At 41.8% G+C, this 141,687-nt stretch overlaps 8 protein-coding genes across 15 annotated transcripts; 5 read left to right on the top strand and 3 right to left on the bottom strand.

The window, feature by feature from the left end:
* The first annotated feature begins 1,674 nt into the window (after window positions 1-1,674).
* Window positions 1,675-22,546, top strand: arfgap2 (ADP-ribosylation factor GTPase activating protein 2). The gene is made up of 16 exons (XM_078255463.1): window positions 1,675-1,783; window positions 3,316-3,434; window positions 4,346-4,418; window positions 4,528-4,659; window positions 6,587-6,667; window positions 7,583-7,688; window positions 8,744-8,800; window positions 11,102-11,154; window positions 14,197-14,333; window positions 14,562-14,693; window positions 15,881-16,009; window positions 18,346-18,498; window positions 18,611-18,737; window positions 20,368-20,455; window positions 21,300-21,424; window positions 22,082-22,546. The coding sequence occupies exons 1-16, from the start codon at window positions 1,712-1,714 to the stop codon at window positions 22,100-22,102; spliced, it is 1,605 nt and encodes a 534-aa protein (XP_078111589.1). The 5' UTR covers window positions 1,675-1,711; the 3' UTR covers window positions 22,103-22,546.
* Window positions 22,547-24,646: 2,100 nt separating this feature from the next.
* pex16 (peroxisomal biogenesis factor 16) lies at window positions 24,647-38,032 on the bottom strand. 2 transcript variants are annotated; one of them, XM_078255488.1, is made up of 11 exons: window positions 37,764-38,032; window positions 36,902-36,937; window positions 36,549-36,625; window positions 36,145-36,278; window positions 35,893-35,993; window positions 34,180-34,257; window positions 31,490-31,645; window positions 30,839-30,911; window positions 29,924-30,043; window positions 27,307-27,371; window positions 24,647-25,512 (listed from the first exon to the last, which is right to left on the bottom strand). In XM_078255488.1, exons 1-11 carry the CDS (start codon window positions 37,894-37,896, stop codon window positions 25,454-25,456), a joined length of 1,032 nt encoding a protein of 343 aa, XP_078111614.1. In that variant the 5' UTR covers window positions 37,897-38,032; the 3' UTR covers window positions 24,647-25,453. The 2 variants fall into 2 exon arrangements, with proteins under 2 accessions (XP_078111614.1, XP_078111603.1); XM_078255477.1 differs by having other exon boundaries at window positions 34,180-34,260; window positions 37,764-38,030.
* A 64-nt stretch (window positions 38,033-38,096) lies between these two features.
* cars1 (cysteinyl-tRNA synthetase 1) lies at window positions 38,097-63,793 on the top strand. Of its 3 annotated transcripts, XM_078255432.1 has the most exons (23): window positions 38,103-38,205; window positions 40,023-40,253; window positions 43,682-43,773; window positions 47,908-47,996; window positions 48,128-48,224; window positions 48,548-48,646; window positions 49,450-49,599; window positions 50,650-50,790; window positions 52,471-52,559; window positions 53,308-53,429; window positions 54,443-54,555; window positions 54,721-54,849; window positions 55,440-55,569; window positions 56,992-57,095; window positions 57,431-57,528; window positions 57,697-57,886; window positions 58,208-58,276; window positions 59,062-59,143; window positions 59,313-59,393; window positions 60,252-60,319; window positions 61,094-61,153; window positions 61,230-61,313; window positions 62,289-63,793. In XM_078255432.1, the coding sequence occupies exons 1-23, from the start codon at window positions 38,184-38,186 to the stop codon at window positions 62,415-62,417; spliced, it is 2,469 nt and encodes an 822-aa protein (XP_078111558.1). In that variant the 5' UTR covers window positions 38,103-38,183; the 3' UTR covers window positions 62,418-63,793. The 3 variants fall into 3 exon arrangements, with proteins under 3 accessions (XP_078111576.1, XP_078111568.1, XP_078111558.1); XM_078255450.1 differs by lacking the exon at window positions 40,023-40,253 and having other exon boundaries at window positions 38,097-38,205; XM_078255442.1 differs by lacking the exons at window positions 61,094-61,153; window positions 61,230-61,313; window positions 62,289-63,793 and adding an exon at window positions 60,885-61,059 and having other exon boundaries at window positions 38,102-38,205.
* Window positions 63,794-65,519: 1,726 nt separating this feature from the next.
* Window positions 65,520-69,947, top strand: LOC144521095 (G2/mitotic-specific cyclin-B2-like). 2 transcript variants are annotated; one of them, XM_078255396.1, is made up of 8 exons: window positions 65,520-65,691; window positions 65,919-66,032; window positions 66,469-66,747; window positions 66,828-66,986; window positions 67,507-67,743; window positions 68,267-68,407; window positions 68,507-68,617; window positions 69,230-69,947. In XM_078255396.1, exons 1-8 carry the CDS (start codon window positions 65,665-65,667, stop codon window positions 69,338-69,340), a joined length of 1,179 nt encoding a protein of 392 aa, XP_078111522.1. In that variant the 5' UTR covers window positions 65,520-65,664; the 3' UTR covers window positions 69,341-69,947. The 2 variants fall into 2 exon arrangements, with proteins under 2 accessions (XP_078111522.1, XP_078111531.1); XM_078255405.1 differs by having other exon boundaries at window positions 65,521-65,691; window positions 65,922-66,032.
* Window positions 69,944-77,864, bottom strand: crybgx (crystallin beta gamma X). The gene is made up of 6 exons (XM_078255418.1): window positions 77,821-77,864; window positions 77,282-77,334; window positions 75,554-75,671; window positions 73,704-73,839; window positions 70,719-70,858; window positions 69,944-70,200 (listed from the first exon to the last, which is right to left on the bottom strand). Exons 1-6 carry the CDS (start codon window positions 77,862-77,864, stop codon window positions 70,068-70,070), a joined length of 624 nt encoding a protein of 207 aa, XP_078111544.1. The 3' UTR covers window positions 69,944-70,067.
* Window positions 77,865-81,186: 3,322 nt separating this feature from the next.
* lctla (lactase-like a) lies at window positions 81,187-94,169 on the top strand. Of its 2 annotated transcripts, XM_078258345.1 has the most exons (15): window positions 81,187-81,333; window positions 81,523-81,688; window positions 82,351-82,511; window positions 83,656-83,743; window positions 85,329-85,438; window positions 85,514-85,642; window positions 86,791-86,886; window positions 87,534-87,588; window positions 87,756-87,917; window positions 89,363-89,637; window positions 90,971-91,097; window positions 91,238-91,437; window positions 93,027-93,090; window positions 93,221-93,294; window positions 93,691-93,773. In XM_078258345.1, the coding sequence occupies exons 2-14, from the start codon at window positions 81,562-81,564 to the stop codon at window positions 93,292-93,294; spliced, it is 1,668 nt and encodes a 555-aa protein (XP_078114471.1). In that variant the 5' UTR covers window positions 81,187-81,333; window positions 81,523-81,561; the 3' UTR covers window positions 93,691-93,773. The 2 variants fall into 2 exon arrangements, with proteins under 2 accessions (XP_078114471.1, XP_078114462.1); XM_078258336.1 differs by lacking the exon at window positions 93,221-93,294 and having other exon boundaries at window positions 93,691-94,169.
* Window positions 94,170-98,716: 4,547 nt separating this feature from the next.
* Window positions 98,717-106,467, top strand: tipin (timeless interacting protein). The gene is made up of 8 exons (XM_078255382.1): window positions 98,717-98,791; window positions 99,779-99,914; window positions 100,501-100,594; window positions 101,500-101,575; window positions 101,966-102,088; window positions 102,695-102,752; window positions 103,489-103,734; window positions 105,292-106,467. Exons 2-8 carry the CDS (start codon window positions 99,791-99,793, stop codon window positions 105,576-105,578), a joined length of 1,008 nt encoding a protein of 335 aa, XP_078111508.1. The 5' UTR covers window positions 98,717-98,791; window positions 99,779-99,790; the 3' UTR covers window positions 105,579-106,467.
* A 256-nt stretch (window positions 106,468-106,723) lies between these two features.
* Window positions 106,724-135,984, bottom strand: dis3l (DIS3 like exosome 3'-5' exoribonuclease). Of its 3 annotated transcripts, none has more exons than XM_078255350.1 (18): window positions 135,729-135,984; window positions 134,177-134,333; window positions 132,666-132,794; window positions 126,108-126,243; window positions 125,476-125,643; window positions 124,113-124,188; window positions 123,097-123,276; window positions 121,480-121,649; window positions 121,009-121,170; window positions 119,085-119,332; window positions 118,131-118,223; window positions 116,315-116,603; window positions 113,357-113,592; window positions 112,003-112,157; window positions 110,314-110,492; window positions 110,084-110,229; window positions 109,657-109,828; window positions 106,724-108,498 (listed from the first exon to the last, which is right to left on the bottom strand). In XM_078255350.1, exons 1-18 carry the CDS (start codon window positions 135,856-135,858, stop codon window positions 108,175-108,177), a joined length of 3,150 nt encoding a protein of 1,049 aa, XP_078111476.1. In that variant the 5' UTR covers window positions 135,859-135,984; the 3' UTR covers window positions 106,724-108,174. The 3 variants fall into 3 exon arrangements, with proteins under 3 accessions (XP_078111476.1, XP_078111485.1, XP_078111495.1); XM_078255359.1 differs by having other exon boundaries at window positions 134,177-134,330; XM_078255369.1 differs by lacking the exons at window positions 125,476-125,643; window positions 126,108-126,243; window positions 132,666-132,794; window positions 134,177-134,333; window positions 135,729-135,984 and adding an exon at window positions 124,535-124,668.
* Window positions 135,985-141,687: the final 5,703 nt, after the last annotated feature.

Below are 141,687 nucleotides of genomic sequence, written 5' to 3'. Positions count from 1 at the left end.
CAAACATTAACCTGGTGCATTATTAAATATAATAATTGCAGGGTTGCTTCTTGTTCGTACAATTTACAGTAACTTTTACAGTTACTTACATTGCAACTGAAATTTCCCCGACCAATATAAAATTGCAAATGTAATCGATTTGACACCTTGTGAATCGAAATCGAATCGATTTGGGAACTCATGGACGATACCCAGCCCTATGCCTAACATCATGTTTTCTTCTGCACTTTATCTCCCTTTATTGCTTATTTAGAGTATGGGATGTCTGGTACCACTGCACTTCTGAGGGAAATAGTCTGAAGGGTTTGATCTCACAATGAAGTTGTTCTTTATACTACCAAGACCAAAGTTAATATTGGAGTGGCTAGAACAGCTGCGTGTAAACGATGGAGATACTAAGAGATCATTTCGGGTTCGGCCACCGTAGGAGTTAAAACGTGCTCGGAATGGGAGGGGCTAGAAAGTAATATTCAGTTGGTTGTCATATACAATTTCACCACTAGATGGGAGAAATTCTTACACAATGTAGGCCTACCTTTAAGCTTTTTGGCCCCGAGGAGATGCTACTTTCAAGTGTTGCTAGCTTTACAAGCTTACCAACCCTGCCTTTAGGCAAGACTTAACTACTTGCACTTTGATCCTATTAAGGGCTTAATGCTGATTGGTTAAGCGGTAGAGCAGGGTTAGCCAATAAATGCTGGCTATAGAATTTCATTTGATATGATTCTACAAGAGTAAAAAACTGAGAACACTGTAATAGACGTGACACATTATTCGTAGGCAGTGTTGGGAGTAACGGCGTTTAAGTATAACGGCGTTACTAACGGCGTTATTTTTTCGGTAACGGAGTAATCTAATTGATTACTTTTCCCATCGTTGCAACGCCGTTATCGTTACTGAGAATGTAAAGTGGCGCGTTATTACAATTTGGTTGAATGAAGCGCGAGGTGTCAGGCTTTGGCTACACATCAGCTGCCTGGAGAGAGCAGGTGGGGGGGGAATGATGACACCGTTGCAAATGCGATGATGATTGGCTGGGTGGGTCTCACTGCACGCTCTGACTACCACTAAACACAAGACAGCGACAATGGCGACGAGCCAGGGAAATTCAAAGGTAGCGTTCTCGAACTGGAAGTACCGACACTACTTCTCGCTCATTGAAATTAAAGGCAAAAATGTTTATTAACATTGTAACATGCACAATACGCCCAGGAGAAAAGACTTTATCCACGTCTGTCTCAAGCAACTCGAATCTTATGAAGCACCTCACATCAACACATGCTAACCCAAGCCCAAATGCAGCTAGCGTGAGCTCCAGTGAAGGAGATGGAGCCACTCTGTTAAAACAAGCAATGCTCGATTTTTCTCTATATATTGTTTTTATTCTTCAATCAGTTAATATAAACATCTTTGACGTTAAAAATGTTATAGAACGTAATAGCGTTATAGAACATAAAAAATAACGTCAGTTACTTTGCTGACTAACTAATTACTTTTACAATGTGGTAACTGAGTTACTAACTCAATTACTTTTTGGGAGAAGTAATTTGTAACTGTAACTAATTACTTTTTTAAAGTAAGATGACCAACACTGTTCGTAGGCACGTAGAGGTTTCACGTTTTGTTTACGCACAACTTTCGCTTTTGTTAGATTTGGAACCTACGAGAGTCCGTAGTGACGTCACCTTATGGAAATTGTCAGAGGGGCAAGATGGCTACGGAACCGAATAAGACCGAGATCCTTACAATTTTCAAAAGATTAAGATCTATTCCTACAAACAAGGTAACCGAATAAGACGCCACCGTTGTGCGTGTGTGTTCTGTTTGTGTGGCGTGGGTTGGCAGTTTGTTTTCAGAGGCGGGGAGCTGGCTAGCTAACTGTTTGCTAGCTCATAGCTTAGCCAGGCCCAGCTAACATTAGCTAGCTAACGCGTTGTAGCAGTCCAACATAAAGGCCACGTATACGATTTGTGTTTGCTAAGGACGCCAACCAATTTAGCTACGCTATTTTTGTGAAAGTAAAGAAAGATTGAATGAATGAATGAGCTCACTGGTTAGACTAAACTCTAGATATATTCAAAACAAGGCACGATGTTGAGCTAAAGATATTAACGTTAAGTCGTAAAGTATTGAACCATAACGTTATGCTATCCAGTGCTAACAGTGTCTGATGTAACGTTACATTAACTAGCTACATGTTTGGAAGCCTTGCGTGTCAGAGCCATATGTTCACGTTAACGGTAACCGTACCTGGGTTTGATTATATATTTCTAACAGAGCTGGCTTCAACGAAAGCGTATGTTAAATGCAGTGGTGGAATCTAACGAAGTACATTTTAATGAAGTACTTAAAGGTCCCATATTATGCTAATGTGAGGTTCATAACGTTATTTGTTCTTTGGGTTTCTACTAGAACATGTTTAAATGCTTTAACGTTCAAAACAACTCTTTTTTTCATACTCTGTGGTTGAATATACAGATACATAAGGATGCTAGTGCTATATAATTGTACACTTTACTGTAACCACAATGTCAATCATTAACAACATGTAATTGAAACGCACTGCACTGTGAAATCATCAGTAATATATCAAGAGATAGATAAGAAAAGATACATAACAGTGTGGATAGTTGTTTGTAACTCAAATGAAAGACCTCCAGACTGAGACAGAATTTGATTACAAACTCTTATTTTGAAATTCTGTGTGTCTGTTGTCCAAACGGAAAGTTTAGAGTTAGTTAGAGCAGAGGTCTAAAACGTTTTTTAAACCAAGGACCCCTTAACTGAAAAAGAGACGGAGCAGGACCCCCTACTACATATATTGTATAAAATGAAGTTGCATATTAAACTGGGCCTACAATAACATGTATGGCGGCCTAAAGCCTTTATACATACCTTTTTTGCATAGAATACTAAGCTAATAAAATAATAATGGTTTTGTAAATCATGTTTTAATGTTAAACATACATGTGGCACAGTGAATCCTTAGGATGAACTGTATCTGTGGATGGCTACCTCAGTGACTACCTTACCTACAGGCCAGTTAGCCTATCATCAATGGGGATTTATATTTGCTAATAATATGTCACGGAGGGAGGGACTGGCCAAAGGACTACAGTTGAAAATTTGCCAGCTGGCTAACACTGGCACATTTACAGAAATGTTGACTAATGTGTGTTGTCCTTTATAAAATAAACAATAAGAGTGGGAAAACTGCTCACTGCAGTCAGTGTATGTGCCATTTGGATGTTGAGTTGAGATGCTCATTACAGTTGTAACAGTAGATCATGAAATGTACATTCTGTTTCTGTACAGGTATGTTTTGACTGCGCTGCCAAAAACCCAAGCTGGGCAAGTATTTCATACGGTGTGTTCTTATGCATTGACTGCTCTGGCATCCACCGCTCCCTGGGCGTGCATCTCAGCTTCATCAGGTAAGCTTTGGTGGAACTCAACAGTGATCATATAGCTATCAAAAATCATCATCATGGTGTATACTTTTTTTGACAGTTTTAGGGAGAAGTCGAGCTGTCTGGAAGAAGAGCATGAATGACACTTTAATTGCCATGTGTGCTGTGTGTACTCTGTAGCTCAGAGGTTCTCAATGTTTTCTTCACCAAGGATTAAAGATACCAGGATGGCCAGGATAGCTCAGTCAGGTAGAGCGGGCGCACATATTCAGAGTTTTCTAAAATTTCCTTCGGGATGAATAAAGTATCTATCTATATATCTATCTATCTATCTACCTCACAAGATTATTCATGTAGAGAATATACATATGTCCTTTCGAATAATTTTACCTAGCCTATTTTTTAGTCTTAGTTATGTGAAAGAACAACACACGAGAAATGTATTAAAGAATATATGCTATCTCATCACAGAATACCTATAAAACAATGCACTTGATATCAATTAAATTAGCTCCAAGTAACTGTAACTGAGAAGAGGGCTGACGGCTAATATTCTATGTGTTTTATAATTTTGTATTTGTGTTTATAGAACCCCCTTAAAAATGAGATGCTACATCTCAAGGAGCTATCCTTTTTTTTAAGATTATTTTTTTGGGGCATGACATGCAGGAAATTTGTAACAGGTCGGATTCGAACCCTGGACCTCTGCGTCCAGGCATAAACCTCTCAGTATATGGGCGCCTGCTCTACCACTGAGCCACCCCGGCCACAAGGAGCTATCCTTTCAATGAATTCAAATTTGAAATGCATTTCAGAACATACCACAGATTGTGAGTGACTAAGAATTTACAGACACTGAGTGACCTGAAGTGCCATGATCCCGTGTACCTTTCACACTGGAGATTTTGAGTTTTCCAAATTACTTTTTCCCTCAGGTCCACTGAGTTAGACTCCAACTGGAACTGGTTTCAGCTTAGATGTATGCAGGTTGGAGGCAATGCCAATGCGGTAAGTAATAACAAGATCTTTCATGTCCACGACCCATGTTCTAGGTGGAGTCATTAGCTACTATTGTTTGCTACTACTATTGATGCAATAACTCCCTTTCTGCCTGTAGACGGTGTTCTTCCGCCAGCATGGCTGCTCCACAAATGACACCAACGCCAAGTATAATAGTCGTGCAGCCCAGTTGTACAGGGAGAAGATTCGGCAGCAAGCAAATGCTGCGTTGTCGAAATATGGTTCAGATGTGAGTATCAATCCAGTGGAAACAGTTTGGGGAATTACTCTTATGTTGTAAATCCCCAAACGTCGGCACCACAGCTCTGTGTTTGTGTGTGTGTCGGCAGTCGGAGCTCCGCTCTCTGTCAAGACGTTAGATATGCTCGCGCTTATGCGCTCTCGGGTACCGAAATTTGGCACCGTTTGATTTAAAGTGAATCCGTCCTCGGTAGTACCGACATTATTTGTTCAGTACCCAACCCTAGTAATGAGTGGCACATAACGTGAAGTAACGTGGCATTTTATTCTGTTTGAGTTTTAAGTTGTCCAGTGGGGCAAGTAAATTTCTCTTCTACTTGCCCTACAACAAAAATCCACTTGTCGTGGACAAGCCTTAATGTCGAGCCCTGTCACATATTTCATAGCACGTTTATAAAAAGATGCGTTCTGCAGAGAAGGGAGACTGGCATTAGTCACGGTTTGGAATGAGAGGGAGAAAACAGGACAGAGTAACACGGCGGATATCGATTTATTTTTATTTATTTTTTCCCCGATGATAAGTCGGCAGGCGTGTCTTGCTTAGTTGGCCGCCTAAGCTGCGAAGTGCTGCGGAGAACCCTGCTTTTTGTGTTAATTATAGGGCTGCAAATAACGATTATTCCCTAAAATATGAGATAGAGATAGGTCTCTAAAATGTGAGAAAATGGTGAAGAATGTGGATCAGTGTTTTCCCAAAGCCTAAGATGACGTCCTCAAATGTCTCGTTTTGTCGACAACTCAAAGATATTCAGTTTCCTGTCACAGAGGAGAGAAGAGACTAGAACAATATTCACATTTAACAACGCTGACATCAGAGAATTTGGACTCAAACTGAATTAATTGATTATCAAAATAGTTGGCAATTAATTTAATAGTTGACAACTAATCGATTCATCTTTGCTGCACCTGTTAATTATATGCATCAAAACATCATAAATCTCCATTTTAATTCAGCCTGTTTTTAACTCGCAGGAGTGCACATGTCATCTGACAGAACATGCTGGATTTTTATTAATCCTAACTGACAAGTTAATTCAGTGAAAACTATCTCAGCCAGAGAAGAAACTCGCACTTAATAAACCATCGCTACTTACTGGAACATTCAGTACAATCACACACATTTCTCCTCCCCTCTCATCCTCTCTGTGCCTGTCAAATAAAGCACAATAACCTGGAATAATCTGAAAAAAATATATTGGGAGCACATACAGTGAGCATTGGAAGATTATGATAAACGAGCAGCATCTTTTTCTGTTCTAGGATGTTTCAAATCAAGCTAAAATATTTACCGCTTTTATGTGATGTTTCTTAATTTACCAATACTGGTCTGACCTCAGGGCCAGCTCCTGTAGTCTGTTAGCTTTTAGCTACACACAACCTGATTAGGGTTAAATAATGAGTTCTTGTACCTCACAGGTACAACACTCACTCAGTCGAAATAACAGAAATGAACCTGTGTCCTGTGGATGATTGACATGTTGCATAAGAGTGATTATCACTGTCTGAGCCGTGTTGTCAGGTTTAGTTCACAGTCCACAAGGTGTTTAGTAATCAGTGTATGATGATCACATTTCAGGGAATATGCCAAAAAGGTAGAAGTCACAATTGTAAACCTCCTGTGTGAACATAGTTGATGGAATTGTACGATACGATGCAACTTTTTTGTCAGCCAGGGCTGAAATTCTTTTGGCATTCCTGTGTAGCTCGTAAAAAAAAAAAAAAAGAGAGGACAGACATACATAAAATGATTAGCACCAAAAGACATAAACGAAACATTACCACAAATTACATAAACACCCAAGTAAGGAAACAAAGCATACATGTATATCAACAGAAAATGACATGAACATACACACAGACAAGGTCTTTGTGTGTCTCAGTATAACTCAGTATAACTCTTCCTCTTCTTGTTGCAGCTATGGATCGAGTCTTCTGCAGGAAGCACTCCTGCAGCTCCTGAGAAGGAAGAGACAGACTTTTTTGCAGAACATACACAGGTTTGTTTCTAGTCTATATCGACAACGTTTCATTTACGGGATTGTTGCGGTGCCGCTGGAGGTTCCCCCGAATGTCCCGTCCGGCCTTGGCGCCGCCCAAGACGATTGTGATTGGTTTAAAGAAATGCCCATCCTCCCATCCCAGAATGCTCTGTGGACTAGGCTGACCCTCCTCCGCAGCGCTGTGGAGGAAGGTCTGGCACTGCGAGACTAGTTTGTTGCAAAATCATGGCATGCTACCGTCTTTAATAAATAAGTTTGTGATAAAAATTGTTAGCCATATATCAGGGAACATTTTTCACTACGTGGAACAGGAATATATTCGTGCCATTATAGATATTTGCCATATTTTTGGCCAATATTTGTTTTGTAATATAAATACATAATACAAATTTTTTTTTTTTGGAAATGTACTTTAAATTAACCTTAACTAAAACAGTTTAGTTAAATATAACAGTAAATGTGACACTGTAAACGACACTAGGAATTGAAGAAGTATCGATAATGTAACTAACTAACTAACTGGGCGATATGGAGAAAATCAAATATCACGATATTTTTGACCAAATACCTCTATCGATACCGCATTGATAAATAATCATCAGTAATGTGGATATAATGACTAAGTGGGGAAAGGTAAATAATAGAACAGTTACAACAGTCTGGTAAGTTCAGAAAATGACATCACTTTACTGTAATGCAGCCTTTAAAACCAGGAAAAGACAACACGTATTGGTTATTATTGTTGTTATTAGGATATTACAATATCCAAATCTAAGACGATATCTAGTCTCGTATCATGATATCGATATAATATCGATATATTACCCAGCTCTAAAAAGAACCTGGCTTTATGAATTCTTGTGTGCTTAATTGAAAATATAAATAGCTTGGATTGTTTTCCTTTGTTTTCAGCCTGCTATGGACTGGAGCATGGCACCAGCCTCTGAGCCACAGCAGAATGGAGCCACTCTGACCCCCCAGCTATCAGACACAACGGCCAAAGGCCAGGATGACAACCGTTAGTACAACACATCTCTGTTTTACACATTTTACCTACACGTTGTTGGTTCAGTTAATTTTTTTTAACATCTTGACACCTTTTTTAAACTGTTTACATTTTGTTTTACCGTCACCAAAACAGAAAACAGAGTTTCTGATTTGTTACCATTACTTGCGATAAATAATATATAGATATTAAAGTGTTCTCAGTAGCGCCGCACAATTAATTGCAATTGTATCGAAATCGCAATATGGACTAGTGCAATATCCAAATCGCAGGGGGGCGCAATATTTCTTCCAATATTTGTCAAAATATGTGTCAAACCATTCTGGATTAAGTATGGTGGTGCTGCAGAGACGTCCCGACCTACACATCGTATCCTACAGACTACAGAAAAAAATCTTTGTTTGGTACAGATCCTCGCAAAAATCACACGATAATCATTTTAATTTCTTTCAATGTTAATCATTTTCAATGAAAATGCGAATAATGATACAAAAACGAACATTCCCTCCAATATCGTGAATCATATCGCAATATCAGTCAAAATAATCGCAATTAGATATTTTCCTAATATCGCGCAGCCCAGTTCTGCTTTTCTCCTGCTTTCAGTATTTGGCTAAAATACAACAAACTGCTTGTTGAATATAAAACAAATGAAGGGAAATCCTTTCCAACTTTCTTTTAATTGATCAAATTGAACATTGAATTGAATATAAAAGGCAGCACTTTAAAAAAGTGACAGTTGCATTTTAAAGTGTAGTTTTTTTATGCTGATATTTTCTTTCAACTTACACCAAAAATATCGGAGTGTCTATTGCGATGTGTTTATTGCGGCAGTCAATATTGCGATGACAATAAAAACAGTGTGCAGCCCTACTAAGTCATGATATCTCGCCTCTGCTGGAAGATTCTGGTGTATCGAATGGGTTGTATCAAATAATATGTATAAATAAATATAACAGAAGTATCAGCTTGAGGTGACTCAACTTATATTACGCAACAAGCGGTGGAATAAAAGGAATATTTTGTCGTGTTGCTTGAAATGTTTTTTCCCGTCTGGTTCTTTGTAGAGCTGGAGGAAGGACCCAGCATCGACGGTCTGAGCACGTCCGACAAAGCCTCCATTGGTGAGTCTATTAGCCCGATTCAGCCTCTGCGAGTGACATCACAAGCACTGGCCTGCTCTTTAGTAACTCCAGTACCGTCATCTGCAATTTCCCGTGTCATGTTTTGACATTTGTGCTTATTCAAGGGGCACATACTTCCTCAGTTTTGTTCTGCAGCTTCTCTGTCTCCCTTGGTTTAAATATATTTATCTGAGTGTGTATACAAACATGAACATGTACTGTAACGCCCTTCTTTATTTTCTGCTGATTGTTTTCCCAATTAACAATAATAATGAAACTTCAGTTATAGCAAATTTCATACAAAAAATGTGCAAAATGTGCTTCACAAAAAGAGGAAAAGAGAAAACTTATAAAAAGACAGGTGCAATAGGAACATTACAAACCGCAGAAAGGGAGAGACTCTATCACCGATTATCAAAATAGTTGCTAATTACTTTTCTGTCGACTGATTCATTAATTCACTAATCACTTACACAATCCTTAACATGTCGTCAACGACACAAATCCAACCAGCAGTGTATTAAACTGTCTATTCAGAGATCTTCAACAGGGGGTCCGGAAGGTCACGGAAAGCTTGTATCATGTGGACGTGCCGACAGTTTTGTTGAATGAATGAATGAATTCCTCATGGGGAGCACCAGAAACTACGCACTATAGCTTTAAGGATTTACTGTGCCACATTTTAACATTAAAACATGATGTATAAATATATGAATATGTCAACAATGATTATTTTTAATAGCTTAGTATTGTATGCAGCATAACAAGGTAGGTGTTAAGGCTTTAGACCACCCTACACGTTATTGTAGGCCCAGTTTATTATGCAACTCAATTTTATAAGTGCAGTATAGATAGTAAGGGGTCCCTGCTCCGTCTCTTTTTCAGCCGACGGGGACTTGGCCTAAAAAAAACATTGAAGACCCCCTGCTCTAATTTGGACTCAAACCTTGTTGATAAAAAGCATTATTCTTATGTTAAATCAGCTTCTTCTGTGTTTTGGGTTCTGGTTTTGTGACTGGTTTGTCCTTTCGTGTAGAGGACTCCATGCGTTTGTCATCACAAGAAGGATGGACACCTAAAGGTGATTAGCTGCTGTTTGCGCCGGCTGGTTAATGCCTCAGACGCATGGTTGTGTTGCCTGATTGACATCTCATCAGCCGCCTCTCATTTTCTCCTCTCTGCCACGCACTGGAAAATAGCCTAATTAGGAGGGACTGTGATAGTTGTGTGTTATTTTACGTGAGCACCTGCTGTTATAGAATTAGCTTTGTCTTACATACCTGCAGGTAATCAGTGTGTGGATGAGTATTTTGCTTCCAGCATTTCAGATGCAACAGTTAGACATTGTTGTCCATAACTCGAAAGGTAATACCTTGTTGACAAATGTGTTCAAAGGACTCTAATAATAGTATTTGTCACAATAGTCTGGTGTCTACTAGTCTCGCATTGCCAGACCTTCCTCCACAGCACTGCGGAGGAAGGTCTGGCTAGTCCACACAGCATTCTGGGATGGGAGAAAAACATGCTCTGGTTTATTGGCATTTCTTTAAACCAATCACAATTGTCTTGGACGGCGCTACGCGCCAGATGGAGCCACGATGCCGCTGCCAAATAGCCTCGGGAAGGAACTTGTTTTGGTGGAACGTGTACGTTGAAAAGTAGTTGTAGTTGTGCAACAGAAAACTCAGATTGGACAGATAGTCTAGCTAGCTGTCTGGATTTACCCTGCAGAGATCTGAGGAGCAGTTAACCATAGTCCTCAGAAATCCACCGGAGTTTAGAACGGCAACACAAAGAAAGAGGAAGGGGACGGACATCCGGCCGAAGTGAAAGACATCCGGTGGAATTTCCGGCTGCACCTGAACAATCCCTGAGATGAAACGTTGTCGACTAGGTGTCTACTGAATTAATAGTTTTCGAAAGCGTCTGTTATTTTTAGTTGCCTATCCATCACTTAGTTTTCTCACAGTGCAAATACTTCTGAAAGCAATCTGCCTGACTAACATCAGTGTTGTGAGAGCTTGAAAGTTTTCGTCTCGCTGTTGATTTAGCGAAACCCAGTTTAAAAAAAAAAAAAAAAAAACAGTTTTGGCTAATGTGCTTTGCTGAGCATCAGCCATGTTTGAACTCAACGAAAGCCAAACCAAAGCCATGTTTCTTCTCCGTGTGCTTTCTCTGCGATATTACCTTGTTTTTCTGAGCTGGTGTGGTTTTACTTGCTTTGATTTCAGGTTGGCAAAGTAAAAAAATCATTTCACAATTTGGTACAATTTTTTTAACAGATTGTCACTTGTGTTACAGATATGAAGCCTTCCATCATTGGAAAAAAGAAGCCCATGACTGCCAAAAAAGGGGTGAGTCATATTTTCAACAAACCTTGACCCCTGTCTCTGCAATGCCGGGTAGGGCTGGTCGTTATGACGGTATATTGACATATGATTAGAGCTGCAAAGTTTAATTGATTCTTTTTCAATTCGTATCGCGATACAAGCTCTACCGATTCAAAATCAATTTATTTTTTTATTTTAAATTGTATGTCTACTGCAATCACATGGGGAAAGTAACTACATTTACATACTGTGAATCGTTTTTTAAATCGAGAATTGTTTTTAAATCGAATCTTAAGCCTAAAAATCGATATCGAATCGTAACTTTCTGAATCGTGCACCCCTAGTTTTCAACTATTAAATTAATCGCCAACTATTCTGATAATCGATTAATCGGTTGAGTCGTTTTTTATGGAAAAATAGTAAAAATTCTCTGATGTCAACTTGTTAAATGTGCATAGTATAACCACCAGAGGGCAATCTACAACGTCCCTGTTGACAACATTCCTTGATTTTTTTTGATCTGTTTATGTTTTGTTACGCGTTTCTGCATTTAAAAAAATATATATATATATATCGGAAGAGTTAACTGCGTTAAAATGAATGTGCTGCCTCGATTTTTATACTTATTTCAAAGTCTTCCAGTTTTCCTTTCAAAGTCTTTCTTCCGAGCAACAGATAAGTTACTTTCAAATTTTTTATGGGGAGGTAAAACTTCAAGGCTACGTAAAAAAAATCCTTGAAAGACCAAGGCAGAGGGGTGGGCTTACCCTCCCAAATTTAATGATTTATTATTGGGCTGCAAATTTCTTAAAAAATCAAATCTTAAAATTGATTCTAGAGCCGACCGATAAAGGATTTTTAAGGCCAATAGCGATACAAATATTTGGTGATTTAAAAATCCGATATTCCGATATATATATATATATATATATATATATATATATATATATATATATATATATATATACATATATATATATACACAGTGGGGAGAACAAGAATTTGATACATTTGAGTGACGGAATCTAAAACAAATCCAGAAAATCACATTGTATGATTTTTAAGTAATTAATTAGCATTTTATTGCATGACATAAGTATTTGATCACCTACCAACCAGTAAGAATTCCGGCTCTCACAGACCTGTTAGTTTTTCTTTAAGAAGCCCTCCTGTTCTCCACTCATTACCTGTATTAACTGCACCTGTTTTAACTCGTTACCTGTATAAAAGACACCTGTCCACACACTCAATCAAACAGACACCAACCTCTCCACAATGGCCAAGACCAGAGAGCTGTGTAAGGACATCAGGGATAAAATTGTAGACCTGCTCAAGGCTGGGATGGGCTACAGGACAATAGGCAAGCAGCTTGGTGAGAAGGCAGCTGTTGGCGCAATTATTAGAAAATGGAAGAAGTTCAAGATGACGGTCAATCTCCCTTGGTCTGGAGCTCCATGAAAAATCTCACCTCGTGGGGCTTCAATGATCATGAGGAAGGTGAGGGATCAGCCCAGAACTACATGGCAGGACCTGGTCAATGACCTGAAGAGAGCTGGGACCACAGTCTCAAAGAAAACCATTAGTAACACACTACGCCGTCATGGATTAAAATCCTGCAGCGCACGCAAGGTCCCCCTGCTCAAGCCAGCGCATGTCCAGGCCTGTCTGAAGTTTGCCAATGACCATCTGGATGATCCAGAGGAGGAATGGGAGAAGGTGATGTGGTCTGATGAGATAAAAATAGAGCTTTTTGGTCTAAACTCCACTTGCTGTGTTTGGAGGAAGAAGAAGGATGAGTACAACCCCAAGAACACCATCCCAACATGCATGAGCATGGAGGTGGAAACATTCTTTGGGGATGCTTTTCTGCAAAGGGGACAGGACGACTGCACCGTATTGAGGGGAGGATGGATGGGGCCATGTATCGCGAGATCTTGGCCAACAACCTCCTTCCCTCAGTAAGAGCATTGAAGATGGGTCGTGGCTGGGTCTTCCAGCATGACGACGACCCGAAACTAAGGAGTGGCTCCGTAAGAAGCATCTCAAGGTCCTGGAGTGGCTTTGGAGGGAGCTGAAAGTCCGTATTGCCCAGTGACAGCCCCGAAACAGAAAAGGAAAAGGATCTGGAGAAGGTCTGTATGGAGGAGTGGGCCAAAATCCCTGCTGCAGTGTGTGCAAACCTGGTCAAGAACTACAGGAAACGTATGATCTCTGTAATTGCAAACAAAGGTTTCTGTACCAAATATTAAGTTCTGCTTTTCTGATGTATCAAATACTTATGTCATGCAATAAAATTCAAATTAATTACTTAAACATCATACAATGTGATTTTCTGGATTTGTTTTAGATTCCGTCACTCACAGTTGAAGAGTACCTATGATACAAAATTACAGACTTCTACATGCTTTGTAAGTGGGAAAACCTGCAAAATCAGCAGTGTATCAAATTCTTGTTCTCCCCACTGTGTATATATATATCGGGAATATCGGATTTTTAAATCACCAAATGTTTGTATCGCTATTGGCCTTAAAAATCCTTTATCGGTCGGCTCTAGAATCAATTTTAATGTTTGTTTTTAAGCCCATTAATGGCCTGGCTCCAGCGTATCTGTCCGACATTTTAACTGTTGGCGAAAACTACAGGTCATTGCGGTCATCCATCACCTGGTTTTAGAAGTCCCAAGGTCGAGGCACAAGCACCGGGGTGATCGCGCTTTTGCAGTTGCGACGCAGAGGCTTTGGAACAAGTTACCTCCTGACATCCGCACTATAAGAGACGTAGCTCGTTTTAAATCTAACCTTAAAACTTATTTATTTAGAATGGCTTTTAAAACATAGTGCTGTGACATTTTCCGTTTTTTTTCTGCTTTAATGTATTCTTTTTCTGATTTATTGTATGTTTTATTCCTTCTGATTTTACTGTATGTTATGTTTTACTGTTACTTCATGTAAAGCACTTTGGATACCTGCTGGTTGCTGTAAAGTGCTATACAAATAAATGTTGTTAATATGTAACGTTGACTCTAACCTGGAACTAATCTGTGTCCCACATTTCCTACTGATGCAGCTCGGCGCAAAGAAAGGTCTGGGTGCCCAGAAGGTGAGCAGTAAGAGTTTCTCGGAGGTGGAGAAGCAGGCGCAAGTGGCCGAGAAGATGAGAGAGGAGCAGGCGGCTGAGGCAAAGAAACATGCCGAGGAGTCCATGTAAGGGATATTATTTTATCTCCCTTTACCCTATACACTTTTGCATGAAAGAAATTGTTTTGGAAATTCCAGTTCAAAGAAGTGTGAATTGAGATTTTCTTGGTTGATTTTGTAATTTCCATTCTACGATCATTTTTATTGTTATTTTTTTTTCAAAATAAGAAAGAAAACTGTTGGTAAACGATTGTCTACCTGTGCTCCGACGTAACCTCGTTCTGGCTCTTGCAGTGTGGCCTCGATGCGTTTGGCCTACAAAGAGCTGGAGATCGACAGGAAGATGGAGGAAAAGAAGATTCAGACCATGGAAGGCAAGAAGAGAGAGCAGGCTGAGAGACTGGGCATGGGCTTCGGCAACAGGAGGTAACATCACAGATCTCCCTGAAGTTTCCTTTAGCAGGATATCTTTGGTTCAATGAAGACAGAATCAGGAGTGGTCTTTATTGTTCATTTACGTTCTTAAAGGAGAATTCCGGTCAATTTCAACACGTAGCTCTGTTGTTTGGAAATTTGGAGTGCTGTAAGTAGCAAAATAAATGAAACCAATCAGTGCTGCCTACACCATGTTATCCTCCTGCTAGCGTTAGCACCCAACAGGCTTAAATAGGGCAAGTTTTAAACGTGTTTTAAGCCTCTAAATATGCTCGAAATGTCATTACAAGTGCCTACCCATGTGCAATGATTCCTTCGCTAGCAGGGGGATAACACGGTGTAGGCAGCACCGATTGTTTTAGTTTTTCTTGCTACTGCCAGCACTCCAAATTTCCAAACAACAGAGCTACGTGTTGAAATTGACCGGAATTCTCCTTTTAAAGCTTTAGTGCATAACTTTTTGATATTAATGAACATTCATTTAATTCAAGCCATTGACAAATGAGTTGCTACAAAGCTAATTAAGACTATCAGCTCCACCCAACTCTCTCTGTATTTCTCAGTATGACTATGTTCAGAAGATTGTGGTGTCCGGTGACTTTCCCGCGCAGAAACTCAAGTGAAGAGTCCATCATGTTTTTTTTAATCCTCCGTGTCCTCCTTGGCTACTAGCAACTGTGGGGGGGCTGTGCGCGATCACGGAAGGCTTGTACCATGTGGACGCGCCGACAGTGTTGTTGTCATTACTTTTTTAGAATTCCGCATTATGACCGCATAAGCAAGCGTTTCATATCAGTTGATTGAGAACGGATGTTATAGTGGCATGATGTCACTGTGGAGGTGCGTTGGTTTCGATTACCTAATAGTTGCAACACACTCTACAGATCAACTTTTATTATTAGATTAGATCAGATTAGACTTTATTGATCCCAAATTGGGAAATTTCAGTGCTACAACAGCAAAATATCAGACACCCAGCACACATACAGAATATACAAGAAATAATAAATAGGATAGAATACAAGAACTATTCAAAAATAAAGATAAAAAAAATTCAAAGGAACGTATATATAAATTGGGAATAAAAGTGTACAAGGAGCAGGACCCCTTGATTGATGGAATATGCGCAGTCATCACAAAGTGTTTGATTCATCTCTAAATGGGTGTGATTGTTTCAGTGCTGTGTCCCACTCGGTGATGTCGGAGATGCAGGTGATCGAGCAGGAGACTCCCGTGGGATCCAAGTCCTCCTCTCGCTCCAAACTGGACATGTTTGATGAGCCGGGTTTCACCTCTGGACCCCCAAAGTACGTGACTCACTCTCAAAGGATACCTACTTATTAATCTACTATAGTTTAAATAAGAGCTGCTAAGATTAAAGGATTAGTTGTCAACTATTAAATGAATCAACTGTTTTGATAATCGGTTTGAGTCAAAATTCAATTAATTTGCTGGTTTATAAATCACTAAACGGTTTAGGGCCAAAATACATTTCTGATCTGCTGCTACACTATGACCCACCCAGACCTCTCAGGTCATCTGGGAAGCAGCGTTCAGTTTCTATGCTCCACATATCTGGAACAAACTCCCAGAAAACTGCAGGTCTGCTGCAACTCTCAGTTCTTTTAAATCAAGGCTGAAGACTTTTCTTTTTGATGCTGCCTTTCTTTAAATAATTGTTAATTTCTTATACTGCACTGAGAACTTTATGAGAACTGCTCTTTAGTGTTTTATATAAAGCACTTTTAATTGCCCCATTGCTGAAATGTGCTGTACAAATAAAGCTGCCTTGCCTCGCTGCTGGACCAACTCCAGCATGTGGGTCTGGGTTAGTCATCATTTCAGTATGTAGAATGTACAGTTTACTGTTTTAGGTCATGCCATGTTCTGAGAAACATTTTCTGTGCCCATCCTTCTTTGCACCTGCAGGTTTACAGGAAAGCCACTCACCTTTGTCTTCAGTGTCAGCAGAAATGTGACTTAAATAAAACAGTACAAGTGCAACGCATTCCCATGAACAGGTTCAGATGACATCGCTCCAAGAAAAACAATTTGTATGATACCTTGCGAAATTATGTTGACTGCCGACCAGTCACAGGAAAGTTAAGTTTAGCCAAGAAAAGATGACTGTGAGCTGGGGACCGGTCACTGTGAGGTGAGGGTCCTGACAGCGGTCGCTACAGTTAGGTTTAGTTTTTTAGGTTTTTAGAAAAAAGGTTAAATCAATGTGTTTCAGCTAAAGCAAAATCAGCAGAGAAGCAACATGTCGGCCGAGGGTCAAAGGTCACAGAGACACACAGAGTTCAGAGGATGACCGCCATGTTTACTGATCTCTCTGAGTCCAGAACAGAAAGATATGTGAAGTCTGCAGATCTGTGAGACGTTCAGACAGTGACTCAGCGTTATCGATCACAGCTGATCATCTGAACACAGTCTTTCAGCAGGTTTCTCACATTGCTGAATATGACAAAAGAATTTAAAAAGGTGCAACCTGTAAAATTTGACTCCTTTGATGACACAACGCCATCACCTTTGTATGATCTTGTATGAATAATGCCGACCAGTTACGTGACAAAGTTTAGCCGACCGGTCCCGTGACAGTTAAATTTGGCTGTTTTTACAGTTAACAGCCAAGAAAACATGACAGTGAGCCAGGTACTGGTCACTGTGTGGATGGTCCTTACAGCTGCGACGACAGTTACATTTAGACATCAAAACAACTAGTCTTAGGAAAGGCAAAGGAGGATTGATATGGTGACAGGGGAGAAAAACATGGGCGGTAACAGCTATAAAACCCAACCAATGTTACTGGCAGTGGTTGCTACGCCAACACAGTCCGATCTTTTGACCTGAGCGAAGTTGAAGGTGAACTAAAGGTGCCCGTGATGCTGCTGAAAGGAACAACAGGGGCACATACCTTCATTGCATAAAATAAATGGACTGTGATAAGAGATGTAGAAAAGCTGGTTGTTCTAGGAGGAGGAAGGCATGTCACTGTTCTGAATACCATCTGATTGATGTTGTTACAATTGCTTGACAGATAAGGTATCAGAATGGTTTCATTTACTTAAGTTTCTCTTTTGAAGGGGAGAAACCTGGTAGTAAACATATATTTTAGCATTTTTATAACAGCACACTATTTTTTAAACATTTGTCCTGCATTCAGTTCTTACTTTTCTTTTAAAATAAATATGGATGTCTGCAACCATGTCAGTTTTAAGCTGTCTTACACTACAATAGAGCTGCAAAGATGTATCGATTAGTTGTCAACTATTAAATCAATCGCCAACTGTTAGGATTTGTGTAATCGGTTTGAGTCCATTTTTATGAAAATAAAAGTAAATATGTTCTAGTTTCCCTTCTCTTCTGTGACAGTAAACTGAATATCTATGAGTTGTGGACAAAACAAGACATTTGAGGACGTCCTCTCGGGATTGGGAAACACTGATCCACATTTTTCACCATTTTCGGACAATTTAGGGACCAAACGACTAATCCATTAATCGAGAAAAGAATGGACAATGAAAATAATCGTTAGTTGCATCCCTAGCTTTAACCTGCTTTGGCCCTCAGAAATAAAGAAGACTGGGTGTCCCAGACTAGCAGGGACTTTGTTGATAATCCATTGTGTTTAATGTTTCAGATATAAGGACAACCCGTTTACAGTGGCAGACAGTTTTGGATCGCGGTGGGACACGGAGGCAGGAACTGCCTCCTTTACCACCTCCTGGGCTCTGGAGAAAGAGGACCCCAAAGAGGAGATCACCATCTCTAGTATTCAGCCAATTGGAGAAAGGTATCTACACACATGCTGCCTCTGTCTTCTGTGTTACGTAGTAAAACATAAAAGGGTTGTGTCCACTGGACTGGGTGCAGCTCTGATGTGTTGTTTTATGTGTTTAATTCAGACTTCCCAGCAGAAGAAAAGCCGACGTATCGGCTCCGGTGTCCGAGTCAAGTGAGGCCCGACAGAAGTTTGCAAATGCCAAGGCGATCTCTTCGGACATGTTCTTTGGTCGGGAGAGCAGCGCAGAGGTGAGAAACCGCCACTGCGTTTCAGTTTTGATTACCTAAACTCGAGTACAGCTTCAAGCACGGCTGCTCTGTGTGGATGGCTCTTGATATCTTAGGTTCCTACATTCGTCCATTTACCAAGAATCTGGGTGTGATTTTTGCCAGTGCTTTTAAATTTGAAAAACAGATTAGTTCTGTTGTTAAAGCCAGTTTCTTCCAGCTGAGACTTTTGGCTAAAGTCGAGCCCTACCTGCTACGCAAAGATTTCAAAAGAGTTATACATGCATTATTACATCTCGCTTAGACTTCTGTAACTCTTTATAGTGTAGCGACCCTGCAGGACTAATATGGGAGAGACTCTTGTGGTGTTCATTGGGGGAAGATGTTGCCCTAGTTCAGCTGATTGGTCAGGTTCAGAAAGGGGGAGGGAAAAGAGAGAGAGAGGAAGGAAAATAAGGGGAGAGGGCAAGGGGAGGTGCTTATGTTAGGAGAGGAAGCTAACTAGCTAGTTACGGCCTCCAGCCTTTTTGTTGTTTTGGGCACTCTTCCAACCCTGTTATTAGCCTGTGTTCTTGGGTAATAAAACCCAGTCTTCCGTCTCCTCGTCATTCAGCTAGCTAGCCAGCCGTGCGGCGGAGCCCCGAGCGCTACAATATGTTGGGTTAGATCAGTCATCTCTTCAGCGGTTAAAGGGGGGAGAGAGGGGGGGATGGCATGCAGCATTGGGGCCGCAGGGCAGAGACGAACCTGCGGCCGCTGCGTCGAGGAATAAACCTCAATATATGGGCGCCTGCTCTACCAGGTGAGCTACCCAGGCGCCCTGCAGCTCGGCTTTTAACCGGGACTAAAAAGCGTGAGTCCATAACCACTGGCTTCCTGTCCCTTTCAGAATCGATTTTTAAAATTGTATTGCTTGTTTTTAAGCTTTTAAATGGGTTGTCGCCTTCTTATTTATCAGAGCTTTTACGTCCACACACCTGTTAAAGCACTGAGGTCTTCTCATCGGATGCTCCTCGATGTACCCAGATCCAGGTTAAAAAATGAATGGAATGGTTTACCTATTCATATAAGAACTGCTCGGACCGCTGAAACCTTCAAGTCCTTGCTTAAGACCCACTACTATTAGTTGGCTTGTGGTATTGTTTGTGAATTTTATCCTTTTTGTTTTTTTCTTAGCTTGTTAAGCACTTTGGTCAACTGTGGTTGTTTTTAAATGTGCTATATAAATAAAATTGAACTGAATTGCTTGATTATGGAAAAAATTATAGTCACAATTATTTTGATCAATATTGACCCAATTATTCACTACGATTACTCGTGACTCATTTTGGAAAGAATATGCACACATAACACCTTGAACTGTGGAGTTTCCCTTCTTTTCCAGTTTTTTTTCTCCATTCAGAACACGAGACAAAATAAGAGTTTACTTGCAAAAAAAACGTAATGTGCAATCGTAATCACGATTTTAAGATTGTGATTATTTGCCCAGCCCTAGCTTCAAGCACACGTCCACATTTCAAATTGCAAATTGCAACTATGTGTTGAAAGCAATAACTCCCCGAGAGAGATTTGTGTGCTTATTGTTTGTTTGTTTTTGTAAAAACAGTATTTTCATTCCACCGGTGTGGACTGTTCTTTCTTCTTCTCTCAGTATGATGCAAAGACCAGACTGGAGACCATGTCTGGAAGCTCCTCCATCAGTTCAGCTGACCTGTTCGGGGAGGGCAGTGACCAAAAAGGTATGACCTGTTTGCTTGTGTGTTTGCTGGCATTTTCCTTTTATTTTTCTTAGTGTCAGAAAACCCCATGATAAGAGAACACCGCAATTATTGTGAAAGTCTCAGTAATTTCCTTAAAGAACTGTTCACTGAGCTTATAGTCAACGTTACTCAAACAGGAGAAATGCATTTGTTGGGGACTATTTTCGCTGCAGATTAATTAAAGGTCCCATATCTGGCTCATTTCCAGGTTCATACCTGTATTTTGTACTTTTACTAGAACATGTTTACATGATTTAATGTAAAAAAAAATATATTCTCATATTGTCTGTCTGAATATAGCTGTATTCACCCTCTGTCTGAAACGCTCCGTTTTAGCCTCTGTCACTTTAAGGCCCCCCTCCCGAAAAAGCCCGGTCTGCTCTGATTGGTCAGCATTTCCGGGTCTTTCGCATCTGTGCTTCCTGAGTCTCTGCACCGTTATTGCAGCCGGGGAATAACTGTAATGTCACTGTAGCGACACTCTTGACCAGAATATCATATACTTGTGACATCACAACTGTACAGGAAGTCCTGACGGCTCGTTTAAAGGCACAGTTTCTGAATAGGAGCTGTGTGCATTTTTCTGTAGATTGAGCATTTTGATACGGTCACAGCATTTATATAGCACCTCGAAAACATAAAAATCTCCCTTTTTACAATATGGGACCTTTAATATAAGACAAAGAGTTGATAAAAGGTTATAGAGGTTTTAAATGTTTCCCTCACAAAACATGCTGAATAGAAAAACAAACCTAATGTATGGATTTTATTTAAATATGTCAGACACTAAATGTACGCTACTTCCTCTCTTCTCATGCTCCAGGGCGGGCGCCAGGCTTTGACATTGTGCTCCCCTCCAGCCCGGACATTGCACAATTCAAACAGGGAGTGAAGACCGTAGCAGGCAAGATGGCAGTGTTGGCCAACGGTGTCATGAATACAATCCAGGTGAGACATCAACAGAGTTAGGCCTGAAACGATTCCTCGGGTAACTCGAGTAATTTGATTTCGAAAAATCCTCGATGCAAAAATGATTTGCCTCGACGCTTCGTTGAATCAATGTGACCAACGCATCGGTCGCGGTTTTTCCGCACTCCGGGCTGACGCTGCTGTGGCGATACATGCCATGAAGACTGACGGCGCAGATTACAAAATGAAGACGGAGAGTGTAAATAGTGAGGGGCTAAGAGAAGAGAGGCAAGAGAAAACGACAAAGTGTCCAAAGTTTGGAATCAGTTCAAACGTAATTAAAACGAAAACTTTGCTATGCTACTTCTGCTACCTGGGCGGAGTGATTTGCTCGCAGCACCTGAGAAGCCCCGTGGTGAGGAGCAGAGAGTAACAACGGGGCTTTTCAGGTGTTGTGCTAATCACTCCGCCCAAGTAGCAGTAGTAGTTGCTTCGCCTTCTGAGAATATAGTTCCCAGTATGTATACGGGTAGAAGACGGCTGTGTCTCATGTGACCTTGTTACTTACGGAGAAGTATCTCATACCACCTTACTTTAAAACATCTGAACTAACCCTTTAAGCTGAGTTGTTTGGCACTGTAGGAACCGGGAAAATGATTCAACATCTGGCTTTATAAAAACCCAATGTTTTCTCAGGATCGCTACGGCGCTTACTGATCAGCCTCGACCTGTGGGAAGACGTACTGACGCCTGTGAAGAGCAACGAGACCTCATGACTGAAACGTGCATTTGGGGCGGAGAAGATGGGACTTTGAGAGACCGAGACGGGAAGCAGAAGGGATTGCATGGGGAAAAAAAATAAATCGTCCTTCTCTCCCATCCTCTTCTTCTACAGACAATTTCACAGGAGTGAGTCATTCTCATTAGCAGACTCTTGAGTTTTTATTTTCATAAAAGGAACCATCGAAGAGCGTTTTAACTAAACCAAGAGTTGTGTTGTAATTTACTGTCGAGAATTCTTTGGTCTTAGTTTTCAAAAGTTAATTCTACTATATTTTATTCCTTAAATACATAAATCCAAGTGTTACTTGATTCATAGTATCAAATACATCATGCTTGTCTTTTTTGTTTGTTTTTATTGTGATTATATATATATATATATATATATATATATATATATATATATATATATATATATAAAAAAAGCAGTTTATATTTTCAACCGTCAGCGTTAATTTGAACAAAAATCCACACTGTTTGCATTCAGTGTTTGATTCACTGCTGTTCACTTACAGTACAGTTTGTCCACAGGTTATTTTTATTTAATTTTTTTTCATTTACGCAAAGCACTGACGGCAATTGTCTGGACAATTTCACACGGTTTGTGAGCTTGGAATTATGCATTTCTGTCTGAGTTAAAGAATCTCTTGTGAAACAGTGGAGCATCACATATTTGATGTCCTAGCTGCTATGGTTATTTATTATCCATCGTTGTAAACCCAGTCGACAGCGCAGTCCAATTAGAGATTCTGAATTAAGGGGGGGGGGGATAAACCCAATCAGTAGTTGTAAAGAAAGACATCACATGAGTCACGTCAGTTTTAATCCGGACGTCAGATAGAACACGTGAAGTCCCAGCTCTTAAAACAAAGATCCTGCTTTGACTGTGGATCTCCAGTTCACATTAAAGGACAAATCCGGCGCAAAATGAACCTAGGGGTTAATAACACATGTGTACCGAGTCGACCGTTCTCTGGGATATGTTTTCCTGCTAATCGAATGTTTCTTTTTTTTTTTTATTAATTTTTATAAAGATAATTTTTTGGGGCATTTTAGGCCTTTATTTAACAGCACAGCTGAAGACATGAAAGGGGAAAAAGAGAGGGGGGAATGACATGCAGCAAAGGGCTGCAGGCCGGAGCCAAGCCCGGGCCCGCTGCGCTGAGGAGTTAACCTCTATATATGGGCGCCCGCTCTACCAACTGAGCTATCCGGGCGCCCTAATCAAATGTTTCTGTAGCTTGAAACAAGCTAGCACGAACCGCTGATTAGCTTAACGCTAGGCTTTCAGGGCACTGGTAGAGTAAAAAGAAATCACTATTTCTACACCACTAACAAGGCACAAAATAACACCACACTTCCACGGTAGCATAATGAGGGTCCCTACATGTTAACCGAAGCATTGAGAACTTGTGTACAGACAGTTTATTAAAAATATAGTTTATAAAGACATTGCCTTCAGGTATACAGGCAGTCGCTATCTTGGGAAAACAGTCACAACAGTTTTCCCAAGATGGCAATTGCCTGTGTACCGCTAGCTTGTTTCAAGCTACAGAAACATCTCCCAGAGAACGGTTGACTTGGTACACGTGTTAACCCCCAGGTTCATTTTGTGCCAGAATTGTCCTTTAATGTCTTGCTGGTTGAATCTGAAGTCTGCCTCGATGTACCTCAACTCTGAAAGGCTTTTCCTTCTCTCTAGGGCTGCGACTAACGATTATTTTCCTTGTCGATTAATCTGTTGATTAGTTTCTGAATGAATGGATTAGCTGTTGGGTCTACAAAATGTCAAATGATGAAAAATGTGGATCAGTGTTTCCAAAAAGCCCGAGATGACGTCCTCAAATGATGTCTTGTTTTGTCCACAACTCAAAGATATTCAGTTTACTGTCACAGAGGAGAGAAGCAACTAGAACATATTCACATTTAACAAGCTGACATCTACTTATTTTCATAAAAAAATGACCCTATTAATTATCAAAATAGTTGGTGAATAGTTGACAGCTAATCGATTGATCGTCGCAGCTGTACCTCTCTCAGCAGTTTAACCTTTTATTTTGGAAGGCTGACGTCTTCCGTTTATCTGTTCAGTTTTTAATTATTGGCCAATGAAATATTCCTTCCTAATATTCCTGACTTGAAAGGTTTTAACCACATCGTAACAGTTGTGCCCATTAAGACAAATGATTTGTTTTTGTGAGGAGCCCTTTCTTCTCTGACGTCATTCAGCTGAAGAAATGTTTTCAGGGCCGACTTATTAAGCACGGCGTGACAGCTTACATGTGTCACACACTACCTTCACCTTTATGTTCCCAGCAGACTTGACATTCAACAAGTTATTGAAAGAACTGTCTCAAGTAGATGAGGTCTGGAAACCTGTTAGTAATTATCTTTAATGGATCCTAGCGTGGCCATGCCTGTGTATGTTCCACCCGTGATAAAACTCTCCAAAAAAGTAACAAACATGAACTGAGAGGATGAAACATTTGACTATTTATTTGTAGGCTACAAAAAAAGAAACCTATTCAGTAAGTTAATAAAGATTCAAAACCTCTGGCTTGTTCTCGTCATTGACTCCAGCTTTCTCTCACACACACACACACACACTTGCACTGCCCTTAATTGGTTTTTGCCATCTCACATTATTCATGATTAATCTGTTTCCCACTGACATTGTACAGCTCATTTCTGCATGAAAACTCCAACAAAAACGGGGGAATTTGAAAGCCTACTCGGGTAAATGAGGTGTTGAGATTGTCGTCACTCTAGTTGTCTGCTTCAGACGTTGTCGTACAGATTCCTGCCCTGCGGCACCAGTTGTCAACAAACAAGGCCGCTCATTTTGACAGAATGGAACACAGAGCCGAGGGCTTCGAGACAATGGAATGAAATACTGTTGCTCCTATTTGGCCTCATAATCCAAGCTGTCAAAGCAAATACCAAACGCTTCATGGTACAGACAATGGTGTGAATCATGAACAACTCAAAGAATGAAGAGCTCTGACATGTGAGGCAAACACTTAGCATCAGTCACACACAAGTGAAAAACAAGGTAATAAAAGCTGTGGGGGGGGGGGGGTGCTTTATTTCTGGAGTAGCCTTCTAAATCAAGACGTTTTGTCACTAAGAAGGTCCTCGCTGTCAGTTCCGAGTGGTCATCATTTCCACATCATTTTATCTGATTCGTGGGGAATTATAGCAAGCGTCTCTGTCCCTGGGTCCGACTGTCCCTTTCTCTTTTTTTTTTTGACTTGCAGACGTCAAAGGTGCGAGCACGTCCAGCAGGCTTTATCCCCAGTTGTAGAAGTAGATCTTCTGCCAGGTGGGGAGGTAATCCATCAGAGGGCCTGAACAGACAAACCAGCGGCAATATGTTATGAAATGAAGGATATTTTTCTCCAAATTTTTACTTTGTTCATTGTTTTGTTTTTATGATTGAATGAATAGTTTGTCAAACTACATACAAAAGAAGAAACCAAAAAAACACAAAATACAATACACAAAAGTCGTTCACTATGAATATGAGAAAAAGCAAGAATAAGCTAAATAAATACTCATATTAAAGTGCTCATATTATGCTTTTTGGCTTTTTCCCTTTATTGTGTTATATCTTTTTTTGTGTTTACAAAGTGAAAAAGCCCAAAGTCCCCCCCAAAGGGACTTACCATCTCCAACAGAAAACACTGTTCACAAACTGCTCCAAACAGCTCTATTGTAGTCCAGCCTTTACTTCAGAGACAAACGTGGTCACTTTGGAACACACGTTATAATGCTCGCCTAGCTGCTAGCATGGCACGCCCTCATACTCTGCTTCTGACTGGCTAGTAGTCCTTACCTAGGTACTGTCAGGGCACGCCCTCATACTCTGCTTCTGACTGGCTAGTAGTCCTTACCTAGGTACTGTCAGGGCACGCCCTCATACTCTGCTTCTGACTGGCTAGTAGTCCTTACCTAGCTACTGTCAGGGCACGCCCTCATACTCTGCTTCTGACTGGCTAGTAGTCCTTACCTAGCTACTGTCAGGGCACGCCCTCATACTCTGCTTCTGACTGGCTAGTAGTCCTTACCTAGCTACTGAGCATGTGCGACTCCCAACAAAGATGGAACAGAAGTGAGAGGTCTCACTCTGTAGCTAAAACAGAGAGCTCAACACACAGGGTGAAAAGAGGAGCTGCAGCAATGTGCAGTACAACAAAAATATGGTGTTTTTTGAAAATTAAACCATGTAAACCTATTCTGATATAACCTCTAAATACTATTATGAACCTGAAAATAAGCATAATAGGAGGTCTTTAATATTCTTGTCTCAAAGGGAGTAGGAGGAAGCGGGTGCTTTTCCTACCCTTCCATACCTTTTACATCTTTTATTACAAAAAGAACCCTTATCGAAGTGTTTTCAACCTATCGTTTCTCAATATGCAACCAAACAACCCAATCATAGAAAACATCGTCAAAATCCCAAAACATTTGCCAATCAATCAATCATGTTCCTATTAGGGAGGCTCAATATATCGTTTTTTTATCGCCAGCGCAATAAACACATCGTGAAAGCCTGCGACATATCGCGATAGACTGATATTTTGCTGCTGCCTTTTATATTAATTTCAATGTTCAATTTGTTCAATAAAAGACTGTGATAATATCCTTTCATTTGTTTTATATTCAACAAGTAGTTTGTTGTATTTTAGCAGAATACTGAGAGCAGCAGAACTGAGAAAACCTTTAAAGCTATAGTGCGTAGTTTCTGCCCCCCCCAATGAGGAATTCTGTCGCTGTCGGCACCTCCACATGATACAAGCCTTCGTGATCACGCTTCCATTAAGCCAAGGACCCCTCAACTGAAAGAGAGATGGAGCAGGGACCCCCTACTACATATATGGTATTGTATCAAATGAAGTTGCATATTAAACTGTGCCTACAATAACGTTTAAGGCTGCCTAACGCCTTTATACATACCTTAGAATACTGTAACTGTACACTGTATACTGTGGTATAAGTACTTTTACTTTAGTATTAGATCAGAATACTTCTTCCGCCACTGGTCATGAATATTGAATGTTGAAGAGAAATACTTCAGGGCGGTTTAAAAAGCTCATTTGTGGAGGTCAGCCTAATGGAGCAGACGTGGCGGCGGTACTTACGTGCAACGAGGCCGATTCCTGGGACGTGATCGGCCAGCAGTCGGAGCAGGAAGAGAATCTTCTCCCTGCAAACCAACAAACACAGTTTAAAACACCATGTACCAAACAAAGTTACCAAATTACTGTGCTTTTTCTAATCATGGACCATGTTGGAAAAAAGTGTTCATAGCTTTTAAAGCAGCTACACACCGGGCCGATAATCGGCCGTCGGACAGTCTGGTGACTCGAGTCTGTTCGGTGTGTTCCGTGCCGTCGTCCGTTGGAGGAGCCGTCGGCCTTCATTTTGGCCGACCTGACGTGCTCAGTCAGAGACGGGGCGGTCGGGACTCACCCGGAAATGGCGAGCGGGATGAGCGTGACTAAGCCTCTCAAAATCTGACAAAAATCTTTTAAACTGACCTTTAGCCGTTTTCCGACCAAGTAGTTACAGGAACGTAGTTCTCATACCTGCAAACTAGTCGCTTTTCAGCGAAAATCGCCGTTTTGAATGGAAAATGTCATCCACGTGAATCACTTCTAAACAGATCTAACCACTCTTCCCCCAAAACTGTTTTTTCCATTTGCATTCCCACTGGCCAAGTGGCCATAGGGACTGGTAGGAGGGGTAAGGGAGTGATGCAAGCACGGCAACGGTCTTTATAGCGTTAAAATCAGAAAACAAATCCACCAAAAAAAAGTACGAACTAAATACTAAATCTAATGTCTATATCATATTTGTCATAATTTAAACAAGTCTCTCGAAGAGAAACGTATCTCTCTCCCCCGCCTCTGCCTGCTGCGCTGTGTGTGTGTGTGTGTGTGTGTGTGTGTGTGTGTGTGTGTGTGTGTGTGTGTGAGTGACAGCCGGCCAGCGAGTTTTGTCAAGCCCGCAGGACACGCTTGTGGAGTTTAACTGCAAAAAGACAGTTAACCACAGGTTCCCGTTGATCTTATGATGGACATGTGTTGTGATATTTAAACAAACGAACCGTCAACGGCAAAATAAAAGCCTCTTAGTTACGAGAGCGGTCTGAGAGACCTCCAGCTCACAGCGAGGTGTCTGAGCATCATGACTGGCCGAGCGACGAGCTAGCGGCCGGGGCTGTCGCCTGCTGGCTGTCGCCTGCTGGCTGTCGCCTCACTTCATGGAGCTTCTCAACTCCGAAAACTTTGAAGCAAATTGTCAATTCGGCATCAATTTTCGCAAGACTAAACAGTTCATTTCTCGCCTAAGATGTTGTCAGAAGTGAATTTAGTGATGAATAAGATGGCGAAAATTGTTAATATTGTCCCGTTGTTGTTGCTGTACTGGAAACCCGACCCTCGTTGACCTAGGTTCATATGCTGAAAAGGGAACAGAGAAAAGACCGTGGCCTTGAAGTAGGAGCTGAAAGAGTTACAGGAACTGCGGCCAGAGGGACTTAAAAATCCCCAAATTGGTCCAGTCGGAACACGAGAAAAAAAGGGTTCTAGGAATTTTATGTTCTAGGAACTGTAAAAATCCCTCCGGTCGGAAAGCGGCTTTTGTCGATCTGAAATGAAGAAAGATTCAGCAACTGCACGGCCTATTTCTCACTTAAAATGTTTTGTTTTGGCTGTTCGAAAAATCCAAAATCCGGAAGCAGCAGCCAGATCCACGTGATGCATTCGTCCAATCAGCTGCCGGTTTTCATTTTTTGAGCGACAATACAGATTAGCGCTGTCTGCTGTTATGGAGACGTATTACGTCTCGTCTCTTTGGTGTGTTCAGAGGAACTTTTTTGGCCAACTCGGGGAGACTGATCAGTCCGACTGAAAATGAATCGCAGACAACTGTGATAATCAATGAATCTTTAAAGCAACACTAGAGAACTTTTCCCACTTCGGTCCCCCTGCAGGTTGGAAGAGGAATTGTCCATTAGATTACATTACGCAAGTTGGCCAGACCGGGTAGCGGATCTGTAGTTCGAATGAGACATAATGAGACATTACGACAGCAGTAATGGACAATTCCGCTTCCAACCTTCTTTTGGAAATTGATCTTAATGCCTTAATTTAAAAAATTAGGAAATCTCACAATTGGCATGGGGTACTTTCCATAAGATCATCTCTCAATGCAAATCAAACCAGCTATTAGGCTAACTGACATAAAACCATGCCAATCTCTAGGTATGGTGAAGGGGATGTGATGATGGGGGGCTATTTTAATTCCAAAGGCCAAGGGAACTTTATCAGGATCATAGTATCCTGGATCTATGAAATAACTGGCCTTTCAAAATAAAAGCCTGCCTGCCTCTATGGGAATCTAACATAGGGACTTATGCCTCCTGTATTTTAAGGAAGAACATTTATTTATTTATGATACATTATTCATTCACAAACAAAATTGGGGTCCTTAAAGGTTGGATTTTTCCTCATTTTTTTAATTAAGGCATTAAGATCAATTTCCAAAAGATGATTTTTGTAGTCCTCTTTTTAGTTAACTTTAGCGTGGGTTCATAAACTTATGCAAGCCACTGTATGTAGTACACTGCTCCGTCTCTCTTTCAGTTGAGGGGTCCTTGGCATAAAAACATTGAAGACCTCTGGACTAAATAATGAATCGATTAACTGAAAATACAATCAGCTGATTACTGAGGAGACATCCAGACATACTTACTCTGAGTATTTGTCGTAGAAGGGTGAACGCAGAAAGTAGTAGAGCAAAAGAAAGGTTCTCCTCCTCATCTCGGCCTTCTCCCATCGATTTTGGAATTTCCTGTCACTGAGCACAGCGAAACTAAAGGAAGGAGGACAAACAACTGGAATGACTTGTCACACTGTGATAGAGGCACTAAAAGAGGATACTAAAATCTGATGGGAGCGTTATCTTCTTCATCTTTATTCACTCGCCAAGTCTGATAGACATCTTAAAACAAACCTATTAATAAACTATTTAGAAATGCTTTTTTTTAATCTGTAGAATGAACAGTTTTGTTGACCCAACACACGCAGCGGTAGAAGAAGTATTTAGAGCCTTTAGTTCAGTAAAAGTACTAATACCACACTGTAAAAAATACTCTGTTACAAGTCAAAGTCCTTCATGGAAAATGTTACGTAAAAGTATTAAAGTATCATCAGGAAAATGTACTCAAAGTATTAAAAGTAAAAGTACTCAATGCAGAAAAATCCTCACATTTTAGAAAGTGTATATATATGCATATAAATATTCAACCAAGATGGTGTAGTGCTAGTCAAATGTTTAGTGTTGCTGCCTGTTCTGCCTTAATAAAAGACCTTATTTATCGATACATGTGTAGAATGTCTGTCTCTGAAAACAGAATTATACAAGCTTTAGCCCACAATGATTTAGCTTTATTTTCATATAAATTCATATAAACGTGTCATAAACATTATAAACAAGTCATAAACGTTTATGACATAACACTTCTTTTAGTAGGTGTCATTCAGTTTTTGTCATGACAAGTTAGGGTTAGAGTTAGGGTTCATGTGTTCATGACAGTGTCATGACACTCTTATGTAGATACCTTCAAGTAAAATGTTACCAACGGTTCTTACTTGCACCATCTCATACCTGGAGAGTTCGAGGACCCCAGAGATGAGCCACGGCTTCCACGAGTGTTTTCCACAGAGTCCGAGGCAGAGTACTGCAGGCGGGGGGGGGGGTTTGATTTAAGGAAACAACATAAGACTTCTAATAACTAATAATGTCTTTTTGATGTTGTAACGTTTAGTGTTATGCTTCTAAGATGTTAAATGTTTCTGTGTAAATGGTTGTATGTTGAGGGTCAGAAAGACATGCTCTCATTTCTGGGATAAATGTGTTTTTGGCTTCAGGTAGTTCTACTTTTGTTTTTGTGTGATCTGGTCAAATGTGGACGGGAGCGTCTTAAAGGAGTGGTTCAGAATTTCTTTACGTCTTAGGGCTTTCTTATGGCCCTATTTTAACGAGGTCGGAGTCGAACATGCGGCCGCTGCGTTGAGAAGTAAACCTCTATATATGGGCGCGCGCTCTACCAGGTGCGATAACCAGGCGCATGTATGTAGTAGGGGGTCCCTGCTCCGTCTCGGTTTCAGTTAAGGGGTCCTTGGCTTAAAAAACGTTGAAGACTCCTGATTTAGAGGATTGTGCCGCCTTGGCAGAGTTATGTTCTCTTGTGTGCTTTCAAGTTCAATATGTAACTATATAACAGGGTGGAGTGGTGAGAAAACGAGGCAAGGATACAGTGTACAAGTGGACGTCCAATGTACACGGACTCAGCGAGGGTCTCCTGGAGCCCCAGCTGTGTTGGTTTGCTGTGGAGCTTCTCCTCACTTGAGCTGCTGCTCCTCTTCTTCTTCTGACTCGGCGCTCCCCACAGCCGGGCCTGCAGGCCGGGCGCTGCGCATCGCAGAGACCAGAGAGATTGGGGTGGGGGGGGGAACACACACACACACACACACAGGGACAGTGAAAAGTCAGTAGGTTTGTCACTCTTTTTCCTTTTCCCGACAAACTGCAACATGAATAAATCAACAAAACAGCTGGGATTTTTTCCCCCTCTAGAGATCAGCTTATTAGATGTGAATATGTTGTAGTTTCTTCACTCCTCTGTGACAGGAAACTGAATATCTTTGACAGGACATTTGAGGAGGTCATCTCGGGGTTTGGGAAACACCGATCCACATTTTTCACAATTTTTGACATTTCATAAACCAAACAACTAATCGATTCATCGAAAAAATAATTGACAGATTAATCGTCTATGAAAATAATCGATAGTTGCAGGCAGCCTCTACTTTTTATGCTACAACTGTTGCTGGAGCCTTGAATCTACAGACTATTTTCCTTTTCCATGCGAGTCGGGAGTTCGTACTTTGCTCCTACCTGTTTGGATTTGGCATTTAAATGTTTTAAAGCTGATGGTTATGAAGCCACCTTTTGAGTAAAACACAGAGGTAAAGGATAACCTTCATTGTAATGACATTTAAAAGGAGCACTATGAGTTCCTGCATGGACACTTCTGTTGACGTTCCAAGTCAATTCAAAACAAAACAGCGCAAGCTCGCCCCTCCCCCCATGTTTCCTTAACTCTCGTGACTAATGCTGCGTTCATGCCACTTACAACTTGTTGCATGACTGCCACCAACGGTTGGCCGTAGCCTAGAACATCAGGTGTGTGAAAACATGGAGGCCACAATAACAAAAGATTTGCTGCTGTTTTCTTATACGAGCATAGAAACAGCACGTGGACAGGTGTTTGTTTGTGTTATCTGCAGGACAACGGACAGGAAAGGACACGGATAAGGTGTTATTTTATTTATGAATTATTTGAAACATGTTATGTTTCTTGGCAGAGGCATTTGTCCACAATAAACAGTTTATTGTCATTGAAATATGTTCAGTGAACCAAAGTCGCCTCCATCAAACGTCAGTTGTCACAACGCGTCACCAACTGGGAAACTCAGTTAGCAAAATCTAGCCCAAGTTTCCCCACCTCTGATTCCCACAGGAAGGGACGTGAATGATGACACGGAAAAATGTTTTTCCGATGTCTACGAATGCAGCATATCTGACTAAAGGCCTTTTTTCAGTAGCCGCAGCCGAGCTGGCGCGCACATGTGACATCATGAGAGCGCCGTAACGGCTTATACTCGTGCGTGGTGCTCGCGACACTAGTTGCAGTCTTTTTCTGAACAGAGGTGGCGCTAATGAGGAAAGGCTACCGACGTTTGCTATTTCTACGGACTAGAAGAAGAAAAAGGTAAACAACGGCAGAACTGGCAGCAGCATTGCCGTTAATGCTTCGATTTGATTGGATGACTTACTTGATGGGATCAAGCCTTTCATTTGCCATAAAAGAACTCATCTTAACCCAGTAAGTTTACAAGAGAGACTTGCAGTCACTCAGAGTCCTGGCATCCAGTTACCCTCGAACTCGTCCATGCTTCCTGTTTCCGCTTTGTTGTGCGCCGCTGAAAAAAATACGTCACATTGGCGCTCGCCACTTCGGGTGCGGCTAGTATACTGCATGTTTAACTGTCACTAACCCCCACCCCCAACCATCTTGTCGGTGATTGGCTGGAGTGGTTTGTTGTATTTTGGTGCCTATCCTGTGCCTCTAGTGTTTGTTTGACGTTTACGACCCCTGTGTTGTCTCCTGAGACCAGGCTTTTTCACGGTGTGTTCAGGGGGCAGCTAGCGGATCAAGGAGAGAGGCCTACGATTTGAGACAAAAATGATATCGCGCTGAAACCATGCAGGAACTCATAGTGCACCTTTAAGAAACTGGTATACAAAATATAGAATATACAGTGTACAGGAACTATTCAGTTGAATGAGGGGTGGGGAAAAATAACATGTTTCAGCTCCTTTTTCGGACAGATTGAACATTATTTGTAACACTTCATAGATATTGTTTTCAATGCTTTTTTTTTAAATTCATGGTCAATAAACCTAATAAAATGACATTATACCTCATTTTTGAGTTTGAATAAAAGCAGATATGAATTATTTTGACTAATAGAATAGTTTAGAGGATAATGAGTGAATCACAGACTGGTTTATGTCAAAGTTTGGTCACGTTGCTGTTTTGAAACCATTTTAAAAAACAATTTCAAATGCCATGGAATTAAATGAAACAACCAAAATTCAATGGAAGTAATCATTAATCTTACCTGCGAAGAACATGGATGCACGGATGTATATGTTGTATGGGTTCCATACAACGTACATGCATGCATCCAAGTTATTTTGGGGCAGTTTGGTTGTTAAGAAACCCATATTTGTGATATAAAAAAACCTTTGAAAACGGGTCAAATTTGACCCGAGGACAACAAGGGTTAATTAGCTCAAACGGCTCTAATTTTTAGGCCATGTGAATCTCCAAAGCACATTATGATGATACTCTATATTATGATTTCAACTAGTCTTACCGCTGCCCAGTGGCCTAATAACTCGTCCCGACCTCTGACCCACAAAGCAGGCGTCATCTTGCTGTTCCCCGTTAACGTCTTCTGTGGAGAAGGGGACAGAAACACAGTACAATCTAGTTACTCCTTATACACGTACACACATCACTTCTCCAATGCAGGAACTGAGAAATAGCGTTTGCATGTGCAGTTTAAAGCAGCAGCATTTGATTTATTTGGCCACTTGGGGTCAGTGGAACGAGCTGTAAACACAACATACATGTAACCTTATACAAGTGTTATGGTAAACTTCTTAGCACACTTGAGGGGGTTCCACGGGTTTCCCCATGCAGCAAAAAGGAAAATCCTTTATTATCACTAAAATCCCATCCATAAGTACCATAATAACAGAATGTGTGACTATTTTGGTCATCTTTCTTTTCTTTTCTTTTTTAAGATGTTTTTTGGGGCATTTTAGCCTTTAATAGACAGGACAGCTGTAGACAGGAAAGGGGAGAGAAGGGGGGGAGACATGCAGCAAATGGCCGCAGGTCGGACTCGAACCCTGAGCCTCTGCATATGGGCGCCCGCTCTACCAGGTTGAGCTACCCAGGCGCCCTCCATACACTTTCTGTAATAAAACATCTAAAGCAAAAATCCTATCAGATGGGGGGACCCCCCAAATAAACAAAATCTTATCAAATGGGGGTCCGTGGTTCAATTTGTTTCAGTTTGTGAAAAGGATTGGGACCACTACCGTAGCAAACATTTCCCTTCAGTATTTAACACATCAATGGAGCAACATTGTCACGTATTTGGAGTTGTGTTTGTGTCCACCTGAGAAATGTATGTAATGTTTATTCTCCTTTTAGCTCCATATCAGTTTCCCCCCTCAACTATCCTTTTTAGCCTCTTTCCGACCAAGAGTTACAGGAACGTAGTTATAGGAACAGTCCACTTCTAAACAGTTCTACTAACCACTCTCCCCCGAAACCGGTTTTGCCATTTGCAAAAGTGGCCATAGGGACTGGTAGGAGGGGTAAGGGAGTGACGCGAGCACGCCAACGGTCTTTATAGCGTCATCACTTGACTTTAGCGCCACATACAACAACAAACCAGCATGGAGGAGGCCATTGGAGCCGTGCAGCCCTAGTTCCTATTCCATCGCGTCCACATGATACAAGCTTTCCGTGACCGCGCATCAATCTACCGGTCAGTTTTTACGTTCCTACCCTCACCTATGGTCATGAAGGCTGGGTCATGACCGAAAGAACGAGATCCAGGGTGCAAGCGGCCAAAATGGGTTTCCTCAGGAGGGTGGCTGGCGTCTCCCTTAGAGATAGGGTGAGAAGCTCAGTTATCCGTGAGGAGCTCGGAGTAGAGCCGCTGCTCCTTCGCGTCGAAAGGAGCCAGTTGAGGTGGTTCGGGCATCTGGTAAGGATGCCCCCTTGGGCGCCTCCCTAGGGAGGTGTTCCAGGCACGTCCAGCTGGGAGGAGGCCTCGGGGAAGACCCAGGACTAGGTGGAGGGATTATATCTCCAACCTGGGCTGGGAACGCCTCGGGATCCCCCAGTCGGAGCTGGTTAATGTGGCTCGGGAAAGGGAAGTTTGGGGTCCCCTGCTGGAGCTGCTACCCCCGCGACCCGACCCCGGATAAGCAGACGAAGATGGATGGATGGATGGACTAAAGCTTTAAAGGAAGTGATAATAGCGAGTGAGAAAGAGACAATAACTAACCTTCACCGACAAATTCTGCACTTCTGTCGAGGGGGATTATGGGAGGTGAAGTCTGGATGCCGGATTTGTACCACAGAAGAAGGATGAGACGAAAAATTGCCCTGGAGATCAGTGTGAGAAGGACAATTGGTAAGTAATTTGAAATAAAGTTAAATTGAGAAACACAAAAAAAAGTTGAGGTCATGATTCTGATGTGATCTTTCCCTGTTTTCTTTTGATAAACAACAGGTCACCAGAGGAGGAAAAGCATACTTAAAAATCTGAATGAGTCCAATCACCAGCCAGCGGCCGACGTCCCCCCACAGCTTGCAGGCTCCCATCTCCAGGAAAACCTCCACATGCTCCAACACAGACAGCCAGTTGAGGAGTCTCTGCTGAGAGAGAGACTGAACACACAGCAGGAACACTAGTCACTTTCAGTCTGCAGCAGAGGATTAAAAAAACTGAAAACTAGACTACTTCTTAAGATCCTTCTGTTTATTCTTCCAGCTGGTAAAACTGCAGCCGGTTTCTTTACTCTTTGGCCACATCGTTCTCTCCTTTGTGACACATTTTTGGGATAGAAGTTTGTTGAACCAAAAGCATGGATGCAGCAAGCACTTATTTCTCTGTGAATGCAGTCTGAGATGATTGGAAATCTATCGGGCAGTGCTCACCACAGGGAAGGCACATCTCCGCCCTTTGCGCAGAATACTGTCGTTGAAGAGCACCAAGAGATTGGAGGCAGAGTACACTGGAAAAGACACAAAGCCACGAACAGAGGGTTTATCTGGTACCGAATCAATCATGAATCTTTGACTTCTTCTATTTCAAATGTTAATACTACATTTAGTGTCTGAATGACTCTGTTAAAATAGTTATGAGAACATCGCTATAACAGCTGGTTACACATTGTGGAAGGGTTGTGGGTAGTGCAAGTTTGGCATTTCTGTATTGAAACTTACATTTGAGCTGATACTTATATATCTGCGATGAGCTTACTGGCCTTGAAACGTTGACTTTTACTTACCTAGCTCAGATATTTCATGGGAATCTGCAAATCGCCCTGAAAAACAAGAGTCACGACATGTTTTTACCATCGTGCTAAAAACAGAAAAGCATAAAGAATAAGAAGCTGGTGTCAATGCTTTTCTAGCAGGGCTGTAGTACTTGAGTCCGGACTCTGACTCGAGTCTGGACTCAGTCGCTTTTCTGTTGTTTCGGACTCGTCTGGGACTTGTTGGTATTTGGACTTGGACTTGTCTCGGACTCGGCCGTTGGACTCGCCAAATATTTTAGTTGGTCCCGACCGAGTCCAGCAATAAATGTTTTTATTCTAAAATAACTTCCTCTTTTAAAACAAAACCACTGATGAGGCGCCCTCGTTCAGAAAACAGGTATTAGTTGAATTCAAAATCCATCTAGAACAGGACAAGTAATAAGTTCAAGAATGGGAACATTTCCATTTTATATTTTAAGTAAATAATATGGCCGGATTTGATTCTAAAGTGTGTTACTCTGCACTTGCTTATTGATTTTCACAAATAATGAATCAAAAATGATCATCTTAAAGTAGAAGATATACTGTCTCTCACATCACATAAATTATAAACAGGTGTGGTCTTGAACAGGATTCTTCATTTGGACTCGGTCTTGACTTAGACTCGTACTTTTTTGGACTCGGTCTTGACTTGGACTCGACTAGTCCTGGTCTTGGACTCAAAGGCGGACTTGACTACAGCCCTGTTTTTCTAGTAGTGTCAAGTGAAAATAAAACTAATCTCTTGAAGAAAGTTAGCTCGAGTTAGAAGTTAGGTTAATCTTCCACACAGTGTGGCAGTAATTCTCCTGCATCACTAATGATTAACATCATTAAGCTTGCTGTCACTGACCTGCTATCAGGTAGGAGAGTGTCCGCACCGTGCTCTCCAGCTGCGCTGTAGCGGCTGGGTTTCTCTTCACATACTCAGTGTATCGCTCATAAAGACGAGTCAGTTTATCGATGTACTCTTTCATGTTTGACATTTCAGCTTTAACTTACTGTACACTGACAGATACGCTCTTCATTTAGCCGCTGTGTTCACAATATACCTTCTATTTTTGAGGAGTTAGATAGTTTGGAGTAGTTACATCCACCTTCTTGCAAAAGCAAAACAAACTTCCGCTTGGATGAACCGTCACTCATTAATGTCCCCCCCCTGCTCTCATGTTCGAACACATTGGTTCCTGTTCCTACCGTTAGCATTTAGCACGGGTTCTTCTTCCGGACACGTTATTGTTGCATCAGCATCCAACCATCCAGCACTGTGGCCATGTCGACCTCAGGAGAGCAAGGTAAAGTAAACTATTTTTTTGTTTATTTTTCACCTTAAAGACACGTACGTTGAAATGTGTACCGGTGAGTGAATGATGAACCGAACCCCCTTTAAAAACCTAGCTATTTAAACTCCTAGTCAATGAAGCTGAATGTAACAGCAAAGACGCGCAAGTCGATGAATACGATTCCAGATTTTTTTTAGATTTAAAGGCGACACTGTTCGCTTCAGTACACGTATTCTGTATAGCAGTGTTTTATTTAGAAAACTAAAATGTCAGGTGTTGAAATTGGTTCTGAATTTTGAATAGTGTTTGGTTGGGCGTGTTCTGTAAAGGGAGACTGTACTAGGCGACTGTGATAAACGGGGATAAAGGGATATAAATATGAGAATAAAACACAACATGGCATAGCATGCTGGTATAACCGCAAAAACTGTAATGTATGACCTAAAATAAAGACAATATATTTATTCCGTTAAACGTTACTCTGCCTGAACTGTTGCAGCTCAACTTGTCATCTTTAACGTCCTGGGCGGATGTTGTTATACATCCTGGTTGACTGCGGATAATATTGATAATGTTAATAATAATGTTAGTTATGTTAAAATTATATATATATGAACGTGTTTGTTCTAACTTTTCAGTTACATTTCTGTTTGACAATTTTATTTTGTTTCACTCATCTCTAAATAACTACTACTCACTCAAGTATAAAATGTCCTAATACCCTGATGAAATCACTTATGATTATTATTATGTAATGCTGGGTTTTTTAAGTAATTAATTAAAGATGACATGGTTAAGGACTGTATTGAAGTCTATCGGCATGTCTCCATATTTTTTATGTGAGTTTGCTTTATAAGCTGCCCAAGAACCACATTTTATGTTTTGGAGCACATTTTTATTCAAGATCATCCAGACGAAGTTGTGATGTGTAATTTTTCCATCTAGGTCTACTTTTTCATCCAGCTGTCACTTTGTGGCCGACTCCTATTTGTGTCTATACTGTGTTACTTTTTTGGACTTTGTTTCATTTTCACTCTTGGTATTTAATTGGTCATGCGGGGATGGAGAAAATAAATGTAAGTTTCAATTTGACTTTCTGGGTTTCACTCTTAGTGTGTTTCGGAAACTTCACTCTTCATTTCATTTCTGGGAATTGTGTTTTGTACAGACAGAAACGACTTTGTTCATCATGGATATAGAATTGTTATTGCAGGGGGCAGAACTGATTTACTGATCAAGATTGATTAGTATTTTGGAACTTTTATATATTAGTTTACTTATTTATCATTATTTTTTATTTTTTATCACACTTAGAGCCCATTCCCCTTTAGTGTCACATTCTCTCCGTTTCATGTCCTGTTTCTGAGCCCTACAGTGACTGCTGTATCCAGCACCATGGCCAGAGACAGTGTTGTTCCTTATAGTTGTTGTCAGACACATGTTGCAACATCTGTACTGGAATAAAACAACACTACTTCTCCTTTGACTCAGTCATGAGTGCAGTGTTCCACTTTTCTCTAAAGTTATAACATGATACTGAGAGGAGAGAAATCTAAAGGATTAGGCTACACTCCGTCAAAGACTGGGCTGTGTGCCTGTCTGTTGTTTTGGGATACTGGGAGTTTGTGTCTCATAATCTGTAGGATTTCAGTTCAGTTTGAACTTTTATCTTAGGCTACATAATTTGAGCTGGAAGTGTGCTGACCTGCTGCTAAACGCAGTAGGTCTCGGCTGTGGTAAACTCTCGGTGCTGTTGTTAGTGTTTTCCTCAGGCTGTTGCAGCCTGGTCTGTAATCCTTCTGCGAATATTTGCCCTCTTGTTTCTGCAGCCTTTGAGTATGGCTTCTTGCTACTGATAAATGAGGAGGCCGCGCTGGCAGCGGCCCTGAATGACTACCTAACGTCACGCAGCTACCTGGCTGGGTTCAGCCCCTCCCAGGCCGACCAGAAAGCCTTTAAGCTCCTCCACAGGCCCCCAGACCCGCAGCATGTCCACGCTCTGCGCTGGTACAGACACATAGCAGCCCTGCAGCAGGACCTTCTCCACCCTGAGAGCAGCAGTGAGTAGACAGACAGCTGTAGGCATGAAGAGGCTTAGACTAGGGCTGCACAATGTATCGTTTTTTATTGTCATCGCGATATCAACCGGGCGACAAATAAAGACATCGCGGAAGGCTGCGTCATATTGCGAAAGACACTTTTTTTTGTGTTCGTTGAAAGAAAATATCAGCGGAAAAACTGCACTTTAAAATGTTAACCGTCATTCTTTTTTCAGTGGGGCGTTTTATGTTCGATTCAGTGTTCAATGTGTTCAATTAAAGAAAGTAGGAAATGATTTCCTGTCGTTTTGTTTTAAATTCAACAACCATTTTGTTGTATGTTAGCAGAATGCTGAAAGCAGCAGAACTGAGTTCACTTTAATATCTGTTTATGTATCGCAAGTATGTATCGCTGTCTGAAAAGAGAGAGAATTTTTTCACACTCCATGTCATCGTTCTCCAAATCATAGAACGAGCTTCCAGAAGAAGTTGTGCATTCCCCTTCAATTCATTCTTTTAACAATAGGTTGGATGCATTTTGCCTGTCAACAGGTGTAAGGTATAATTATAAAGCTTGTCAGCAATTTATGTAACTTATTCATGAATTGTTAGAAAAGATGTTAAAATGTGAACGTTGCTGAGTCTGGAATAGAGGTTTTTATATCCTGTACCAGAGATGTTTTCACTACATTTCATTGAGGAATATCGTTATCGCGATATTCAACAAGGTCATCGCATATCGCATATTTTCCTCATATCGTGCAGCCCTAGCTTACACCTGATCACGATGTACCAGTCTGGATGTTGAGGCTGTCTGAGGTCCCCAAGGCAGGAAACATTCTCGTTGATTAAACCGCGTCTACACTACTGCGTTTTCATTTCTACGCGGCACTTTGAGACAAAAACGATCGCCGTCCACGCAAGAGTTTTAGCTCCAGTGGCAGAACTAATCTCCGTCCATATTAACACGTCTGACAGCGCGTATCACATGACCATTCACACACACACACACACACACTTGGCATGTGCGTGCCGGTGTAAACAGGAAGCAGATGGTCTGACGTTACTCTGCTGTTGAAAATACAGAAAATACTTTGGAGAAAGAACAACACAGAAAAGTAAGAGCAGGGATTTATTATCTTGGAGCGAGGACGAGGTGGAACTGTTACTGAAAGGTCTGTAAGCTACCTAACCGATAAGACTGACGGACGTGCGTCGTCGTTTCCAAAGCTCTCCGTTTGTGCCCGTCCAGACTACAAAGCAACCCCGGAAGTTTTCAAACTAAAACAGAGGCAGCAGTGTTTCCAAATGGCTCCGTTTTAGTAGTGCGGACGCGAGGTGTAAACGTAGCAAAAGATATTTGTTTTTTAACCGAAACGTAGTAGTGTAGATGTAGCGGGATCGTGCCTGTGTTCCCACAGCCCAAATGTTCCCACATTTCCTATGTTCCCCTAACCCCTAACCCACCATAACCCAGACCCTAACCCTTGAAGGGAAATGTAGGAACACAAGACCTAATTTTGAAAATGTCCTAGAAATGTGCGTGGCAGCACATAGGGCCTAATTTTCAGTGAAAAATAAAGTGGGACCATGGGGCTGTGGGACCATGGGGCTGTGGGACCATAGGGCTGACCCCGATGTAGCCACCCCTCTGCAAACACTGACATGCATGAACCCAGAATTGTTTATCATTTGAATGAATCCAGTTTCAGCTTTCACTCCTCTTGTCAGTCATAGCAGCATACAGTGTATGGGGCCTGTAGCTGAGCGCACGGGAGAGTCGCTTTATCACTGTTTAAACAAAACGTCAGCAGTTTTGCCTACAGGCACCTACCCAAAGAATAGGCCTACCTGATGTTAAAACAGGTTTGCAAACACAGAAGTGTGACATTTATAGGAAATTACATATCTTTTATCTCAGGCTTGCACTGTATGTGTTCAAAAACATTTGAATATATGATGTGCTCTCCTCGCTGGGTGTTTGGGTGTTTGCTCTGTGTGGCTTTGACCGCTCATTTTTTTTTATATGGCTGCATTCCTTTGAGAAGAAGATGACCCTTCACTTTTCTTTTGTGGCATCTGACTAAAGGACCGAACACATGAGCAGATTCTACTCTCTTTTGTGTGCACTAGCCCAGCTAACCTCAAGACATACTAGCTTGATAATTTCTCACACTTTTGAGGCAATTATTGTTGCCTGTGGCAAACGTTTTACTTGATATAGGCACTAAGGTAATACGCATAATGATAATGATCATTGGGGCACTATCCCAAGTTAAATAAGTAGACCTAAAGATAGTTTCTCTCCTGTTCAGTGATGGGTGTACTTTGAAAAAGGAGACATTTGAATCACTACAATAATGTGTAAAACGGTAGAGGAAATCTGTAATGCTTTACTATTTTTGCACGATGATGTCAAGATTTCCTTCACCGTTTCATATTCAGAGTGATTCATACTTCAGTTGCGGGTAAAAACAAATGACTAAACCTTGACATAAACCAGTCTGTGATCCATTCCACATCCACTGATTTTAATTGTTAGTCAAAATAATTCATAATTTGTGCTTTTTTTTAAACTCAGAAAGTAGGTATAAGTTAATATTAATGAGGTTTATTGACCATGAATTCCAGAAATAAGGTTAACACTAGTGGTAATAGCTAATAGGTTGGGATGAAGTTGGCTAAGAAGATGTGACACAGAATGGGGTGATCATTTATACTTTACAGACAAAACAGAAGGAGGACAACACAAGGGTTAATGCAGCTAGATGCAGTCTGTGCTCTGCATCTTTGGCTTCAGTCAAATAGCACAAAATGATCTGTAACAGTCTCAGGTGATTCTTTCAGATTTTTTTTCCAAGTAAAAATTCACTGGTTCCAGTATTCTTTATTTTGTGTGATAGTAAATTAATAATGAATTAATATCTTTGAGTTTTGGACCGTTAGTCTGATAAAACAAACAATTTGAACTTACGTTCTTGGGATTGCACTGGGCATGTATCACTATTTTCTGATATTTTACAGACCAAAAGATGAATTGTTGATAAAAAAATAATCAATAGTTGCAGACATAGCTCACAGTAATGGTGTATTACAGATACAAGGGGGCAAGAAATTCAGACCCATATTAACCTTCCTTCCAGTGTTTCTCTCTGTGCAGTTCTGTGGTTCTCCAACTAATCTGGATTAACAAAATGCATTACATTTAAAGCTCCATGTGTAGATTTCTGTGTGAAAACAACAACATTCAAATCACAGTTACGGTTTTGTCTTCTGAAATATTAGACAATCCAAATTACAGTTGGTACAGTTAACAATCCTACGCAACGTAGTGGCTTTAAATGCTCGTGTACAGCGTGAAGGATGGCAGAAAACATTTTAAAACTGGCAATTTGATGTAGGGAAATTGTCACTTTAGATAAGCTTTTTTCTTTCTTTCTTGATTTCAGTAAAAGGGAAGCGGGTGCAGCCCCCTTGGTCTCCACCAGCAGGAACAGAGGTTCCCCAACTTCGACTCTACAACAGCCTGACGAGAGCAAAGGTAGGCTGGAGGCAAGGGCGTAGCCGTAATGTCCAAAGTGAGGGGGACAGGTTGTTCAGGAGGAGGATTTTTATTCAAAGATCCTTTCCCATTTGTCTCTCCAAATCACGGATTCCAAGTAGCCTACAGGGGCTTCATTTGTGAGTGATGGAAACACTGACATTTTTCCATAAACCGTTCCATACTGTTTTCACTGCCACATCGCGCCCAATAGGAGGATCTGCTAACATTTGAACTGGCCACACGAAGGTGGAGCAGGCCAATGATCCAAATATGTGGTACTAAGGTCATTAATATGCAAAAAGACAAGACATACAAAAAACAGAAAACTTAATAAAAGATACGGAATGATACCAAACTTCTACAGTAGTACAAATTGTTTCTGTACTTGTAAACTGAAAGTTTGTAACTACACCAGAAGTATATTTAAATAACACTCGCAGCCGCGCTATCGTGCAGTAGCAGCCGAGAGGAGTATCCATCAGGCAAGTCCATCTTCATCCGCTTATCCGGGGGTCGGGTCGCGGGGGTAGCAGCTCCAGCAGGGGACCCCAAACTTCCCTTTCCCGGGCCACATTAACCAGCTCCGACTGGGGGATCCGAGCGTTCCCAGGCCAGGTTAGAGATATAATCCCTCCACCTAGTCCTGGGTCTCCCCCGAGGCCTCCTCCCAGCTGGACGTGCCTGGAACACCTCCCTAGGGAGGCGCCCAGGGGCATCCTTACCAGATGCCCGAACCACCTCAACTGGCTCCTTTCGGCGCAAAGGAGCAGCGGCTCTACTCCGAGCTCCTCACGGATAACTGAGCTTCTCACCCTATCTCTAAGGGAGACGCCAGCTACCCTCCTGAGGAAACCCATTTCGGCCGCTTGTACCCTGGATCTTGTTCTTTCGGTCATGACCCAGCCTTCATGACCATAGGTGAGGGTAGGAACAAAAACTGACCGGTAGATCGAGAGCTTTGCCTTCTGGCTCAGCTCTCTTTTACGTCTAGCGGTGCGATAAATTGAATGTAATACCGCACCTGCTGTGCCGATTCTCCGACCAATCTCCCGCTCCATTGTCCCCTCACTCGCGAACAAGACCCCAAGGTACTTGAACTCCCTTCACTTGGGGTAAGGACTCATTCCCTACCTGGAGAAGGCACTCCATCGGTTTCCTGCTGAGAACCATGGCCTCCGATTTAGAGGTGCTGATCCTCATCCCAGCCGCTTCACACTCGGCTGCGAACCGATCCAGTGAGTGCTGAAGGTCACAGGCCGATGATGCCATCAGGACCACATCATCTGCAAAAAGCAGCGATGAGATCCCCAGCCCACCGAACTGCAACCCCTCTCCACCCCGACTACGCCTCGATATCCTGTCCATAAATACTACAAACAGGATTGGTGACAAAGCGCAGCCCTGGCGGAGGCCAACTCTCACCTGAAAGCGAGTCCGACTTACTGCCGAGAACCCGGACACAGCTCTCGCTTTGGTCGTACAGAGGTGGATGGCCCTGAGAGGGACCCCCTCACCCGTACTCCCGCAGCACCTCCCACAGTATCTCCCGGGGCACCCGGTCATACGCCTTCTCCAGATCCACAAAACACATGTAGACTGGTTGGGCATACTCCCAGGCTCCCTCCAGGATCCTTGCAAGAGTAAAGATCTGGTCCGTTGTTCCACGACCAGGGACGGAATCCGCATTGTTCCTCTTCAACCTGAGATTCGACTATCGACCGAACCCTCCTTTCCAGCACCTTCGAGTAGACTTTACCGGGAGGCTGAGAAGTGTGATACCCCTGTAGTGGCACACACCCTCTGGTCCCCCCTTTTTTAAAAGGGGAACCACTACCCCGGTCTGCCACTCCTTAGGCACCGTCCCAGACTTCCACGCAATGTTGAAGAGGCGTGTCAACCAAGACAACCCCTCCACACCCAGAGCTTTAAGCATTTCTGGACGGATCTCATCAATTCCTGGGGCTTTGCCACTGTGGAGTTGTTTAACTACCTCAGCAACCTCCACCAGGGAAATTGATGCCAATCCCCCCCTCATCCTCCAGCTCTGCCTCTACCATAGAGGCGTATTAGTCGGTTAGGAGTTCCTCAAAGTGCTCCTTCCACCGCCCTATTACCTCCTCAGTTGAGGTCAACAGCGTCCCATCCTTACTGTACACAGCTTGGATGGTTCCCCGCTTCCCCCCTCCTTAGGTGGCGAGCGGTTTTCCAGAAGCACCTTGGTGCCGACCCGAAAGTCCTTCTCCATGTCTTCTCCGAACTTCTCCCACACACGCTGCTTTGCCTCTTTCACGGCAGAGGCTGCAGCCCTTCGGGCCCTTCGGTACCTTGCAACTGCCTCTGGAGTCATCTGGGATAACATATCCCGGAAAGACTCCTTCTTCAGTCGGACGGCTTCCCTGACCACCGGTGTCCACCACGGTGTTCGTGGGTTACCGCCCCTTGAGGCACCTAAGACCCTAAGACCACAGCTCCTCACCGCAGCTTCAGCAATGGAAACTTTGAACATTGTCCACTCGGGTTCAATGCCCCCCAGCCTCCACAGGGATGCACGAAAAGCTCCGCCCGGAGGTGTGAGTTGAAAGTCTGTCGGACAGGGGCCTCCTCAGACGTTCCCAATTTACCCGCACTACCCGTTTGGGCTTACCAGGTCTGTCAGAGTCTTCCCCCACCCCCTGACCCAACTCACCACCAGATGGTGATCGGTTGACAGCTCCGCCCCTCTCTTCACCCGAGTGTCCAAAACATATGGCCTCAGATCAGATGAAAACGATTATAAAATCGATCATTGACCTTTGGCCTAGGGTGCTCTGGTACCAAGTACACTTATGAGCATCCCTATGTTCGAACATGGTGTTCGTTATAGACAATCCATGACTAGCACAGAAGTCCAACAACAAACAACCACTCTGGTTTAGATCAGGGAGGCCGTTCCTCCCAATCACGCCTCTCCATGTGTCTCCATCATTACCCACGTGCGCGTTGAAGTCCCCCCAGCAGAACTATGGAGTCCCCAACTGGAGCCCCATGCAGGACTCCACTCAAGGTCTCCAAGAAGGCCGAATACTCTGAACTCTTGTTTGGTGCATATGCACAAACAACAGTCAGAGTTTTCCCCCCCACAACCCGCAGGCGTAGGGGAGCGACCCTCTCGTCCACCGGGTTAAACTCCAACGTAGCGGCGCTCAGCCGGGGGGCTTGTGAGTATCCCCACACCCGCCCGGCGCCTCACACCCTGGGCAACTCCGGAGAAGAAAAGAGTCCAACCCCTATCCAGGAGTATGGTTCCAGAACCAAGACTGTGCGTAGAGGTAAGCCCCACCAGATCTAACCGGTAGCGCTCCACCTCCCGCACAAGTTCCGGCTCCTTCCCCCACAGAGAGGTGACATTCCACGTCCCCAGAGCCAGCCTCTGCTGCCCGGGTCTGGTCCGTCGAGGCCCCTGACCTTCACTGCCACCCATGTGGCAGCGCACCCGACCCCAGCGGTTCCTCCCACAGGTGGTGGGCCCATGGGATGGAGGGATGTCCGCCACGTAGCTTTTTCGGGCTGTGCCCGACCGGGCTCCGTGGCAAACCCGGCCACCAGGCGCTCGCTGGCGAGCCCTCCATCTGGGCCTGGCTCCAGGCGGGGGCCCCGGGCTTCCTCCGGGCAGGGTCACTTCATCCCTTCCTCGATTTTTCATAGGATTTTTTGAACCAAGTGTTTCAGGCAAGTGTTATTTAAATATACTTCTGGTGTACTTACAAACTTTCTAATGCCTCGCTTTAAGTACAGAAACTATTTGTACTACTGTAGAAGTTTGGTATCATTCCAGGCATTATTACTGGGGTAATTTACGAGATACAAACATGGATCATTAGCGCCTGCACTAAGCTAACCAGCTGATAAAGCTAACTCGGCCAACGTTATAACAAGGGGAAAAAGCTTATGGGGGGTTGTTTGGCTCGAGGTTAAGGTGCCAAGCAGCCTAGGGTGAAATTACTCCGAACCATCACTTTAAGTTAGGATGCACATGAGTCCTTTTGTTATTATTGAACATGCTGTGCTGTGTTCTTCTTGAGGCTTCCCAGACACATACAACCGGTTAGTTGCTTGATTGTTTTTTATCAACTCACAAACTTTATGTTTCAGGAGCCGTTCGTTCCCCAGAGAGGGAATAAAGTCACATGGTACTGCTGTGGACCAACAGTGTATGATGCCTCACACATGGGACACGCCAGGTAAACAAAAGAAAAAAAGAAAAAAAAGTAATGCGTATTCAAGTTGTGAGTTTCATCCTTAATTGTGCAAAGTTACTTTGTTTTGGTGTAACTAGATTATTTTTTATTTTCTAATGTGTCTCTTTGTACAGGTCCTACATATCTTTTGATATTCTGCGAAGGATACTGAAGGACTACTTCAAGTACGATGTCCTCTACTGCATGAACATCACAGACATAGACGACAAAGTGAGTAGGATTTAAGCGTCTGGTCTCACCTGGTAGAGTGTGCGCCCCATGTACAAAGGCTCAGTCCTTGTCGCAGCGGCCGCAGGTTCGACTCCGACCTGCGGCCCTTAAAGGGTTAGTTCAGATGTTTGTTCAGTGTGGTTGTCTGAGCTGCTTCTCCATAGTCAGTGTGTTAGCTACAGTAGACGGCGATCGGCACGCCTCCAGTTTGGAGAATCAGATAGGAGTACCGACACGGAAGATAAGCTATGTCCTGCTGTGGACGGGGGCAGCAGCTAAATGTCATTATGTTTATGTTTTATGTTGGTATTTCTCCCTCTCAGATCATTAAAAGGGCCCGGCAGAACTACCTCCTGGACCAGTACAAGGAGAAGCAGCCACAAGCTGCTCAAATACTGCAGGACGTCCTGAGCGCCAGAGGGGTGAGACCAAACTCTCAACTAGCCTTTGATAGACAAGTTTCCGGGGGCAGTAAAGTATATCAGATCAAATGTTTGGGAAGCAGAGACTGGTTCAAACAAAGGGCTGTGATTGGTCGGACACTTTATCTGTGATTTGAAGCACCAGAGACACTATAGCCCCAACTCTAAGCATGGATATCTTCTGATGAAGTTTAACTGTTGGATTCTAATTAGATTAGAGAGAGCAAGTATGAACTGAGGGGAATGTGCATGTTCACAAAGATAAAGATTAGAACAAATGTGAAACAAAGATGTATATTAGCGAAAGGAGTAAAAATGTGTTACACGCTACAAAGATTAAAAAAATACTAAAAAGTAGGATAATTAACAAATATAAAAGCAAGGCATGAATGGCAATGTGTATGTGCATGGGAATGTATTTTGTTATGTTATTTTTTTCTGCACGTGTGATAATATATATATATATATATATATATATATATATAATAGAATGTAAAAAGGGTTGGTGTAATAACGAAATGCTTCAACCTACACATTTTCAATCAGTATTGATTATAAATCAGTTAAGATGACACTGTATGAACTAAGGTGACACTTTTTTTTTATTTTTTTTTTTACCATTTATGTTATGTAAGTCACGCTGTGTATTTGTGTGACTGATTGATTGAAATAAACTAAACTAATGTAAACTAAACTAAAATCATAAAACTGATGATTACACAGTTTATAGACTCGACTTCAGTTAACCTGTAGGTTTCTGTCTTTTTACTTAAATCCTCATGCGTGCGTGTGTTACTTTTCAGCCCTTTCAGGCCAACTTGGCTGGGACGACAGACCCAGATAAGAAGCAGATGCTGGAGAGGCTGGACGCTGCTGTGACAGCCGCTCTGCAGCCCCTGCAGGCAGCAGTGGAGGGCAAAGCAGCAGACGAGGTCGTACAACCTCTGGCACAGGTAAGACTCACTGAGCAGACGAGGCGTTCCCTTCAGTCACTTACCGCAAACCCTTAATGTGAATTAGTCATTCGCCATCTCTTTGTGATTCTCAAGCCTTCAATTTATAGACTTGGATTAAAGGAAGAGTTTGACATTTTGGGAAATGCAGATGGAAAGATCGATACCACTCTCACATCTGTACGCTAAATATGAAGCTATCACCAGCAGCCAGCTAACTTAGCTTAGCACAAAGACTAGAAACAGTAACTTGTTTGATAAATCGGTACAAAAACTCTACAACCAGTTGCCAGGCAATCTTCTCATCTGACTCTGGGCAAGAAAGTAAATACATGTATTTCCCTAAAATGTGGAGCTGTTCCTTTAAGAGAGGGTTGTGGTCTGGGCGCCCAGATAGCTCAGTTGGTAGAGCGGGCGTCCATATGTAGAGGTTTACTCCTCGACGCAGCGGGCCCGGGGTGGACTCTGACCTGCGGCCCTTTGCTGCATGTCATTCCCCCCTCTCTCTCCCCTTTCATGTCTTAAGCTGTCCTGTCAATAAAGGCTTAAAAATGCCCCAATTATATATTTATAAAAAAAAGAGAGGGTTGTGGTCTAGATTAGAAGTATTCCTGACAAAAGAGTCCATCGCAAATTAATTTCTCTTGCTATTTAATATACTTGACAGAATTTTGAACTGACTGTTTAATTTATGCGGTTTACAACAACAGGGAGCTCTTTGCAGTAAGTGAACTTTTCACTGAGAAAGTGAAGTATTTAATATTCACAGGTTGTTGTTTTTTTGGAATAGACATAAGAAGTGCTAAGTAGCTAGCATGAACAGTGTTAGAGGAACAATTTAGTTTAGTCTCATTTGGGCTGGAATACACAACATTTAATATTATCAGCCTCATATTATTTGCTTTCGACTGACTGATATATATTTCTTCTGTCATGGCAGGAAAGCAGCGACATGAAAAAATACAGTGTATTGGCAGATAAATTGAGGGGAAGAAAATACAGATTTCCAAGCTTTATTTAACTTTATTTATTAACTTTGTTTCTTCCAAGGTGCTGTTGGAGAACTCCAAGGACTTGCTGGCTGATTGGTTGGATAAGCAGTTTGGAAGTCAAGTCACAGAGAATTCAATCTTCTCCATTCTCCCTAATTATTGGGAGGGAGAGTACCATAAAGACATGGACGCCCTGAATGTAAGTAGAGGCACAGCAAAGTGTTTTCTAAAGTCCTGCTCAGGCAAAAAAAAAACACAAGGAGCATCATAAGAGGGGGAGAAATAAAATGATTTGGTGCAGCCGGTGTACAGTGGTCCCTGCCTGGTGCTACTTAACCCCTCAGTCACATTAGCTACAAGAGACCGCGAAAAAGCGGCAGGCTGCCATTCTTTTTCAATGGGAGTGGCCATTTGCCAGCGACAAGCGAAGAGCTTGCGGCTGCCACGAGCAAGACGGGGCCAAAATAGACAAGAAGTCTATTTTATGCAAATGCTGAGCGATGCGACAAAGCGACTGCCAATCGGAGTGAAGGCAGCGTGAGGGCAGCGTGACGTATGTACGTTGGTTGCTCGAGTCGAAGAAAATCATTCAAGATGGCGGAAATACTTCAGGACATCGTATTTCTGTATATATCTGATATGTTTGGCATTTTATCTCATATGTTTTGTTACCCCTATCGAGAAATAAATACTTTAAAATCCAAAAACATCGTTCTTGTGACTTGACAATACCTCTGAAGTGACTTGTAAGACCTCTTGCAGATACTAGGCAATAGCATGCTACTATCGATACAGAAGCGTCACCGCGTCAAACGTTCACAGAAACAAATCGATCAAACTTTAGTTCCGCAAAGCTGTGAGAAAATGGAGGAAAACCTTATTTTAGTGGTGTCCACGTTCCCGGTCCTGTACAATCTAACCTTAATCTAACGTATATCTATGGGTCTATCCACAAAGTCAACGGAGGGGACGTGCTTGAAGGTAGCACCAGAGAATTTCTGTTTACTTTTGCCAAACAACCAGGAGTAGGCTAGGCACGCCCAGGAACGCCCATCAAGCGAGTGCACGTCGCTGTCTTTTGTAGCTAATGTGACTGTAGGGTAACAGTTCATCCTTCCATTGAAATACATCAACTTCAAAAGTGTTTGTCAAAAGCAAAGCATCTTTGTGTGAACTAATGCCGTAATTCCCTCTATATTTGTCATACTTAAAAATATGTTTCTAATAAACGCAGCCTGCTTTGATTCTATTCTTTGTATGTTTGTTTGTCAGGTACAGTAAATACCTAAAAATAGTAATAGGATGGTCTGATTTTTAACATTACATTGCATTTATACTTTGAACAGTTGTGCTTCCATTAATTTGCATGCAAAACAAAAGGCCTTAAGAATGTGGCAAAGTATGAATGTGGTCAGTGTAGCGTTATAAAATACAGTTTCAGGGTTTGAAACTGAAATGCCAGTTATTATTCATATTCAGTCAATATTAAATACTGACTGTGAAATAAATCCTAAAATAAATCAATATAAATATATAAAAGAGTCAACCAAATAAATGGGTTTTAAATTTTTATAGATATTTTTAGATAATCTTTATAAAAACTATTTATAGATTTATATTTTCATGTATTTGTTAATTATATAATTTATTTATTACATATTGACTGAAATGATATTCCATATAGAAAAACATTTTTGGATTCACTTTAAATATATTACACAATATGTTCTATAAGTATGTGGACAGCCCTGTCTTTGGTTTGGGCTAAGCCCCTTTGTTCCTCTGATGAAAAACTCTTAATGCATCAGTTTGGGATACTTATGGCCAAAATAGTTCACACACATTTTGTGTACATAAATTGTCTTTGTGACCCCCCCAGGTTCTTCCCCCAGACGTCCTCACACGAGTCAGTGAATACGTGCCTGAGATTGTGGAGTTTGTGAAGAAGGTTGTCTCAAATGGTTACGGGTGAGGAAGAAACTACCAGCGTCTACAATTCATATTACACCCACATTGTTTGTTATTAAAGGACAAATCCGGCGTAAAATGAACCTAGGGGTTAATAACACATGTGTACCGAGTCGACCGTTCTCTGGGATATGTTTTCATGCTAATCGAATGTGACCAGTTTTATAGCAAACCACTAATTAGCTTATAACGCTAGTCCTCGGGACAGAGGGTAAAGTAAAAAGAATTCTCTTTCTATACCACTAACAAGGCTCAAAATAGCACCATACTTCCACGGTGGTTCCAGTTGAACGACGAATGCCGTGTTTGAGCTATGTTACTAGTTACTGGTTGCACGGCGTTCATCGTTCGACTGGTCATGACTGTTTTCCCAAGATGGCGCCCGCCTGTATACGTGTATTGTCTTTAAAAACTATAAATCTTTTTAATAAACTGTCTGTACACTTATAAAGTTCTCAGTGCTTCGGTTTACTTGTAGGGACCCTCATTATGCGACCGTGGAAGTGTGGTGTTATTTTGAGCCTTGTTAGTGATATAGAAATAATACTTTACCCTCTGCCCCGACGACTAGCGTTATAAGCTAGTTAGCGGTCTGCTATAAAACTGGTCACATTCGATTAGCATGAAAACATATCCCAGAGAACGGTTGACTCGGTACCCCTGTGTTATTAACCCCTAGGTTCATTTTGCGCCGGATTTGGCCTTTAACAGGATAGTTTGAATTATTTGGGTTTTCTGATGTTTACAGGTATGAATCGAACGGTTCTGTTTACTTTGACACCTCAAAGTTTGATGCCAGTCTGCAGCACTCGTATGCCAAACTGGTGCCAGAGGCGGTCGGAGATCAGAAAGCTTTACAAGAGGGAGAAGGTAGATATTTTCACATTTCAAATACCAAAACAGTTTTTTACTAGGTTTTCTGGGGTTATAGCAGCTTTCAAATGACTCTGATGGCACACATTTTAGTTTGTAGGAAAACATAATCCACATTTTAGTTTTGGTGTCTTCTTTGAGTCGGCAAAGTTAGTTTTTTATTTTGGACGATTTAAAATATATATATATATATATATATATAATGAATAACAAAATAAAGGGGAAAAAAATTAATTTTCCAATATAACACACACCAGACTCGTTTGAAAAGGGATAGGAAGAAGCCGAGGCTTGTCAAGTCCTAACCCCAGTCTTTACCACAGACAAGTTCACAATCCAATAAGATAAACTAAACCGAAAATTTGAATATATATTACAAAAATACTACTGTAGTGCCCATATAAGAGTGCATGTTAGGAAGAAACTAAATTAACCTACCAATAATAAGAAATAAATACAAGGTATGATTATTAAATAACTTACCACATTCACACAAATAAAAATAAATGACCAAAACAAAATACCATAGATGCATCTCTCAAGGAATTATTTCAATTTACAGTCTTTTTTTCTTCCTTCATTGAATGATAAATATTTGCCCCATTTTTTTTATCATAGAATTCTAATTTTCCAAATGTCTTATAAGACATCCTTTCAAATGCTGCCACTCTTGCCAATTCAACAGTCCACTCTTGGACCGAGGGTACTCCCTCGGTCTTCCACCCTCTAAGAAGTATCTGTCTGCCCCTCCATCATGATGCTGGTTTGGATCCAATTTTTAATGTACTTACTCCCTTCAGTTAATACTACTTCAATTTAAGTTATACTCTATCAAGCTATTAAGAGGGGAAAAAAAGAGACAAAAAACAAGCACTCTCACAAGGGAACTCACAATGGATTTACACTCTCCTTCCTCACTGTACTTTACAAAAATATATTTGTATTACTCTTTTTATAAGTCAGTTACGATAGTCTTGTTGGTCTTTTCTGTATCTTGTGTGGCCCTGCAGGTGACCTGAGCATCTCTGCTGACAGATTAGGTGAGAAAAAGTCTCCCAATGACTTTGCCTTGTGGAAAGCCTCTAAGCCCGGAGAGCCTTCATGGGATTCTCCGTGGGGGAAGGTGAGAGTTAATTCTTAATGTAGGTGTGTTGTTAAACTGATGCATTACTTCGACAACAGGATGCTAGATTGCATATTCCAGAAAGTAGAAAATGAGGACCCTTTTGATGTGATTGATGAGACATTGATTGGTTTGGCTCTGTTGAATGTTTTGAAATTGTAACAGGGAAGGCCGGGCTGGCATATCGAATGTTCGGCCATGGCTGGCTCTATCTTGGGAGAGTCCATGGACATCCACGGTGGGGGGTTTGATCTTCGATTCCCCCATCACGACAACGAGTTGGCTCAGTCTGAGGTACAAAAGCAAAGTCTTTCTAAGTTGTTATTTGCTCCTGTTTGTCTTTTAAAGGTGCTGTAGGTAGGATTGTGAAGATCCAGGACTTAGCCAAAAAATGTGAACATCGACAACTTCTCAGTCCCTCCCTCCTTTCCGCTAAAACTCAAAACTGTCTCCTAAGCCCCTCCCCCCACAAGGGAGAATGAATGCGTGTGCATGAGCAGTGATTGACACGCAGTTAGACACCCCCGGCCCTGATTGGTGCATCTGAACAGGGAGCTGTGGATTTTTGCAAATCACACTCCAGGCTGTAGGTGGTGCCAGAGGAGCCAGATTTCTTTTAAATGACCTGCTTCATGTAGTTCTACTGGAACATAGGGTCAGTTTCAGCAGATATGACAGAAAGTTAGTTTTAGAAGTCTTACCTACTGCACCGTTAAGTACTTTAACTTGCCTAACATTTGAAACATGTACGGTATGCACCAAGTGAATAAAACACAGATAACATTCAAACAGTAGTTAAAGATGATTAACTGTCATGTATTTGGCCATTTCCAGTCAAAGAGAAAGTGACCGAGTTTAACCACCATTGGTTATTGTCTTCACAGGCTTTCTTTGAGAACGATTACTGGGTCAGATACTTCCTGCACACCGGACACCTGACGATCGCAGGCTGCAAGATGTCGAAATCTCTGAAGAATTTCATCACAATTAAAGACGCCTTGGCAAAGAACACAGGTGACTCATCTGGTTCTGCTTGATACCACTAATGTTGTAGACACCTGTTGTTATTTTTTATTTTAAGTATCTAAAATAAAAATCAGCAGGTGGTAGAGCTTTTGCCTACCAAGGTTGGTGGTTCGATCCCTGACCCTGCAGTCGTATGTCGAAGTGTCCTTGGGCAAGACACTGAAGCCTGAATTGCTCCCGATGCTGCGCCATCGGAGTGTAAAATGAGTGTGAATGTTTATCTGATGAGCAGGTGGCACCTTGTACGGCAGCCTCGGCCTCAGTGTATGTATATAAATGCAGTCCGTTTACATTAAACTGAAGCTTATATAGTCCTATGTTGCACTCCCCTAACCAGGGTTTGAAGTACGTGGGAGCCAGTGGGAGCTGAGCTCCCATAGAGAGAGGAGGAGCTCCCATGAAAGCAGTAAAATCATACACCTGTGGGGGTCTCTAAAAATCATCAGCACCATTATTTAAATCACAAATAAAGCACTTTTCCCAAACACACGGAGCTCTGAAGCAGACCTGTGCGTCGCTTAGTGTCCACTCTCACTGTAAAAATAGAGATGAGCAGCGCGCCTTCAGCTTCAGGTTTATAATGGACGCGCTCTGCTGTCGACATGCTGCGGCAGATGTGTCACATTTGTGCTCCGTGTAATTCTGCCGTAGTTTTGGTTTTCCACCTCCGATGTAGAGCAGCGTTCAGCCACTTCCCTAAACGTTGTCTCATTCAGAGACCAGAGTCTCAAACAGGGCTCTGAGTCTGTCAGAAGGTCTGAGATCTACCGTATCAGCAGAGCAATCCCGTAATGCACAGCAGACTATGGTGCAGGTAGATTATTTTCTGAAATATAGTGACTTTATTCTTGACTGTTATCACTTTATTTTTCTCAAAATATCATGACTCCTCCAAATCTCAGAGAGCACAGATTAGATATATTTTGAATGTGCACAAAGTTTTGAACATGAGCAGAAATCCTGCTCAAACAGATCTGAAATATTACAGTCCATTATTAATCCATTAAAATGAATTAATGTATCATTGAGGTGAATAATTGTCATTTGCACATTTAAGGAGGAAGGAGGAGAATAAATAGCAATACAGAATGCCTGAGAGCCTTACTGTAATATATTCCATTATGTTTTTATATTTGGATCCCATCACAGGCTAGATTTTCTAAAGCCCGAAAAACACCCTGGAGGAGGTGCAGAAGTCTAGTTTTCTCAGAACACTTGGAGTACAATACGCTGAAAGATTATTATGGAATTGTTGACCAATGATGCCAACTAATAACTGCCTACCCAGCTTTAAGTTCCTGCAGAGGGCATCTGGAACACGCCTTTTGCTGCTGTGTCAGATAAATGACAGCAGAAGAGATTTAGTTTGTTAGCGTTGGTTTTAAAACTCCTCTTTTCGTCCTCCTGCAGCTCGTCAGCTCCGTCTGGCTTTCTTGATGCATTCCTGGAAAGACACCCTGGACTACTCCTCCAACACAATGGAGTCGGCCGTCCAGTACGAGAAGTTCATGAATGTAAGGGACGAAATGACAAATGGGATTTTTAGTTTAGAGGTGGTATAAATCTTGAGAATCAGTTTTATTTTTTATTTTTTAACTAATATGCTGTTTGGTGCCCCTTTCAGATTAGATCAGATCAGATTAGATTAGATCAGATTAGACTTTATTGATCCCAAATTGGGAAATTTCAGTGCTAGAGCAGCAAAATATCAGACACACAGCACACATATAGAATATACACGAAATAATAAAAATAAAGATAAGAAATACAAATGTATGTACAAGTGGCAGTAATAATAATAATGTACAACCTACTTTCATAGTATTTGTTATTTATTTTCATGTAATAGGAGTTCTTCCTGAATGTGAAAGACATAATGCGCGCTCCTACTGACATCACCGGGCGCTTTGAGAAGTGGGAGGCAGCAGAGATGGAGCTCAACAACAGGTAAGAGAGTAAAGATAGGAGTTAATATGGGAGACAAAGCTCCTTAACAGGTTTAACCTCCTAATGGGTCAAAACAAGCTTGAGACATCCGAAGATCTTGATGTTAAATAAAAAAAAGAGGACCTACAAAAAACAACTGAAAGCCAAACGGTTTGTCGTGTTGTTCAGTTTCTACGACAGAAAGTCTGCCGTCCACGAGGCTCTGTGTGACAACGTGGATACCCGCACCGCCATGGAGGAGATGAGAGTGCTGGTCGGCCTTAGCAACAGCTACATCGCCAGCAGGAAGAGCGCCAAGCTGCGGCCCAACCGCATGCTGACGGAGAGCATTGCCGTCTATCTCACCAACATGCTGAAGGTGAGCATGTTTTGACTGCTACTTTTTCATACAGCAGATGGCTTTAATAGTCTTAACTGGAGTGCAGCAGGCACATGGGACACTAATTAATAGGGGTGGGGGGAAAACATTGATACAGCATAGTATCGCGATATTTTCCGTAGCAATACAGTATCGATACACAGACACCAAGTATCGATCTTTTATTATGTACGTGTTGGACAGTTTGTCTGCTTGACAATCCAATTTTGCAGCCATAAAAATTTAAGTGACAGAGATTTAAAAATGATTTCTTGTATGAAATAATCTTTTTTTTTTTTTTTTTTTTCTTTTTTTTTCCAGATATTTGGTGCCATTGAAGGATCGGAGCCCATCGGTTTCCCAGTGGGAGGACAAAGTCAGAGCATCGATGTAAGTAAAGAGACATTTTTCTGGGTTTTCTGTTTTTTGTTGTTGATTATTTCATGATAGGATGCTGCTTATTAATCATTTTCCAAATAAGCAATCTGTAACTCACTTTACATTTGTGTCAAACGCATACGTCCAGTTACTAACACCCCGTACTAAGTCAGTCTACTTAGCAATTCTTTCAAACACAACTCCCCGACATCGTGCAGTTTCCTCCCTAACCCAGCTTTTTACGATTTCCTTTGACTGAATGACTAAATGTCTCTACTTTAAATTTTAGATATAGTTTTGTCAAAGCATAGCCTGGTTGACATCAGACCCTTCTCAGTTGTAACTGAGAGTGGGTCTTGGGAAGGTTCATTCACAGCCCATTTCCAAAGGGACGTGACCAACGGACGCCACTCAAATGCCTCTGGGCGCATTGGATAGTCCTTCAACCAATCGGACCAACGATCCGGGTGACGTAGCAGCGACAGCGGCATCAACGAGTTGCTGTGCTTCGGTGGCCGTCATGTTGAATGTAAACAAAAAGCTGCTTGCCGTCGCTGCGCTATTGTCATCGTGTAAAGCCCACCTCAACGGTTGTGATTGGTGCCTCGATTTAGAAAAATTGGAAATGAGCTTGGTCAGACGGACTTGCAGAGCAAATCTCAAATTTGCCAGAAGTTCGTCAGGGTTTTCCCAGGCTAGTCAAAGCAGATTTTCACACCAAAACTCAAAGTAACATTTTCAAGCTGTGGGTATTAAAATGACATACAGAAAGATAATGTTGCTGCTGTGTTTGCCAGCTGGAGAGCACAGTGATGCCGTACCTCGCAGTGTTGTCTGACTTCAGAGAGGGAGTCCGAAAAATTGCCCGAGAGCAGAAAGGTACATTTTAGTGTCCAAAAGATGCTAATAATTCAGTTCTGCTTTTTTTTAATTACCTCTGCTTAAAATATCACGTTAGTGTTGAGACATTTCTCATAATATCTTAAAACGTTTTACCTCGAGGGTTTTGCTTCAGGGTTTAATTAAAGTCCTGTTTTTAATCATCTAGTGACGGAGCTGCTGCAAATGTGTGACGTTGTCCGTGACGATACGTTACCGGAGCTCGGCGTGCGACTGGAAGATCATGAAGGTAACAACTGAAAACGTCAATATTCTAAGCATGTATTTTTGAGGGAAATAATGTTAGTTTTGAGCAGTGTTGTAGTCAAGACAACAGAAATCGAGACCAAGTCATCACCCAGACCAGAGTGTATCGAGACCGAGACTTTGAGGGGTCGAGACTGAGACAAGGCCGAGACTTTGAGGGGTCGAGACTGAGACAAGGCCGAGACTTTGAGGGGTCGAGACTGAGACAAGGCCGAGACTTTGAGGGGTCGAGAACGAGTCAAGGCCGAGACTTTGAGGGGTCGAGAACGAGTCAAGACCGAGACTTTGAGGGGTCGAGAACGAGTCAAGACCGAGACTTTGAGGGGTAGAGAACGAGTCAAGACCGAGACTTTGAGGGGTCGAGACCGAGTCAAGACCAAGACTTTGAGGGGTCGAGACCAGGGTGAGTCCAACACTGCATGACACAATAAAATGTGTAAAATGTTAACCATAGGCACTCCTCAAATTGATCTGAAAGATCCACATTCCCATAAAAAAACACCCCCAGAAATATGGTTGGGCATTGAGAACCGATTCCTACTTGGAATATTTGTTTTCTTTTATATGTTGTTTTGGAAATACACTCCTTAAGGTTTAGGTAGCCATATTGTATTACCGAGGATTTGGTTGACATCTCCCAGACAGCCAGAGCTTCTTCTCCTGTCTCCCACATTCACTTTCTTGGGAGTGCGTGTTAAGGGGGCGGGGAACGGGGGTTAACAGTTACAAATTTCAAATTAGAAATGAGTCATCAACACAGGAATACTTTGTCTTTTTTGTAATACTTGTAAAGGCCAGGGTTAACTGGCTGAGTCTTGATGAAACAGTGACTGTGTTACAGGCCTGCCCACGGTGGTGAAACTGGTGGACAAGGAGACATTACTGAAGGAGCGAGAGGAGAAGAAGCAGGTGAGGGAGGGGTGGAAATGCCTATTTTATTTTTCTTTTTCAGAGGCATTTTCTTTCCTGGTTCGGTTGAAACACGCCCCATAATCACAGCCCAGTGGAGCAGAATCAGACTCACGTTCTGACTAGAATCTGAGTATGACCACGTCAGGCTAAAGATATACATTCTTTGAGCCGCAATCAGTATGAATGACCAGCCGGTTCGCGGCGACTATGTGTGCCGTCTGCAGCGCCCTAGTCTATATCGACGACGTTTCATTTCCGGGATTGTTCAGGTGCCGCCGGAAATTCCGCCGGATGTCCCTCATTTCGGGACTATGGTTAACTGCTCCTCAGATCTCTGCAGGGTAAATCCAGACAGCTAGCTAGACTATCTGTCCAATCTGAGTTTTCTGTTGCACGACTAAAACAACTTTTGAATGTACACGTGTTCCAACAAAACAAGTTCCTTCCCGGGGCTATTTTGCAGAGGCACCGTGGTTCTGTCCGGCACTTAGCGCCGCCCAAGATGATTGTGATTGGTTTAAAGAAATGCCAATAAACCAGAGCACGTTTTTCTCCCATCCAGGAATGCTGTGTGGACTCCACCTGTGGAGGAGGGTCTGGCTATGCGAGACTAGCAGCGCCCTGACTGCGCTAAACGCAAGAAGCATGAAACCCGTTTTAGTCCGTGTAACCGTTTACAGTCTGTGGACAACAGCACAACAAAGGAAGACCGGAGGAAAGCATTTAAAAACAAAAGGAAAGCTTCAGACTATTGTTTTTCTTCTTTTACAGGTGGAAGAGGAGAAGAAAAGGAAGAAGGAAGAAGCTGCCAGGAAGAAACAAGAACAAGAGGTCACTCATAAAGAAAAAGTTATGTTTCTCTGATATATTGAACATGTTCACTTACTCGTGTCTCTTACTGTTTCAGATGGCTAAACTGGCTAAGATGAAGGTCCCTCCATGTGAAATGTTCCGCACAGAAACCGACAAGTATTCCAAATTCGATGATATGGTAAATCCCTCGTGTCCTTTTTACTCTGAATTTCAAAATAAATATTTTATAGCATGAATACATTGCCTCGGGCGTCGGGTAGCTCACCTGGTAGAGCGCGCCCATATACAGAGGTTTACTCCTCGATGCAGCGGCCACGGGTTCGACTCCGACCTGCGGCCCTTTGCTGCATGTCATTCCCCTTCTCTCTCCCCTTTCATATCTTCAACTGTCCTCTATAAATAAAGGCCTAAAATGCCCCCAAAAAATAAAAACATACAAGATTACATTGCCTTTTCTTTTCCAGGTGAAGAATTCTTGTAGTTTGATGAAAGAGAATTTACACATTCATACTAATTTGAATTACATTGGCCATAGTGGGTTTTGTTTTATGACTGAACTGTACTGTGTGAACAATTTATACAGCACGAAAAACATGAACAAAGCCAGCAGTATAGTTATTATGGATTTTGGTACTGTATGCAGTGTTTCCCACAGATAAGAAGGCAATTTGTGGCGGGGGGGTGTCGGTCGGTCGCCCCGTGCCACAAATTGCTGTGTGCACGGGGGGGAGGGGCTTTGTGTGTGTGTGTGTGTGTGTGTGTGTGTGTGTGAGCGAGACGCAAGTGACAGAGAGACGGAGGAGAGCAGGGACAGGAAATGCAGCTGAACGAATACGCTGCGTGTTTTAAATAGCGTTAAAAGTTTTTATAACGAAACGCATTGTGCGGCGGCAGGTGTTGATAGTGCGGCACACCGCCACAAATTAGTCTGTGTGTGGGAAACGCTGGTATGCCTCATCTCATTGCGCCCTCTTTTTCTGAATTTGTTAATTGGCACCTGAGAAGTAGCTCCACCAGCTGACGGAAACACATTCATTTGAGTTTTCTTCTGCTGATTTTTCTGGAAATCGGGTGACATTTTGTGCTACATTGAGATGGAAACTTATCATAATGAACTCAAGGCTTGTTGCTCTGTTCTTGTTGCTGTCAACAGGGTTTCCCCACTCATGACGTTGAAGGGAAGGAGCTGAGCAAAGGACAAGCCAAGAAGCTGCGCAAGCTCTACGAGGCCCAGGAGAAATTACACAATGACTACCTTCAGATGAACCAAAATGGCAACTGATTTTGTTCCCGAGCTTTTCCAAGTCATCCAGTCTACAGAAAACATTCAGAATAAATGTTTAGGCCAGAGATGCTGGGTCATCGTTTGTCTCCTCTTTATCTGTTTGGGATCAGAAAACAACATGCAAAAAAAACTGCAAGTGATTTTTTTTTTTCTTACTGAAAGACAGTAAATAATCAAAGTCAAAATGAGAGGGAAAAGAAATCAAGAACCAGGAGAGATTTCCTCCTTTTTCTGTTTTTTAACGAGGCAATAACTGTAAGTAAGGTTTCATGACGTGACAGTGTAGCAGAGTGCTAACTCATTAGCACTCTGCTACACTGGCTCCAAATGTTTTCTACATTAGTGATGTTTTTTGATGGAAACTCTGAGAGCACTGCCTGTCAGTTAGAGGATTACATAGATTTTCTACTGTATTGATGATTTAACTTTGGGTTTTAAAGCTATAGTGCGTAGTTTGTCGCCCCCATGACGAATTCTAAGTAATGACAACAACACTGTCGGCGCATCCACATGATACAAGCTATGTATGCAGTTGCTAGTAGCCAAGGAGGACACAGAGGATTAAAAAAACATGACTCTTCAGAAGAGGTCATTATCTTCATTTGAGTTTCTGCGTGGGAAAGTCACCGGACGCCACAATCTTCTGAACATAGTCACACTGAGAGATACAGAGAGAGTTGTGTGGAGCTGATAGTCTTAATTAACTTTGTAGCAACTCATTTGGCGGATGTAACGGATGTCCATTAATATCAAAAAGTTACGCACTGTAGCTTTAAAATATTAAACATAAGTTAAATACCTGCAGGATATTGGGATACATCTAACAGCTGGTCACTGCAGTTTTTATCAAACATTTCTCAAATGGAAAGAGTGAAATTGTTGGGAACTATTTTCAGCGGCGGATTCATTCCATATTAAATGAGATGGAGCTCTGTGCCACAGAGGAATAAGATATATCAGACACTTCTTGTTTGTAAGAGCAATACATTGTTGGTTGTGATATTTTTTGGGGGGATTTTATGGCAATGAGAAAAATATAGAATATCACCAGACTTATGTTAAATATGTGCCTCTGTTTTCTCATCATCCTGGGAAAATATAACTTCTTCATCCCTTTCTTGTGGCTTGAGTGAAACCACATGAAAAGGAGCTTTTTATTATTCAACCGTCCATTAGGATCATGTCTTTTTGTACTGTATGTGTATGACAATTAAATGGTTAAGTGAAGGCATAGCTGCAGTAATTCTGTCAGATAGGAAGATGCTTAAATAAAGAGACAGTAAGCACAATAAAATTGGTTATCCTTGTGAACTCTTGAGATTCATCCTAAACAGCCTACATAATGTCATGAATAAAAGATACATTACAGTGTGGATAGTTGTTTGTAACTCAAATGAAAAGACCTCCAGACTGGGACAGAATTTGATTACAAACTCTTATTTTGAAATTCTGTGTGTCTGTTGTCCAAACGGAAAGTTTAGAGTTAGTTAGAGCAGAGGTCTAAAACGTTTTTTTAAACCAAGGACCCCTTAACTGAAAAAGAGACGGAGCAGGACCCCCTACTACATATATTGTATAAAATGAAGTTGCATATTAAACTGGGCCTACAATAACATGTATGGCGGCCTAAAGCCTTTATACATACCTTTTTTGCATAGAATACTAAGCTAATAAAATAATAATGTCAGAATGATTTTATAAATCATCTTTTAATGTTAAACATACATGTGGCACAGTGAATCCTTAGGATGAACTGTATCTGTGGATGGCTACCTCAGTGACTACCTTACCTACAGGCCAGTCAGCCTATCATCAATGGGGATTTATATTTGCTAATAATGTGTTGGAATTATGTTAACTAATTATGTTTTCTTGATTATACACACTTATTTAAAATATGAATGCAGGACTTTTACTTCTAAGAAAGTGTTTTTAAATTGTTGTACTCTTTCTTCCACCACTGGTTTAGGTTCTTGTTTGTGGACAATCTATGTGCAGGTCTATTGTCTTAAAGCGTAACTCTCGCCAAAATGCAACCTAGGGTCTTTTTGTGAATGTACCCGAGTCAAACTTTCGTTTAAAAGCATATTTAGGACGGAAGCGCCATTTTTAAGATGTACAGTATTTTCGTTTTTCGGTCAAATGGCCTTTTGAATTAGCCTGGTCCTACCAGACTCTCGTTTGAATGGGAGTCCTAGGGCCACTTTTATGCTAGCCTCAAAATAGCTATTTTTAAAACACTAAGAAGGCTCGACACAATATGAAACTTTGCTCCAAGTATCACCAGGGGCTCTACACCTTAACGAAAGCGTTGACAACATTGTTTGTGTACCCAGAGTTGACTAAAAAGAGAGGTTTTAACAACTCACCGTAGCTCTTATTGTTTCAGGCCGCTACCACCTCGGCAATCAAAACGAGTAGCCACAGCTTTAGTATATGCGTTGGTCACCGGTGTAGTTAAGGTGTAGAGACCCTGGTGATACTTGGAGCAAAGTCTCATGTTGTGTCGAGCCTTCTTAGTGTTTTAAAAATAGCTATTTTGAGGCTAGCATAAAAGTGCCCCTATTACTCCCATTCAAAAGGCCATTTGACCGAAAAACAAAAATACTGTACATCTTAAAAGTGGCGCTTCCGTCCTAAATATGCTTTTAAACGACAGTTTGACTCGGGTACATTCACAAAAAGACCCTAGGTTGCATTTTGGTGAGAGTTACGCTTTAAACTCCAGCAATAAAATACATGAATCAGTGAAAATATTATGAAACACTTCATGACTACTCCTGAAAATGTATTTACTTATAATACAAATTATAATAATTCAACAATATTATCATTATTATTATTTTGTACCTTTATTGAAATGTGTGACCATAGAAATAAAATTGATTTTGATATTTCTATGAGACAGACATTCAGCAGACCATGAAAAGTAGATATCAATCAAATAAAATATGAAAATAAATATATATATTTGGAAATTAAGGTATCTAGGCATAATACATAATCCATACGGTCCATTCGAAATTGTACTTTTGACCTCACTGATTGTCAGCCAATCAGGAGCGTCCTGCCAAATCTGTATCCAATCAGATTTGACAGAGCGCTATTTGAAAGCCGCCTGTCTCCGCGTTGTTGTTTACCTGCAGAAATCGGTGTTCACAGAGCTTGTTGGTAAATCTTGCTGGTTGGTGCTAAAATAAGTCTTTTTTAACTCAGTTTGGCGTCGTTGCTGCCGGCATTAATCATGTCGTCTGTGGAAGTTCGTGCTGCGGTGAGTAAACTGAAGTTATTTCGCTTGTTTTGTTAGCAAAGCAGCTTCGGTTAGCTTCGCTACTATGGCTTCGATAGCTAACATCGTTAGCTAACATTACAGTCTGCTCCCTTCTTATATACTGTCTGTCTGCTCCCTACTTAGCTAGTTAGCTGTTTGTTCGCCTTCTGCTTTGATAAAGTTGTTTACACCAGCCAGCATTTATTTCGTGTCGTGTTCTCTTTCAGCAGCTCCCAGCCGCAGTGAACCCCGTGAAGATGGGCAAAAAAGCCACATCAGGTCCGAGGAGAGCTGCTCTCGGGGAGCTTACCAACTTTCCCGGAGCAGCAGTCAACACAAAGGTAACATTATCAGCCATAACTGGATTCCATGTTTTTATACCTCATTTATTTTCACTTGTCAATGCTGCTGTGAATATAAGAACCCAAAACTCTGAAGTATGTATTCATTCTAGTGACAGCTCTCTGTAGTAGTAGTTCTGGTGCCTAGACTACTCACTTCACTGCCTCTTTTTTTTTTTTATTCTTAGGGTCTTATATTTATTCTATTTTGTGTCCTAAGCTACTGGATGCCTAAATTTCCCATATGATTAACTATTGATCTCTTGCTACAGTTGGCCTAAAGTAACTCAGTTTCTTACCAACCTGAGAACCTTTATTTTATTTAAACTTGCAGTTATACATGTTTCATGTCTTGAAATCTAATGAGCCTTACATCCCGAAACTACACAAATGCCTCTTTTGAATTAAAAAAAAATACACTTGATTGTTTCCTCAGAGGACTGGACCAACCAAATCAACTGCATCAGTCAAACCATCCCAAAAAGCCAAACCTGTGGCGCCCTCAGTAGTCCTGGTCCCAGCGCCTGCAGATCCTCTCCCCCAAGTTTCAGAGGAGTTAGTGGCTGATGTGTCTATGAAGGAGGAGGAAGAACTGTGCCAGGCTTTCTCCGAGGCGCTGCTCACAGTGCAGGATGTCGACGAGCAGGACTCAGACCTGCCGCAGCTCTGCTCAGAATACGTCAAAGATATCTATAATTATCTACACGTCCTAGAGGTGAGTTATTCCCTCCCTCAGCCAAACTCTCTGCTCTCTCCCTGCGTTGGTGTGTGTTACATCACCGTCTTTCTCCACAGGTGCAGCAGGCCGTACGAGCCAACTACATGCAGGGTTATGAAATCACCGAACGCATGCGAGCGCTTCTGGTCGACTGGCTGGTCCAGGTTCACTCCCGGTTCCAGCTGCTGCAGGAGACTCTGTACCTCACAGTTGCTGTCCTGGATCGTTTTCTCCAGGTAAGATCTGACTCGACAGTCTCTTCTGTTTTTTTTGTGAGCTCTGTATATAAATGTTTCCTAGGGCTGCTCTATTAGGGGGGGGGGGGAGAAATCATCACGTTATATTGAAATCAGGATTATTTAACACGATTACTCTGACTTTTGGGTAGATGTTGCATTTATTGAAGTTAAACTGGGGCGCCTGGGTAGCTTACCTGGTTGAGCATGCGCCCCATGTACAAAAGCTCAGTTGGTTTGATTCCGACCTGCGGCCCTTTGCTGTTTGTCATTTCCCATCTCTACCCCCTTTCCTGACTTAAGCTGTCCTGTCAAAGGCCTTAAAATGTCCCCAAAAAAATCTTTAAACTAATCAAAAGTGAACACCTTGAATTGTGAAATTTCCCTTAATACTTGTTCAGTTGCTACAAGACAAAATAAGACCTTATTTGCAAAACCTAACGTGCAAAATAAAATTGTCAATTTACATTGTTATGGTCATTACGAGCCGAAATTTGAAACGTTTCCCGCCGTGCTGCAGGTCCAGCCAGTCTCTCGCAGAAAGCTGCAGCTCGTTGGCGTGACGGCCATGCTGGTGGCCTGTAAATACGAGGAGATGTACGCCCCCGAGGTGGGAGACTTTGCCTACATCACAGACAACGCCTTTACAAAGGCTCAGATTCTGGAGATGGAGCAGCTGGTTTTGAGGACCCTCAACTTTCAGCTGGGACGTCCTCTCCCTTTACACTTTCTCAGACGGGCCTCCAAGGTGGCTAATGTGAGTTTTATTGTTCAAAATGACAACATGATCAATGTGCAAAGGTAGAGCTACAGTATCTGTTCATTGAATGTTTAACTGCTGTTAGCATCTGTTGCCTTTTTTAAATGTGCTAGAATGTTCACATGTAGACTTTTTGCCTGTCCCCAACATGGGACAAACGACAACGATGTCTGTCAATTGTCTTGTCAACTTTTTCTGACACTTGTCATTTTTTTTATAAACATTCTTTTATCAATTCTTCAAATGTTATAAAATTGAATAATACACCCAAATTCAATGAAAGTAGTGAACTGATCATTTTACTTAAAGAGCGTTGTACGAAACCAGCCACAATAATTAAGAAATTGACAAATTGGTTGAAAGAGACCCAAAATTCTGATATAGAAACTTAAAAGGGTCAAATTTGACCCATTTTTCAACCGGAGGGTTAAGATAGGTGTTGTGCTAAAATGACGATGGGCAAGGATTGTAAATGAATAGCCAAACATGGTTCTCAGTGGGCGGGTTGTTTGTGTCTCAGTCTGATGTAGAGAGACACACGCTGGCCAAGTACCTGATGGAGCTGACCCTCGTCGACTACAGCATGGTTCACTACCGGCCGTCTGAGATCGCGGCTGCAGCACTCGGTCTCTCCCAGCTGCTGCTTGAAGAGCTGCCCTGGGTGAGTCTGACCGAATCAAAGGATGAAACCTTTACACTTGGCAACTTGTTCAGTGTGTCATTTGGTCTGCTGCAGGGTTGAGTTGGTCTGTCTTGTCAGTCTCCTACACAGCAGCACTACTCCACTTACGACGCGGCCCACCTGATGCCCATCATGCAGCACATGGCCAAAAATGTTGTGACTGTAAATGAGGGGAAGACAAAGTTCCAGGTGAGCTCACTCTCAGGAAGCACAAGTGTCTTTGCTTGGGGGGGGGGGGGGTTCTTTCTTGGTGTGTAAAGTGCTCATATTATGCTTTTTGGCATTTTCCTTTTGTGTGGTTGGTAGGTAGATGGATCTTCCAAAGAGGAAACTCTCTCTCTTTCTGTCTGTCCCCCCCCCCCAAAAAAAAGGGACTTACCATCTCCAACAGAACACTGTTCACAAACAGCTCTATTGTAGTTCAGCCTTTACTTCAGCGACAAACATGGTCACTTTAGAACACGTTATAATGCTCGCCTAGCTGCTAGCATGGCACGCCCTCATACTCTGCTTCTGACTGGCTAGTAGTCCTTACCTAGGTACTGTCAGGGCAGGTACTGAGCATGTGCAACTCCCAACAAAGATGGAACAGAAGTGAGATGTCTCACTCTGTAGCTAAAACGGAGAGCTCAACACACAGGGCGAAAAGAGGAGCTGCAGCAATGAGCAGTACAACAAACTATGGTTTTGAAAATTTAAACCATGTAAACCTATTCTGGTACAACCTCTAAATACAATTATGAACCTGAAAATGACACTGAGGTCTTTTAATGAAACTTGAATTCCTTTGTTCCTCTGCAGGCTGTGAGGAACAAGTACTCGAGCAGCAAACTGATGAAGATCAGCCTCATTCCTCAGCTGAAGTCATCCACCATCGTGACCATGGCGGCTCCTCTGCTCAACAATCCTTGAGGCGAACCTTTTTACACTTGTCAGTGGACATTTCACATGCACTTTATGATGGAGCAATCTGGAGAAACTTTATTAAAAATGTTTTTAAATTTTTCATCTAAGCTTTGTTTGTTCAGAATTGTTAGATTTTTCAGATCAGTGATGTTTTGCCCAAACTTTGTGGCACACCAGATTTTCCGATCAGAAGTCTGAAACCAACTTACATTTTTGTATTTGAGCTGTAGACTACCTCGAGGATGAAGTGCCTTTATTTTTCTTTCATCTCTTGTACTTGATCATGCATTTTAATGTTCTGTTTATAATTGCATTCTCGTTGGATATAGCAGAATCTACTCTGTTCATGAAGCTACAAATGATTTTCAGCTTGTCATTTTCAAGTCTTTGACGTCCTTACTTTATAGTAAGGAGCGGTGCCAACCATTCTACAGCTCAACATCTTGAGTTGGTTGTAATACCATCACAAGTTAAGTTTGTATTTAACACTGACAAGTTCTTACACGTGTGCCACCTTGTAAATCCCCACTATGTAACTAGGTGTTGGTTCAAACCGTTCAACAAAAACACTTCACAATGAAAGATTTAACAATTAAATAAATCTATAAAGGCATGCAGGTTTTTCTTCAGTTTATTACCAAAATAAGTGTTATAGTGTGTAAAGCTGACAGGTTTCATGTGTTTGACAGTGAAGAAGTCCTGTTGACAGGACTCGGTAGATCAGAGGTGGTGTTTAGTTGAAGCGGACTCTGCGCATGGAGCCCACGGTGCTGTTCTGGCTGCCCCAGTCAGAGAAGTTGTTGTAATCCCGCTTCTCCAGGATGTAATGAGGTCCTCTGTAGTTGGGCTCCTGATACACCGCCCACCTGCACACACAACACATCAGGGTTGACTGCAAACGGTGTTTTTTTTTTTTTTTTTAAAAACATGGAAATGTAACGGGATGAAAAGCTGCAGTTACCAGTGGTGGGTGTGTGCTCTGAATAATCCCAAACATCTGGTGTATTGTACAGTTTCAGAACTTTTTTTAATAGTTACAGAATAACTGTGCAATATAGGGGAAAAGTTTTTTTTTTTTTTTAACTGCTTTGGCTTAAGCAAAGTCTCAAGACTACATGTTCAGTCAGACTTAAGCCACAGAAATGAGGACTTTAGACTGGACTTGGCTGCGGTGAGACTTAAATCCCCAGACTTGACTCGAGCTGAATGCAAAAACCCATTTACATAAAGCTGTGACGATTGGTCCTTATTAGTTGTTTGTGAAAGCAATAGCCAACTATTGATTCATAGTTTCAGTTTTTTTTTTTTTTTTCAAAAGCAAATAGCATTTCCTGTCAAAGGGTTGAGAATGAAAGAGACCAGGTAGGAAGGATGTTGCACTTACGCTCCTCCGAGCACGCGGATGGAGGCGACTCTGTTGAGGCTGTAGCGGCTCATCAGGTTGGGGATGTCATCCTGGATCTCCATCTTCTTACCAGAGAAGCCGGCTCGCTCAAACAGCTGAGCTCTGCCGGGGTTGTTGTCCTGAACAGAAGAGAAATACTGTCGGTTGGTGAATGTGTTTCTGGATAAGTTGCCTCTGTTAGGGTTCGCTATAGGCTACTACTGATCTTAAGCCAACATCTAACTTAAAACATTTTCACAACAAAACCTCTTTAAATTATTCCTTTGGAGTCTAGAATCATTATGCATATGATTATCAAGCCTAATTCCATCTCAGCCAACACCCCCGCCCCCCCATCCTTTAATCCTTTTATTAATGTGTTTTTAATTGTGTTTCTTGTTTTTCTGTCTTTCTTTCCCAGATTGCTGTATAGTGTGTGTTTAGTGCTGTTACATGTTGTTAAATGTGGTGTGTTTCTCACATGGAAAAACAATAACTTTGATTATAGAATCATTATGCAATGTTGCTTTATATTTTTTAGATTCTCTATTTATTTTAAGTTGAATCTCTACGGCATTATATTTGTTTAATCGATCTAGTTTGTGATCTCCCCTCGGTGCACAGCTCCGTGTTATTGCCTGGGAAATTATTTCCTACTAATCACCTTTTGCGTCAAACAATCCAAATTCAGTAACTTTTACAAAACAGCCCACAAATGACAGTGTAAACACAACAAAGAGAAGAAAAGAAAGAAGAACAGGGAATAAGAGGGTAATACTTTTAGAACCACAGTAAATGACTCCGCTACGTGTGACTCTCTCACTCATCAGACAGATCCAACATTACATACTAAAAGTACATTACTGTCCCCTCGTAGTTTATTGTTATTTAAAAAAAAAAAAAACTATTATAGCTATAAAGTAATACCCTTCTTCACATAGCTGCAGAGATAATCAATTAGCCAATAAATTATTGAATAATCGGTTTGAGTCATTTTTTATGAAAAAACAGTACACATTCTCTGATGTCAGCTTGTTAAATGTGAATATTGTTCTAGTGTCTTCTCTCCTCTGTGACAGTAAACTGAATATATTTGAGTTGGGGACAAAACAAGACATTTGAGGACGTCGTCTTGGGCTTTTTGGGAAACGCTGATCGCCTTTTTAAAAACTGTTTTCTGACATTTTATAGACCAAACAACTAATCGATTAAATCGAAAATAATTGTTAGTTGTAGCCCTATTCCCTAGCAACAACAAAACTGTAAAAAGAAACTATATTAAAGTATATATGTATGTATATATATAATTTCAAAACGTATGTTGTCGATACTGCGCACATGTACTGAATTACTACTACTTTCTGTTAAATGTCAGGTTTAACAACTGTTTCTACCTGGTTTGTAGAGTTAAAGTTTCATTTTTTTTTTACATGCGTTAGGCTTTGATGACTCCTTGAGACTAAGATAAACTACTGATGCAGCTAGAGATGGACCGTATGGAGAAAATCAAATATCACGATATTTTTGACCAAATACATCGCTGGCGATATTGTAGGGTCGACTATTGGTGCTCTCACAAAATATTTACACAATGAGAGTTTAGATAAATAATCACCAGTAATGTGGATACAATGACCAGAGATGGGAAGTGTCGAAGTATAAATACTTCGTTACTGTACTCAAGTAGATTTTTCAGATATTTTTACTTTACTATTTATTTTTGTGCTGACTTTTTACTTTTATTCATTCCTTATTCCTTTTATTCCTACGAATATCGGTACTTTCTACTCCTTACATTTTACAAAATTGGCTCGTTACTTTAGTTTCAAATAATTTCAGTGGAGTCACCGTTATTATTTTTCGCGTCATTAATACTGAATTCAATCTAATTGGATGGGAATATACGTTTCACTACAAGACGACCCGACAGATTCGGCAGCATTCATTCGCGTCAAATCATTGCGGCTTGATGGCGGTAACGTTAGCACATAGTAGTACGGACGGCGACATGATTGAAAATGAAGAAAACGGAGATCCCAGACATTAGGCAGACAAAAAAAAATAAGGTTGTCATTCGCAAGGCTACTTTTATATTTATACTTTATGTAAATTTCTAAGCCTGTACTTTGTTGCTTTTACAGTAAAGAAATTAAATCAGTACTTCTACTTTTTCGAGAGGAAGTGAGTACTTTTGCCATCTCTGACAATGACTAAGTGGGTAAAGGTAAATAACAGAACAGCTAACAGTCTGATAAGTTTAGAAAATGACATCACTCTACTGTAATGCAGCCGTTAAAACCAGGAAAAGATGACACTTGTCATATTACGATATCTAAAACCTAAGATATCTAGCCTGATATATCAATGTCGATATAATATTGATATATTGCCCAGCCCTAGATGCAGCAGCTGTGACTTCAGAGGGTTGGAAAAGAAGTATGTGTGTTCACATCCAACCCAGGTTTCTGCTCCTGTACTGACCGTACGTCCTGTAACTTGTGTGTGTTTCTGCTCCTGTACTGACCGTACGTCCTGTAACTTGTGTGTGTTTCTGCTCCTGTACTGACCGTACGTCCTGTAACTTGTGTTTCTGCTCCTGTACTGACCGTACATCCTGTAACTTGTGTGTTTCTGCTCCTGTACTGACCGTATATCCTGTAACTTGTGTGTTTCTGCTCCTGTACTGACCGTACGTCCTGTAACTTGTGTGTTTCTGCTCCTGTACTGACCGTACGTCCTGTAACTTGTGTGTGTTTCTGCTCCTGTACTGACCGTACGTCCTGTAACTTGTGTGTGTTTCTGCTCCTGTACTGACCGTACGTCCTGTAACTTGTGTGTTTCTGCTCCTGTACTGACCGTACGTCCTGTAACTTGTGTGTTTCTGCTCCTGTACTGACCGTATATCCTGTAACTTGTGTGTTTCTGCTCCTGTACTGACCGTATATCCTGTAACTTGTGTGTGTTTCTGCCAGTTTCACGTCTCACCTGTTTGACAGCACGAACAGAGGAGACGTGGTCCACCTGGGCGCACCATTTGTCGTAGCAGTTGTACTCTCCCCGCTCGGACATGTCCCACAGGTACTGGCGCCCGCGGAAGTTCTCATGCTCGTAACCGACCCATCTTCAAAAAGAGCGGAGAAGGAGAGGAGAGAGAAGAGTCAAACAGAGATTCACACAGCAGCGGGGGGGGGGAGTGTCAGTTCAGTAACTATATCCACTGGTGTAGTCTGCATGATACGCAGGTACATGCAGTATACCCACTAAGAAAGCTCCAGGATTTCCATATACCCACTTAAAAATGCACAATGACACACAACAACATACTTTCCATTATATTTTTGACATATTTTGAATTGTCATGTGTTTTTTCTTCTTTGCATAGGCTAAATAAAGGGATTTTCAGCTGTGAATTGGTGCATAAAAGTGTATCAAAATGCAGGAAATGAAATCTTTGACACTTAAAATTTCAACCTAACTCCAATTTAGGAAGTTAGGCAAGTGTTCATTTTTAAGTATAATTTTGTGTTTGGTGTGTAGCAATTCCTTTAATCCAAGACCAGGAGACAATAAAACCATCCTTGAATCTTGATATTTTAGTGCAGTTTTAACTTTGACATCTAGACATAGTTTCATCTGCAGAGTACTTTTCTGAAAACTGCGTTTTGATTAATTTCTTTTCGGACAGACTAATCGTCTTACTGTGGAAGGATCACAATGTTAATTAAGACACATTACCAATACCTTGTTGGATGTAATAACAAGGTACAGATATGTGGACTCCCATCTGAACCACTGGGCTTTAGATGTATTAACTACAGTATATTTACTTTTACACATTTGGAGTTGCTTTCTATGGTGTGGTATGGTAAAAATAGAAAGAAATGTGATGAAAACATTTGTATTGAAGATACTTTGCTGTTACACAGTGGTGTAGTCTACGTGATACGCAGGTATACGCAGTATACCCACTAAGAAAGCTCCAGGATTTCCATATACCCACTTAAAAATGCCCAATGACACGTAACAACATACTTTCCATTAGATTTTTGATATATGTTGAATTGTCATGTGTTTTTTCTTCTTCACATAGGCTAAATAAAGGGATTTCTACCGTAAATTGGTGAATAAAAGTCTATCAGAATGCAGAAAATGAAGTCAAAATAGCCCTGGGGGAGGGCACCCAGACCCCCACACTATGATATGCCCCCCTCCCCCAAAGGCAGATTCTGGCCCATATATATATAGGCCAATATATTTATATACAGTACAGTAGACCCACTACAATACATTAGACTACACCACTGCTGTTACATCTCCAGGGGTTTTCTCTGTCATTATAAAGCTAATGTGCAGCAACCGAGCCGTTCTGGTCACCACTTAAGCCGAGGGAATATATAATCAATGTGAGCATCCAAACTAACTAAATACCTTCTGTCAGATCTAATGCTTGGAGTTGGTCCCCAGTTTTGTCTTTAAGCTTTTTGGGTGTTATTTATTTATTATCTGCTCTAGCTTTTCCAACATTTTAGACACAGATACCGTAATAATAATGGTCCAAAATGATGTGAAATTGCTTTTTTATTATAAAAAAAATTGTAACATTTTCTTGAGGGAGGAACCCTAAACCCCTCGCCAAATACGGGCGTGTTCAACAAACCTAGAGAAAACACTGATCTCCTCTTTGTCTTTCCTTTTCTCACCTGTGTGTGTGTGTGTGTGTGTGTGTGTGTGTGTGTGTGTGTGTGTGTGTGTGTGTGTGTGTGTGTGTGTGTGTGTGTGTGTGTGTGTGTGTTGCAGTGATCTGTCGTGTACTGTAGGTGGTGGTGTAGACTTACGCTCCGCTCTCCACCTGCACAGAGTTGCATCTCTCTGGGAAGTTCTTGTCACTGATCCTGGCGCAGTCGGAGCTCAGGTCCAGCCGCCTTCCGGCAAAGTTCCGCTGCTCGAAAAAGGGTCACCTGAAGGCCCAGATCAAAACTAAAGAGTCTGCTGGGATTCTACTGAAAACGCTACCACTCAGGTGTTCATTAACAATGAGCATTTTCTAAATACTACATTCATTTGCAATACTAGTATTAGTTTCACACTTTTTGGGGATTTTAAGCAGACCCATGTTTGTGCCCAGCCTCCCATATGTAAAGTTTTTTTTCTATAGTTTACTTGGTTGTCTTTCAAACTGCCACTTGCAGATAAACTCTGTGACAACACCAGCAATGTTAGAGTCTTTCCTATTGGTGATCATTTTGTTTCCAATACCAACAGTAAACAGTGTTGTATTCGATAATTCTGTCGTCTTTGAATGGGAGGAGAAATGTTAATTAAAATTTTTTTTTTTTAAATGACACAATTCCTGAGTCATGATGTGTTGTATTCTCAAAAGGACAGTTTGGAAAGTTAGTAACCAATGACGCAGCTCCCAAAGTTATGTGTAAATCAATAGAGAAAGTATTTGCTTCACAGTAAACTGATTATGATGATATGGTAAATATTTATTTGTGAACAGCTGAGAGCAGGGACTTCCTGGAAACTGTCTAGATTAACTCTTGTGTTGTCTTGTTTAATTGTCCCTAGCTCAATGTTTTAGCTGCTTTTTTTTTACAAGTTTCTGTGTGGTTTTTTTTCAACGTTTTGATCACTTATTTCAAAATTGATATCGCTTTATCTGACATTTTGTCGTTTTTTTTTCAACGTTTTGTCACTTTTTCAATGTTTTGGGCGTTTTTTTTTTTTATGTTTTGGTTTTTCCGAATTTTTTGAAGTTTTCTCCTGGTGTTTTTTAATTGTTTTTGCTGCTTTTCCCAACCTTTTGTCGTATTTTTTAATTTTTTTTTACATTTTCGCTGCTTATTTCGACATCCCATATTTTCTAATATAAAAAACTTTGAAAACGGGTCAAATTTGACCCAAGGACTACATGAGGGTTAAACAATCGAGATCCAAAATGTTGTCTGAGCTTTAGAGGTGATGGTAGCTGTATTTCTTTAGACTGAGCCAGGCTAGCTGTTTCCCCCTGCTTCCAGTCTTTATGCCAAGCTACACAGCTTTAAAAGGGGCTCAATCAGCACATTAATATAGCAAACAAATATTTACTATGTAAAGATACTGTATAGTGGAGTAATGGCGTCCTGAGCAGAGAATGAAGTAACACTCCCTCTGTGTGTGTTTAAATCTGAGCTTCTCTGTTCTTTTGTTTGATAGCTGGTCTGGCTGCATGTGCATGTGGGCGTAAAAAAACGTCGGTATTTCACGAATTGGGGAACGGTTTATGAGAGCCATGTGGAGGCAATCCCAGCCAGCTGTTTTTTTTCTCTCAGTATTTTGAGTACAGCACCTTTAAATATAAAAAATGAAGTACAAAATGAAGACAAATATTCTACGTTTACCAAGAAGTCCCCACAGGAAAGAAGTATTATATCATTAGTAAAAACAGTGAACAAGTATGTTCATTTATGCTCATAATTCAATAGAGTAAAGACAAAAAAAGTTTCACTAAGAAACTTCATCTGTTCAAAACAACATGATGATGATGAACAAAGTGACAACTCATGACATAAATATTGGACTCACCCTCCCACTGGACCCGTAGAAGGCACGTTGGAGCACAGACCCCAGCTTGCTGTAGATATAGAAGCATTTTTCATGAATAATTACACCCCAAACATGCCTCTCAATAATTAAATCAGACGATCAGAACAATCACAAAGAAACTTTAGAAACAAATGATGGTGTGTTAAGGCGAAGTGGAAGACCTGAGCCACTGAAAATGTCACTACTTATGTCATTTTGAACATAAAACATTGTAGTGTTACATAAACAACTGACGCAAATTTCGAAGTATTGTCGTGCTTCAGTCTTTTCGAATTAAAACCATCAACTTGCACCTGAACTGTTACAGTTTGTGTGCATGTCTCCTACAATGATCACATCACAAAATCAGGTGATTTTGGGAAACTGGTGTTGGAGGCGTCCCAGAGAGAGAAAGAGCAGAGCATGAGAACCAGCGAGGGATGTGGAGCCACTGACCCACCCCACCTCCAAAACTCTTGACTGGGTGGGTCTGACTCTGTGGGCCCCAGGCTGGTGCACGGCGCTCTCAACATACCTTGTTTGTTGGGCTAATCCTGGGACCTTAGTAAAGATGTTCATGTCAGCTCTGCGACGCAACAAGAAAGCCCCTTAAATACAGCAAGGTGAGGTGAGCCGACAGGAACTAGAAAGATCAGAGTGCTTCTGCAACAGTCGCCGGGGCCCTGGACGCCATTGATATGCTAAACACACAACAACGCTCATGTTGTCTTCTCTGTCATCACACAGACACACACACACACACACACACGCACACACGCACACATACACACACACAACAGCTGGAAACACTGCAAGCGCATGCAGAGCACAAAAAAAACATACAAACACACACACGGCGAGCAATAGAAATAGATGTGTGCATGCAAATATACAAACAACAAGCAGAGAGAAGAGAGTTTTTGCACACACACACACACACACACACACACATACATAAACGTGAGAGTGCAGTGCCAACAGTTTGGGCTTTGAACAATTCAGCATTTTATACAACAATGGCGTGTAAACAATGCGCCTTATGATAATGGTTGTATTCATGTATTCATGCTTTGTGTGCGGCCAGCCCCAGCACACTATTCACTGAAGAGGTCGTGACCACGAAAGGCGGCTGACAGAACCGCCATGAACCTGAACGTACGCGTTAGACTTCTGACAGTTCCACTTCCACTACACTTATTTTATATGAAATGTTTGAACGCTCATACTTACTGCTGGGTTATAAAAATAAAACTGATTCTCTAATTTAATAACTTTGTGATCCAATATTGAATAATAACATCCCCAAATGGATCTTTTAATATATGCCTTTTCACCATGGATGTGGAGAATTGACCCCCTTTACTTAATGTAAATATTAACCTGGGTAAAAACCTAATATTTGAGGGTTAGCTTCTTGCTTGTACAATTTACAGCAGAAGTTCTCTGAGAATCTCTTTTATATCCAAGCAAAATAGGTATTGTAACTGAGATTTCGCTAACCTAATTGAATCAGGACATTGGGAATAGGAATCGATTCGGGAAATCATTGGCGATACCCAGCCCTACTTACAGTTTTTCCTCAATCGCTTTGGCACGATCGTCGAATGACTATTAAACTTCATCAAACTATATGACTATTTGTATGAAAATTAGGTCAGTTTTTCACATGACTATAGTCCTTTATAATTGCTTTGGCACAAGATGCATTGAGTAAGGCTCGCAGATCAAAATAGTTGCATTCATTTGCTATTGAATCATATTATTCTCATATGCAACTATACACATGGTCATTGTGTAAATCCCTACATGCAAAATAGAGCAACCAACAATTACAATAACCTGTTATTATTATATTGTTATTATTACTGTTGTTTCAAAACAAGTTGTACTTAGAGTTTTGAAAATTGTAAGTTTGTTTCAGTAAATGTGCCAAAGTCGATTGAGAAAAATAGTTAGGGATTAATTTAATAGTTGACAGCTAATCGATTAATCTTTGCAGCTCTACGCAATACATACAAGTCCAAAGTCCAGAGTGAGGTAATCAATAGACTCAGTGTGATAAATACAAGGCCATCATTGGTGGTGAGACCTTTGTGCTGACTTTAGCCAAAGCTTGAGGATGGTGGCTGGTTATAAACACTGCAAAGCTTCCTGAGTCTCTAATGGAACTCAACTCCCCCACTCCTTGAACCGAGAAAGCGGATTGACCAAAGGTTGTCTTTCTGAAAGTGATAAGAGTGAGAGACTGCAGGCAAAAGTGGCCCAAATCAGATGTTTTTGGGGTCAAGTGACCAGGTCAGACTTCTTCAGAAGTAGTGGGAACACTCAAATCTTACCCAAATCTGATTTTTTTTAAATCTGATTGAGACCACTTCCATATGTGGTCCTGAATCAGACCCAGGTCTGATATTTTTCAACGTTGCCGCAGTGTGAACAACCAAGGCAGATTTGATGCGACTTTTACTTCAATCTACATCGACATTTGTCACAATGATGCGCCGGCGGGAGTCAGCCCTAGACACAGACAGTAACATTAAAAACATGACTAGACCTACAAAATGGAGAACAGGGATGGAGCAAGTCAATGGAGGGAGAGGGAGGTGTTAGACCTCATTAGTGGATGCTCATTAATGTTACGGCTGCCATTACTTCCTCCATAACCTCCCTAACTTTAGTACAACAGCGTGCTGCGTCTGATGCGCATGCGGGCAAACAGTTCACACTGGAATCTGATATAGGCCACATTTTAAAAGGTAATGTGAACAGCCAAACAAACAATCGGATCTGAGCAAAAAATCCGAATTAAGCATTAAGACTCGCGGTGTGAACGTAGCCTGAATGGCAAAGACTGATGCACTTGTTTCTAGAGTGGTTCATCTTTTGGATTTATACTTGTCTTTTACACACACACTCTAAGTGCATCTTCAGTGCATCTTTAAACATCTTGAAACACTTCCCTCAGGCCATAGATTCAGAGTACTGACGTTCAAGAGTGATAGGAGTAAAAATGTCTTCCTTCCTTGTGCAATAACCCAGCTTAATTTGCTGATGTAATTTAGAACTTGTTAGAGATTGCTGCTTTAGTATTGTGTAAAATTGTGTTCTGTATTTTGTATGTACAGGAAACATGTTTGTACTTTATGTTTTTGTATTGTTGTCATTTTCGTTTAAGTTTCCCATCTGGGATAATAATGTGACTGAACTGAGACAATATTTTCTGTTCTGTGTTTACATGTAAAAACAGTGTAAGGCTCATAAAGTGTCATGAGAACGGGCTGCAAACGGATCAGGCTCTCTGACATTAACTGTGCTTACAGTGCCAGAATCTATTCTTTTTCCAAAAGATCTGTTTGCCCCAGCAAATTTACTGTCACACTTCACTGACTTCAAATGGAGCGGTATTCAGTGCGTGTGTGAAGGGGGGGGGTCGCTGTATGGGGGGCTGATGAATAGCAGAAAATGTCACTGGATGCTTCACTCGGTTTTTGTTTTTCTAACATTGACTCTGAACCTGACGGTGACACTGGGGAACAGTAACTAGGTCCAGAAGCTTGGGGACGTTTCCTGCATTTTGGAGCAGTTTCCAGCGGAGACAAATGCAGGACGTGCAGCAGGTCAGACATCTATATGTGGTTCTGAGTGAGACAGGCCGGGGCTGAGACAGAGGCTGGGCAAAGGGACAGATGTAGGGAGAGATACAGAACACAGGCACTGGCAAGAGGACTCTCAGGCGAACTTTACATTTCTGATTATACTTCTTATCTCGGATATCTTTTACACCTCTGAAGATAATACAACAGCTTGACATGTCGCTCATCCTGACTGTGCTGGACAAGCTGGCTTACTTTCTGTCTCTGATAGCGTTTTGTGTCAGCGTGTCTTACAGCTGGTTGAAATGAAACTAGATTCTTCCCTTTTCAAATCCACGTGCTCTGATAATGACTGGGTGTTTTTTTTCCACTGGATGTTTAACAAATGATCCTGAGGTTTGGGGGGGTTTGAGTTAGGATGCTTTTATTCCAAACCTGTGGACAGCTGCCACCTCTGCGTGAGTTTCTGAGTCTTTGTTTTACCTTAACACATGTATATTCTGCGATCTGTCCTCTACTTATCTAGCTCAGGGTAGGGACAGGAGATGCAGAAATGTAGCTATTTTGACAGCTGGTTTTTGGATGCCTATAATAAGCCATGAAATCTGTGAAATCAGTATTTAAACTGGGTGATTATTGTCCTTCAGGTGTAACTGAAGACAGTAATCTCTTTGCCAAAGAGCACGATGCTGCAGCGGTGCATCCTGAGGCCGTACCATGTGCTTGCTATGGTGCTGTGTGTGTCAGCCGGGGAGGACTTCGACTGGACCAAGAATGAGAAGACATCTTTCTACTACGGCACCTTCCCAACTGGTACAAAACACGATTAAACACTGCACGATATGACGAAAATATGCAATGTGTGATAACGTTGTTGAATATCGCGATAACGATATTACTTTTCGATAAATGAACACATAATAAAGTGCACTCAGTTCTGCCTTTCTGCTGCTTTCAGTATTCTGCTAAAATACAACAAACTGTTGGTGAATGTAAAACAAATGAAAGAAAAATCATTTTCTTATATTGAACAAATTGAACATTGGATTGAATATAAAAGGCACCACTAAAAAAAGAATGACAGATTTTTAACGTGCAGTTTTCTACTGAGATTTTCTTTCAATTGACACAAAAAAATCTCTTAGTGTCTTTTGGGAAATGTCGCAGCCTTTCGGGATGCATTTACTGTGGGAGTTGATATCGCGATGTTGACAAAAAAATCAGATATATTGCGCAGCCCTATTTACTCCTAAGTAGTCCACAATCTGCAAGGCCGTAATCTTTTATTCCCTCTGCCATTAAGCTGCTTAACGTAGAATCTTGAATGGAAGTCTACTTGATTGAAACATTATTCTGCAAAAACCTCCTCATAGTTATGTGTTTGAAGTTTGTGGATTGTAATTTGTTATGTGCTATTCACTCTGTATCTGTATCACAGCATGTCCATTTATAGTTCCCTCTGTTTTCCTCTGCAGGTTTCTCCTGGGGAGCTGGCACCTCTGCCTACCAGACCGAAGGAGCTTGGAACATAGACGGAAAGGGAATGAGCATCTGGGATGCATTTGCCCACAAAAAGGGGAAAATTGTCGCAAATGACACGGGAGACACCTCGTGTGAGGGCTACTACAAATTCAAGGTGACATGCAGAAAAACATAAAGTACATTTCCAGAAAAGACGAGACTGATAGTTGCTGATAAAGTCTTGAAATAATGTTATAAGTTAAATTAAGTATGAAGTGTTTATGTACGTCATAGTTTAAAAAAAATAAATGGTTAAACTCTTATTAACATTTCTTTCAAAAGTAATCTTATTACACACTGTCTGACAGTATATTCTATATGACTTTGTTCCAGCGTTCATTGAAGCCACATGATGTTTAAACTGAGTGAAACATTTAAATCTTAGTTTTTTATCCAATCCAATCCAACTTTATTTATAAAGCACATTATAAAACAACAGAGTTGAGCCAAAATGCTGCACAGTCAAAAGCAAAAACAGTCCTTGTAATAGATACACCATGTTAAATAAAATGTATAGATATATATATATATACATATATACACACACATACATTTATACGTACATACACATACAAAACATACATACAAAAAATAATCAAATATCAAATAAAAGAAATGGATCCAAACACAGTTGATATAGTCAGGGAGTAACAAACCAAAGATAAGGAAAAAACTCATGCTGGCTCATAAGCCGGTGAGAATGGCTGCACCATTCTATTAAATGGAAATACTATAGATGTGTTGCATCATTTTAGATACATTTACCCATGTTTAAATATCTTTGCAAACTTTGGGATATCCACTAGAATTTAAAAGTTACAACATTTTGGGAAATACACTTGTTCTCTTACAGAGAATTAGGTGAGAAGACTGACACCACTCTCATGTCTGCACGGTAAATCCTAAGCTTCAGTCAGGAAACGTTTAGTTTAGCTTAGCATAGCATAAAGACTGGAAAGAGGGGGAAGCAGCTAAAAGTTAAAAACAACCTGAGAAGCTAAAACAAACAAGTTATAAAGTGTTAATTACTGAGCTTTTGAGGTGATTGTAGGCAGATTTGATCACCTTCGCAGAGAGCCAGGCTAGCTGTTTCCCTCTGTTTACAGTCTTTTTGCTAAGCTAAGCTAATCAACTCCAGAGTGGTATCAGAGTTGTGACCTAACTCTCGGCAAAAAAGCCGATAAAGGGTATTTCTTAAAATGAAATGTTTGTCTGCAGAATATGATTTTCAAAATATTTTCTTCTGTTTGTTTTTTAAGGATGACATCACCTTGATGAAGGACATGAAGCTGAATCATTATCGTTTCTCCATCTCCTGGCCGAGGATTTTACCAAGCGGACTGAAAAGTACCCTTTTTTATTTAATTTAATCATCATATTTATTTCTTATTTCTTTCATTTGCTGGTTATTGAAATCAGTACTGATTGGAGTCATTAACCAGAAAATGAATCAACCTGCTCCCAGCTTGGCTTTTCTCTGTTTCATCAGCGTACATTAAATACTTTTGGGTTTTGGACTGTTGGTTGGCCAAAAACAATCAATTTAAATGTTTCACCTTGGGTTCTAAGAAAGGCATTTTTTTGACATTTTAAATGTACAATATGTAATATTCTGGAGAAGAGTTATACTCAGTAAACGTAATACAACTTTTCTTCTTCCACATGGCATCGTTTTGTCATTGATTACATGCCACTTTGCAACACAGTAATACAAAAGAGACCTTATTTATTGATATTGATTGATTTCAGTATCGATCGATCCAACACCAAAGATTCTTTTGTACCTTAAAATAATGTTTCCAAAATCGTTTCAGTGGTTCATCAACTCGTAACAGTGTGAACGGCACTTCGGCATTCGCTTTGCGGCCCTCTATCGGCTATAACGTTAACTAATTCTTGGTGGGTAACATAAGATTACGACATCGTTCAACACGCTCAGTTATTTTTAGTATGATCGTTTGGCCACGGTTAACAACTCTGGGCTAACCCACGAATTCATCAGTAACATTAACTGTATAGATAGACGACTAATCTAATGGTAATTTAACCAGCTAGCAGTCTGTCTGCCTCACTCTCCCGGCGCTGCAAGGCTTCAGTCGGGACGGCGTTTAGCCATCTTTACAGTTAGCTAAATTTACCCAACAAAAGGGGGATAAGGCACCAAAACGACTAATACTAATAGTAATTTAAAGTTGTGGTAGCATTGGATCTGGATGGGAAGCATAACTCTGGGAGCTGGAAGGGGTGTGTTGCAATTCTGCCTTGTCACACCGCGACACAGGTTCGTGGATCTGAGTGTTTTTGGTTTCATATCGCATATGGTTACATCCCTATCTGTCACCTTCCTCTTTCTCTGTGTTGGTGTTCTAACCTCCGGTGGATTCATGAGGACTATGGTTAACTGCTCCTCAGATCTCTGCAGGGTAAATCCAGACAGCTAGCTAGACTATCTGTCCAATCGGAGTTTTCTGTTGCACGACTAAAACTACTTTTGAACGTATACATGTTCCACCAAAACCACTTCCTTCCTGGGGCTATTTAGCAGAGGCACCGTGGCTCCGTCTGGCGCTTAGCACCGCCCAAGACAATTGCGATTGGTTCAAAGAAATGCCAATAAACCAGAGCACGTTTTTCTCCCATCCCTCAATGCTGTGTGGACTAGCCAGACCCTCCTCGACCGGCGACCAAATGTAACGGAGCGCTACCTTCAATAAAACGACATATTTCTCTTAGTACATAACTCAGCTAAATATATAACATAGGTCTTGTCGTTTTTAGACATTTTAATATATACATATTATATCTTTAAAATACTAAACTAATAATCAAAAAAACAAAATCCACAAAATTGTAATTATGATTGTAATTATGTTATATTTCATGACAGTGAATATTGATATTAACTCCCATCATTCACTGACAACTCTTGCAGGTGAATACATCAACGAGAAAGGAATCAAATATTACGATGACCTGATTAACATGCTGCTGGACAATAAGATCACACCCATTGTTACTTTGTACCACTGGGATTTACCGCAGGTGAACTCACTAAACCTTTTTGTATTTACGGACTGGAAGCTACAGTGTGGATACTAACACGGTTATACTCCCCAGGTCTTACAGGAGAAGTATGGCGGCTGGCAGAACGTCTCCATGGTGAACTACTTCAATGACTTTGCCAACTTATGCTTTGAAAGATTTGGAAAGAAAGTGAAGTACTGGATCACTTTCAACAATCCGTGGGTATGTCTGGTTGAAGGGAAATGGTGCATTCACTGTTATTACGTTTGACTTGGAGTGACAGAGAGTGTCGTCTTGTGTTTTCAGCAGAGGTGGAAAGAGTACCAAGATATTCTACTTAAGTAAAAGTACTTTTACTTTGATGAATTTTTACTCAAGTGCAAGTAAAAGTAGCTACTCAGTAGCTCATTTAAAATGTATTTAGTACAAGTTACTCAGTTACTTTTTAACAACGGGGGGAGATATATATTTTTTTAGATTTATACTTTTTTTAATATCTCATTCATACTTTTTATACTTATTTAATTAATAAATATGCAGTTTTAGTGATTAGATTAGGGCACAAAGCCACTTTCGTTTTGAGTTTGTTGACAGATACAAAACAACCCTAGAGACCTTTTTTTATTTACTCAGTAACGAATGTGATTTAAAATGTAGCAAAGTACAATACTTCAAACAAAACATACTAAAGTAAAAGATTTAAAGTGCTCATATTATGCTCATTTTCAGGTTCATAATCGTATTTAGAGGTTGTACCAGAATAGGTTTACATGGTTTAATTTTCAAAAAACACCATATTTTTGTTGTACTGCACATTGCTGCAGCTCCTCTTTTCACCCTGTGTGTTGAGCTCTCTGTTTTAGCTACAGAGTGAGACATCTCACTTCTGTTCCATCTTTGTTGGGAGTCGCACATGAGCAGTACCTAGGTAAGGACTACTAGCCAGTCAGAAGCAGAGTATGAGGGCGTGCCCTGACAGTAGCTAGGTAAGGACTACTAGCCAGTCAGAAGCAGAGTATGAGGGCGTGCCATGCTAGCAGCTAGGCGAGCATTATAACGTGTGTTCCAAAGTGACCACGTTTGTCTCTGAAGTAAAGGCTGGACTACAATAGAGCTGTTTGGAGCAGTTTGTGAACAGTGTTTTCTGTTGGAGATGGTAAGTCCCTTTGGGGTGGACTTTGGGCTTTTTCACTTTGTAAACCTATAACGTGCACAAAAAAACAATAAAGTAAAGAGAAAAAGCCAAAAAGCATAATATATATGCACGTCAAGTAGATTTTAAAAACTACTTTAAAATGTACACAAAAAAATGACTTAATTACAGTAATGTCAGTAAATGTAACTTGTTACTTTCCACCTCTGGTTTTCAGTCCATTGCTGTGGAGGGATATGAAACAGGGGAACATGCACCCGGACTGAAGCTAAAGGGAACCGGAGCTTACAAAGCTGCCCACAACATCATCAAGGTAAAGCCTGTTTTATGGTTCTGCGGAGGCTCCACGCAGAGTTTTCTCCGTAGATTACGTAAGTGGCCTCGTGTGTGTGTGGGGGAGTAGGTGATAGAGCGAGGGAAAAGTGAGAGAATGACGGCGATTAGCTTCGGAGCGAGTAGTGACTCCAGAGTCGTAGTGAGAGAAACAAAGTGTCTCTCCTGTTTTTTCTGACCACGGTGGGAAATCTGGAGCAGGAAAAGTGAACCCTCTCCTTGATTTCATGTTGTTTATGGAGAAGGAGAACCAGGAAATGAGTCGGGAGAAAATGCAACGCTACCAAGACACGACATGCATCACCGCGATGTGTTGTTACATTTTTTGAGAGGTGCACGTCAGGCTACGGCGTAGGGTCCGGCGTAGATGCAGAGGGGTCGGCGGGGGTACGCCGTCGATTCGACGCAGAAGCATAAAACAGACTTAAGACTGCCTGCATGCAACCAAAGCCCGCTCAAACGTGATTGATCAATACGACTCGGACTACAAACAGAAAGCAGAACACTTATGATTACCAAAATCATGTCTCGTTGCCTACAGATTCTGCATTCATTTCCTTCTTCAAATATTGTCAAATAAACGAAACAAGACATCACGGTGACACTGCCTACTTGTCTTTGAAACAGGCACATGCTAAAGTTTGGCACACGTATGACATGCAGTGGCGAAGCAAACAAAAAGGTAAAAAAAAGAAAACCTTTTTTTTTTCTTTTTTTTTTTTCTTTTTTGTGATTGAAGTCAAAGATAAATTTCTTCCATGCTGGATGATAAAGTTGCTGTGTGTGTGTGTGTGTGTGTGTGTGTGTGTGTGTGTGTGTGTGTGTGTGTGTGTGTGTGTGTGTGTCCAGGCCTGGTTGGGATCTCGCTAACAGCAGACTGGGGGGAACCAGTGGACATCACCAACCAAAGGGACATTGAAGCAGCAGAGAGATACATCCAGTTCTACATGGGATGGTTTGCTACTCCCATCTTCAACGGAGACTACCCCCAGGTTATGAAAGATTACATTGGTACGTCACGGTCAAATGCAACTGTTTATTTATCTGTCCTCACCAGGGGGCGATGCATAGACTGTGTAAGTGAAGCCAAAACATCTGGATCGCCCCCATGGTGGCTGCAGTATAGCTCATAAACCCCGCCCCCTCCATGTTAGCAGATGGGACATGGGCTAAACTAAAAAAATCAAAGTACACTTCAAATACATTTTTCCCAAAGATGGTTCTGTCATTTTAGGTAGTTCTGATCTCGCTGATGTTAGTTCAAGTATTTGTTTTTCTGATAAGTTTGGTTTTTATTAGGTATTTGCAAGGATGTACTGTATAATAACTGGATACAGATTCAGTGGCGCATGAAGCCATCATGGAGCTAAAAATGACCCGAATGATCGGCTACTACTTCCGCACTGCGCTGCCCATAGAGCAGGTACACTTAAGACCTCTTCCGACCCAGCCGGCTACTTCCGGTTTAGTACTTCGCTAACTTAAAGGTCCAATGTGTGGGAATTTCTCCCATCTAGCGTTGAGATCATATATTGCAATCAACTCTCTCGCACCACGCAGTTCAAAGTACGTATATCAGCTACGGTAGCCTTCACGCTTCAAAAAGGGCCGGGAAGCAACGATACCCGTTAGCAGCATTAGCAGCACCTGTGAGTTTATCATGTGACAGCGAAAACACGAAAGGCGGAGCAGTATGTCCTGTATGTCCCTTACCGGCTAACGTATTTCAAGATGGAGCATGAATATGGAGCGTCTACCCCAGTTCATGCAAATACAAATGTAAAATTTCAAGCCAATAGGAATACTTGGAATTGATGGTGGTGGTAAATATTCTTGAAAAAGGAGAAGTTTGTGAACGGGCAACACAGATTTTGATAATGAACTAAACATGTTACACACTGGGATTTTAAACGGGGATTAACTGATGATCATGCGGCTCTTCTAGACTTTCTAAATGTTATCGGACCGAATGGATTAAATTCTGATAGTAAAATGAGTCATTTAAAAAATGTATCCACTGATTTACAGACGCGTATTTTTTGGCCATAGGTCATCACGTGAAGGCCTGGGAGTTGCAACTCCACTGTTTGGCCGCTATGTTCTTCAAAGCCCGGCGCACTTCCTGGGGGACTGGTTGTTTGATTCTATAAAAATGGAGTGAAACGTAATGATAGAAAGCTGTGATTGACTCGCGATTGGTCAGGAGGGTGTATGGGCAGGACTTTGATACCGCGGCTCCACTACCTGATCACTACTGCGTAGAAAATTACAAGATGCCGGAGCCCGTATATGGGATATTTTGGCTTCATTTTTGTACAGTGGGAGGAAGTAGAGACATCTTTATATACAGTCCTCACTAGACAAATGTTATTTGGTTAAAAATAAGTGTTTGTTATTGTTGCAATTTTATATGTCTGCTAGTTTCAGTATGAAATGCTTTAAACTTCGACCTTCAGGCAGGAAGAGTGGCCAGCAGGGCCTGGGAGCTTCACGGCTGCCCGTCTTCTCGCCTCAGGAGAAGAGTTACATCAAGGGAACCTGTGACTTCCTGGGCCTCGGCCATTTCACGACTCGCTACGTCACCCTGAAGAATTACCCATCAGGCCTCGGAGACAGCTACTTTGCAGATCGAGACCTTGCTGAGCTGGTTGACCCAAAATGGCCTGATCCAGGCTCTGAATGGCTCTATTCTGTTCCCTGGGGCTTCAGACGCCTGTTGAACTTTGTCAAGGTATGTAACACAGATCTGAATAAAATTCAGATAGCCAGCTGTATAAGATCCGTTAAATGAAACTGTTCTAGAAGTAAAACTAATGCACAAATTACAATAAAAAGTGATGCACGCTAGGCTCTTTCAGCCATCCAAAGCAAACTGATATAATTATAATTGTGAGCCAAATAAACTAGGGCTGAAAAGCTTTTGTAAAAATTTCTTCGATATTTTTAGAAAAACAAGCTCATTTGCTTAAAAGTCAGATGAGAAGATGGGTAGCACTTTCACATTTGCATGTGCTGTATACTGTATATGCATACAAATGTGAAAGCGGTATCCATCTTCTCATCTGACTTTTAAGCAAATGAGCTTGTTTGAATCCATAAAGACTGGAAGCAGGGGGAAACAGCCAGCCTGGCTCTGTCCAAAGTTCAGAAAAGCACATATCAGCGAGCTCAATAATTAAGTTATATAGTGTTTGTTTAATTACAAACAAATGTAAAAGGCAGTCTGTGGTTTTAGATGGAGTTTTACAGTGTAATTATTCATTGACAAACTCCCTCCGTCCAGCACTTCTGCGGATATACTGTATATGTTTGAATGTTGGAGAGAGACAGGCTAGCTGTGTCCCTCTGCTTCCAGTCTAAGCTAAGCTCACCGCCTACTAGCTCTAGCTCTGTAGTTATGCTGCGTTCCAGGCAACCCGTAACTCGTGTTTTCACAACCTTCTACCTGTGAAAGTGCCCTGGAACGGCAGTCAAACCCGTAAGTTACTACCCGTGAACTCGTACCAGATGGTTGTACTCCCAGTTACAGTTTTTGACGTCACACACACATAAACAATAATGGCGACCCCTGTTGATGCTGTACAGACGCCGGTGGTTAACGGTGAGAAATAGAAATAAATTCTGCACATTGTAATCAAAACAATACACATACGATTGTGTACTACTACAGGTTATGTTTATTAAATGAAGCCCAAAATATGTCGCCGACTAGAAATCGCTAGTATCAGCTAGCGCTAGCTAACTCCAGCGTTAGGTAGCCGCTAGCCTAACCTGAACCCTGGAACGCTACCAAGTCGTGATGCGTGACTTGAAGTCGTAACTTACGGGCTAAAAATTGTGTCTGGAACGCAGCATTAATGCACAGACGCTGGTATCCATCTTCTCATCTAACTCTCGGCAAGAAAGCAAAAGATGTTTACAATGTAAAAATAAACCTATTGAAGAAATGTACTATAATAGAAGAGATATCTTGCGTGGTTTAAGAAACATGAAATATATTTAATAAAATATGAACATATCAGACTGTTTACCATTCTGAATGTGATATAATGTCTCTCCAATAGACTCAGTATGGAAACCCCATGATATACGTGACAGAAAACGGCGTGTCTGAGAAAATGCTCTGCACTGACCTCTGTGATGACTGGAGAATGCAGTACTTCAAAGACTACATCGATGAAATGCTCAAAGGTGAAAGGAAATCCATTTGCTGGACAGAAAGATTACATCAAAAAATACCAACAAAGTTGCCACGTCGACATCCCTGACATAAAACTTAACATGTTACCCTTTTGTTCTTTGTTTGTCTGTTTCCCTGGTTCAACTAACAGCGATTAAAGATGGCGTGAATGTGAAGGGTTACACAGCCTGGTCTCTCCTCGACAACTTTGAGTGGGATGAAGGGTACTCCGAGAGGTTCGGGCTCTACTATGTGGACTTCAGGAACAAAAATAAACCACGCTACCCGAAGGCCTCTGTCCAGTTCTATAAACGCATCATCAGCTCCAATGGCTTTCCCAATCAGAGAGAGGTAAACTCTAACAACACACTAAATCAGGGTTCCTGCAGGGTTCAACGAGTCAAATTTAAAGGTCCCATGGCATGAAAATGTAACTTTATGAGGTTTTTAACCTTAATATGAGTTCCCCCAGCCAGCCTATGGTCCCCCAGTGGCTAGAAATGGCGATAGGTGAAAACCGAGCCCTGGGTATCCTGCTCTGCCTTTGAGATCTGGAATCTTCTCCTTATGACGTCATAAGGGGAAAGGTTACCTCCCCTTTCTCTGCTTTGCCCGCCCAGAGAATTTAGCCCACCCATGAGAGAGAGACATCATGGCTTTCAAACGAGCAAAGAAGCAGTTGGTCAAGGCCACACCCCCACCCTCCACCTTGCCCCCCCTCTCCTCCTCAATAGCTACAGACACAGAAATGGCACATCCTAAGTAAAGCTCATTGTGGGACTGGCTCTAGAGGCTGTAATTCTGCACCAAGGCTGAATTTCGGGAAAGAGACTTCAGATACAGTATTAGGGGACCACTAAGGTCTATATAAAAGAGACTTCAGATACAGTATTAGGGGACCACTAAGGTCTATATAAAAGAGACTTCAGATACAGTATTAGGGGACCACTAAGGTCTATATAAAAGAGACTTCAGATACAGTATTAGGGGGACCACTAAGGCCTATATAAAAGAGACTTCAGATACAGTATTAGGGGACCACTAAGGCCTATATAAAAGAGACTTCAGATACAGTATTAGGGGACCACTAAGGCCTATATAAAAGCATCCAAAGAGCACCATGTCATGGGACCTTTAAGACTTTTTAAAGGTGCTCTAAGCGATGTTGGGTGACGGCACTCCTTGTGTGAGGCTAGCTCACCCCTCCCTCCTCTTCATCCCGTCCCCTCCCTTAGTTGGTTCCGCGCACTAACCCCCCCAACCCCCACCACCAAATCCTTCTTGTTTGTTATTGGCTGGAAGACTGTTTGTTATGTTTGGTGGTGCAGGTTGGCGCAGTTTGTTTTTGTTGCCGTTTGTGGAGCCTGGGCTTTCTACAGAGACCGTGTTTTTTTACAGTGTGTTCAGGGGACAGGCAGCTAGCAGATAGTCAGGAGACGTTTGCTGTATGTGACAAAAAATGTAGCCTAAAAAACATGTGACATCGCTTAGAGCATCTTTAAGACCTTTTTAAGACCTTTATGAATGAAATTTAAGATATATATCACAACATAAAAGTACAACCAAAAAGTACTTGCAAAGTAAATAAATGTATTCAAATTGACTAAAAGCGACAGAGTAATAATAATCTGTAGATACACAGCGAATTATATTTGGACTATCGAAAGATGGAACTACAACACAATGGAATTAAAGAAAACATTTCAATGAGCATTAGAGGTAGCGTTATATGGACGTAGGAAAATGAAGACCTGGTTAACATTATTTAATTATAATAAAATTATTTTATGATAATACTTTTATAGAGTTTTTAAGGCCTAAAGTTGAAATTTTTGACTTTTTTTTAGACTTTTTGAGACCCTGTGGAAACCCTGTCAATGTTAAAAGTCCTTCTGGAGCAGAACATGTTTAACTGTTGAGAGTTTTTCGGATCTTTACAGGTGGAGAGTTGGAAGAGGAAAGCCGTAGAGACTTGCTCCTCCAGTAACCAGCTCCTGGCTGCAGGTTGGTACAATAAAGCATTATAAAGTTTAGGCTGTGATGAAGCTAGGTGGGGCCAAACAAAGAAAAAAATTCTGTCTCAAGCTTGTTATTCCGCTATCTAACAGGGTTTTTCTTTGTTTTGCCCCTCCAGCTAGAAGAAAATCCCAGGGAAATCAGGAACATGCAGGAATGCAAAAGGCTTGGCCAGTGCATGATGAAGTTTAGGTACAAAAGTTGTTTCTGAGTGAGATCAACATGATTTTCTTTTACAAAAAAAATGCTACTTTATACTTCTATTCTACTTCATTTCAGGGGCAAATACTGTGATTTTTACTCCACTACATTTCACTGACATAAGTCACTTTGCAGACACATTACTCATTGTTTTAGAATAAAAAAAAAAAAACTCAGATTAGCTCAACCTGGACCGACGGCAACATTAGAATGCCATTTTGAAGAAATAATGAAATTTACAAAGAAACTGAAATAAACCCATAAAATGCATTCATTTCCCAGTGTTTCTTTTCATGTTTTCCACATCCATAGCAGCCTTTTCCAGTGAGTTGAAGCTGGGACTGTAAATTGACACATTTGACTTACATTTCCGTGCATGTGTTTCAGATCCACTGATAGGCCACATGGAGATGGTAACAGAGATTGTGGTTCCCACCGTGTGCACGCTCTGCATCCTCCTCAGTGCAGTCTTCCTCATGTTCCTGCTGCGTGGACGCATCTGAAAACACACACATGCACAAGCACACACACCACACACACGCACGCACACACGCGATTCTGAGAGTGACTTCAAAGCTGTAAAACTTCATCCTGTCCAGAGCATTTTGTTGATTTAACTGTCTGCTGTTCCGTTTTGAAGGTGACCGGTTGTCACAATTGAGTCAAATTAGCCGGTACCTGTCACAGTTCTAGAAGAATGAATTCAAGCTTGGTGTATTACTATTATTTCATTTTTTTTATTTTATTTTTTTTTAACAAACTGGTCTTGTGTGGTTTTTGAGTAAGCTACTCAAACTAGCTGCAGAGAGGAGATGGTTTCTTTGTCAACAAGTTTGTAAAATTAAGAAATAAGAGTGAAGGGTTGTACTGTCTCTCATACACTTCAATAAATCAATATTTAAGATTTAAATGGTGCTGATTATTATAGAATGAATTGTTCAGATAAATATTCCTGCACAGCATTTTATCCTTCAAATTAAAAGTCCTTAAACTAGAACTGAATAATGAGAGGAAAACCAACATACTGAAAATAGCAGTGTTGAGTACACAGTGTGACTATATATATTTTTTTTTGCAGTGGGTCGTTTATTTAAAGATTATTTTTTGGGCATTTTATCCATCCATCTTCATCCGCTTATCCGGGGTCGGGTCGCGGGGGTAGCAGCTCCAGCAGGGGACCCCAAACTTCCCTTTCCCGGGCCACATTAACCAGCTCCGACTGGGGGATCCCGAGGCGTTCCCAGGCCAGGTTAGAGATATAATCCCTCCACCTAGTCCTGGGTCTCCCCCGAGGCCTCCTCCCAGCTGGACGTGCCTGGAACACCTCCCTAGGGAGGCGCCCAGGGGGCATCCTTACCAGATGCCCGAACCACCTCAACTGGCTCCTTTCGACGCAAAGGAGCAGCGGCTCTACTCCGAGCTCCTCACGGATAACTGAGCTTCTCACCCTATCTCTAAGGGAGACGCCAGCTACCCTCCTGAGGAAACCCATTTCGGCCGCTTGTACCCTGGATCTTGTTCTTTCGGTCATGACCCAGCCTTCATGACCATAGGTGAGGGTAGGAACAAAAACTGACTGTAGATTGAGAGCTTTGCCTTCTGGCTCAGCTCTTTTTCGTCACAACGGTGCGATAAATTGAATGTAATACCGCACCTGCTGTGCCGATTCTCCGACCAATCTCCCGCTCCATTGTCCCCTCACTCGCGAACAAGACCCCAAGGTACTTGAACTCCTTCACTTGGGGTAAGGACTCATTCCCTACCTGGAGAAGGCACTCCATCGGTTTCCTGCTGAGAACCATGGCCTCCGATTTAGAGGTGCTGATCCTCATCCCAGCCGCTTCACACTCGGCTGCGAACCGATCCAGTGAGTGCTGAAGGTCACAGGCCGATGATGCCATCAGGACCACATCATCTGCAAAAGCAGCGATGAGATCCCCAGCCCACCGAACTGCAACCCCCTCTCCACCCCCGACTACGCCTCGATATCCTGTCCATAAATACTACAAACAGGATTGGTGACAAAGCGCAGCTCTGGCGGAGGCCAACTCACCTGAAACGAGTCCGACTTACTGCCGAGAACCCGGACACAGCTCTCGCTTTGGTCGTACAGAGATTGATGGCCCTGAGAAGGGACCCCCTCACCCTGTACTCCCCGCAGCACCTCCCACAGTATCTCCCGGGGCACCCGGTCATACGCCTTCTCCAGATCCACAAAACACATGTAGACTGGTTGGGCATACTCCCAGGCTCCCTCCAGGATCCTTGCGAGAGTAAAGATCTGGTCCGTTGTTCCACGACCAGGACGGAATCCGCATTGTTCCTCTTCAACCTGAGATTCGACTATCGACCGAACCCTCCTTTCCAGCACCTTGAGTAGACTTTACCGGGGAGGCTGAGAAGTGTGATACCCCTGTAATTGGCACACACCCTCTGGTCCCCCCTTTTTAAAAAGGGGAACCACCACCCCGGTCTGCCACTCCTTAGGCACCGTCCCCAGACTTCCACGCAATGTTGAAGAGGCGTGTCAACCAAGACAACCCCTCCACACCCAGAGCTTTAAGCATTTCTGGACGGATCTCATCAATTCCTGGGGCTTTGCCACTGTGGAGTTGTTTAACTACCTCAGCAACCTCCACCAGGGAAATTGATGCCAATCCCCCCTCATCCTCCAGCTCTGCCTCTACCATAGAGGGCGTATTAGTCGGATTTAGGAGTTCCTCAAAGTGCTCCTTCCACCGCCCTATTACCTCCTCAGTTGAGGTCAACAGCGTCCCCATCCTTACTGTACACAGCTTGGATGGTTCCCCGTCTCCCCTCCTGAGGTGGCGAACGGTTTTCCAGAAGTACCTTGGTGCCGACCGAAAGTCCTTCTCCATGTCTTCTCCGAACTTCTCCCACACACGCTGCTTTGCCTCTTTCACGGCAGAGGCTGCAGCCCTTCGGGCCCTTCGGTACCTTGCAACTGCCTCCGAGTCGTCTGGGATAACATATCCCGAAAGACTCCTTCTTCAGTCGGACGGCTTCCCTGACCACCGGTGTCCACCACGGTGTTCGTGGGTTACCGCCCCTTGAGGCACCTAAGACCCTAAGACCACAGCTCCTCACCGCAGCTTCAGCAATGGAAACTTTGAACATTGTCCACTCAGGGTTCAATGCCCCCAGCCTCCACAGGGATGCACGAAAAGCTCCGCCGGAGGTGTGAGTTGAAAGTCTGTCGGACAGGGGCCTCCTCCAGACGTTCCCAATTTACCCGCACTACCCGTTTGGGCTTACCAGGTCTGTCCAGAGTCTTCCCCCCACCCCTGACCCAACTCACCACCAGATGGTGATCGGTTGACAGCTCCGCCCCTCTCTTCACCCGAGTGTCCAAAACATATGGCCTCAGATCAGATGAAACGATTATAAAATCGATCATTGACCTTTGGCCTAGGGTGCTCTGGTACCAAGTACACTTATGAGCATCCCTATGTTCGAACATGGTGTTCGTTATAGACAATCCATGACTAGCACAGAAGTCCAACAACAAACAACCACTCTGGTTTAGATCAGGGAGGCCGTTCCTCCCAATCACGCCTCCATGTGTCTCCATCATTACCCACGTGCGCGTTGAAGTCCCCCCCAGCAGAACTATGGAGTCCCCGACTGGAGCCCCATGCAGGACTCCACTCAAGGTCTCCAAGAAGGCCGAATACTCTGAACTCTTGTTTGGTGCATATGCACAAACAACAGTCAGAGTTTTCCCCCCCACAACCTCGCAGGCGTAGGGAGGCGACCCTCTCGTCCCACCGGGTTAAACTCCAACGTAGCGGCGCCAGCCGGGGGCTTGTGAGTATCCCCACACCCGCCCGGCGCCACACCCTGGGCAACTCCGGAGAAGAAAAGAGTCCAACCCCCTATCCAGGAGTATGGTTCCAGAACCAAGACTGTGCGTAGAGGTAAGCCCCACCAGATCTAACCGGTAGCGCTCCACCTCCCGCACAAGTTCCGGCTCCTTCCCCCCACAGAGAGGTGACATTCCACGTCCCCAGAGCCAGCCTCTGCTGCCCGGGTCTGGTCCGTCGAGGCCCCTGACCTTCACTGCCACCCATGTGGCAGCGCACCCGACCCCCAGCGGTTCCTCCCACAGGTGGTGGGCCCATGGGATGGAGGGATGTCCGCCACGTAGCTTTTTCGGGCTGTGCCCGACCGGGCTCCGTGGCAAACCCGGCCACCAGACGCTCGCTGACGAGCCCTCCATCTGGGCCTGGCTCCAGACGGGGGCCCCGGGCTTCCTCCGGGCAGGGTCACTTCATCCCTTCCTCGATTTTTCATAGGATTTTTGAACCATTCTTTGTCTGGCCCCTCACCTGAGACCACTTTGCCTTGGGAGACCCTACCAGGAGCACAAAGCTCCAGACAACACAGCCCTCAGGTTCATAGGGACACACAAACCTCTCCACCACGATAAGGGCATTTTATCCCTTTAGTATATAGGACATCGGATGTGAAAGGGGAGAGATAGGGGGAATGACATGCAGCAAAGGGCCGCATGTCGGAGTCGAATCTGCGGCCGCTGCGACAAGGACTGAGCCTTTGTACATGGGGCGCACGCTCTACCAGGTGAGCTATCCAGGTGCCCCTCAGTGAGTCCTTTATTTAAAGAAACTATTTTTGATGACTGAACCGCACTCACACGCTTAATAGACCTCCAAACAATTAAAAGGAACTTTAACCGTGGTCTTATGTAAGGTCATAGTCAGGATTTTAGAAATATTGAGGTCCTGAGATCTCATATTATATTTGTACCTTAGCATTTTTTTTTGCACATGGTATATATTCTTTTACTTATTAAATATGTTCTGTAAATTTGATCTTCCTATAAAATGGTTTAATGTGGTAGTGTCTTAGTTTGAATGCTACCTTTGCATAAGCCAAAAAAACCTGTAAAAAAAATCCATCAGCACAATGTGTATATAATATATGTGTATTGTGTATAGATGGGTTTAAACACTGCCACCTTCCAAAGTATGTTTTTTTTTAAATCTTTATTTGGTTTAACTTACAAATATTGTAGGCTGCCACTTATTTAGAGGCTTGTTTAAATGGTTAAACTGGCGTTGTTCTTCTATTTATTTACATAAATACATAATATATACTCAAATGTATATAAAGGGTAGCCCCACAAACAATACACAAAGGCTACATTCATGACAAGACAAATTGCCTATTTTTGACCTGTATAACCTAAATTATTTTAAATCTCAAATAAAAAAATAGTGAATGGGCCTTTAATTAAATGCAAGCATATAAGTGTGACGTCCTCCACACGGTCATCATCAATCTTACTGGTATTAGTTTAGGCCTTTTATATACAGTCTATGGTTTAGACACGCGTCCGCTGGACTTTATTTTGAAAAAAGAAAATCTTCGTACCGGAAGTTGATGTCGCTAGCTTGGCGGCACTGCTTGTTGCTTCGCTCACCGGCACAGCTCGTTACCGTAACTGGTAAGACACTATAATAGTGCTATTTCGTTTTGTTGTACTTTATAATATATTATTATGGTTGTGACTTGTAGTTTAAGTTGACTCTTCACGTTTCACAATTTCGCTGACAGCAGCTAACTAGCTTAACGTAAGCTAACATACCCAAAGTATCCATATGCAGCTCGTAACGTCAGTTAGTTTAGCAGCGCGGTGTTTAACGTTACTCTTTTCTACTACTACACACGTTACACAGAAATAAAGTTAGGTTCGGGCAACGTTCAGACATAGAGGTGAATGTGTTGTTCACTAGGCTGTTCATCTTCTCCGGGCTCTCTCTCTGTGTGACAATCCTAACCCGGTGAAACACAGAGAACTGACAGTCTACACTTTGTTTTGGCCATCATTGAGTTTCCCGCCCTGTGTGCTGGAGGACCGGAAGCTGCCAAAATAATAAATAAATAAATGAGTATGCCATTAAATAAAAACCAATAGGCACAACAATGACCCTATGACAAACTTTTAATGACATTCATTCATTTCCATAATTAAGAAAAAAATGCATGAAGAATTGTATAAAGAAAATACTACAGAAATAAATAAGTTTGGGGAATTAAGTAGGGGTTGCCCCCCCCCCCCCCACCCAAAACCACTATTTATTTCCCCAAACTTATTTGAGGAAATAACACAGAAATACATTTTTAACAAACACTGTAAAATTACATAGGAAAGTAAAAACATAGGGAACACAGGGAAATGAATACAAAGGGAAATAAATAAAGCAAATTAAAACAAGTATCAATTTGTGTCACGTTATATCAATTAATTAATTCCTACATTTATTTTTAATATTATTTAAATACATATTTGGTACATTAAATGGAATAATAATTCATTCATTGTAATTCATTTTAGATTTTGGCTGCTTCCGTCTTCCAAAGTAGTCGACTAATACCTGTATTGCTTTTAAATCTGATTGTGGCTGATAGTTTTTCCCCCCCTGTCCTCCAGGAGTTACTCACCATGGAAAACGGCCTGTTTGACATTCCTGACTACGACAACATAGAGGATGAATCTTTCCCTCCCCTCCCACCGCCTCACTCCCCGGGCCAGGGAGGGCAGGAGGACGGGAACCCTTTTGAAAATGGTGAGAAGCTGCATCGGTCGAGAGAACATTTTCACTTAAATGATAGTCCACACAGCATTCCTGGATGGGAGAAAAACCTGCTCTGATTTATTGGCATTTATTTCTTTAAACCAATCACAATCGTCTTGGGCGGCGCTAAGCGCTGGACGGAGCCACGGTGCCTCTGCTAAATAGCCTCAGGAAGGAACTTGTTTTGGTGGAACGCGTGTACGTTCAAAAGTAGTTTTAGTCGTGCAACAGAAAACTCAGGTTGGACAGATAGTCTAGCTAGCTGTCTGGATTTACCCTGCAGAGATCTGAGGAGCAGTTAACCATAGTCCTCACAAATCCACCGGAGGTTAGAACGCCAACACAAAGAAAGAGGAAGGTGACGGACATCCGGCCGAACTTCCAGCTGAAAAATTCCGTAAATGAAGCGTTGTCGATATAGACTACTGCTGACATAACATTAAACACCTACAGATGGTAATTGCCAGTATTTATTTGAATAAAACGGATCTTAATTTGCCCTGCGGGAGGTTTTCTGTTGTGTGAGGGTCAACAAAGTGATCGCCTGTCCTGTTGTCACGTGCTGTGGTCAATGCAGGGGACGAAGACGGTGATGTGTCCAAGCTGGCGGATGTCCCTGCTGCTAAAAGGAAAGGAGTGAAGAGGCCGCAACCCAAGCTGGACTCTCAGAGGTATCAGTGCTTTGATTTACACCATGGCAGCCGAGGTAAATCTATTGTCAGTTGATGTAAGGATGTTTAGTAATCAAAGCGTGGGCTTATGATGTAGGGGAAGGTCCGGTATTGTTTGTTACAGGCTATATCATTTAATTTTGAAGGCAATTTTTACACTTACTGCAACAAGTTGAATATTGTGACAATCGGTGAGTTAAATAGCCGTCACAATGAAACACAGCCACAGTCATTTTAGTCTGCATTGATTACACACAAAACAACCTGTATATAAACTAGGGATGCACCGAATCCAGATTTTTGGGGTTCGGCCGAACACCGAATCCACTGGTGAAGATTCTGAGTCCTCCTCCCATCCTCAGTCCATGAACACAGGAAACACATTAATGAAGTAAACAGTGACTGTCCTTCCTTTGCCGTACCTGAAGTTGCTGCATTCTGGCTGCTGTCTGTAGATTCTTTCATGCACAACTCGTATTCTTCCAGATGTTTCATACCAGATGTTGTAACAGCGGTGATGTTGTGTATTGTTTAGGGTCCTCGCCACCACCAGACTAATCAGCATTGTTAATTGAACATGTAGCTGGACTTGAATGGCCTTCTTTTGACTGAAAGTACTGCCAAACAACACTTTTTCTGCTCACCAGTTCCATTTTCACTTTCTCACAGCCTGCTGCATTGAACGCTCCACCTACGTAAACACCTTCCCGTAATCAACGGCGGCGTCATCACGTCGACCAGCGTAGTGCGAGCGTAGAGTTCGGTTTGGTGGAAAAAAATTCTAAGGTTCGACAGAAACCGAACCCCGTCAAAATATTCGGCCGAATCCTGGATTCAGTGCATCCCTGATATAAACATTGGATCAAATGAATGTGTATTTGAACTTTTGTCACATTTTTCTTCAGGCTGAGTTCAGAAAGAGGACTTCCAGCTCTGCGAACACTGTTTGATAATGTCCATTTCAAAGGCAAAGGGCACGAGGTAAGAGCTGACGACTGTGGAGTAATTAATATTAACTGTACCAAATCATATCACACAGTGGTTTCCATAGGTTTGTGGAAGACTTAGGTGCACATATTTGGGGTTTAGGGGTCCTTCTTTAATAAAATTCACAGTTTTCAATAAAAAATTTGCAATTTCACATCATTTTGGACCATTATTATTACCACATCTGTGTCTCAAACCTTGTAAAAGCTAGAGCAGATAATACATTAAAAACAGTCAAAAAGTCATTCAGTTACATTCATTCATCTTTGGTAGAGCCCAAAACTGCTTGGGGTGCTGCACCTAAGCCTTATAATGGTAGATAAAGCCCTGTCAGCAACATTTAGCCAGCATGTCATGGCGTTTGTGTGTGTTTTTTCCAACCAGGCTCAGGATTTGCGGCTGCTGATGCACAAGATGGAGAACTGGGCCCACAGGTTGTACCCCAAGCTGCAGTTTGAAGATTTTATTGACAAAGTGGAGCGGCTCGGCAACAAGAAGGAAGTGCAGGTGGGCTGAAGATGTTGCTGCTGAGTATTTCAATGAAAATGTTCTTGTTTCAGTCCTTCCAGAAAAATGCGGAGTTTTTTTGTGATTGTTTTGGGCAAAAATCCTTGATTATGCGTCACGTTTTCTTAAGAAATGCGATGGAATATGAGGGATATTTATGCAATTTTATGCGATGAAATTGTGGGAACTTGCAAAAACTGCGGTTTCATCGTGGCTTCATCGCGGGGTTTGCAGCTTTTTCAATGATGTTCACGTCGCGTAATTACGTCACTTCATAACGTTCCCATGGCAACAGGGGAAAGTGGCTGCTCTTGTGTGAAGTAAACGCGACATTTTTCAACTTTCTGCTAAGATATACGGGACTGTTTTGCAACGAAAATGCGGGGATTATGAAATCATGCAAGCCCCGCATATTTTGCGCGGAAATCGGCAATTTATGCGGCGGAAGTGGGGCGTATTTGAAAAAATGCGCCAATGCGGACTTTGGCTGATTATGCATTGAATTATGCGATCGCATAATCACGTTTTTCTGGAGGGACTGTTGTTTTCTACAGTGCAGAATTTGTAATTATTGAAGTAATTTTGCCTTTTTTCCCCCTGCGGCAGACCTGTCTCAAACGGATACGGCTGGACATGCCCCTGACACACGAAGACTTTATGGGTGGTAAGGGATAAATAAAACATTATTGATATGCACCGTGTCAAGAAAACCTGCCAGATGCTGATAAAATGTACTGTTGGTGCAAAGTGTCACCTGCTGCACCAGTTAAATGTCTAGGATGGTAACATTTGTTTTCCTTGGTTTAAAGGAACACGCTGACTTATTGGGACTTTATCTTATTCACCGTATCCCCCAGAGTTAGATAAGTCCAGACATACCCTTCTCATCTCCGTGCGTGTTGTAACTCTGTCTGACGCCCCCAGCGTTAGCCTAGCCTAGCACAGATCCTGGAGGTAACCGGCTCCATATAGCCTGCTGCTCCCAATAAGTGACAACATAACACCAACATGTTCCTATTTACATGTTGTGATTTGTATAGTCACAGCGTGTACAAATAACAAGGTCACATGAGACACAGCCATCTTCTAACCGTATACAAACTGGGAACTATATTCTCAGAAAGGCAAAGCACTGCTACTTCTGCTACTTGGGCGGAGTGATATGCTCGCAGTACCTGAGAAGCCTCGTGGTGAGGAACAGAGAGTAACAACGGGGCTTTTCAGGTGTTGCACTAATTTTTGATGACGTCCTCAAATGTCTTGTTTTGTCCACTACTCAAAGATATTCAGTTTACTGTCACAGCTGTAATCAGAGAAGAAACATTACTCAAACTATGCTACTCTAATAAGAAAGGTTCAAATTTCCACTCACAGTTCTGTGAAAATGTGTCTTGGTTTAGGTGAAGAACAAGCAGCTCCTGAAGCGCATGTCTTTGGGGATCCAGATCCGTTTAACGGAGCAAGTTTTAATGACCTGCAAGCTCCGGTCCACTCCACCCCGGCTCCAGCTGCTCCACCCACTCCACCTTCCCCAGCTGCTCCCTCCCCCGCTCCCCCCTCCCTGACCGAGGAGCAGCGTAGACGCATGGAGCTGAACAGACAGCGCGCTCTGGAGAAGAGGCTCGCCCGCCAGCAGCAGCAAACAGGTGGGAGGCTCTCCATCTGTTCAGTGATAGACAAATACATCTTTATCAGACATCTGAGACGCAGTCAAAAAATGCAACCGAGGTACGGTGTTCATTTTAGGACATCCACTTTCATAGACTTGACAGAGATTTTTCCGAGACTGACGACTTTTGGTCCAAGGCCGTGTTTTCCGAGACGTAATGCAGTTTTGTCTGAAGATGACAGAAGTTTTTCTGAGACTGAGTGACTTTTAGGCTACTCCGATGCCGATTTGCCTGTGACCTGATGCCTTTTCATCCGAGACCTGATGCCTTTTCGTTTGAGTCTGACAGCTGAGTCTGAGACCTCTGAAGGGTGTCCTAAAATGAACACCGTACCGAGGATTTATTATATTGCCTAGACTCAGGTTTGACTATAAAATAAAGAAACGCAGGCTGTTGATTCCGGATCCAAGACGGCACCGCACGTCTCACTTCATTCAACCACAACACAGTCAACGGGCCTGTCAGTACAGCACTTTATCCACCAATAAAAACTCTATGGTTTACTGTAACTTCCTCTTAACCAAAAACTGAGAGGCAACACAATACAACACCTTAGAAAAAGAATCAAATGATGTCCTCCATAAATAATGCAGGCAAATAGAGCTGCAACTAACGGTTATTTTCATTGTTGAATAATCTGTTGATTATTTCCTCGATTAATGGATTAGTTGTTTAGTCTATAAAATGTCAGAAAATGGTGAAAAATGTGGATCAGTGTTTCCCAAAAAGCCCAAGATGACGTCCTCAAATGTCTTGTTTTGTCCACAACTCAAAGATCTTCAGTTTACTGACACAGAGGAGAGAAGACACTAGAACATATTCATATTTAAGCAAATCAAAATAGTAAAACTATCAAAATAGTTGGCGATTAATTTAATAGTTGACAACTAAATGATTAATCTTTGCACTGCTACAGGCAAACCTCAATGCGTTTCGAGCGAGCATTTCAAGAATGTAGTACTAAAATACATCATATTCTTTAAGTGATAGGGCTGGGTATTGTTCAAAATAATGTCGATACCGTGAATTTGATACCGGTTCCTTTTTTCGATGCCAATTCCAATAAAATAAAACCGATAAAATCCATTTTAACAAGAAGGACTTATTTTATTTTTCAGCTCCTTTACACCTATGACGCACACTGTAGTCCAGACTGGAAAAACAACACCACACACACACACAAGTCCGTCTCCGTGTAACGTTAGACAGCCAATCACGAGCATTACTAGATCTCGGTAGAAGCAAGCTTCATGCTTATTGGCTCACTGACTGTTGGGATTTACTCCTTTTAGGTATTGAAATTTGGTATTGAATGACGAGGCGTTTTCCGATATTCTAAGGAGGCAATTCGGTCGGTGCCTAAAAGTATCGAAGTTCCATACCCAACTCTACTCCGTGATCTCTAGAATATAATCTCAGCGCGAGAAAAGTAGTTAACTGGAACAGATATTAGTCTGCGTTCCCTAAAACTGAAGAACATTTAACTTCTGATTCTTGACGTCTTTGTGCAAAACTCCTCCTGCCACCCTCCAGATCCTTCAGACTCCCAGACTGCTGACTCGTCCACGTCAGCAGACAAGCACACATCTGTCTCCTCTGCAAACGCCCTCAACAATTCTAAAGATCAGGACGTAGAGGTGGAGGATTTCGACCTGGAGCCAGCCAGCAGCAGCACACAACAAGAAGAAGAAGAAGCAGCCATCCAGCTTCCCCACACAGACTCTGAGCCTCCTACTGAATCCCCTCCGTGTGAGAAAGAGGAAGAAACCAGCCTCAGCCAGGTCCATCAACCCAGCAACGAGTGTGTGGAGCGAGATTAGTGCTCAAGTACGGCATGTACTCTGAGTTTAGGAACGAATCAAACCCGTGCATAAATTATCTTCTTGAAGTCTGTAAAGAGCAACTTGGTTCAAATTCAGAATACCTCTTCCCGTCTGAAACAAACATCTGCAATGTAAGTTCCCTTCTGTTTCCATCCACTAAAAGTTCTGTTTTTGCCGCTGACAGGCTCGGATTATTATTCTAAGTGTCTGACAACATTATGGAAAGGATCCCTACAGAGATAGACCTTTTTGTTGAAGACTAAGATCCTTTTTATTTAACATAAAACTTGAAATCGTTATCGCCAAACCCACCAGACTCCATTTAAATAAACAGTAATTTTATCGTCGTAAAAACACACTTCATTCTAAGTCGAAAGAAACAAAATAAAACTATCAAAAGTCGCCTTGGTTCATCTTTCCACTGTTCCAACAATCGCCACTCTGGTTTGGTTGATATAAACCCTTAATTCATCCATTTACATGTGGAAATATGCTGGCTTCATACACGCTAAAAGTATTGTTCATTTTATATGAAGTTTGGTGGGTTGGCAATAGCAATTTGTTGTCATGCCAGCAGCAAAAAATGAAACCGAATTTTTCAGATTTGACCATTTATAGGCAGGATTTTGTTTGGTTTCACAAATGTCACTTATTCCTGAACTGTACTACGTGTTACCTGTAAATGATCTTATGACCCTTAATGTCAGTCACATGCCTGCAGTTAGGAGTGCCCTGTTATTGTTCATGTAGTAGCGTATCAGTGCAATGTGAAACTGACCTGAGTTGTGCTCATCACAGTTTATCATTGATGAATCTGGGCGAAGTTAGTACCAGTTTTTTTAAATTTTTTAAATGCCTTACAATAAACATTTCCTTGAAAATTGAATCTGTTTAGTATCAAGAGATGTCTGTGATCTCATCTACAGCATCAGATATACAATCGCCATAAACTCACAATGTGCATGGGTCAGAATAAAATCTGGTAGAGGTATTTTAACTCCTAGGAAAGTTTTTAGCAGTGTAGAAAAACCATCTGCACTAGAAGAAAAATACATTAAAAATATTCTTTGTATCCTTAATATATAACTTCAGATCATCATTCCTCGTTTGGACCAGATGTGAGTGATTCAATATCTGAAGTATCGCGTTTCTCAGTTTTTTTATTTGTTTTTTCAAGCAGGTTTATATGTTTATTAACTTAATACTATATATACGGTGGCCGACAGGGGCAAACGCACTGCAACTTAATGAAACACACGCAAATAGACAAAAACACAAGCACATTAAGAAAACATTCAAAAGCATTCAGCAAACACGCTGCAAATACACGCAACACAACCAAATACATAAACGTGCTGCAAATATAGAAACGATGCAAAAAAGAAAAGCACACCCGAAAACAAATGCAACCAGTTTACATAACGGAAGTTCTCCAGTCCTCTAGGGGGAGCGCTGAGTGGAACAACTGGATTTATGACCCCACGGGGAGAGAGCATTCTGCCTTTTTATTACCACTAGTTTACAGACACGTCTCTGCTGATTGGGTCTCACCTGTGACCTGAGCCAATAAACTAGAGACACACCCACCAAACGAGAGAAAACGTATCTCAAACATGGACTTAATATTTACAGTCTGATCTCAAAGCGGTTGCATATATATGTATGACATCAAAGGCTTCAACTCCAGACGTACACAAGAGTTCAGTTTTCATCCATACAGGTTTAATTTACAAACCACAAACAAACACTCAACCCTCTTACAAAAATAGATTCTATGGTGACACTTCACTTTAATACAAAGAAGCATAACCTGCAATAATAAAACTAACATTAATTACATTACAAGTCCATAAACCTGAGTGACTAGCACAGATTTTAGGATTAAGAACATAGTGGGTTTACACTAAAAACAGAAAATTTCTTGTAAATTCACTAAAAGAAGATTTATGAGCATGTTGTTGGACATTAGTCCGTCAATTGAATAAAAATCAAAAAAATGCAATTCAGTAAAAAGTTTAAAAACTAATTGTGGGCGGTGCCCCGAGCCATTTCTTGAGACCCCGGCTTTTATTTGAGGAAATACGGTAACTCGTCTTTGGACCAATATACTGAAAATGTCCACAGAGTCAGCATATTTCTCCTCATTTAATATCATCAAAGAACACGTTTACACTTTGCAATATCTATCATTTTTCCTTGAGATGATAAAAAAGATAATAAATAACTACAAATCTGCCGTCATGATTCAAACAATGCTTAAGAAATGTAACTGTTAAACTGTGAAAGAGAGAGCTTTGGGCTGTTCTGATAGTTGTAGATTGTAGATGATTTTTTTTATGGAAATATCATTTCATATTTAAAAACCCAGCAGGTTCTTCAGTGTCCAGCAGAGTACATGTTGCAGTGGGAGCGTACCTATGTTCCCACATTTCTAAGATTTCTTTTTCACTGAAAATTAGGCCCTATGTTCCTACAGCCCTATGTTCCTACAGCCCAGCTGTGGGAACATAGGGCTGTGGGACCATTGGGCTGTAACCATTGGGCTGTAACCATTGGGCTGTGGGACCATTGGGCTGACCCCGTTGCTGCCGCTCTATGCTGTTGTTGCACAGACGTGTGCGGCCATGTCAAGGTCCAGCAGAGCCAGCTCTCTGATCTCCTCCAGGAGAGAGTACAGATTGGGAGTTTTGCTCTGGCTGAACTCTCTCTCCTCTCTGGAGAGTTTGGGCCGCCGGGCCGCCTTCTCCTGAGCCTGCTGGGACGCCTCCTCGGCCAGGCGCACCACCTCCTGGACCAGCTGGCAGCGGCCCTGCGAGGGGGGCTGCTGGGGCTCGGCGCTGCGGTGGGGCTTGTTGCTGATGACCTCCAGGTTTAGACTGTCTGCGTGGCAAGATGTCGAGCGCACAGAAATACGAATCTGTGGAGAGCAGAGGAGTCAAATATGTCTCAATATGTCCTCGGTATTATCAGTGAAATAAATAAAACACATTAAAAAGGTAACTTTGTTTTTTTCAACCTGGACCATATTTTCATATGTTTGTGTGTCCAAGTGACAGTGAAATTGGTCCAGTATTAGGTAAAACACATTAAGCAAGCATAACAAGCTACAATGTTAATGGACTATTGCACACCTTCACTTAACGTCTGCTAAAAGTGCTGTTTTTGCCACTGACAGACTCAAATTATTATTCTAAGCGTCTGATAACATTATTAAAAGGATCCCTACAGAGATAGACATTTTGTTAACATAGTAGAATCCTTTTTGTTTAATGAAAAAGCCCCAAAATTGCTCTCGCCAAATCCACCAGACCACATTTAAATAAACAGTAATTGTATCATCATAAAACACACTCTGTTGAAAGCCGACAGAGACACAATAGAGCTATGAAAAGCTGTATCGGTTCATCTTTCCACTGTTCCAACAATCACCACTCTGGTTTGGTTGAAATAAACCCTTAATTCACCCATTTACATGTGGAAATATGCTGGCTCTGTGCACGCTAAAAGTCCTGATTATTTACATGGAGTCTGGTGATTTTGGCGTTGGTGATTTCGGGTAAACAAAAAGAATCTTACACTTTAACAAAAAGGTCTATCTCTGTAGGGATCCTTTCCATAATGTTGTCAGACACTTAGAATAATAATCTGAGCCTGTCAGCGGCAAAAAAACAGAACTTTTAGTGGACGGGAACTGACGGTGCATTGCAGCCTGGTTCACAGCTGCCAGTTCCAGCGCGCTCTCTCAATACTGGACCAATTTCCAAGATTTTTGCTCCCATTAGTCACTTAGACTAGCCTGACGTCGTCATACTCAGATTCTAGTCAGAATATGAACTTTCCGACCTTGAATGTTGTGGGCGGGGCTAAGTTCGGCTGGCATCCAGGCTACACTTAGACACCAATGCATGGGGAAAATAGAGTCCAGGTTGAAAAACACAGAAATGACCTTTCAAACAGCTGAATTTTGTAAACAAAACAATATTATCACATCCTCCCAATATGATTCCACTTCAAGTCAATAACATTAGATTACTGTCCTAAAAATAATAAACGTGTTGTCTGTTGTGCGACTCACAGTGATGTGGTCAAACAGTGTGAAGGTGGAGGTGCCGCAGCTGGAGGTGGTGGTGATGTGGTCGGCGTGTCGCCGCACCGAACCGCTCTGCCACTCGCAGCTGCCGTCCCGCCCCGCAGCCACCACCTGACCCTCTCGGTTCCTCAGGTACACCGGCCCTTTCACGCCGTACCTGGAGACAGCACAGGTGTAGTCAGGGCCGGAGGATTTCATTACAGCGTCTACAAGTCATGTTTCATTGGGTGCGAGACCTCTGATAGAAACCAGTACTAGAAGAGATTCAGTCAGTTTTCCTTTTCACTTAAACCATAAACTAGATTAGTCCTTAACCCTCGTGTTCCCGTCGACCAACAAGCAACTTTTCGTTTATCTGGCTCAACATTTTAAAAGATGAAAAGCTATAACCTGTCAGTCAGTAGTTTCTTACTCTGAGACGAACACCAACACGCCGTTGTCCCGGATGGCGTAGATGACGGCGTCCGCCACACAGCGCTGGTCTGACTGAGGGTCTCGTTCTTTGAAGTAGAGACACTGAAACAGCTCTGTGGACAACTTCTGGGCCCGCTGGGACGCCTGCAAGCGCCACACAGAGGTCACAAGACTTTATCTGACATAGTAACTAAGAAGTGAATCACAGAATCACCAAACAGCACTGACCCAGTTCTTGTTGTTGATATGATGAGCCAATTCTTCCAGTTCTTTGTTACTGGCTAAGGCTCTCCCAGGTTCCGCCCGCGTGTCCATGCTGATGGCAGCACTGAGAAGGCGGTGCACCACGATGTCAGCGTAGCGCCGGATGGGTGAGGTGAAGTGTGTGTAGCGGTCCAGAGCCAGGCCTAGAGAAGATGGACATCAGCACAGGTCGCCACATTTTAATCTTCTTTTTAAATAGTCAGTGGTCTCTTTTAAAGTCCCTTTTTAAAGACCTCATATTATGCTTTTGGGCGTTTTCCCTTTCCTTTATTGTGTTATATATCTTTTTTGGTTAGGTTTAGGTTTACAAAGTGAAAAAGTCCAAAGTCCACCCCAAAGGGACTTACCATCTCCAACAGAAAACACTGTTCACAAACTGCTCCAAACAGCTCTATTGTAGTCCAGCCTTTACTTCAGAGACAAACGTGGTCACTTTGGAACACACGTTATAATGCTCACCTAGCTGCTAGCATGGCACGCCCTCATACTCTGCTTCTGACTGGCTAGTAGTCCTTACCTAGCTACTGTCAGGGCACGCCCTCATACTCTGCTTCTGACTGGCTAGTAGTCCTTACCTAGGTACTGAGCATGTGCGACTCCCAACAAAGATGGAACAGAAGTGAGATGTCTCACTCTGTAGCTAAAATGGAGAGCTCAACACACAGGGTGAAAAGAGGAGCTGCAGCAATGTGCAGTACAACAAAAATAGTGTTTTTTTGAAAATGAAACCATGTAAACCTATACTGATATAACCTCTAAATACAATTATGAACCTGAAAATGAGCATAATATGAGGTCTTTAAGAGTTTTAGCAGAGAACCTTTCCTGATTTTATTTGAGCTTGAACCTCCTTGGAACTGTCTTTTATTTCTTTTTAATTTTTTTTTACTATTCTTACCTTCACTGTACAGGTTTTTATACACCTAATTAGGGCTTGGTACCGCACTTTGATACTTTTTGAGGCACAGAGCAAATTGCCTCCTTAGTATCCCATCGAAAAAATGCCTCGTCATTCAATACCAAATTTCAATCCAAATTTCCCTAAGGAGTAAATCTCATCAGAGTCAATGAGCCAGTAAGCATGCAGCATGCTTCTACCAAGATCTATTGATTGACTTTTGATTGGCTGTCTAACATTACACATCACAGAGGAATGCAGGAAAAACTTTACGTTACGCACAGACGGGGCTCAGATGTGTGTATTCTGACAGGTGGGACTACAGTGTGCATCACGTATGAAGGTGTAAAGGAGCTGAATAAAAACAAAAGATTGGTACCGTAGAATTGGGATAAAAAAAAAATCGTTCACGAATGGGTATCGAAGTCACGGTATCGAAAATCTTTTGAACCATACCCAGCCCCACATATAATAGTCTGTATTTGTTTTTGTTTTAAAACCTGATATTTTTATGACTGCTCGGTTTTATTTTGCTGTTTTGTGATTGGACTTAGTAACATGGATTTTGAAAAGTGCTCTATATAAAAAGTGTATTATTACATTTCTGCATTCAATCATAGAAATTAGATACATTGATATGCTTCTATTCGCATAAAAAAAAATCGGAGAAAACCCCATAAAGACACATGCAAATGCAGTTCCACTAAATGATAGAATAAAAGCTGAGGATAATGTGAAGGTTTTGTTTAGAGTACCGTAATGGTAGTACTGGTCTTGGGACTGAAGCCCAGTGGAGAAGTACAGAGCCTGGGACATGGCTGTAGTGGCCATTATTCTCAGCAGCCTGTTCACCAGCGGGTCCTGTGGGTCCAGAGCTCGGTCCAGAGATTCAGCTAAAGCCTTGTTGGTCCTGGAGGAACAGAACTACCCGTTAGAATAAGATCGTTTCACAGATATGTGTGCTGAGAGCTGCTGTTGTCATGGAGTGGCAAACCATGACGTGAGGAAAAAAGGTGCGATAGATTAACAAATCATCTCAGTCATGTGTGATTGTTGTGTGACTGAGTGCAACACAGTTTAATATATTGACTAGCTCTGTCTCTAAGCTGCCTTTAGCTGTACATTTTCAGTGGTAGAAACCATAGACTTTAAAAAAGTGGACGTAACATCCATGACGTCACCCGTTTGTTAATGGACTGCCATTTTGAAGCCTTGCGTTGCTCGTATTGGCAATACTCGTCAAACGGTTGGGGCGATTTTTGACAAAAGGGCGGAGCTGGGGAGGATGACGCGGCCAGGCCAAGCCAGTGTTGTTTATGGTTGCAATGGCGTTGCGCTAAGCTAAACGCTAAAGGGGGAAAAGTTGCAGATTTTCAACCCTTCTGAGCCGAGTCATCCAGTGGAGATTTACCGGCGGGTGAACTTGGACCGCCGAGTACTGCCGCCGTTCATCTGCCTGTACGGCAGAACAGAAAATTGGCAAACTTTCCCTTAAGTTACCAGATAGCGGTAGCTAGCTAGCTTAGTTGGCAGAACGCTGAACAAGACATTTTGAGGCAACCAAAATGTTCCAATTAACTTTAATGAAGTGAAAACACACAGTCAGAGGATCAAAGTTTAAGATGAAAACACAGACAACACCCAAAAACAAGTTCAGGTCTATTATAATGTCCACAGTGTTAGCATGGTTAGCATCGCTAAGCCTCTGTCCTGATCAACAGGTCCTAAAGCATCCCCTGCTTTATCCTCTATTTTAAAATAAATGGGAGCATCATTTACTAAATGAACATCATGCTGTGTTGAAGAAGACTTCAAACTAGCGACTGAGACCATAAACTCATTATGAAAATGTTTACTGAGGTAATAAATCATGTGAGAAGTAGGCTCATTGTCTCATAGACTTCTATAGAAACAGACTTCTTTTTGGAGCCAGTGGAGTCGCCCCCTGCTGGAAGTTAGAGACAACGCAGCTTTAAGGAGCTTCAGCATTGGCTTCACTTTTCAGACCCGGAAGCTTTGTCCATTATTTTTACAGACTGTGGTAGAGAGCAGAGTTTTGTTTTGAATGAGTGAAAACACACATCGTCCACCCAGGACACAATAAATCACCTGGTATCGATGGTGAATCCCCTGGCGGCAGCGCTCTCCACCAGCTGGCTGAAGAACTCCTGCCGTGGCGGCGGGTGGCGCCTCAGCAGGGCCTGATGGGGGAAGGCCTCCTGGATCTTGCGCGCCACCCAGTGGTTGGCGTAAATCATGCACTCGGCCACCGTCTCGTGGACCTCCAGGGGCAGACGGGGGACCAGGGCTGTGATGTTCCTCTCCTCATCCAGCTGGGCACGCACCTGAGGATGGTCGGTCAAACAGCTTTTTTAGGAAAACAGGTTTTGAAAATACTATTCCAGTAGGTTAAATAAATAATGGTGACATCGACTGTAATTGGAGGTGTGAATCTTCACTGATCTCCCGATTCCATTACGATTATCATGTCTTCAATTCGATATCTCGATGCATCACGATGCGTCAAATACATTTTTCTATTAAAGCCATATAGGATATTTAATTCATAGCTTTTCAAGCTTCAAAAACCAAAACATTCTGCAGTGCTCTAATGCTAAATAAACTGGATACATAAAACTACAGCACTGAGCACATGGCCCTTCCTGAATGTGTAAATCATAACAGAATATGTAAACAGAAAGGTTGTTAGGCCTACATTAAATTGTAAACAGAAATAATCGATTATGGCCCGGCTGATTATCGATGCAGCATCGTCCACGTCCACTATTCGATGCGTCGATTATTTGATTAATTTCAACACCTCGAACTGTAATGCAACTCAATCACGTGCTATCACGTGTCTAAATAAGGGAAAGACAGTTTATTAGAGCATCTTATAAATAAACAAGAAGAAGAAGAATTAATATCTTGTTTTGACAGATGAACGACCAAACCATCGGAAATGAAAAGCAATAGTCTAATGCCATTTTTTTTTTTAATATAACCTTTTACAGGCGCTCTAAGTGATGTTGGGTGAGGTCACTTCTTGTTGACGTTCGAAGTATTGTCAAACAAAATGAAGGCTAGCTCGCCCCCCCCCCCCCCCCCCTCCTCATCCCGTCCCCTCCCCCTTCCTTCCGCGCACTAACCCTCCCAACCCCCACCCCCAAATCCTTCTCGTTTGTTATTGGCTGGAACACTGTTTGTTATGTTTGGTGGTGCAGGTTGGCCAGTTTGTTTTTGTTGGTGTTTGTGGAGCCTGGGCTGTCTACAGAGACCGCGTTTTTTTTACAGTGTGTTCAGGGGACAGGCAGCTCGCGGGATAGTCATGTTTGCTGTGACAAAAAATGTTGTAGCCTAAAAAACACGTGACATCTCTTAGAGCATCTTTGAGTAGGGAAAAAAAACATGATTACATATACAGATTATTGTCTTTACATGGACTAGCTCCTCCTGTACTGAGTTTGTGAACTGGTTCCAGATTCACACGGAGTGCAGTGAGAGGCGACTGCGTTAAGGAGAAGTGCATTTAGTCAAATAGATTTTTCAGTTAGGGCTACTCGTGGGTAGAACTATCCCAAGTCACATTAGACATTTTAAAACATATGCCTCTTTTAAACTTACCCAACTGTTCTTGTTTTTATGTTGTTGTCTTTTAGCATTAGTATAATCAACTGTTATTGTATAGGGCCAAATCTGTATGTATTATTGATAGCTTAATTGTTTTATCTCATTTTAAGGTGACTGTGACAGTGGATGTAAAATAGCCTCCAGGCTAATTTTGGCACATTTTACTTTTATGTAATATTAGTGTGCATTGTCCCTGATAAATAAACCTGAAATAAATAAAATAAAAATAAATGCGAAAACAGTTCCACGGTGGAGTGCTCTGTATTCACACAGACTTTATTACAGCATTCCCACTGAAATTACTTTCTGATCTTGTGTGAGATTATCCATCTGCTGCCTGGATGCTTAACTTAGCGCCACTATATTGGTACCATGTGTCATCAAACCAAAGGCACAAACCGTCTGGGAGTTAAAGGAACTCTTTGCATATAATGACTGATGCCTCAGTCTGGCCTTAATGTGCCACTCCAAGAGAAAGTTGGTGTGTCTTCCTTATTCAACCATAGAATGGAAAACTGGTACGTTTTTCTTTATAAAGCCATATTACACAAACTGCCTCTTTATTTATGTTCTCTACTGAAGCCTAACACTATCCGTAGATAGTGGAGAGAGGAAAGAGCTCGTTTCAACAGGAGTTCTGTCCCCAATCTGCCTCGCTGACACTGTTGTGAGCTGGGATGATGAATGCATGAGATGTTGTGTATATCTATATGTTGCTATGTGTAATGAATCCGGAAACTAACAATAAATCTAAATCTAATTTATATGTGAAGAAGAAAAGTCTGGAGTGCTCAGAAGTTTAAAACAAATCATGAAGGTGCTTTTTGGAAAGGGAACACAACTTGAAAAGAAAGAGAAGCAAGATCCAAGACACTCTTCTTGTGAAAAAATTAAAAAGCCTTTATTTAAATAATAACACCCTGAAGAACGCCACTTTGTGCCGATACGCGTGGGTTGATGCCTAGTTCTATTTTGAATGCAAGATTTCGATATGAAATAGCCATTTAAATAAAGGCTTTTTAATTTTTTGTGTGTGCTGTGGGCCTTTTTTTTCTCCTCTTTTTTCTCTTTCTAATCTATGTGTTTTTTATTTTCATAATGTGCAGACGCTAGGAATTATCACAGTGGAAAACCGTTACAGTTCCACATCTTTAACAAGTGCTCCTTTTTGTTATTATTATTATTTGTTTTTTAAGATTATTATTTTTGGGCTTTTCCGCCTTTAATGGACAGGACAGCTAGGTGAGAAAGGGGAGAGAGAGAGGGGGGAAGACATGCAGGAAATCGTCACAGGTTGGACTCAAACCTCTGCGTCGAGGCATAAACCTCTATGTATATGTGCGCCTGCTCTACCAACTGAGCCAACCTGGCCACACAACAAGTGCTCCTTTAATACAACAACAAATCTTTTCGGAAAAAAAAAGAAGCCAATCATACCTCCACCCCTTCCAGCTCCAGCGCGCCTCCCCTGTCCCTCTGCGCCCGGAGGTGTCTGGCGACATGTGTCAGCATCTCTAGAGCCTGGGTTAGCTCAGCTAGCTTAGCGTCCTTCTCCTCGGACCCGAGCCCGGCCAGCTCCGGTACCTCAGCCTGCTCTGCGTTGAGGAGCGCCTGGGCCAGCTCATAGTGCAGCTGGTAGGAGGAGCGGATGAGCGTGCGGCCGTACCACACGTTTCTGACCTCGAGGGTTTGTGCATCGAGCTCCCACATCACGCTCATCGCATACCTGGATAGGAGAGTGGACACGTATGCATATAAATGTAGCATGTATTTTTTAGGTTTTTTTGCATGAAAAATGTGAAGAACAACATACATGAATTTCATTCCTCATATCTGAAATTCTTCACAAAAGGACAAAACAGACAAGACATACAAAAAACAACCCCAACAAACAGATAAAACAAAACAATAAATGCACTCAGATAACACTGTTACTGTCATAGTCCCTAGTCTCGCTTTGCCAGACCTTCCTCCACAGCGCTGCAAAGGAGGGTCTGGCTAGTCCACACAGCATTCTGGGATGGGAGAAAAAGGTGCTCTGGTTTATTGGCATTTCTTTAAACCAATCACAGTCGTCATGGGTGCCGCACGGAGACCTGGTGTTTCTGCAAAATAGCCTCGGGAAGGAACTTGTTTTGGTGGAACGTGTGTACGTTCAAAAGTAGTTTTAGTCGTGCAACAGAAAACTCAGATTGGACAGATAGTCTAGCTAGCTGTCTGGATTTACCCTGAGGAGATCTGAGGAGCAGTTAACCATAGTCCTCACAAATCCACCGGAGTTTAGAACAACACAAAGAAAGAAGAAGGGGACGGACATCCGGCCGTAAACAGTGACATCTGGCGGAATTTCCAGTGGCAACGGAGCAATCCTGGAAGTGGAATGTCGTGGATATAGACTACATAATGCCTAACATTAAAGGTGCAGTAGGTAAGACTTCTAAAACTAATTTTCTGTCATATTTGCTGAAACTGACCCTATGTTCCAGTAAAACTACATGAAGCAGGTCATTTAAAAACAATCCAGCTCCTGTGGCTCCACCTACAGCCTGTAGTGTGATTTGCAAAAATCCACAGCTCCCTGTTCAGATGCGTGTCAATCAATACTAATGCACACACATTCATTCTCCCTTGTGGGGGGAGGGGCTTAGGAGACCGTTTTGGGCTTTAGCAGAAAGGGGGGAGGGACTGAGAAGTTGTCGATGTTCAAATTTTTTCCTGGATCCTGGATCTTCACAATCCTACCTACAGCACCTTTAATGTAGAAATGTAAAAGTCAAATTGTCTGAGATATTCAAAAAGTCTGAGGTTCTGTCTTCACTCTTATAATAAATGCTTTCAGAACAAAGTAGCCTGAGAGTTGATTCCACCAGTGGACTATTACTGGGGGTTTGGATGCCTTCCAGTTTAAAGCAATGCAGTTCCTAGCTTCCATCAAAGGACCTATGTACCTACTTTCATTTCCATTCCACTTGTCAGACATATTAATTCCTAAAAGACAAACGGGTTGAAAGGGGAACCGATACATGTAACCACTGAGCTATCAGCTTGGTAACACATTTCCAGCATAACGAAAGTTGTTCACATGACCAAAACAAAAAAGTACCTTAATATTTCTTACAGCGCCAACAGAGAAATGACATCTCACCGATCATTTTATTTAGTTTCTCTCAGATAGTTTTAATGTGTTCCCCAATGCATGCTTATTAACTAAACACCTTCCGAAACTAAATGTAGAGACGTGGCGTTCACTGACCTGTCAACTCCTCTGAGCAGAGAGCAGAGGTCTGCACTGAGAACAGCTGGCAGCATGTCGTACCTGCGGTCTGCCAGGTAGTACGTCGTTGCCCTTAGAAAAGACAAGGAAGAAGAATAAAGTCAAGGGAAAGGCATTTGTATCATCTTTCCAACCAGTAGCCACTAAAAACTAATTTCCTCGTTTGGTCACGTGGTTTTTCGATCTCTAAAGCTGGGACCACTTACAGTTCATCAATAATTATTGATAATGTCTTCTCATGCTTTCTTAAATGTCCTTTCTTACACACACACAAAAAAAACTATAAAATGTAAAGAAGTAAACTTTATTTCTCTAGTTTCATGGGTGTGAATAAAACACCATATTATAGTATAAGTACAAAGGCCAAACAGAGAAATAAAACAACATCAGAACAACAACATAAAGAGACACTCACAGGTAAAAAAAAGGACTGGAGTACAGTGATTGATTTGCTGCCCTGAATAGCGCAAAAAGTTCTTTTGTCCATTATTTGTTTTTCAAATTCATTCATCTTTACTCTGATGAAGACGCAGTAGTGCTGTAATGTTGAAATTATGAAAGACTTCAAATGAATCAATGTGCTGCAGTCCCTTTTCCCCCTTTGTAGTGTCCTTGTTCTGAGAAACGCCTGATTTAGCAGCGCGTTGAACCCTTTTCACAGTTTGTGATTCCTGTTGCTTTTCATCTGTGTGTGTTGGTATGTATTTTGCAGCAGACATTCAGGCAGCAACTTTCTGGCCTCTTTGTACTTCTGAAAGTTGCCTTAAAAACATCTTCCATATTACACCTACACTATAATCCAACTGGTTCCTTACATACACTGTATAAAGTAAAAGTAAAGTAATGACCTATACTACAGCCAGCCAACAGGGGGCGCTTCAGATGTTTTAGCTTTACCTATACAGTCTTTGCATCAACCCTTGGTTTCCTTACCTTGACCGTGCTTCCAGGTCAGTGAGTGAGCCCTCGGTGACAAAGTGGGTGACATCAGCGATGTGGACCCCGAGCTCCAGCTCCCCGCCTGGGAGGCTGCGCACCGACAGCGTGTCGTCTACGTCTTCGCAGCCCCGCGGGTCGATGCTGAAGACCAGGTGGGTATCCCTGAGGTCCCGCCGCGCTGTCACCTGGGCAGGATCCATCCTCCACGGCCTTTCCGGAGAGTTGACCGGCATCTCTCTCAGCTTTGGACACAGTCGCAGACAGAAGACACACAGTCACATAAGGTCAGCAGCTGTGCATCACTTCGGCCAACGTGAAGGGACACGTATGAGTTACGGGTGTCACGATTCTCCAAATCCACAGTTCAATTTTGACTTTCGATTTTAATTTCACAATTCGATTCAAGTTTTGATTTAAACATTTTCTTTTGAGCAGTGACGACAATGCCACAATAAGAAGAAGAAGGGTACTTTACAACAACTGTTAAATATCAAGTCTCTACCTCAGCTACATCATTGCATGGACTGTCAATCGTGACTAAAACCATTCCCCTTTCCAAGGTTATATAACTCCGCCTTGGGACTCTCTTTTCCCTCCAAACCCAACCACACCAGGCAGAGAGTACTGATGTGCGTTTAATGGACATTTTCCCCTGTATAGTCGTCATTATCATTGAATGTTTAGCCTGAAAGTTTGATATATTGATTCGTTTATGCCAGATTGCAGAGTTCAATCCTGTTTCAGTAAAGAGAAAATGAAGTGCAGATTGTGGATGCATTAATGATGTAAGTATAGCAGCAATATGAGTTTATCCTACTTTGTTATTATTGATTGTTTAATGCTATTCAGATCTGTGACATTTTCTTTAAATATTCATTTGTTTAGACAAATTGATCCATCATCCATCCGCAACCAATTGTAAACCATTTCTATGCATTGACGACAATAAACTGTTGGAACGGCATCACTGGATCCTGTATTTAAATGCGCACACCGCATCGGCTGTTCAGTGAGCCAACACCATCAGCACATTAGAGTTTCAGCACACAACAGTTTTTGTTTTCTTGGAGTTTAGAAAGTGCAACTGAACTTAGCATTCATTTAACGAGGTGCACGTGAACCCACCATGGAGTCGCATTGGAGCCCACATGCTTTACCTTTGTTGTTTGTTTCCATAACTCACTCACGGGGAAGGCTTAATGTTGCCACACGGTGACCTCAGGGAAGCAGGAGGATTTCCCAGTTCTGTTTCTCAAAAGTGCAGCTGCAGGCTACCGGTAAACTTTGGTTACCCTGTGTCTTTAGCTGCATGATACCAGCTGGTAAGCTACGGCGTTCAGTTTTTTTTTCTTCGGACGTGCGCGAGGCTATTGTTATTTCCCTTAGCAAAGGGATTTTGAGAACGGCAACATAGAGAGAGGGCAAGGTGCGGGGCTCTACAAGCTTACGTTGATCCAGACTTTTCAAGTTGCCAAATGAAAATCCCTTAACACAGCTTTAAAGCTTTAGTGCGTAACTTTTTGATATTAATGAACGTCCGTTACATTCAAGCCATTGCCAAATGAGTTGCTACAAAGCTAATTAAGACTATCAGCTCCACGCAACTCTCTCTGTATTTCTCAGTATGACTATGTTCAGATTTTGTCGTCCGGTGACGTTCGTGCGCAGAAACTCGAGTGAAGATAAGAGTTCATCATGTTTGTTTAATCCTCCGTGTCCTCCTTGGCTACTAGCAATTGCGTGGGGTGGGTGGGTGCGCAGTCACGGAAGGCTTGTATCATGTGGACGCGTTGACAGTTTTGTTGTCATTACTTAGAATTCCTCACGGGGGAGACTAAACTAAACACTATAGCTTTAAATTCAATGAGTGTTTGTAATATGTGAGTGTGGTTCAATGTCATGAAGCTTCCTGTCTGACCTGTGCGTCTGAGAAGGGAGGCACGTGGATGCAGTTCTCTATGAGGATGGTTTGGACCTCCGTCTCCAGCTCTCCAGCCCGACCCAGCACCCGCACACTGTGGCCGTTGGGATACTGCGACATGCTCTCCCATGAATCAATGCGCACCACCACTCTGTGGTCCTGGGTGGGAGAAGACAAGGGACAACATACACAACATGAGAGGTTTTATACATTTCCTCATTTACCCTTATGATTTGAAATGTTTGAAATCAGTTTTTAGAAACCTCAGTCTATGGAGATTTCAATCATTTAAAACTTCCGTAGACTGCAGGGACACATACATTAACCTTTCTTTTGCTTTTGTTTATTCTTAAAAGGAAAAACTATTCCCCGACTAAACTGAAATAATAAAAATATCATGTATCAAACTAATCATGCAAGTTTCTGACTGAGTAAATGAATCAGCAGCCACATGAAGGCGAAGCAGACCTGCAGAGCATCGGCCTGCTGAGTACTGATGCGGATCTTGGGGATGCGACGGTCCCAGGGCACGGCCAGGATGCGCTGGGAATTCCTGCTCTGGGGCTGAGGCCCCTCCCTGGGGGGAAAAGTTACCACATAGTCCCTCCAATTCCTCTGCAGGATCCCCACAACACGGCCTGTGGATTTTAATATTAGACATCAGTAGAGAGACACTTTTACACAGTTATAATATATTGTATATTGTAGTGTCTAAAATATACTTTATTTTACAGACATTTGCCATTATTACAATGTCATAGTGTGACTACCTGGCCTAAAATGAGCTTAACAATGGTTATCTTAATACATTAATCTAAACAATGCCTACTCTTATAGTAAATTACCTTAACATGTACTATCTGAGTAGACTCATAAATAACAAGGGTACAATAATAAAAGGGTACAGTGTAGAGAACATTTTTGTAAGACTGGATGCAAACAATGCAGGTTCTATTTCATCCTTACTGACTGCCAGAGGCAGTGCTTAACAGTGAATATATTCCGTATTTGGCTTGTGCAGGTCGAGTATTTATATCAACAAAGTCACCTGTGACCTTGGGGTGACCTTGGCCAAGGTATTAAGTTTCCGGTGTCATCCCCGAGCTCATTCCTTTTTCATCTTCTCGCTAAGCAGGTCGTCTACCATCTGTGGTAGCATTAGTCTTAGCTTTAGTTGGAACTGTATACTATTGATTGTTACAAAGCTCGCTGCTTGTAGCCTTGCGATTACGATCGGAGTTGCGGATTTTTTCACGGCCGAGCTGTCCCTCTTCAGGGAAGGGGGCGGTGTATTCGCCGTTTGGCTTCAGACGAAGCCCCGGACTGGCGGACGCTCTGGACCCACTCGCAACTTCTACACTCGGTAAGATTGATTTTGTTTGTGTTGACAGAGCACTCGCTCAGTGCTAACTTGGTGGCTCTCTATCAAGAGTGTGGGACCGAATATTGGTAGCTGTTGTGCCAGTGAAGAAAGTGTTCTCGCTATCCTCTCACTGCATGTACTGTTTGTTATTTGAATCTGCCAGTTAAAAGGTGGGCCGTGGGCTTCAGTGCCCCAATGAAAGAGCGGTTCCTTGTCATCGCGAACCTGCTCGCTTGCCCTCTCCGAAACCTTGGGCTGTGGAGCCTAACCGCCGCCGCCCCCTCCACCTAAGGTTTGCTTTTAAACAGTTACATTTGGATTCAGCGTTCAAACAAAAAGCAGCATGTGCTTCCTTGAGGACATTTAAAACGAAAGTTACGAATGTAACTACAGTTCTATGAATCCTGAATGACCGCCAGAGTTCTTGGTCACTCGGAATCTTGCGAACCCGCGAGAACGTTCTGTAGGAATGAGCTCGGGGATGACACCTGAACTTAATACCTTGGCCAGGGTCACACCGAGGAGCACATGCTGCTTTTTGGTTAAACTAAACCAAAAACTAGTATAACTATAACTGACTTGACTTAACTCTAAATTTGAGTGAAATCTGTTCACTGGTTTTTGAGATATCCTGTACACTAACAGACAAACACACTGGACAGAAAACCTGCAGAGTTAGTGGAGTTAATGCGTTACGTAATGAGTTGTGATATACGGGTCACCTGTCGGCATGGGTTTACTGTCGGCTTCCTCTCCGCTCTTCTCCTCCCCCTGAGCCTCAGTCAGGGCCGTGTCCTTTCCTCTCCACTCGCTCTTTGGCAACAGCTCCACCACGACCACGTCGCCGTGCACGGCTCGGTTACGATTCTTTCCACCGCACACCAACACGCCCCAACTCAGATCTGAGGCCGACGAGGGACGGGAAAAGGTGAGACGGACAAAGAAACAAGGGAAGGGGAAAGAGTGGGGTCAACGACATTTTGGGACATTTTAGAAATCTGATTTTAAACCTCCAAACTTCTACTTGTAACTGCTTAACAGAAGTTCATTTTCTTATCCATCCTAATCATCCTAATTCATCTATCAAATAATTTTTCCAAATCTCAAAGTGAAGTAGTTTTCTATTATTTTTATGATGGTATTGCTTCTTCTTCTGTGTTGTTGTGTTTTTTCTTTCTTTGTCTTTGTAATTGACTCGATATCATTGTAAAAGAGGCGAGCCCCTCAATGATCTCCCGAGTATAAATAAAAGTTGAATGAATGACTGAATGACAATGTTTAGAGCTGGGCGATATGGAAAAAAATCGAATATCACGATATTGTTGACCAAATACCTCAATATCGATATTGTGGCGATATTGTAGGGTCGACTATTGTTGCTTACAAACAAATATTTACACAATGAGATTTTTGATAAATAATCATCATTAATGTGTATATAATTAACTAAGTGGGTGAATAATAGAAAAGCTAGAATAGTCTGGTAAGTTAAAAAAATGATATCACTTTACTGTAATGCAGCCTTTAAAACCAGTGACAGATAACACTTGTGTCATATCACGATATCCCAAATCTAAGACGACATCCTGTCTTATATCACGATATCGATATAATATTGATATATTGCCCAGCTCTAACAATGTTTAAAAGAGAGCAGACAAATCCAGTCACCGGGAATGTGTGTTTGTAGTGACTGACTGCCGGTGCTCAGTGCTGTATGGGTGGTGTAGTTTTGCACCTTTGTTCTTGTTGGACAAACCCTCCGTCATGATTGAAGCTTCACTGTGCCGGTGCTTGCTGACATTCAGAGTACCCTGATGAAGAGAAAAGAAAGATGAGATTTATTTGGATTTGGAGTAGGGCTGACCTTGACAAAAGAAATTCTTAATGACTAACACTCTGATTTTGTCGACTAATTGACAGATCTGTAAAATGTAGTTTTTTTTAACCACTTTGAATCATGCAAAAGCACCACTTTGAATCTTATGTTTACCCGAGATGTGCTCATCATTTAACCTGCCTCTCTTAGTTATGCTATTATAATTCTAGACTGCCGAGGAAGTTCCTTCCTTCCTATGACACACTGAGCTGCTTTCTCCTCTCTCTTTTCACTTGTTTCCTTTTATGTGCATCCTTGTCCCAGAAATGCTCGTTACTAACCTAGCTCTGGGGAGTTTACTCCCCGGAGTCCTTATGTTTCTTCTTCGCCCAGAATATCGCCTTGGATTAGGGTGACACCAAGATCTGGGTCTGGTCAGGTGCACTGGATCTCTCTCTCTCTCTCTCTCTCTCTCATATAGAAAGAAACAGGATGAGTGGGGGATACAGTGGTAATTGTAGCCTATGTATGTGTGTCTCACTCACGTCCGTCGGCCTCTCTCTCTCTGTGTGCCTGATCGCGTGTCTCGCTGTGAGAAGTCAAGACAGCCAAAATCACCACGAACCTGGCTGTTTTATTTTGAAATGCGTTTTATTTTTGTAAAGTATCTGGCTGCACTGTGGTCTTCCTGTATGTGATTACCTGCCTGGCTTGACACATACGCTCGTGTATCGCGCAAGAAATAGAGGAGACGCCGAAACTATCGCTGCAGCGTGCGGGCCGACGCTCCCGGTATGAACGGACAGATTGGATAACATGGGCGGCGAAATAAAAATAGCTACGCTTACACGCCCGGTGTATTTTGGCTGTAAGACTGAAACAACTGATTAGTCGACTAATCGACTAAGAGTGGGCATACCTAGATTTTAGGAACATTAACAATCTATCTACAAGAATGTTAAGGAAAATAAGGCAATTTTGGAGGTTAAAACTACTTTTCTCATTTTTTTTACTACCTCCTTGACCCTAAAATGTATAATATTTTTACCATTGCCACTGATAATACTGTGCCAATTGTTGAATTAGCCAATGTAAGTGAGTTACAAATCTCTCTTTCATTGTAGTGGTTACCTGTAAAGAAAATCCAGGCAAAAGTTTGCACATTTACAGGATATTCTGTGTTTTTCCAGAAACAGTTTTGTTCATTTCTTGTCCACCAGTAACTTCTGTTCTATGGAAAGACTTGCTAGATCTAAACCAGGTAGGTGGACTTGCGCTGTACCTGAATGTACCTCCCGGACTTGATTCCAGCCTCCAGGACCTCAGCGGGCAGGTGTTCGGTAAACTCCCTCTCTGTGCCCTCGCTCTCCTTCTCTTGTAGCGCCTGGGAAATGGAGTTGTACAGCTCATGTGCTGCCTGCACCTGTGGCCAGAAGTTCTGTAAATAATCCTGTCAAAATAAAAAGGGACACACAAGGGAAAAAAGTCAGGAACAGATAAAAAACAAAAAAAAAAAAAAAAAAAAAAAAACAATAACTGGCATTATGGGTCAGGGTTACAACACGATTTTAAACATATTGCGATATACTGCAATTTATTACCTTTTTTCCAACTTCAAATTATGTCTCCAAAAGAAAACTTTGTCAACATCTGTTTTATCTAAAAAGATGAATTTCTCTGTTTATCTCACTTCAATTTTATTGTTTCTTTAATTATTCTAGTACCAAAAAGTTAAATTCTCATGTGCAATTTATACAATAAAGATCGATACTTGGGTGTCCGTGTATAGATACGTTACTGCCACGTAAACTACCGCGATATTATGCCTTATCGATTCCCCCCATCCCCTCCACACACACACACACACACACACACACACACACACACACACACACACACACCCTAGTCATGTACCTGGACGGAGATGACGTACACTCCAGAGTGGAGGCTGCTGTACTGAGCCACGGCGTCCTGGTCCTCTGTGATCATCATTACATCCATCATACCTGCCAGGTGGTTATAGTACCATACTGCTGCAGAGTACACACACCTACACACACACACACACACACACACAGCCAGCCACAGAGAGAGACACACAAACACACACACACACACACACACGCACACACACACTTAATTCACAACTATGCATGCAGACAGCTTGCCTGTTAAAGCCCTAAACTTTGATTTTTCTGTATTTAGTTTCTCTAACATATAAATGAACACTACCTGTAACTCAAAATGGTGGTTCAACATTATAAAGAAAAACATTTACAGCTCCGTTTACGGTCTTGTTTATGCAATAAACTCATTTCATGGCAGCAGTATGCACCTCCAGCCTTCTGTCTTTAAAAGTCAACTTAAAAGTTTGGGGACAACATAATGTACAACACCAGTGGACCACATCAAATCTTTATCATAACAAAAATCATGGAGGTGAGCAAAACTTTTACTGTGTAGTTATCTCTTCCTTCTGTATGAGAGGTAAAGTTTTGCTCAAACAGGGAGCTTGTAACTGGGGAGCCTTTTCATCTTCCCTGTTGGGAGACTGTTCAATCGATTCAGCAGATACCACAGTATGTTTGCTAATTGGGTGAAAACACCAAACATGCGCTTGCAAAACCTTCACAAATATTTCTTTTGCGTGGTTTTAAAATCATTTTTAGTTTGAACATTTGGGGATTTTGTCCACTGGTCTGACTTTCTGCATACAAATAAATCAAAGCATGCTCATGCTGATGAGCATGCACCCATCTGTTCGTCTGAGCCTTCCGTCAATCAGACCTTTGGCAGAGCATAACATCTCTAGGGCTGCCCTCGACTAAAGAGATTCTTAGTTAACTAACACTCATATGGTTTTGCAGTAGAGCTGGGCGATATGGAGAAAATCAAATATCACGATATTTTTGACCAAATACCTCGATATCGATACCGCAACGATATTGTAGTGTTGACTATTGGTGCTTTCACAAAATATTTACAGAATAAGATTTTTGATAAATAATCATCAGTAATGTGGACATAATGACTAAGTGGGTAAAGGCAAATAATAGAACAGTTACAACAGTCTGGTAAGTTCAGAAAATGACATCACTTTACTGTAATGCAGCCTTTAAAACCAGGAAAAGACAACACTTATGCCATATTACGATATTACAATATCCAAAATCTAAGACGGTATCTAGTCTCATATCACGATATCGATATAATATCGATATATTGCCCAGCTCTATTTTGCAGACTAATCTATTAATTGATTTGATCAACAGATCTGTAAAACAGTTTGTGAAAAAGTTTCTCCACAAAGAATCATGCAAAAGAACCACTTTAGATCTTGTGTTTACCAAAAATGTGCTCATAAGTCATTTGGAAATAAGTCATTTAGCATGGAAGAAGCACATTTAAATGACTAATCGCCTAAAGAAATCTTATGTCGACTAAGACCGAAACGACCGATTAGTTGACTAAATGGCTAAGAGAACAGAGACAGCCCAACAAATTTCAAAATAAGTTTGTTTCTAAATGAAAGAAAAAATATGAAATTTTATGGCTTGTTCGCTCAAATCTCCAGGAGAGATGGAGAGATGTTCTCTACTGTTAACGACATCTTGACACACATCAGGTAGGAAATAGAGCCGACCGATATATAACAAAGGCCGTCTATAAAAAAGTCATGAGTGCTGGTACTTTCTTTGTTATTATAACCCGTTTTCTACCTGACATAAAAGGAAAAACAACTTTAGAAATAAAGAAGCCTGAAGCCCCGGGAGGCGAGCTTCTGTAAAGGTTTGATTGACAGCTGAGCCAGTAGGCGGGCTCTTAGTGCAACATGGTTCAGCACCAGCAGCCTGTTGCACCTGTTGAACTGAGGCTGAGGTTCATTCAGGGTTTATACAGTGGGGCTCGAAAGTTTGGGCACCCCAGGTAAAAATTTGTATTAATGTGCATAAAGAAGCCAAGAAAAGATGGAAAAATCTCCAAAAAGGCATCAAATGACAGATTAGACATTCTTATAATATGTCAAAAAAAGTTAGATTTTATTTCCATCATTTACACTTTCAAAATAACAGAAAACAAAAAATGGCGTCTGCAAAAGTTTGGGCACCCTGCAGAGTTAATACCTTGTACTGCCCCCTTTGGCAAGTATCACAGCTTGTAAACGCTTTTTGTAGCCAGCCAAGAGTCTTTCAATTCTTGTTGGAGGTATCTTCGCCCATTCTTCCTTACAAAAGTCTTCCAGTTCTTTGAGATTTCTGGGCTGTCTGTCACGCACTGCTCTTTTAAGGTCTATCCATAGATTTTCAATTATGTTGAGGTCAGGAGACTGTGAAGGCCATGGCAAAACCTTCAGTTTACGCCTCTTGATGTAATCCACCGTGGGTTTTGAGGTGTGTTTAGGATCATTATCCATTTGTAGAAGTCATCCTCTCTTTAACTTCAGCTTTTTCACAGATGGCATCAAGTTAGCGTCCAAAATTTGCTGAAATTTATTGAATCCATTTTTCCTTCTACTCGTGAAATGTTCCCTGTGCCACTGGCTGCAATACAACCCCAAAGCATGACTGATCCACCCCCATGCTTAACAGTTGGACAGAGGTTCTTTTCATTACATTCTGTGCCCTTTCTTCTCCAAATGTGCCTTTGCACATTCCGGCCAAAAAGTTCTATTTTAACCTCATCGGTCCACAGAACTTGTTTCCACAATGCATCAGGCTTGTCTATATGTTCATTTGCAAACTTCAAACGCTGATTTTTGTGGTGAGGACATAGAAGAGGTTTTCTTCTGATGACTCTTCCATGAAGACCATATTTGTTCAAGTATCTCTTTATAGTGGAATGGTGTACCATAACTCCAGTGTCTGCCAGATCTTTCTGGATGGATTGTGCAGTCAAACGTGGGTTTTGACTTGCTTTTCTCACAATCCTGTGAGCTGTTCCGTCTGATATTTTTCTTGGTCTTCCAGATCTTGCTTTAACTTCCACTGTTCCTAATGACTGCCATTTCTTAATTACATTCCGAACAGAGGATATTGGCATCTGAAAACGCTTTGCTATCTTCTTATAGCCTTCTCCTGCTTTGTGAGCGTCAACTATTTTCAGTTTCAGTTTTCTAGACAACTGCTTAGAAGAACCCATGGTGCTGATTGTTGGGGCAAGGTCAGATGAGCCTGGGCATTTAAAACCTTTGAGATTGACATCACCTGGTCTTTCCAGACAATGATTGAGAACAATCCATGACACTGTCAGGTCTCAGCTTTCCAAAGGGGGCGGTGCATGCTATAAACTCTGCAGGGTGCCCAAACTTTTGCAGATGCCATTTTTTGTTTTCTGTTATTTTGAAAGTGTAAAGTGTTGGTGGGTCCCGGCTAAGAAACAGTCTGACACATAACCCTCCATCAAAACAGTGATTTCTTTGTTTTTACACTTAATAGTAATAATAATAATAATGACTTATTTTTATATTGCCTTTCATGAAACCCAAGTTATAATTTTAGTTACATTATTACAGTGGCTAGACTAAGGGAGGTTGTAGGCTGTGGTGTTTCAGGAGTTTTTTTAAACCGTCCAGGGATGTAGCATTTTGGATATCTGCAGGGAGGGTGTTCCAGAGGGATGGGGTTACAACTCTAAAGGATCTGTCGCCGAAGGTACAGAGTCTGGTGTGGGGAATGGAGACCAGGCCAGCATCTGAGGACTGCAGGTTTCGAGGTGAGGTGGATGGATGGAGGAGGTCAGAGAGGTACGATGAGGCCAGGGCATGGAGGGATTTGTAGGTGAGAAGGAGGATTTTATATTTGATGCTGGACTTAAAGGACAATGCCGGCGCAAAGTGAACCTAGGGGTTAATAACACATGTGTACCGAGTCGTTCTCTGGGAGATGTTTTCATGCTAATCGAATGCATCTCTAACTTTAAACAAGCTAGCGCAAACCGGTGGTTAGCAGGCTAACGCTACCTTTCGGGGCACAGGGTAAATCACTATTTCTACACCACTAACAAGGCTCAAAATAACACCTCACCTCCACGGTAGCATAATGAGGGTCCCTACATGTAAACCGAAGCATTGAGAACTTTGTAAGTGTACAGACAGTTTATTAAAAAGATAGATTATAAAGACAGTAGCGTTCATGTTTACATGAGGGCGCCATCTTGGAAAACAGTCATGAGCAGTCGAACCACGACGTTGACTGGTTGTGACTGTTTTCCCAAGATGGCAGCCGCATGTATACGTATATGTATACGTGAATGACAGGCTCATCTCTGATGATTGTTTCTTTGAAATTAATATACGGTGATGAATGACAGAAAAATGGAATATATTATTTTTGTTTGTTATTGAAACCCTATTTCATGGGGACAAGATCATTTTTATTTTATTTTACTTTACTATACTGAATAGCTTAATTGGTAGCCTATGTCTACTTTATCACTGTTACAACGATTAAGTGCAAAATATAAACAAAAGTATATACACTAAATGATACAAATGTATTTTTTTTACTAATTTTAAAGTTTTACTACATTTTCTTCATGGAATCCACCTTGAAATCCTGCCCCCTGTTGGGATCAGGATAATCCTGTTTTTTTGGATCTACAGTCAGGTCCATAAATATTGGGACATCGACACAATTCTAATCTTTTTGGCTCTATACACCACCACAATGGAGTTGAAATGAAACGAACAAGATGTGCTTTAACTGCAGACTTTCAGCTTTAATTTGAGGGTATTTACATCCAAATCAGGTGAACGGTGTAGGAATTACAACAGTTTGTATATGTGCCTCCCACTTTTTAAGGGACCAAAAGTAATGGGACAGTTGGCTGCTCAGCTGTTCCATGGCCAGGTGTGTGTTATTCCCTCATTATCCCATTTACAAGGAGCAGATAAAAGGTCAAGAGTTCATTTCAAGTGTGCTATTTGCATTTGGAATCTGTTGCTGTCAACTCTCAATATGAGATCCAAAGAGCTGTCACTATCAGTGAAGCAAGCCATCATTAGGCTGAAAAATCTAAACAAACCCATCAGAGAGATAGCAAAAACATTAGGTGTGGCCAAATCAACTGTTTGGAACATTCTTAAAAAGAAAGAACGCACCGGTGAGCTCAGCAACACCAAAAAGACCCGGAAGACCACGGAAAACAACTGTGGTGGATGACCGAAGAATACTTTCCCTGGTGAAGAAAACACCCTTCACAACAGTTGGCCAGATCAAGAACACTCTCCAGGAGGTAGGTGTATGTGTGTCAAAGTCAACAATCAAGAGAAGACTTCACCAGAGTGAATACAGAGGGTTCACTACAAGATGTAAACCATTGGTGAGCTCTCAAAAAACAGGAAGGCCAGATTAGAGTTTGCCAAACAACATCTAAAAAAGCCTTCACATTTCTGGAACAACATCCTATGGACAGATGAGACAAAGATCAACTTGTACCAGAGTGATGGGAAGAGAAGAGTATGGAGAAGGAAAGGAACTGCTCATGATCCAAAGCATACCACCTCATCAGTGAAGTATGGTGGTGGTAGTGTCATGGCGTGGGCATGTATGGCTGCCAATGGAACTGGTTCTCTTGTATTTATTGATGATGTGACTGCTGACAAAAGCAGCAGGATGAATTCTGAAGTGTTTCGGGCAATATTATCTGCTCATATTCAGCCAAATGCTTCAGAACTCATTGGACGGCGCTTCACAGTGCAGATGGACAATGACCCGAAGCATACTGCGAAAGCAACCAAAGAGTTTTTTAAGGGAAAGAAGTGGAATGTTATGCAATGGCCAAGTCAATCACCTGACATGAATCCGATTGAGCATGCATTTCACTTGCTGAAGACAAAACTGAAGGGAAAATGCCCCAAGAACAAGCAGGAACTGAAGACGGTTGCAGTAGAGGCCTGGCAGAGCATCACCAGGGATGAAACCCAGCGTCTGGTGATGTCTATGCGTTCCAGACTTCAGGCTGGAATTGAATGCAAAGGATTTGCAACCAAGTATTAAAAAGTGAAAGTTTGATTTATGATTGTTAATCTGTCCCATTACTTTTGGTCCCTTAAAAAGTGGGAGGCACATATACAAACTGTTGTAATTCCTACACCGTTCACCTGATTTGGATGTAAATACCCTCAAATTAAAGCTGAAAGTCTGCAGTTAAAGCACATCTTGTTCGTTTCATTTCAACTCCATTGTGGTGGTGTATAGAGCCAAAAAGATTAGAATTGTGTCGATGTCCCAATATTTATGGACCTGACTGTAAGTTATCCAAATCCTACTGACAAGTTTTGAACGACACAAACTGAAGGTTTGATCCAGATTAAAACTAGGATTGGATTCCGTGATCTAATCTGATTTCAGATTCCTTATTTCCCTTTTGAACAACCCATTTTCAAGATTTGATCCAATCTGATCACCTTACCTTTGAACAACTGGCCCCCTGAGATTCAGTAAAGTTGTTGGAAAGGTAAAGAGCACTGACCTGGTTTGCCACTTCTCCTGGCTCTCCCCCTTCTCTCTTGGACAATAAGAATACTCTTGAAATTCATTGGCAAACAGCACGCAGTCGTGTCGAGGGTCTTTGAGCAGGTTTCTCAGACGGTTGTATTGCCTGCACAGACACACCCACAATTTTAAAGAAAAACACTCTTGAGCTCCAAATCATAGGGATAACTACAACACTATTGGTGGGTTAAAGAGGGTCTGCTATCAGTCAGAAAAGAACATCTAAATTAGCATTCCTAATCACAGAAAAAGGAATCTCACATTTTTGTCTGCAGACTTTTTCCTTTGGGAGAAGAAACGTAAGCAGGAAAATGTGAAGTGAACTGCAAGTTCCTTGTTATTAGCTTTTTGTCTCACAGTGGTGATGTGCACTAGGAATGTTTCCTTTTATCTATAAGACAAGCATATATGCACTTTACTGTATCTTCCTATTAGCAGAGTTGCAAAGAAACTCAAAAGGTCATTATGCACACACACACACACACACACACACACACACACACACACACACACACACACACACCCCCCCCCCGTGGGTCAAGGTGAACTGGAAACTGAAATTATTGACACAGTATGGCATCAGAATATGCTCTACCAGCTGACATTATCAAAAGTGAAGCCTCATCATATTAATGATGCAACATTTTTTTAGAATGGCGGCGTAAGCAAAAATCAAAAAAACCAAAACCCGAGGTCATGCGGGACTCCTTATATCCTGCGTTTTAAAGTCACAGGCCGCATCTCCCGTTGCTTCATCTGCAGAGCTTTGATATAACGAGGTTGACTCCCTACACGCTCTCCACACACTTGTGCAGGTGGGTTGTCATAAGAGGCCTAATTCAAAAGCAGCCTCAGGAATTAAAAGGTTTGGAAGACAGGAGCCGTCCTGTTGCTTTCAGGGTGCCTGAGGCTGAAATGTCTGTGTTTGCTGGTGGAATAATAAGCCTGACCACCACCAGTACGCTTATTTTGACATACAATAATCATCATGACGACTTTAGGGCTGCAACTAATGATTATTTTCATTTTTGATCAATCTGGCCATTATTTTCTCGATTAATGGATCAGTTGTTTGGTCTCTAAAATGTCAGAAAATGGTGAAAAAAGCCCAAGATGACGTCCTCAAATGTCTTGTTTTGTCCACAACTCAAAGATATTCAGTTTACTGTCACAGAGGAGAGAAGAAACTAGACCAGATTCACATTTAACAAGCTGACATCAGAGAATTTATTTACTTTTCATAAAAAAATGACTCAAAAAAATAGCTCTAGACAAAGATCCTCTATACTAAAGACATGGTACACACTTTCTGTCTCCTAAAGATGCGTGGCAGTGGCGGAGCCCACGTGACACACATACAGGAAACCACTCTGAGTTGGGGCGTCTCGGTTCTAAACCGTCTCTGCTCGAGATGACTTTAGCACGGATTAACAAATCTCAATTGCACGATAAACTGTGCAGCTGTTCAGCAGGTTAGTGTGTGTGTACCTGCGTCCTTTGCTGTGCTGCACGGCCTGGCAGGCGGTCTGGGTGAAGACGACGCCCTGCAGCTCTCTGAACTCCAAGATCTCCAGATAGTCCACCACAACTCCGACATCAGGAACCACGTAGTGGGTCAAATCTGCTGGCAGCACCTTGCCATCTGCTGGGGATGGAAGCAGGGAAAACTGGTCATTTCCATGGCCATATGGCTGATACAGTGATTCACTTCAACACAAAGATAAGTCTAGATACCTGCAGATTAATCGATTAGTTCTCAACTATTACATTAATTGCCAACTATTTTGATAACTGATGTTTGTCTGTGTGTGTGTGTGTGTGTGTGTGTCTGTGTGTTTGTCTGTGTGTTTGTCTGTGTGTTTGTCTGTGTGTGTGTCTGTGTGTGTGTGTGTCTGTGTGTGTGTGTTGTTTGTATCTGTGCGTTTGTCTGTGTGTTTGTCTGTCTGTGTGTGTGTGTGTGTGTGTGTGTGTCTGTGTGTTTGTGCCTGTGTGTTTGTCTGTGTGTGTGTGTGTGTGTCTGTGTGTGTCTGTGTGTGTTTGTGTCTGTGTGTGTGTGTGTGTGTGTGTGTGTGTGTGTGTGTGTGTGTGTGTCTGTGTGTGTGTGTGTGTGTGTGTGTGTGTGTGCCTGTGTTAAGTGACAAAAAAGCTTGGCTAAAACTAACCAAACATCGGGGGAAAGTGACCAAAGCGTTGAAAAAGTTTTTAATTTAACATTTTGACCCAGCAAAACAAAAAGTTACACGGTCGACCAGAAGGCAATTAAATGTGAATATTTTCTAGTTTCTTTACTCCTCTGTGAAATGCGCCATCTTTAGTATAGAAGATCTGTCAACTATTAAATTAATCAACTTTTTTTTGAGTCATTTTTTTTTATAAAATGAGTAAAATTCTCTGATGTCAGCGTGTTAAATGTGACTATGTTCTAGTTTCTTCTCTCCTCTGTGACAGGAAACTGAATATCTTTGAGTTGTGGACAAAACAAGACATTTGAGGACGTCATCTTGGGACTTTGGGGACACTGATCCACATTTTTCACAATTTTCTGACATTTTTTAGGCCAAACAACTAATCGATAATGAATATAAACGTTAGTTGCAGCCTTAGTTTTCATGGCTATTAAACAACACCTGGCACATAGGCCTACGACCATTTCACAGCATACAAACATAAACATTTTAAATGGCCCCAAGTTGATTTCCTGTTGCAGTGTATGTGACATCAATTGACAGGAAGTTAACAATGGGCCAGGCTGTTGCCTAGCAATGGAAATCCATTGACAATGTCTATAGTATATACAGAGATATAAAACAACAAACTGTTTGATATCCATGGTGTATACATGATTATGTATTTCAGTAAAAAAAAATAACAACAAATGAACTATAGTTTTATGAATAACTGAATTTAGCTAGTTTAGTCTGTCTGGTCTATTCTCGCGCTCTTTGCTGTAATATTTAGCTACCGTGTGTATTCGGTTGGTAGTTCATTGTGAAAGTGAATAAAAGGCTGTTGCTGTGCCTTTGTGTTGAGCTGCTTTTACCGTTGTCACAGTCCGCCTGACACAGAGAGCTGAAGCAGGGAACCTTCTCCCTCAGATAATGTTCCCGGACCACACGGACCTTCCGTCCCCGGCAGCTCTTCAGGTGAAGGATCTTCTCCGTCTTAATCATCCTCAGGTTTCAGGGAAGAGCCATGTGGAGCCGGCTGCTCTTGTTAAATCAGCTGTTGTTTATCACTACGCGGGAAGCGACACTTGTAAACATTCACGCTCAACTTTAGGGAAGTGCGTATGAAGGCAAGCCCGCTGACGTCATTACGCAAAAAGCGGGTCCTTCTCTTGCTGCGTTCAGGTACTGTTGGACGTACAGGAGTTATGAGCGCTCATGAACGTTCTCGATACAATAAAGAAAAACTGTGATACAGCAGTTTTTCTGGGACATACTGCAAATATATAAATAATATTGCAATACTTTCATCGGTGGGCCATATGTTCAATCACCATTGTGTTACCCCTCAGTGATTGATATTTATTTATTCAGTCATTTATTTAAATGAAAATCCTCGAGATTTCCCATGAAAAACAAAATCCTAGAAATTGCTCAGCACTGCCTCTGGTGGTCGGGATATATGTCACCGCGCGCTCAGCACCTGCACATTTAGTTTACAATCACTTTCAGCTCGTAACATAAAAGGTAGACTGATACAAAAAACCTAACGTTAAGACGCCAAACGGACAGGTGAACTCTCAGGAGTTGGCAGAGAAAACAAGAGATACAACACCGGTAAATATTGGACTTCAGTTCAACAGGTGGTCGAAGAGAAAGGGGCGGCCATGTTGCTCTGCTGGACGCGTAAGTACTTTTTTTGCTAGCATGCTAACCATGACTGTGGTGGAAGAAGTAACGAAACGTTTTTTCAGGTCTTTACTACAAAGCAGTACTACAACAGTGTAAAAAAATACTTTGTTACATGTAACATTCCTGCATTCATAATCTAACTTTAGTAAATTCTGGCTAATGTTCATTTTGTGTATTTTTTCATGTGTTTGTTCTGGCTAAATGTTCATTAAGAGTGCTTTTGTGTTGTTTTTCTGCCCGATAACGCTACTGGTTTAAACAATGTTATCTTCAAATATCGAATATATATATTTTTTTATTATTATTATATATTTTTTTCGATACTGTAGTGCAGTGTTTCTCAAATACCATACCCCTGGGGGAACTTTGGAGTACTGTAGGGGGTACGTGATCTTTTTGCAAAATGTAACATTAACAATAACATTTAAAAATATGTCATGCATCATTCCTAAAATAATTATACTATAATAACGAATGAATTAAGTGATGGATTCTGAACATTTGAAATAGCATCGTAGCATTTAAATGTTTTTCAGTTACAAGGTTGTTGTTTAGTAAATCTATCACTGCCGACACTGTATTGTTCCTGTTTATATAGATGTAAAAATGTTTTGCGCTAGTCAGGGGGTACTTGGCTTAGAAACACAAATCAAAGGGGCTACATTATTGAAAAAAGTTTGAGAACCCCTGCTGTAGTGGAACTCAAACCGCTAGATCAAAAACCGCAAAGCATCAGTGTTTGTTTTTTTCCCCGGTGAGGTGGGGTTGTTCCTCTCGCTGCCTCCGCTGATCTTTGGTCGCGCTGCAGCAGAGCAGCAGCAGCAGCAGCAGCCGAGAGGAGAGACTGAGCTCAAGTTGGCAACTACTGTACACCGTCACGGATGCTGAGGGAGGACTTTACTCATGTTTCTACATCGACATCTTTCAGAAAATGTATTTTTAAGCATAGTTTCTCCCGTGTCGTCTCTGAAGACGCTCCTTTTTAAATAGCATGTTTATTTGCAGTCCCATATTCCGCGCGAGAATGAACTTTATTTAAGAAGCACCCCTCCTGCAGGTAAGCCGTTATTGTTGACCCTGTCATGTTTTTGATTACTTATTTTACACACAAAGATGAACAGTGAAACATTGAATGATAATAACCTGACACAGAGGAAGTGTGTGGTTTCGTATTAGGGAGTTTATAATCACAACATCGCACTAATGATGGCTATTTTATATTCTACATTCCTGTATTTTTTTTTTTTTCATGCGTGTTGCTGTGTTGTAATATTAGGAGCTCTATTGTAGAGTATCCTGCTCAAGTTAAATATAGGATTGTAATTACAAGACTTTGCACCAGACTTGATATAACTCAAGACAATTAAACATTATGCCATCTGTAATAAAGATGGACCTTTTTTATATTAACTTGGCAGATTCTTTTCAGTTCTAACTAGCCTTAAATTATTTCTTCACATCACTGTTTTTACTGTCTGTGTTTGAGGCTGGCTTGCCTAAAAAAAGTTTGTCTCATAGCTCCTTTTTTATGACACTGTATGTTTTCTGTACATGCAGTCACTTTGGGGTTTGTCCTTATTTACTGCAAGCTGATTTGTTCTCCATCTCTTCACTTGATTGTGCAGTCCTCTGGTCCCAGACCAGTGGTGTAGGCTAGTCTACATGGTACGCAGGTATACTCAGTATACCCACTAAGAAAGCTCCAGGATTTCCATATAGCAACTTAAAAATGCCCAATGACCCACAACAACATACTCTCTGTTATATTTTTGATATATTTTGAATTGTCATCTGTATTTTCCTTCTTCACATAGGCTAAATAAAGGTATTTCCACTGTAAATTGGTGCCTAAAAGTGTATCAGAATACAGGAATTGAAGTCGTTGATGCTCAAAACTTCCCTGGGGGAGGACACCCAGTCCCCCCACTATGATATGCCCCCCCTCCCCCAAAGGCAGATTCTGGCCAATATACAGTACAGTATACCCACTACAATACATTAGACTACACCACTGTCCCAGACCTCTGCTGGCTTTTATTCCAGCGATCTAATCAGGATGTAGTTGACCTTGGCCGACGGCTCAATGCAATTAGCTGTGATCAAGTAGCTTGTAGGACAGAAGAAGTGAGCTGCTAACTATACTCAAAGCTACAGCGAGCTACTCTGAGTGCGGAGGACTAGAAACCCGCTGCTGTGCTTTGAGACAGTTTTCCGGTCCTTGACGTCTGGACTCTGTCTGAGGTTCTGATGTTAATTAGATGAGTCAGGATGAGCATTGCTGTTGTTGTAGTATTTCCATTGATTTCCCCCGAGGCGTCACAGCAGGCAGACTTTACACAAGGAGGAACACACTGTCGGCACTAGATGGTGATCTTGAGCAAGGCACATGAATGTGTGCCAACAGCTGATGGGCTACAAGACTGAAGTGTTGCTGATTATTCATACATACAAGGTTTCAGGTCACGTCTCTTTTGAAGATTATATTCAATCTTTAAAATAGGTTGAATATTCAGAATATTTGTGTTCAATGAATCGAGCATGTAAAGCTCAAAGGAGAGAGAGAGAGAGAGGCAGAGCCAGAGAGATCAGTTTCTTGTGTTCTCTCCTCAAGTGGCTGCTGTAGCTGGGGAACGTGCTGTGCAATATGTCACGGAGACGTCTGTCACAAATATGCCTTTGCAATAATAGTAATGCAGCTTTTTGACGACTCCTGAGCTCTTACTTTAATGAAAATGTGTTTTACTTTTTAAGATGCTGCTGTGTGGCTGGCTGAGGTGGAGGTGGTGGGGTCAACACAGTTTAGTTGGAGAATCATTTCAGGACCAGAAGTTGCCAGGAGTGTGTGCAGGAGAGGGCTGTGCTCTGAACAAGTACTGTGTGGCTCCGGAAAGATGAGAGACAAAAAGGTTGAAAAAAGCTGCATTTCTCTCAGAGGAAAAAAACAAAGTAAATGAGATGGATGGCAGATGGCTAAAGACCTAAATCTCAGGATCACCGGAGCACATGGCTTGTACTTGAAGCAAGTTGAAGCAATGTTTTTTTTTTTTTTTTGAAAGAAGAGTGCTATATATATATATATATAGATATATATAGATATATATAGATATAGATATAGATATAGATGTATATAAGAATGTTTCCTGCTATCATCAAGGCGACTATAGCTCTGTTGTAGTTGGACATTATCAAATGTTTTTAATAATCAATGGTCATACGCAGGATTCTGAATTTGCTTTACTCACCAGCCCAAAAAAACAATGGTAATCTGTAGAGTGGCTGGTAAAATCAGACATGGCTGGTTGATTTTTTCTTTAAGATTCTTTTAAGGGCCTTTTCCTTTATTCATCTTTGATCTTTGATCATCTTCATTCTTCATTTTGAACGCTGCTCATACGGCATCGACAATTTCAGTGCACAACAGACTTCTTATCCTAGTCTGGGTCTGACTGATGCCGGGTTCAGACAGGACGCCGAAACTATCGGCGGCCACGTAGTTCCAGCCTCTGAGTTTGCACCACTTCGCCTCCTGTCCGAACCCGGCGTGAGGCTCAAACATGCATGACGGAATCTTTCCGATGTTTCTAGCCATCTTGATGCACACTGATCTTTCGCCGGTCAAAGTACAGCAGCGCGAGATAGAGCTGCAACGATAAGTCGACTAATTGATCAGTCGGGGTCAGCCCTATGTTCCCACAGCCCTATGGTCCCACAGCCCTATGGTCCCACAGCCCAATGGTCCCACAGCCCTATGGTCCCACAGCCCTATGTTCCCAAATCCCAATGGTCCCACATCCCTATGGTCCCACAGCCCTATGGTCCCACATCCCTATGTTCCCACAGCCCTATGGTCCCACAGCCCTATGTTCCCACAGCCCTATGGTCCCACAGCCCTATGGTCCCACAGCCCTATGTTCCCACAGCCCTATGTTCCCACAGCCCAATGGTCTCACAGCCCTATGTTCCCACAGCCCAATGGTCCCACAGCCCTATGTTCCCACAGCCCTATGTTCCCACAGCCCCTATGTTCCCACAGCCCTATGTTCCCACAGCCCAATGGTCCCACAGCCCTATGTTCCCACAGCCCTATGTTCCCACATCCCAATGGTCCCACATCCCAATGGTCCCACATCCCAATGGTCCCATAGCCCAATGGTCCCACATCCCTATGTTCCCACAGCCCTATGTTCCCACAGCCCAATGGTCTCACAGCCCTATGTTCCCACAGCCCAATGGTCCCACAGCCCTATGGTCCCACATTTCTAAGATTTTTCTTAAAATGATTCCCTATGTTCCCACATTTCTAGGACATTTTCAAAATTAGGTCTCGTCTTCCTACATTTCCCTTTAATTTAAGCCATATTTTAGGGTTAGGGGGATAACATCTGATACACATTTATGAAAAATGAAATGTGGGAACACAGGGCCTAATTTTGTAAAAAAAATCTTAGAAATGTGGGAACAGGACTGTGGGAACATAGGCACGCTCCTGATCAGTCGATTGTCAGAAAAATCATTGCCAACTATTTTGATAATCGATTAATCGTTTTTCATCCAAAAATGGAATAAAATGCTGTTTCAGCCTCTCAAATAGGGGGATTTCCTGCTCTTTTCTGTATTACGTTATTAAACCGAATATCTTTTAGGTTTTGGACTGACAAAACAAGACATTTAAAGACATCACCTTGGCTTTTGAGAAACTGGGATGAATATTTTTCGCTATCTTTTGACATTTTATGGACCAAATGATTAATCGAGAAACAAGTCAGCAGATTAATCAATGACAAAAAGTGGTTAGTTGCAGCACGAGCGTGAGGGCAGATCCAGAATTCTCTCAATGAGGGAGAAAGAGGACATGTGCTTCCAGCTTCTTTTCAGAGTCGTTTTTTTAATTTTACGTGTGAAAAACAATGTTAAACAAAATATTTATCATAACCGGATATTTTTACATGTGTTAAAATGTGTTTGGAGGGATAACTTTAAGGTACTTAATATCAACAAGCTGTTATTATGAGTCAAGAGTCAAATGGAGGTGATATCTAAATAAAAAATCGGAGAAAACGAAGGCTAAAAATGAAAATGTTCAGCCATTCTTTGGAAAAATCCAATCTGAATGAATTATGGTTGGGGCAGCCTTCAGTAGTC

This window comes from Sander vitreus, chromosome 1 (genome assembly GCF_031162955.1).
Source record: "Sander vitreus isolate 19-12246 chromosome 1, sanVit1, whole genome shotgun sequence".
Lineage (NCBI taxonomy): Eukaryota > Metazoa > Chordata > Actinopteri > Perciformes > Percidae > Sander > Sander vitreus.
This window is presented reverse-complemented; position numbering and strand designations above follow the sequence as displayed.

What these genes read in the sequence shown, in the direction of transcription:
- arfgap2 (XM_078255463.1), top strand. Translation starts at nt 1,712, where the DNA reads ATGGCTACGGAACCGAATAAGACCGAGATCCTTACAATTTTCAAAAGA. An exon ending in GTCGGGAGAGCAGCGCAGAG is followed by an intron (nt 18,738 to 20,367) that starts GTGAGAAACCGC and finishes TTCTTCTCTCAG; the next exon opens with TATGATGCAAAGACCAGACT. An exon ending in GTGTCATGAATACAATCCAG is followed by an intron (nt 21,425 to 22,081) that starts GTGAGACATCAA and finishes ATGTTTTCTCAG; the next exon opens with GATCGCTACGGCGCTTACTG.
- pex16 (XM_078255477.1), bottom strand. Translation starts at nt 37,896, where the DNA reads ATGTCAAACATGAAAGAGTACATCGATAAACTGACTCGTCTTTATGAG. An exon ending in ACTCTCCTACCTGATAGCAG is followed by an intron (nt 36,938 to 37,763) that starts GTCAGTGACAGC and finishes CTTGTTTTTCAG; the next exon opens with GGCGATTTGCAGATTCCCAT. An exon ending in TATTAGGCCACTGGGCAGCG is followed by an intron (nt 31,646 to 34,179) that starts GTAAGACTAGTT and finishes TGCGATGCGCAG; the next exon opens with CGCCCGGCCTGCAGGCCCGG.
- cars1 (XM_078255432.1), top strand. Translation starts at nt 38,184, where the DNA reads ATGTCGACCTCAGGAGAGCAAG. An exon ending in GTCGACCTCAGGAGAGCAAG is followed by an intron (nt 38,206 to 40,022) that starts GTAAAGTAAACT and finishes TTGTTTCTGCAG; the next exon opens with CCTTTGAGTATGGCTTCTTG. An exon ending in ACAGCCTGACGAGAGCAAAG is followed by an intron (nt 43,774 to 47,907) that starts GTAGGCTGGAGG and finishes TTTATGTTTCAG; the next exon opens with GAGCCGTTCGTTCCCCAGAG.
- LOC144521095 (XM_078255396.1), top strand. Translation starts at nt 65,665, where the DNA reads ATGTCGTCTGTGGAAGTTCGTGCTGCG. An exon ending in CTGTGGAAGTTCGTGCTGCG is followed by an intron (nt 65,692 to 65,918) that starts GTGAGTAAACTG and finishes GTTCTCTTTCAG; the next exon opens with CAGCTCCCAGCCGCAGTGAA. An exon ending in ATTATCTACACGTCCTAGAG is followed by an intron (nt 66,748 to 66,827) that starts GTGAGTTATTCC and finishes CTTTCTCCACAG; the next exon opens with GTGCAGCAGGCCGTACGAGC.
- crybgx (XM_078255418.1), bottom strand. Translation starts at nt 77,864, where the DNA reads ATGAACATCTTTACTAAGGTCCCAGGATTAGCCCAACAAACAAG. An exon ending in CGGGTCCAGTGGGAGGGTGA is followed by an intron (nt 75,672 to 77,281) that starts GTCCAATATTTA and finishes CCTTCAGGTGAC; the next exon opens with CCTTTTTCGAGCAGCGGAAC. An exon ending in GTGCAGGTGGAGAGCGGAGC is followed by an intron (nt 73,840 to 75,553) that starts GTAAGTCTACAC and finishes CTCTTTTTGAAG; the next exon opens with ATGGGTCGGTTACGAGCATG.
- lctla (XM_078258336.1), top strand. Translation starts at nt 81,562, where the DNA reads ATGCTGCAGCGGTGCATCCTGAGGCCGTACCATGTGCTTGCTATGGTG. An exon ending in ACCACTGGGATTTACCGCAG is followed by an intron (nt 85,439 to 85,513) that starts GTGAACTCACTA and finishes TATACTCCCCAG; the next exon opens with GTCTTACAGGAGAAGTATGG. An exon ending in GGTTATGAAAGATTACATTG is followed by an intron (nt 87,918 to 89,362) that starts GTACGTCACGGT and finishes TTCGACCTTCAG; the next exon opens with GCAGGAAGAGTGGCCAGCAG.
- tipin (XM_078255382.1), top strand. Translation starts at nt 99,791, where the DNA reads ATGGAAAACGGCCTGTTTGACATTCCTGACTACGACAACATAGAGGAT. An exon ending in CCCAAGCTGGACTCTCAGAG is followed by an intron (nt 100,595 to 101,499) that starts GTATCAGTGCTT and finishes ATTTTTCTTCAG; the next exon opens with GCTGAGTTCAGAAAGAGGAC. An exon ending in TCAAAGGCAAAGGGCACGAG is followed by an intron (nt 101,576 to 101,965) that starts GTAAGAGCTGAC and finishes TTTTCCAACCAG; the next exon opens with GCTCAGGATTTGCGGCTGCT.
- dis3l (XM_078255350.1), bottom strand. Translation starts at nt 135,858, where the DNA reads ATGATTAAGACGGAGAAGATCCTTCACCTGAAGAGCTGCCGGGGACGG. An exon ending in AGACCAGTACTACCATTACG is followed by an intron (nt 110,493 to 112,002) that starts GTACTCTAAACA and finishes CATCTTCTCTAG; the next exon opens with GCCTGGCTCTGGACCGCTAC. An exon ending in ATATCAACAACAAGAACTGG is followed by an intron (nt 110,230 to 110,313) that starts GTCAGTGCTGTT and finishes TGGCGCTTGCAG; the next exon opens with GCGTCCCAGCGGGCCCAGAA.